Source organism: Hemiscyllium ocellatum, chromosome 17, assembly GCF_020745735.1.
Source record: "Hemiscyllium ocellatum isolate sHemOce1 chromosome 17, sHemOce1.pat.X.cur, whole genome shotgun sequence".
In the NCBI taxonomy this organism is placed as follows: domain Eukaryota; kingdom Metazoa; phylum Chordata; class Chondrichthyes; order Orectolobiformes; family Hemiscylliidae; genus Hemiscyllium; species Hemiscyllium ocellatum.
The window spans coordinates 50,403,705-50,542,500 of record NC_083417.1 but is presented as its reverse complement, the minus strand read 5'-3'; the positions used below and the strand labels follow the sequence as shown (position 1 = coordinate 50,542,500).

Below are 138,796 nucleotides of genomic sequence, written 5' to 3'. Positions count from 1 at the left end.
CACAGTACAGCACGCTACATTGTCGATTTGATCAGCTTCAGCCCATCAGGGTGTTCAATCTTGATACCACAGTCTGGAGGCTCACACGCTCCTAGATTGTTAGGCTGCTGAAGTAAATTTTAACCAAAAAGCCATCATGTGGGCCATCTCCAGGGAGACATCAGACAGTGCCACTCATCCTTTAGCTGTTGTCATTGCAATAATACAGTCTTGCCTGGCCACTCTTATTGTTATGGGGATAAAGTAAGGAAATAGAGTTGAGGATTATCAAGTCAGCTACAAACTCATTGAATGGTAGCACAGAGTCAACACGGTGACCTTTTCCTCCTACATCTTCTATCCTATGCTTGTTCTGCCTTACAACAGAGTGCAGATTAAATGTGGGAGATACCTCTCCAGTGTCGGATTTTGGTCCTAGCCATTCCATGTTCTTGGTCACTTTCTATGTTTTTCAATCGTTAATTGAGAAGCCTGGATCAAATCACTTTTCAACTCTGTCACATCACCTCCTTTAACTCAAATCTGACATCAGTAGTTCCTCACCAATTACAAAATTTTGCCAAAGTCTCAGGTTTATGACCTTTAGTCTGAACTAAAGGGATATAGTAGGATTTTTAACACATTCAGAGGCAGGAGAAAGGGAGGGAGGAACAAAAGGGCTGAAGAGATTAAATAATTAAAGGGACGATGTTTGAAGTAATAAAACAAAAGATCAGAACTGAATATATTGAAGCTCGGGCAGGTTGCTGAGTTGGAGGTTGAGAGCTGAAGCAATGCAATTCTGGAATGATGTCACATGAGTAGTGAATAAAATAACCCAATCCATTTAAAACATAAAACAGTTCATTGACATCAGCCTATGTACTTTTTGACCTGAAGTACACGTGACATGGCTGGTGTGTCTGCTGGGACTCAGTTAGTAGCAGTCTCACCTCTGCAAGATTCCATGTTTATGTTCTACTCATTGCAGAACAACACTGTGTTACACAGTACTACACTGCTCAAGGTGCTGTCTTTTGGATGACATGGTAAATAATCTATCTACTGTGGTGGATATGAGATCCTAGAGTACTATATTGAAGAAGAATAGGGGATCATACCTCATAATCTTATTTATTTCCCAAACAAAGTGACAAAAACACAGATTGTCCAGTCATTGTGATATTGCCATGTGCATGTTGGCTATCATGTTTTAAATATTCCAATTGTGACTTGACTTCAAAAATACATAGTTAAAAATCACACAACACCAGGTTATAGTTCAATAGGTTTATTTGGAGCACCATTCCTTCATCAGGTGGTTGTGGAGTGTAAGATTGTAAGACACAGAATTAATAGCAAAAGTTTACAGTGTGATGCAATTCAAATGATATATTGAAAAATACCTTGATTGTTAAGTCTCTCATCTTTTAGAATGACCATGTTGGTTTCAGCTCTTGACAACCTGGTGATGTGTGATTTTTAACTTTGTACCCCCCAGTCCAACACCGGCATCTCCACGTCAAAAATACATCACCATCTTTAAGGCACTTTGAGACATCTAGTGGTCATGACTATGATGTACATGTGTGAGGTTTTCATTTTATTCCTCATTGCGTCTAAACTATATGTAAGTGAAGAGTAAGAGTTTCTGAAGGTGCTCCTAAAATCTAAGCAGATTCTACAACAGATACCAATTGCAAACCTCTATCCTGTTATATGGTTTCACTAAGAACATGAAGAAGGTTAATGTAAAATGTTTTCAATGTGATTTCTCAGTACGGTTTGTTCCCCAATCTCTACCAAATCTTGATGAATGTTATGTTAAGATACCACACCAGATTTTGTTGGTATCCTCCCCAAGCACGTTTATTTCCTCATATCGGAAGCAAGACAGTGATCAACAAAGACCAATTCCACAAAGGAGTGTTCAAGAATACGAACAAAAATTGCTGGAGAAACTCAGCAGGTCTGGCACCATCTGCATTATTGAACTGAATATTGAGCCCTGAAGACTGCAAGGTTTCTCCAGTGTATGAGACAAAAAAAACCTGCAGATGCCGGAATCCAAAGTAGACAGGTAGGAGGCTGGAAGAACACAGCAAGCCAGGCATCAACAGGAGGTGGAGAAGTTAACGTTTCAGGTTTAACCCTTCTTCAGGATTGAAGGCAGAGAGCTTCTTCAAAGTGGACATCCTTTGAAAGGACTTTGCAGTGGTACAAACTTCAAGCATTGCTTGCCATCTACTTTAATTCCCAGTCTCACTCCCCTGGCAACATGTCCATCCTTGGCCTCCTCCACTATCAGAGTGAGGCCAAATGGAAACTGGAGGAACAACACCTAATATTTCACCTGAGAACACTAAGACTGTTCCATATACCTTTACAAGTTTTATCTGACTTGGACTTGCCTCTCGTTTCTAATCTGTGTATGTGTGCAATGTTATGTCTTCTCTTGTTTAATAGCTAATAAACTCACTCTTTGTCAACTCAATAAAGCCTGCTTAAAGTCACTCCTTTGAAAACATAAATTCATTTGGTCTGGGAGAAAGGCATCCGCAAACATAGAACATAGAACATTACAGCGCAGTACAGTTCCTTCGGCCCTCAATGTTGCATTGACCTGTCATACCAATCTGACGCCCATGTAACCTACACTATTCCATGTACGTCCATATGCTTGTCCAATGACAACTTAAATGTACTTAAAGTTGGCAAATCTACTACCGTTGCAGGCAAAGCATTCCATAACCTTACTACTGTCTGAGTAAAGAAACTACCTCTGACATCTGTCCTATATCTATCACCCCTCAATTTAAAGCTATGCCCCCTCATGCTCACCGTCACCATTCTTGGAAAAAGACTCTCCCTGTCCACCCTATCTAACCCTCTTATATGTCTCTAACCAAAGGATGGTTTATTTTTAAGGTACCTTTATTGCTACCAACTGAGGGACAGATGAATAAAGAAGGGGAACCAAATCGTCCCCATTATTTGGAAACTCAACAATTTTCGGCATCCTATCTGGAACTGTAATAAATTATGGAAACCTCACTTGGGGACTGGCTGTAATAAAGTTAATACTCAACCTGATGTTGACACTATAAATGAGCCTTCCTTGGCTATCAAGTGATGTAGTCAAAAGTGTGGTGCTGGAAAAGTACAGCAGGTCAGGCCACATCCGAGGTGCAAGAGAATCCCGTTTCGGGCATAAGCCCTTCATCAGGAATCTCCAGCACCTGTGGTCCTCACTTTCTCCTATCAAGTCATGTAGTGTGACTTTAATCCTGAGGTTTTTGTTCACAGGTGAGGATGTTATCTATTATGTCACAAAGCCTCATATTGGTCCTACCACTGATGCTGTTTTAAGTAGTTGTGACATAACCATGCTTCTATAGTTCCATATCTCATAGCAAGAGCTCAATAACAACGAATGGGAGACAGAAAAACCTTGCACTCCACAATTTCTACTGTCTTTCATATCCTTAAGCAGAATAACCCACATATTAGAAATTTACAAGGATAATTCATTCATTCAGTCGTATGTTAAGTGACCAAATGCATACGTGTACTCTGTATGCTACTTGAACTTTTAATTTTGCCTAACAATGGAGGATTTGTCAAAATAATGAGATTGATATTGGCTGATAGATAAATTAGATGCAAAAAAAAAGCATTGCTATTTCTTAAAAAATAGACAACCAGCGGGATTTCAATAGTTGTTCTAGACTACTTTTAAATGCATATTCACATTGAAGAATCTAAAAGGTAGTAGACCAATCAATTCTTTAACTCCATAATAATAGCAAATGGTCTGCTGCCAATACTGACTTGATTTATGCATCATTTTTAAACTCATAGCTGTCTGGGTTGGAGAATAAAACGGGTTGCCTATTATCAGCACTTTCATCTTTGATACAAGGCAAAAGTGAGGACTGCAGATGCTGGAAATCAGAGTCTAGATTAGAGTGGTGCTGGAAAAGCACAGCAGGTCAGACAGCATCTGAGGAGCAGGAAAATCGATGTTTTGGGCAAAAGCCTTCATATTCCTTCCATTCTGAATGCGTAACTCATTTAATCACCTCTCACTCTATGTAAATAAGTAAGTAATGTCACCATAGTCCACCTGGACCATAGGGTTACTCTTGCATTCAAGATGTTATTGGTGGTGGTCTAACCTGAGGGTCACTATATCTTAGGAAAGATGGAAAGGTTGGGAAGGAGAGTCCTTCATGGTGACCTCAGCCAAAGCAGGAATTGAACCCACACTGTTCACTGTTATTGTTAATCCACATTAGCAGACCAACAATCCAGCCACCTGAACCCCAAAGATAAAATCACCATTCACAGAGATTCACAGGGCTGCTACCAGCCCAGATTTTGTAGTGAAATTTTGAATGTAGGTTAGGAAATAAGTCAAGTTCTTGTAATAAGGTGTGTCAAGTCACAGCCTGAAACTTACTCAATTTTGATATGGTCAAAACGTAAATCTTGCTATTTATTAATATTCTATAGAAGGAAAGGAGTGGATAACACATTGAACTCAATTCAGGTTACATTTATATATGGTCCCTGACAACTAAGAGTTAACTGCATTTTGAAGTCTGTCCTTGTTTTCTGTGATTTGGAGATGTTGGTGTTGAACTGGGGTGTACAAAGTTAAAACAGGTTTAATTGGAAGCACTAGCTTTTGAAGTGCAGCCCCTTCATCAGGTGGTTGTGGAGTATAAGATTTTAAGACGCAAAAGTTTACAGCGTGATGTAACTGAAATTATATATTGAGAAAGACCTGGATTGTTTGTTAAGTCTCTCATCTTTTAGAATGAACATGTTGGTTTCAGTTCTTTCATATGTAAATCTCAAAACTTTTTAAAAGTTACATTCTCAAGTGAACTTTAACAATTGGTGTCATGACACACACTCCTACACAGACACCCCCTCCACACAGACACACACACACACACGCCTACACAGACACACAAACACACACTCTCACACACATATACACACACTCCAACAACACACACTTATGAAGACCCTCTCTCATACACTCACACATGCACTCACACATTCACACATAGAGCCTCTCACACACGTATACCCGTTTACACTCACTTACATACATATACATATTCTCTCACAGACACCCATAAACCCCAATGCCCCTCCTGCACGCACCCAGATGCTCACATACACATATTCATTTGTGGGGTGAATCTGTACTTGCAGAATTACATTTTACTTTACTCAAAAACTGCATGAATCCATGTAAGATTCTGTAAATCCATTTTTTTAGATTAGAAACAGTCTGACCATTGAGGCTCAGACAGTCTCACACAGGGACGCTCACAACTTCAATACATTATCTGGGCCAACACATTTTAGTTACTCACTTATCCTATTTACTTAGAATCATAGAGCATTGAATAAGACCATTTGGCAACCATATCTTTGGTTATAATTAATCATGCTTGGTTCTATGCCCACGATCCTTCCCCCTTCATGTATTTATATTATGAATATGCTTCCACCACCCTTTCAGACAGAGCTTTCCAGATGTGTCAAAGCATAATGTTTCCACATTGTGCCTTGCATTCTTTTGAATATCTCCTTAGATCTGTGTCCCATGTCTTTCAATCTTTCTGCAATTAAAAATAATTATCCTTTTTAATCTGATCAAAACCATTCAGAAACATCTTACTAAAAAAAGTCTCTGAAACATCTCTGCTCTGAGGAAAACAGCCCTGATTTCTCCAGTCTGTCTGTATAACCCATTGCTTACACCATCATAATGAATCATTTCAACACCAAGAGTTTTGGTGTATGTGGATCCAGACCAGATCTCATGATGAAAATAAGTCCCATCTGGTAGATTTGCTGTTACCACCCTCTTACTGAGTTCAGACATACAGTACCTAGAGGAAAATCACTTGGTAGTTTATTGAGAAAAGATCCATATTTTAAACAAGCTATAGTTTAGTGTATGATAGCAGAGGTACAAGTTATATTGGTATGACTGATATTGGGTGAAATTTTACCAAAAATTTGGCCAAGTGTCATTGGAATTGTTCCTCCTTAAGTGCTAGTGAGCTTTCTCATACAATTCTCGTGCCATGTAAGCACCATCCTTCTACCATGCCCTAATTGGACTATCTCACATGCACGGCTGACAGCACTTTCTGGGATGATTAGTTGCTGGCATCATATTTAAACACAGCCTTTGCACCAGGTCACTTGCTGCAAGCCAGCCTGGATCACCCATTCGCCATGTGTGGCTGCACAATTTTAAGGGACAAGGTTGACAAAGGGAAGCCATTGACAAGTCTGGAGATCTTGATGGTTGGGATGGTTGGGTGGGGGGTGGGGAAGGGGTGGGGGTGGGGGGAGGCGGGCATGGCATCTCTCCTCAGCCCAGCTTGCTGATGCCCAAGCACCAGTCCCTACCAGTTTGGTCTGAAGTTATTACCTAAGTCAGTTTGGAGGTATACCAGTAATGCAAGAAAATAGTTAATGACCTTTTCTGGTCAGCAAGGGTAAGCTCCACTATCTTCGCTCTGTTACCTCATGCTCACTCGAACTCTAGCAGTGGACCCGCTTCCCACCTAGGCTCATGGCCTACTATTCCCGCTACTGCATGCGGCATCTTCCCTCAATCACTCCCTCTCAACAAACCACTCACCCTGACTGCCCTCTGTGCTTTCTACTTGCTCAACCAGGCCATCTCACCAGCTTTTCTCTACTAGCTCCAGCTCTGACAGCTGTGCCAGCCACTTTCATCCCACTCAGTCTCTCCCTTTGTCTTGTTCTGGGAAAGTAAGAACCCAGAGTATAGCAAAGAAGGCAGGTGGCAGAGTGCTAGACATTCATCTCCTTCTCCCCTCTGAGAAGAGATTCCTTGCCTTAGTGGGAGAGGACAGAGGCTGCTCATGTAGAGATGCTGAGAACTCCATGTCCTGGCAATAAAGTAAGATTCATTAGCAAATGCTGTGTTGCACTCCAATCCCCAGCACTGTGAGTGTATTCTTAGCATGTCTTGACTTCTGCCCCTACTTCACAATTTATTCTCACTCTTGGGTGCAGTGGTACCTGCATGATTTGCAGCACAAGGAAAGCACTCTCTCAGGACATCATTATCCACCTTGGAGAGAAAAGCTGCCGAGCCTTCAGAGGAATTACTGGCAAGGTTGCCCTCCACACCCTCCACCAGCCCAGACACTGACAGCACGGTAAGTGCTTTAGCTGGATTAGAATCGGGGTCAGTACTTGGTGAGCACCTCACTGCGATAACTCAGCAGCTGGCTGGGAATGAAATGCCACAGGAGCGCTGCCAGAGACAAGTACTCACTGAGCCTCAGGCAAGAAAGGAGTCCATGGTCTCAACCATTATTATCTTCATGAAGGTGCACAACCAGACCCAGGAACGGCAAGCAGGGTTGGCAGAGACACTCAGGAAACTGGGTGAGATTTGCATCTTGTGGTTGGAACCTAGGCTGGCATATCTGATCTAGGTTTTCCAATGTTGAGAATCTAATTTTTCTGAAATTGCCATATTTACCCAAACGGTTCACTGTTGTCCATATTGCCGAAGGGCTTGGAGTGTGATTAAGTTTATGACGGCAGCCTCAATGTGGTTTTTAACTCCTTCAAGATACAAAGCTGTTCTCCAGTCTGAATCCATGTGATATCATCATAATGGGTGGAGTTTAATGCCTGCCACAGTTTTAATCCTTCAAGCTCTTACATCCTTATACAATAACCTTGACATTGTTCTCAAAGTGTGATGAAGATTTGAACAAGGTATTCCAGCTGAGATCATTAGCCTGTGTTTTGTAAAGCTTTAGCAATGCTTCCCTTATTATTAATAATAAGGATTCAATAGATGTTTTAAATGGGCTTGTCCACTTGCAATGCCAACTTCAAAGATTTCGGCTCGTAAATCCCCAACAACAGGTCTTTTTGTTGCTGTATCCCTTTTAAAATTATATTATTTGGTTTATTTTCCTCATTTTTCTTTCCAAACCAAATCAGTTCACACTCATCCATGTTAACTCACATCTTCCCCGTCTCTGCTCATTTTATTAGTTTGCACATGTCCTACTGAAGTTTGCTGCAATGATCTTCCTTACTTTAACATTATGACCATGTGTTCTTGTGGCACAGTGGTAATGTCCCTGCCTCTGATCTATGAGACCTGGGTTCAAGTCCCATTCTGCTGCAGAAATGTGTAATAACATCTCAGAGAAGGTTGATTAGGAAAATATCTCCTCGTGTTCAGCTCACTGAAAGAAGCCAAAATGAACAGTGGCATATAACTACTCCTTCCCCAGACATGTCATCATTAGGGTGATCAGATGTCCTGGTTTGCCTGGGCAATCTAGATTTATCCCGAGGTGCCCTGATGTCTGCCTCTCCTTTCACACACCCCTCATGTTTAATTCAGTTCTATACCCTGAGAATTAGCCCGTTCAACATCTGCTCCCTCTGGGCAACCCACCTATCCAACCTGCATTAGGCACTGGAGCAGCATTCACTCCATTTCAATGGCCCCAGGTGCAAAGCCCGATTTCTGACCCCAAAGAAGGAGGCAAAAGGAGGAGGCAAATCTGTGGGTGAGGAACCTTCCCAATTGAAACCACCTGGAATCCATGCAGCCAGCTGACGAGCAGGGTCACATGATAATGTTGCCTTTATCAATCATGGAGTAGTTTATAAGAGCAGGAAGGTTATGTTAGACCTGTTAAAATCTTTGGTTAGACTATGGCTGGATCATTGTGTGCAGTTCTGATCACCGTCTGGGAATCGATTTCACTCAGTTGCCTGGGTCACTGGTTTATAATGCAGTGTGATGCCAACAGCATGGGTTCAATTCCCATCACTGGTTTGAGGTTACTATGAAGGACTCTCCTTCACAAGCTCTTCCTTCACCTGAAGTCTGGTTGACTTCAGCTTAAATCACCATCAGTCACTTCTCTCTCTAAAGAGCGAGCAGCCCCTGTGCTCTGGTAAGACAATTCTGGCCACCACACCACAGGAAGGATGGGATTACACTGGAGGGGGTGCAGAGGAGATTCAGCAGGAAGTTGCCTGGGTGGAGCAGTTTAATGATGAAGAGAGGCTGGAAAAGCTTAGGTTGTATTCTTTCAAATGGAGAAGACTGAGGGGGACCTGATTGATGTGTATAAGATCATGAGGAGCATGGGCAAGGTGGATAGGAGGCAGCCATTCCCCTCAGTTGAAGGATCAATAACAAGAGGCATATTTTAAGGTGAAAGGCAGGAGGTTTCGAGCAGATTTGAGGAAAAATGTTTTCATGTAGAGTGGAAGAATCCAGAATGCACTACCTAGGAGGGTAGTGGAGGCAGGAAACCTCACAACTATTACAATGTACTTGGATTAGCACTCAAAGTGCAATCATATCAAAGGCTATGGACCAAGTGAGATTTTCATTGATTTAAAGTAATTTTTGTCGGTGTAGATTCAATGAGTCTGTGTACTTTATGATTCTATGATTCCACAAACTTCAATGCAAATGTCATCTTTCCCAGATTGCTAAACTTGGTTTAGTTGTAACAAAGATTTGATAATCTTTAGGCCTTGGAGTCTTTGATTGATTTGAAGATGGGATCTCTGTGGAGTACTGTGATGAAAACCACTTTTGTTCTATGCAATCTTTGTTGTAAAAAAATGATAACATTTAAGGAATAGAGAATTCTTAGTTCATATGGAATTTGACTATTCCAAAGAAATAGTACTTTCAATCATGCTAGGAAGTACGGACGGGATATATTACATGGATTTCCAGAGATCAGTTTTGAAAGTTAATGGGTCACTGTGTGTGTGTGTGTGTGTGTGTGTGTGTGTGTGTGTGTGTGTGTGTGTGTGTGTGTGTGTGTGTGTGTGTGTGTATGTGTGTGTGTATGTGTGTGTGTGTGTGTGTGTTAGTGTTAGAGAGAGAACCAGACTCCACGTTACATAGGGGTGCTGTTAGCTGTGTTGAGTCTGTGTGGTTGGAGCTTTAGGAGGTACTAGGCCAGTTAAATAGCTCTCTGTAATGAGAGCTCAGGGATGTCTGACACCTTCGAAGGGCTCATAGGAAGCCAATACTCAACTAATGGTTCAAACAGCAGAGACTAGATGTTTAAAGCTCACAAGAAGTACTTTCTTTGTGCAACTGAACCAGTTTGAAGCACAGGGAAATCCAGGGGCAGTCCCAGCTTTGATGAAGCTTGCAATTTGTGAAAAGTTGGAGTTTATGCTTTTTTAGTAAATGTTAGAATGTAATTTCCAAGAATCTAGGAGCGTGACATTCAGGAAAGGAGGATGGACAACCAAAACATGAGCATTAATTGATACAATCCATGTCAGAATGGCTTCTGTGGGTATGTCAAGGACAGGGCACTGATGATAAAGTATTGAAATCCCTGGTGGAGGGTTAAGGAGATTTAGTGGCCCACAGCATCACTAATATCTGTGGAAGGATTGCTATGAAATCCATGGGATCAGTTTCATCACATTTGCTATTTTTTAATCTGTTCATTCATGGGATATGGGCATCTTTGGCTAGATCAGCATTTCTTGCCTCTCCCTAAATATCCAGGGGGCAGTTAATAGTCAACCATGCTGCTGCGGGTCTAGAGTCAGGTTTAGGCCAGATGAGGTGAGAACAACAGATTTTCTTCCCTAAAAGGTTTCCTGAAACCTTACATGGGTTTTAGGACAGCAGGTACACAATTGTTCTGAATGTTATTGGATTCAAAGTTCACCATTTGCCATGGTAGGATCTGAATTCATATCACTCGAATATTAGCCTGGTGTTCTGGATTACTATTGCGTTAATATTACAATTAAAGCACTGCCTCCCCATATCTATGAGATGTTCAAACATCATCTATCTGTTCTGAGGAAAGATCACTAAACCTGAAACATTAACTCTGATTTCTCTCCACTGATGCTGCCAGACCTGCTGTGAGTTTCTAGCAATTTCTGGCTTTGTTTCCAGTTATTTGTTGCCCAAGTTTATTTCATTAGGTTTTGGGATTGCAATTAAAAAAAAATTAAAATAGCTTGTGTTTTTTTTTCTTTTGCGTGTAATAAACAGTAATATTCTCTTGTCAAAAATTGGCAGCCTTTTGTGAATGGGACTGACTACCACGGTAAATAACTGGGAAAAAATAAAACTAAAATTTGTTCATGAATCCAGGTTTCATTCTGGGACCTGACCTGTCCTGTATTATCGTCAACTGGACATCATATATATCTCTCTTTACACAGTCTAAACCTTTTCTTTTGTCAGTAACCTCCATGTTTATTTAAGTTTAATCTGTCATAAACTATTGTCAACAAAAGAAAGTTGCTTCTTATGCAAAGTGAGATGCAGTCTAAAACTATAGATATGATCATATCACCATTCAGATTAAATTTAAAATTTATTATGATTAGTAGAGGACTGGGATGAGAATACAGATGATCATTTCCCAAACTCAGTTATAACGGTACTTCTTGTCAGACAGGGGTTATAACTTAGCACAGAATTTGCTAATTTTGGATGCTGCAAGATTGGCAAGATTGTCCATTGGAAACACATTATTCAACATATGTGACCCATGTATCCGATCAGATTCCATTAGCATGATCTTCAATGAAGTACTGTGGAATGCTCACAAAGATGTTTGTGTTGTTCCAAAATGCTTGGATTTGAAACTGTTTTTGAAGAGTTGACATATCTTGTCTGAGGTGATCATCATAGTTGTTAAACTTACAGGTCACTTATATGATAGTACTTACTGTCCTGATTAACTTCTTTACAACTGGTTACATGTACTGGATGCTTTGTGATAGTGTAATCTGTACCCATGTCCCCCTCTATAACTGTCATCAGCCCTGAGTCTGCAACTGATCTAGGATGGAACACAAACAGAAATTGCTGGAGAAAGTCAGCAGGTCTGACAGCATCGGTGAAAAGAAAGCAGAGTTAACATTTTTGAGTCTGATGGTTGTTCATCAGAACTGCTCCTCTCTCTGACAGGATTTCTATTCTACCCTTTCTTCTTGTTTGCCATGTTTTATCTCCCAGTACTGCTGAGTTTCTCCAGCAATTTCTGTTTTTGTTTCAGGTCTCCTGTATCTGCAGTTTTTTGTTTTATTATTAAGGCCTAGGATGGAGTTGTCTCAGAACGTCTTGAAAACTAGCTTACGCTGCGTGGCCAATCTCACTACCTGCTTTCTGCCAAAAGAGGATTTTGGCATGCAATCTTATATTGAAACCTTCATCATACTTTCAAGAATATTTCCACAGTCTGCTTCTTACATTCTCCCTGAATTCATTACTATTGTCAAATATCAATCCAATGAAAGGGTCAAATGGAAAGATAATCTCTGTACAATATTCCAAACTGCATAATCTATTTTTCCTTTTCTTTTTGAATTTACCAGATATGCACAGGCTGGGCCAGCATTTATTGTCCATCTCTGGTTACCCTGGAGAAGGTGATAGAGAACTACCTTCTTGAAAGGCTGCAGTCTTTGGGACGTATGCAGTCATGGTAATGCTAGGGAAGGAGTGCCAGGATTTTAAACCAGTGACACTGAGGAACAGCAGTATACTTCCAAGTCAGGTTGATGACTAGCTTGGAGAGGAACTTACAGATGTTGATGTTCTCATGCATCTACTACTCTGGCCTTCTAGATGGGAGTGATCAAGAGCTTGGAAGATGCAGCTGGAGAAGCCTTGTTGAGCTCACTGCAGTGTATCTTGTAGTTGATATATACCTCTGCCACTATGATGAAGGAAATGAATGTTGAAGCTGGTAGATGGAATGCCAATCACACAGGCTGCCTGTTCCTGGATGGTGTATACCTATTTAGTGTTGTTAGAGCTGCGTTTATCCAGATAAGTGGGAGTCTTCCATTACATTGCTGACTTGTACCTTACAGATGACTCTGGGGAAAATGAGCTGAGTTACTCATTACAGAATTCCCAGCCTAGGACCTGGTCTTGTCATACTTAAAAGGCCTGTCTAGTTCAGTTTCTGTCAAAACCATTGCCCTGCGCCCTCCAGATGACACCTCTGGGTTGAGATAGATGTTATTAATTAGAAGAATTGGATTGCATCCACAGACTCATGACTTCAGCCACATGACTTAGAGGAAAGACGTGAATGTGCTGTAGCCAGATTTGCTGATGACACAAAAATAGGTGAAAAGCCAAGTTGCGTAAAAGGGTACAAACAGTTTGCAGAGAGATAGTGATAGGTTAAGTAAATGGGCAAAAGGTTGGAGTGGATTGTGGGAAAATGTAAAGTTTCCCAACAGAACAGAATATTATGTAAATGGTGAAAAGATGCAGAAAGCTACAACACAAAAAGACTTTGGAGTACTTATACATGGAAGCAAGCACACAGGAAGGCTAATGCAATGTTAAGGGGGGGTGGAGCAAAGAATAGGGAAGTCTTACTACAACTGCGCAAGGTGCTGGTGCGATGGCATTTGGAGTACTGTGGGCAGTTTTGGACTAATTATTTAAGGGAGGATATCATTTCTCCTAGTTCTATTTAGAAAAAAAAAAGTCCTGTTTCCTGGTATGGAGGGATTGTCTGATAAACAAAGGTGAAACAGAGTGGGAGTCTACTCACATGGTGTGTGAAAAAAGGTGAGCTCATTGAAACATATAGGATTCTTAAGGAACTTGACAGGGAATATACTGAAATGATGTTTTTTCTTTTGCCACAGAGAGCTGTGGGGGGCAGAGTCCTTGTGTATATTTAAGGCTGAGATGGATGGATTCTTGATTAGTCGGGAAATCAAGGGTTAGGGGACAAAAGCAAGAATGAAGACGTGAGGAATATTGGATCTGCTGTGATTCCACTGAACAGTGGAGGAGGTTTGAGGGGCTAGATTGTCTTGTCTTGTTCCTATTTCTTATGATCTTGTGGTCTAATGGACTCAAACCTGCTGTTCTTTTTCAGTGGCAATCTGCATGGCTGCCTTGTGATATTGAAGCTCTGTTCATTGTAGCTTCGATTAGGCACTTCAGTTCATACATTGTGTAGTCCAAGCACAGTCCTTATGTGCTCACTGACTGCAAATATCTGCACTCACCTTCGAGGAATTGTGCAGGGCGAGTCATTGACACACTGACATGAGATCATCAATGTACAGATTCCCAGGCCTCTCCAGCAACAGGGTTACTAAGACTCAGCATTGGTTCTGCCAAACACAAAGTCTTCCTGGAGAGTAACAGCAGTCACCTCAATTTCATGTTGGTGATCTGGTCAACCTTCCTGACAATCACAACAATATTACAGGCTGACCAACTCCACTTAAGTATCTCAGCCTGTGACGGTTAATGCAATATTCACAAATTTGTTGCTAAGCCTGTGAGGGAGACCTCGATATTAAGTCTCACTCCTTCAAGGTCCAAACTATCTTCCCTGCTTGAGTCCATATGATGTCAACATATTAAGTAGTGCATGTTCCTCAGTGTTAAGCCTTTCAGATAGACATTGTTGTATAACAATTAACTCTTTGTGAAATACATTTGTGTGTCCAACATTTATGCCAAGTCTGCATACCCTTTCTGGTGATTCCTGTGCATTTATTTAAATTGACAAATATATTTTTATTTCTTATATCTCTGACGATACATTCTTGGACACTTATCCTCACTTGAGGTTGAATTTTCATGGGAAGAAAATGTTGACATGTATTCAGTTTGTTTCGATTTAAGTTTTGTTCACGTTTCTAATTAATCCAAGAAGGAAATTTTGATGACAAAAAGAACAGATGAAAAATGAGTTGACATCCTGTTATGAATGATCCTATATGGGTGTGGCCATTTCATGTCACTTATTTTGCAGCTTATGGTTGTGGTTGCCATGCGACTCAATACTTCCATCGATGTAGATATTTCCATTCAGTTCCCAGTTATGCGGCCAGTGCCCAGTCAATCTGTATCCAATCTTTTACTCATCACCTCAGTCTAAACAACTGAAATGTCATTAGGTAACTCTGTCATTAGATTCTCCTTGTTTTTCTGCTGCTGTACAAAAATGTTTCTCTTCCTAAGCCTGGTGCATCACCTTGGACTGGCTTTGAAATCCACACTGGCAACATTTGTTTGGCTTATTTCAGGTTAAAGATCTAGTTAGATCCATTCCAGTCATAGTCACTGGCTTTTTTCCAACTTCACCTCCTAACTGTGGCGACATGCTGGTCTTTTCGTTGTTTACACATTTATTCTTGCATACAATTCTAAAATCCCATTTAACATTTATTGTAGTCTCAGGGTCTGACCAAATATGAAACTATTCTCTGGGGCAGTCTAATACAAATAAATCTGGATGGAGCAGTCAGCTGCAGCCTAGGCATAGGGATTGAGAAAGGCACACCCTCAATGTGCCATTAACCTGCTTCCCCAGTTTTACTCCCTCCCCCGCACAACCTATTTTTGTCTCTGTGTGTGCATAATGGGTTAGGAACAGGGACAGGTTTGTAGAAGGAAATACAAATTTTAATTAGTGGAATTGTATGATGCTGTTTCCCTGTGGTTAGAACCTATTCATTGGCAAAAAAAAACTAGTTAACTACAGAAACAGCGCCATCCAGGATGATCCCTGGAATGGCAGGTCTAACGTATGAGGAACGGCTGAGGATCCTGGAATTGTATTCATTGGAGTTTAGAAAATTAAGGGGAGACTTAATAGTGACGTACAAGATAATACATGGCTTGGAAAGGGTGGACGCTAGGAAATTGTTTGCGTTAGGCGAGGAGACTAGGACCCGTGGACACAGCCTTAGAATTAGAGGGGGTCAATTCAGAACAGAAATGTGGAGACATTTCTTCAGCCAGAGAGTGGTGGGCCTGTGGAATTCATTGCCACGGAGTGCAGTGGAGGCCGGGACGCTAAATGTCTTCAAGGCAGAGATTGATAGATTCTTGTTGTCTCGAGGAACTAAGGGCTATGGGGAGAACGCTGGTAAGTGGAGTTGAAATGTCCATCAGCCATGATTGAATGGCGGAGTGGACTCGATGGGCCAAATGGCCTTACTTCCACTCCTATGTCTTATGGTCTTATGGTCCTATCTTTTCTGCTACCCTGATCCTTTTAGAGACATAAGTTGGGGTTCCTTTGTGCACTTCTTAAAAAAAAATTAACTTCTGTGACAAATCTGAGAATAACAAGGCTTGATTTCCTGCTCACTACTCCAGTAAGTTGCAACAGTAACTACTCCAGTTAGTAAATTAAGAGTTACACTGCATACATGTGACTGGCTGGAGGATAGTTATTACCATTGACAAGTTACAAGCACAGCTTACAAAACTGTGATGATATTTGAGGCCCAGCTAAAGGAAGAATGAGACTGGGTGTTAAATATTCCTAGTTACAATGGGTTCAGAAAGGATAGCAAAGGAAACGAAGGAGGAGGGTTGGTGGAATTGGGTAAAGATAGCATTACAGTGAGGGAGAAATTGGATATCTCGGAGTATTCAAGGTCAGAATTGATTTGGCTTGAGCTAAGGAACAAGAAGAAGGCAATTACATTACGGACCAACAACTAAAAGGAAGAATGTAGAGAAATAAGTCTGTAAGGAAATTATAGACAGATGCAAACATAATAGAGTAGTTATAATAGGGGACTAATTACCTGAATACAGACTGTGATAAATGGTAGTGTTAACTACAGAGAGGATCAAAGTTCTTAAATTTTTACAGAAGAATTTTCTACAGCAGTATGTACCCAGTCTGACAAGAAATGAAGCCCTGATAGATCTGTTTTTTGGAAATTAGTTGGTCCAAGTAGATCAAGTGTCAGTGGAGGAACATTTAGGAGATTGTGATCATGATAAGTTTTAGGATGTTGGTGTAAAAGGATAATGGACAATGCAGAGTGAGACCATTAAACAGAGCAGAGCTAACTTCAATAGGACAGGAATGAATCTAGGCTATATAGACTGGGGCCAAAGCTTCATGGGAAAAATAGGCTACTGTTGTGGTTCTGTTCGCCGAGCTGGAAGTTTTTGCTGCAAACGTTTCGTTCCCTGGCTAGGGAACATCATCAGTGCTATTGGAGCCTCCTGTGAAGCGCTGCTTTAATGTTTCTTCCGGTATTTATAGTGGTTTGTTCTTGCTGCTTCCGGGTGTCAGTTTCAGCTGTAGTGGTTTGTATATGGGGTTCAGGTCCATGTGTCTGTTAATGGAGTTTGTGGATGAATGCCATGCCTCTAGGAATTCCCTGGCTGTTCTCTGTCTGGCTTGTCCTATGATGGTAGTGTTTTCCCAGTCAAATTCATGTTCCTGGTTGTCTGAGTGTATGGCTACTAGGGATAGCTGGTCGTGTCGTTTTGTGGCTAGCTGATGTTCATGGATGCGGATTGCTGGCTGTCTTCCTGTTTGTCCTATATAGTGTTTTGTGCAGTCCTTGCATGGTATTTTGTAAACTACGTTAGTTTGGCTCGTGCTGGCTATTGGGTCCTTTGTTCTAGTGAGTTGTTGTCTGAGTGTGGAAGTTGGCTTGTGTGCTGTTATGAGTCCTAAGGGTCGCAGTAGTCTGGCTGTCAGTTCTGAGACGCTCCTGACGTATGGTAGTGTGGCTAGTCCTTTTGGTTGTGGCATGTCCTCGTTCCGTGGTCTATCTCTTAGGCATCTGGTGATAAAGTTGCGTGGGTATCCGTTTTGGCGAATACCTTGTATAGGTGTTCCTCTTCCTCTTTTCGCAGTTCTGGTGTACTGCAGTGTGTTGTGGCTCTTTTGAATAGTGTCCTGATGCAGCTTTGTTTGTGTGTGTTGGGGTGGTTACTTTCATAGTTTAGGACTTGGTCTGTGTGTGTTGGTTTCCTGTGTACCCTTGTGGTGAATTCTCCATTGGGTGTTCTCTCTACTAACACGTCTGGATCAGATACGTCGATGACACCTTTGTAATCATCAAAAACACAGAAATAGAAAAAACACACCGAATCATCAACGCCACACTCACAGGAATACGATTCACAAGAGAAGAGGAAAAGGATAGCCAACTCCCATTCCTAGACGTGTTAGTAGAGAGAACACCCAACGGAGAATTCACCACAAGGGTACACAGGAAACCAACACACACAGACCAAGTCCTAAACTATGAAAGTAACCACCCCAACACACACAAACAAAGCTGCATCAGGACACTATTCAAAAGAGCCACAACACACTGCAGTACACCAGAACTGCGAAAAGAGGAAGAGGAACACCTATACAAGGTATTCGCCAAAAACGGATACCCACGCAACTTTATCACCAGATGCCTAAGAGATAGTCCACGGAACGAGGACATGCCACAACCAAAAGGACTAGCCACTCTACCATACGTCAGGAGCGTCTCAGAACTGACAGCCAGACTACTGCGACCCTTAGGACTCATAACAGCACACAAGCCAACTTCCACACTCAGACAACAACTCACTAGGACAAAGGACCCAATAGCCAGCACGAGCCAAACTAACGTGTTTACAAAATACCATGCAAGGACTGCACAAAACACTATATAGGACAAACAGGAAGACAGCTAACAATCCGCATCCATGAACATCAGCTAGCCACAAAACAACACGACCAGCTATCCCTAGTAGCCATACACTCAAACAACCAGGAACATGAATTTGACTGGGAAAACACTACCATCATAGGACAAGCCAGACAGAGAACAGCCAGGGAATTCCTAGAGGCATGGCATTCATCCACAAACTCCATTAACAGACACATGGACCTGAACCCCACATACAAACTACTACAGCTGAAACTGACACCCGGAAGCAGCAAGAACAAACCACTATAAATACCGGAAGAAACATCAAAGCAGCGCTTCACAGGAGGCTCCAATAGCACTGATGATGTTCCCTAGCCAGGGAACGAAACGTTTGCAGCAAAAACTTCCAGCTCGGCGAACAGAACCACAACAACGGACACCCGAGCTACAAATCTTCAACCAGACTTTAAAATAGGCTCCTGACAAAGAAGAGATGGTTTGAGTACAGTCAAGGTATATTCCCTCAAAAGTGAGTGATAAGGCAAATACATCCAGAGCTCCTTTTGATGAAAATGGAAGACAAAAATTAATCTAAAGAAGAGAAAGTGTGTTTATTCTAGGTATCAGGTAGAAAACATGACTGAGAACTTAAATTTAACACACAATGATCAGAGGGGAGGTGAAGAAAGAAATAAGCAGATTGTGAGTCTTAGTCTCAGAATAAAGTGGCATCCATTTAAGACAGGGATGAGGAGGATTTTCTTCCCAGAGAGTTGTAAGGCTTTCAAACTCCTTGCCACAGCCACCTAAGGGAGCAGAGTCCTTGTGTATATTTAAGGCTGAGATAGATAACTTATTGATCAGCAGTGGAATTGACAGTCCTGGGGAAAACATACAAAAGTGGATGTGAGAAACGTCAGATCATCCTTGATCATATTGAGTGGTAGCGCAGGTTCAAAGGATTGAATAACCTAATCCTGTTCTGATTTCTTAAGGTCTTATGATCTCATAAGAGGGTATATGACAAAGAGTGACAGCTAACGTAACAGGGAAGCCTAAAGACATATATAAGCAGTTAAACAGTAACAGGACGATAAAAGGAGGAGTGGAGCCAACTGAGGACTAAAAAGATTTTCATGTGAAGCCAAGGGTATGGCTGTAATATTAAATGAATTTGTTGCAATCTGTCTTTCCCAAGGAAGCAGATGTTACTCAGGCCATGGTGACAAACGGAGTCACTTGAAGAGTTTTAATGATAAGGAGCACATATTGCATATGCTGCTGGTACTTGGAGTTGATAAGGCACCCACAGGAGATGAGGATTGAAGGAAGTGAGAATGTGTCATTGACAGAGTGCTGGGAATTTTAGCCCCACTATTCCTCAAATCAGGAAAATGTGAAGACTTGATGAAATTTCCACGGATCTCAATTTGCTTCGGGTTGGATGCTAGCTAGGATAAAAGCAAACCAGGTTTTATTTTGTAAAACAAATAAAAAGACTCTAACTTTAAGAAGAACCGGAAAAAAAAATCTAACTGATACAGCTTAAACTTTATCTCATTTTTAAAACTCATACACAGAAACACACAAAGAAAATCCCTCAAAGCAAAATCAGCAAAAGTAAAACCAATTCTCTACCCATACTTCCTTCTGCATTTTCCATTTATTTTTCCATTCCCAGTAACTGTAAGTTGATTTCATTTGCATTTCTGATTTTGCACCTTGGTTTTGCATTAGTTGGTTTTCAGGTAATGTTTATTTCCATCAAACTGGTCAAGTTGACAAGTGTACTCTTAGCAATTAGCCAACTATCCTGTCAACGCTAAACAATCCCCTTTTAGAATTGTTTTCCCATTCTCATACGTTAATAATCTCCCATTGCAATCGCTGTTAAACTACATTAAATTGCTTTTCTATATTAAAAAAAGTTAGGCTTTGGAGGAAATGTTTAAATTGAAGAAACCCACTGAAAATGAGAAATTGTGGACTTTCTCTGCAAAAAAGATGATACTTTTGCTAAGAGAATTGTTAACAACTATCCAAAGCCACTTAACATGATAATTGACTGCAGTTCATCCTTCAACATTATTATCCCCTCGAGACCGATCACGAAACTTAGTAATCTCGGACTAAGCCCCAGTCTCTACAACTGGATCCTCAGATTCCTGACCCACAGGCCACAATCAGTGAAGACTGGGGACAATATTTCATCGTCACTAACACTCAACACTGGAGCCCCCCAGGGGTGCATATTCAGTCCCCTATTTTACTCACTGTATACCCATGACTGCATCGCCAAATACCAGACTAATGCCATTTACAAGTTCACTGATGACATCACCATAGTCGGTCCAATCTCAGATGGTGACGAAACAGACTACAGATGAGAGTTGGAAGACCTGGAAAAAGGTACACTGAGAACAACCTAGCTCTCAATACCAGCAAAACAAGGAACTCATTATTGATTTTTGGCAGGATGTTACTTATGCACCCCTCCACATTAACAGTACAGAGGTGGAACGAGTGGAGAGTGTCAAACTCCTAGGAGTGGTCATCAACAACAAGCTTTCTTGGACTCTTCATGTGGAGGCCCAATAATGCCTGTTCTTCCTCAGACAGCTGAAGAAATTTGGCATGACAGCGAATACCCTTGCCAACTTTTATAGATGTGCCATCGAGAGCAACCATACCATTTCAAGATTGGAGACGGTTGCACAGAGTGGTGAACTTGGCCCGGTCAATCACAAAGGTCAACCTCCCATCTAGAGAATCCATCTACCAGGCCCACTGTCAAGGAAAGGCCACCAGCATTCTCAAAGATCCATCCCACCCTGGCAATGTTTTTCTACAACTTCTACCACTGGGGAGAAAGTACAGAAGCCTGAACACATACACTAGCCGGTTTCAAAATAGTTTCTGCCGTAGTGTTGTTAAAATACTGAATGGACTCACAAACTCTTAACATTCGCCTGTGTTTGTGTTTTTGTTTTTGCTGCTGTTTACCTATTATTTACTTATCTATGCTACTTAACTCTGTTATCTGCCTGTATTGCTTACAAGACAAACATTTTCACTGTGCCTTGGTACTCGTGACAATAAACTCAATTCAATTCAATAATTTCTCCCTTGTGCTGTTCCTTCAAGAAATTCTGCAAGTTTATATTCTAGGAGCGATAGCAAATATTCAGTAGTGCTGACACCTCTGAATGCAATGTTCTTGCAGCTATAAAGATTGTATCTTCTCTTTGTTGCTAATACACAATTGTTGCTTGAGTTTTGATGGTATGCGCGATAGATATTCAGGATTGTGAATGGTATCCAGTTTCCTTCACGGGGGCTTGTGCTGTAGCAAAGTCACTGTGTACGGCTACAGTTTGTAATGATTATGGGAGTTATGGAATGGGAGGAATGATCCAGTACAGATGCTCGAGTTATCTTTTACCAGTTTCCTTTATTCAAGCATATGCAGAGGAACAAAAGGACAAAGCAATGTCTCTCCTCTGAGCCCCAGAACAATAATTACAATGTATTTGACACTACCGTGAGGTTACCGTGAAGAATTCTCTTTCTCAACCTCTCCCTCGCCTGAGGTATGATGACACTCTGGTTAAACTACCACCAGTCGTCTCTCTCGAATGATAGAACAGCCATGGGGTCAGTAGGTTATGGTGACATTTTCTTTACATTATAATTCGGATGTTCAGGTGACCCACCAATTACAAAGCAAGTTACATTCAAATTTGTATAATGTGAATGATACAATTATCCTTTGTTGTCGTGCAGAGTCTTCCCTCTTCATCTCCTTGGCTGTGACTATCCTGTTGATCAGCGTTTGCTCCTAGTCCTTGCCCAATGTGATTGTGTTATATTAACACTTCCACAGGCATTGTCAACAACTCTGCCATTTCTTTACACTTTTTAAGCCAAAGTTATTTTCTAGCTTAATGGAATGTTGTCAGACCATTTATTACCTATTCTTCTCTTGGTATAGGGCTGGACGATAGCAGTTAACTTCAGAGGTGATAACGAAGCTTAAATATGATAGACAGACTGAACACGGAAAGAATATTATGAACAGACCTTAAAGACCCTCTTCTGAGGGAATATTGTGCCTGGTTCTGATTGTTGTTATGAAAATCAAAAGTTTTCAATTGAAGAATGTTGAATTTGAATTTGATTTTGCAATATATGACACTGCTTTGTGGTCTCAAAATGTCACGATAGAAACCTTACTAATCCTTTCGTAAGACCCATTTTCCTGCTGTTGTTATTTCATTGTGATTGTTAAAACAATTATTTCCTTTTGCAACAACAGCAAGCTTGACCTTGCTTCTTGAAATAGTTTGCTCTATAAATCAGGCCTACACAGCAGCACGAATTAGATCTGGATTGTTTGTAGCCTGTGGGGATATGAGTCAAAACAGCCTTCAACATGTAATTGAATAAAAAGTAGAGTTTACACTGAAATGGACTTCAAAAAGTAGATTTGCTGCCAGAAAAGATTTATTGCTGAGGTCCATTTTTTGCAAAACATAAAATGGTTTAGGTTACAATAGCGTGTTAAGAAGAGGGAGACAAAGTGAAATATTTAATAATTAATGCTCTCATTAGTGAAAGAGCATTATCCAGTACCTTGCTGCACCCCCCCCCCCAGGAATGTTAACATGGATGGGACGTTATTGTGGCCCTTAAACAGAGTTCTTGCATTTATTATTTGTTTCCGTTTTAAGCATCTTTACCTGGAAATTTCCTGGGTATTATCTTCAACACCTATGCTATTTGTGTTGCAATGAGAAGTAATCTTAGGTGTGAACAGCAACAAAAATAACAACCACTCGTATTTAAACAGCACCTCTAACTGACTAAAATGTCAGATTTAATATAACACTGACTTACACAGGAAACATCAGGACACACGATAAAAGGTGTACCTTACAGCATAAAAGAGGACACAAAGGAGAGCCGAAGGCCTAGTAGTATTGGACTGTTAATCAAGGGACCCAGGTAATGTCCTGTGGGACCCAGTTTCAAATCCTGCCATGGCAGATGGTGGAATTTGAATTCAACAATAAAAAAGATATCTAGAATTAAAAGTCCAATGATGACCATGTATCCATCGTTGATTGTTGGAAAGACCCATCTGGTTAACTAATGGCCTTTAAGGAAGGAAACTGCAACCCTTGCTTGGTGTGGCCTACATATGATGCCAGCCACCAGCAATGTGGTTGACTCTTAACTGCTCCCTGGGCAATTAGGGATGGGCAATACATGCTCAGCCTAGTCAGTCATGCCCACAATCTGTGGATGAATCATTTTTTAAAAAGTGAAAAGGTTTGAGAGTTCAGCCACCAATGGTAGACAAATTAAAATAAACACTGCAAGATCCCAGAATTGGAGGTGCACTGATATCTTAGAAGGTTGTAGGATTGAAGGAGGTTACAGAGAGAGAGAGAGAGAGAGAGAGAGAGAATCAAGGATTGAAGGGATTGTAAAACAAGAGTGACAATTTTAATACTGAGGTATTTGTTAGGCATTATAAGTGAATGGAATATGGAGAGAGCTACGACAGGAGTGGCAGAGTTTCAATGACATCAGGTTTACTGAATGTAGAAAGTAAAAAGGGGAAGGCCAGGCAATGTAGTAAGATCAGGTAAGTTGAGTGAACATGAACAAGTTTTATAAAACATAATAATTTACAAGGGGTGATAACAGAGGACATCCTCTGGAACCAACACTCTCAGGCTCCAGCTCCATGTGATCGGACACTGGTGTGATATCACTCCTTAAGCAAATGCTCAGTAGCTGTTCTTAGAATAATAAAGGCAAAGGATTTCAGTAGCTGATAAGCGGAAGCTTAAGTCAGCCTGACAAAGCTGCCAAAGCAGAAATAGATGAGGTTAATGTTGGTGCAGATATATAATTTTAAGTCATCTCTTGATCAAATATCTCACCACAGTTGAAAACACTCTGACAGATAGTTCGCATGAGAATGATGCTATGGAATGGAATCTGTGGTGGGGACAAAAGCCAAGTCATGTTTTCCAACCATTTACCACATGCAGGTGGAAATCAGCTTTCTTGCATTATACTGATGAAAATGTTATACAGCATTCCATAAACATATGCACATTCAATTAGTTCTAATGGATTACAGGCAATGTAGAAGCAAGTCCATCATATTAAAATGCACATCTTTCACATATAATATGCCATAATGTGTTGTCATGCAAGATTTTCCTTAACTATGGATATATCACTGGAGCTTCAACATATTGAAATGTCCATAAAATGTATGAGGAAATGCATAGGCATCCTACAGTACATCTGCATAATTGTGTTCAATGGCACAATTAGCTGAAAAGCTATAGAATTCTTATCATAAAAGAGTGACCAGAAAGTCAAGTGACAAATATGAGTGGTTATTCCATTCATTGTCTCCTCTGTTTCACACGTGGCTATATTGTATCAAAGATCAGTGTCTCCAGAGGTTGAGCCTCAAAACAAAGGCAAAGGCAGAACTGAGCTCTACTCGAAAGAAGAATCTATAATAAAGAGCTATCATTAGGTTACCAATTCATTATTAAACAAGGAAACACCTGACAGCTGAAATCTTGATGTGTTGTCTGTGGCTCTGTATACACTTGTGTGTTTATGTTTTATCCCAGAGTTCTGAACTCAATATCTGGCTGGCATTCCAATGTAGTATTGTTGGGGTGTTGTCCTGTTAGAAGTATTCTCTCTATAAATAGTTGCTGGTAGTACAGAATTTGGTGAAAAAAGAAGCATGCTGTTAAAAGCTTTTCATCTTGCACACATTAGGGCAGGATCACAAGAATAGTAAATCTCTAAAGGAAACAATACTTTACTAAATGAATGATTTGGAGATGCCGGTATTGGACTGGGGTGTACAAAGTTAAAAATCACACAACACCAGGTTATAGTCCTACAGGTTTAATTGGAAGCACTAGCTTTCCGAGCGACACTCCTTCATCAGGCTATTCCTCAAAACATTTTGAGTGTATCTCCTGAATTAAAACTTTTCACTAATCTAGTAATGATGACCATTACTAGATTAACCCCAGTCTTCCTTTTTGAAGATAAAATATATTTGTACACTCATGTGTTTCTGGAAACAGAGTTATAGAGTCAAACAGCATGGAAACAGACACGTTGCTCCAACCAGTCCATGCAAAACATAATCCCAAACTGAAGTGACCCACATGCCTGGTCCTGGCCCATATCCCTCCAAACCATGTTGCAGCTCTATAAAACTTTGGTTAGATCGCACTTGGAATACTGCATCCAGTTCTGGTCGCCCTATTATAGGAAAGATGTGAGTGCTTTGGAGATGGTTCAGAGGAGGTTTACCAGCATGCTGCCTGGACTGGAGGACTTATCTAATGAAAGGAGGTTGACTGAGCTCGGACTTTTTTTATTGGAGAAAAGGAGGAGGAGAAGGAACCTAATTGAGGTACACAAGATAATGAGAGGCATAGATAGAGTCGACAGCCAGAGACTATTTCCCAGGGCAGAAATGGCTAATACAAGAGGTCATAGTTTTAAGCTGGTTGGAGGAAAGTATAAAGGGGATGTCAGAGGTGGGTTGTGAGAGCATGGGATGCGTTGCCAGCAGCAGTTGTGGAAGCAAGGTCATTGGGGACATTTAAGAGACTGCTGGACATGCATATGGTCACAAAAATTTGAGGGTGCATAGATGAGGATCAATGGTCGGCACAACATGGTGGGCTGAAGGGCCTGTTCTGTGCCCTACTGTTCTATGTTCTATGTATCCATCTGTCATGGAAATTAAATCGACTTGACTCAAATGCTTGCAAGGGCAAAGAAAAAGTTTATTTCAGACCTCTGCAAAGGGACCCAATACATTGGCAAGACACCTCATGAAAGGGGCGTTTGATAGTTTTCACGTATTCCCTTTATAGCCTAATTCGCTTCTTCTTATCAACACCTGCAAGGTTAGGGGCCTGGAACATTTGAGTTCCTTTCCATATATGGAGTTGTTTTTCTCATTCCTTGACTGTTGATAAGGTAGTTTAACTAGCCTTGTCAGTCTGCTGTTAGGTTGGTTTACCTTTATATTTTTCTATTTGTTTGCAATACTTATCCCTAGTTTCAGTCAGGTCCTTACTTCTTTGTTTCCCTGTGCCTTTATAGATTTCACAATAAATGATAATTTTCCATTACACTATCCAAATGTATTTAAGCATTGTTTATTTTGAAATTTTCTTTGCCCACTCTCCAATGCCTCCATATTTTTAGAATATGGTGACCAGAATTGCATTGAGTATTCTGGTCTAATCAAAGTTCAGTACAGGTTCTCCACTTTTCAGTTCTATCCCATTAGAAATAAAGCCATGTGTTTGTGTTCTTTTGAAGACTTGCTAAACTGTGGCGCAATATTTACCAATTGGCGTTTTCATACTCAAGCAATATCTTTGTTCATTTGCCCCACCTCAAATTACATCCCAAGTGATGAATCATCTCCCTATTTTTCCCACCAAAAAGGATTACCTTTTGAATGAGATAGTAATGTGTACTCTGCAGTAGGCATCAAAGATTCTACGGCACAATTTGTTGAAAAGCAATAGAATTTGCCGCAGTATCCTGGTATTTATCCCTCAACTAGTATTGCAAAAATAGATCAGCTGAACATTATCCAATTGCTGTCTGGAGCCTTTTGTGTGCATATTTCCTACTTGATGGAGATCCCTACAATTCAAAGGTACTTAATTCACTGTAAAACACTCTGGGATATCCTAATGTATTATAATTGAGTTCAAAAATCTGTAAAGTGTTTTTTATGATTTTTTTGTGTTTTCTTAAAACACATAACTTAATAGTTAGTGATGGAGGAAAGGTAAGGATTATGGGAAGTTTGTATATAGGCAACTATGGCTATCATTCACAGATTGTTTGACCAAGCAGTACTTGGGCAGGAAGAGGATACAATGTTGTCACTCTATTCCTTTTACTCCTCCTCTAATTCCTACTACATTATTTCTGCCTCATCCACATCTTGCATTTTCTGAGTTCAATAGAGGCAGAATGGAATCACTGCACATTCTGTGAGAAAGTGAGTCCGTTTAAATTTAAAGGATAATTTATTTGTTTTATAAAATTTGGCACTGCTTGTTTGCAGTTGACATTTTACTTACATTTTCTGCTTTTAGGTTTCTTCCAGGCTTAGGTGGGGCTAATCAAGCTCTCTGCTGGAGTATAAATGATATTAGCTAATTAAGTATTAGCCCTAAGCTAGCTCTGTAACTGCCAGATAATAGATTCATCTGAAGTGTTGCTGTGTAAATCAAAAAGGCGTAGTGTGGTGCACAGAGGTGCTGAGAGGCAGAGTGGAATTACAGTGAAAATGTGTTGCTGGTTAAAGCACAGCAGGTTAGGCAGCATCCAAGGAATAGGAAATTCGACGTCGAATTTCCTATTCCTTGGACGCTGCCTAACCTGCTGTGCTTTAACCAGCAACATATTTTCAACTGTGATCTCCAGCATCTGCAGACCTCACTTTTTACCCTGGAATTACAGTGAGTTTGTCAGTGAGGAAGGGACAGGGCTGTTTTTCTCTTCTCTATGCTTGGCAGATGACAGGAAGTTGTACAATTTGAAAACAAAGAGTGACATCGCAGGAGAACAGTGGATACTCTAGTCTTCATTTAATACTAAACAGCACAAAAGTAAGCTTAAGTAAAGGCAGCCATGTACAGTGCCCATCCCAGGACACATTGACAACACCTCACATGTCTGAATGAATGAATGCATTAGCTTTAGCTTTATTGAAACAGTGCTGAAGATGAGGAGTGCAGCAAGCACTTGACCCATGGCAACACCAGTGGGGCAACTGAGTATGAGGGAAGAACAGTGGGAGAGTACTAGTGATAGATGATCCATTATATAGGGGACAGACAGATGTTTCTGTGGGTCATAAGTATGTCTCCAGAATGATAAATGTAGATGTAGAGAGGTTCTTTCCTCATGTAGGGGCAATCTAGAATGATATTGAACGAGATGAATGTAGTTCTAGAATAAGGCAGAGCAAATTTAAACAGAGAAGAGAAATCATCTCTCTCAAAGGGTTGTGCATCTGTACCCACTACCCCAGAGTCGGTTGAGTGCTGGGACATTGAGTAAGTTTAGTGTGGAGATAGACACATTTTTAATTAGTAATGAGTCGAAGAGTTATGGAGAGTAAGCAGGAAACTGGAGCAAATGTTGAGATGAGGTTAGCCATGATCATATTAAATGGTGGAAGAGGCTCGAGAGACTGAATTGCCTATACCTTTGCATGGTTCTTATGTTTGTAAGTATGCTCCCTCCCTAGGGCTTGGATCAAGGATATCACAGTGTGATTGCAAGGGAAGGGTGACAGGCCAGAGGTCTTGGTCTCCATTGGTAGCAATTATATAGGTAGAAAGGGAGATGTGGTTCTGTAATCAGAATTCAGAGAACTGGGGGAAGCAGATGCCTAATGGTATTATTGCCTGACTGTTAACCCAGAGATCCTTTGGTGACCCGGGTTGCAATCCCATCATGGCGGATGATGGAATTTGAATTCACTAAAAGTCCAGAATTAGGATTCTAATGATGACCACAAATCCATTGTCGATTGTTGGGAAAAACCCATCTGGTTCACGAGGGTTCTCTAGGGAAGGAAACTGCCACCCTTACCTGGTTGGGCCTACATGTGACTCCAGACCCACAGCAATGTGGTTGACTCTTAACTGCCACATTGGCACATCCCTATAGGCAATTAGGGATGGGCCATAAATGCTACCTAGCCAGCCCTCATCATTTGAATGAATAAAAAAAAGTATGAAATTAGCAAGCATGATGTCAAAGTAATATTCGTCCAGTGAGCATAGGAATAAGACAGATAAATGTGTGGCTGGAAAGATGGTGCAGGAAGGAAGGGTTCAAATTCGTGGCAATCTAGGATTGGCTCCTGAGGAGATAGCACCTTTACAAGTCGGGTTGTGTCTGAACAAAGTCGGGACTGAGAAAGCATTTTCCTAGCGGTGTTGAAAGGGCTTTAAATAATTCTGATATAATGTGGGAACCAGGAGAAACATTTAAAGAGTAATACAAGGTCCTGTGAGACACAGTATTTAATCTAATCTAATCATAACACCAGAGTAGAGAAAGGCAAATAAACTGTTGGAGTCACAGTAAGGGAAAAATTAAACTTTCTAAATCATGTTAAAGTATAGTGAATATGATTGGTGATTTATAGGCACATGTTGTCATTTGGAATGATGATGATGGGATGATATTTGTGATCTGCCTGATGGAAGGAAAGGACTAGATGTTAAATATTCTTGGCTCCTGGGTGTTTTGGAAAGATAAGAAAGAAATCAAAAGAGAAGTAATGGTTCAAGGTAAGACATAATTTGGTAAGAACTAGGGACCAAGCAGGGGATATTGCATTGCACAGTGTTATCTGCAGACCACTAACTCGCGGAAAAGATGTAGAGGAATAAATTTGCAAAGACATCATAGACCAATGCAAAAATCATACAGTAGTACAGTTGTAATAGGGAACTTTAATTATGCAATTTGAAATTGTTTTAGTGATAATGTTAAGAGCAAGAATGACCAGAGTTCTCAGATTGTTTTCAGCAGAATTTTCTACAACAATATGTGTCCAGCCCAACATGAAAGGAGATCTGGTTTTTGGAAATGCATTGAGCCAATTAGATCAAGTGTCAATGTAGAAACACAGAAGGGACAATGATCATGTATAAGAAGCTTTAGGATGATGGGAGAAAATCTTTAGTCAATCCAGAGTAAGAATTATCAACCAGGGAAAGCCAACTTCATTGGGGCAGGAATGAAGCTGCACTGCATTGACTGGAGCCAAAGGTTGGCAGAAAAATCAGGAGCAAGGTCAACCTTGAGAGAAGAGATGGCTTGGATACTGTCAATGCATATTCCTTCAAAAGTGAAAGATAGGGTCAAAACTTCAGCGCTCCCTGGAAGAACAGGGTGACAGAAATTAGGGCTAGGAGGATAAAGTGTGCTTCTGATCAGGTTTGTTCTGGTAAGCGCAATTGAGTACCAACCTGAATACAAAATGTTCAGAAAGGCAACTGTGAAAATAAATAAGAGAATTGAAGAGGGAGTATGGAAAAGCTGGTAGCTAATGTAACAGGGAAATAACAAGGTTTTTATTCTGACAATGAGAGCTAAAACTCGGTAAAAGGAGGATTAGGGCTGATTAGGGACCAAAAAGGTAATTTGCATGTGGTGACAGAAGGCATGTGAAGATATTGTATCCAGGAAGCACATGTTACTCAGATTGTGGTGACAAAATTCAGTCACTACAACATTCAAAATTGATACGTAAGAAGTGTTAGATGAGTGGGTTGAGGTATATGGACCATGTTGAGACATCCAACCATAATGAAAGAAATTGCAAAGGTGTAAATCATAATCTTTCAGTCTATCTGAGACACAGAGGGTGATGCCAGAGAACTGGAGAATTGCAAACATTACACCTTTCTTCAAGCAAGAATTGCAAGAAAATGCAGAGCAATTACAGAGGTGTCAGTTAACTTCAGCAGTGAGGAAAGCAATAATTCAAGATAGAAATAATAGTCACAAGAATGAATATCATTTAGTTTGGAAAAGCCAGCATAGATATCTCAAAGGATAATAGTATTTAATTAACTTACTGGAATTCTTTGAAGAGCTAGGGTTGATGAGGCTAATGCTGTTGGTGTGGGTATACAGACTTTCAAAAGATATCCAATACAATGCCGCACATAAGGAAATTTATAGCGTGGAACAAACAGGATGGTAGAAACGTGGATAGAAAATTGGCAGAATGGTAGTAAACAAAGTGTAATGGTTATTGGGTACTTTTTAGTGTGAAGAAAAAATTGTTGTGGATTTCTCCAGGTGGTTAGTATTGGGACCCTTGCTTTTCCTGATACATATAATTGGTCTTGAAGTGCAGAGGAGAATTTCAAAGATTGTAGATGATGTTAAACTTGAAACATTGTAATCTGTGAGGAGGACAACATAGAATTTCAAAAGGACATTGACAATTTGGTGGAATGGGCAAAGAGTGGTAGATGAAGTTCAAAGTAAAGTGTACGATGATACATCTTGGTAGAAACAACATGGAGAGAGAGAGTTTAAATTGTGCAGGAACAATGAGACCTGAGTGTATATGAGCATTAATCATTAAAGGTGGCAGAACAAGTGGACAACACAGTTAATAAGGCAAACAAAATAGGTGACTCAGTGATTAGCACTGCTGTCTCTCAGCGTCAGGGACCTGGGTTTCAATTCCAGCCTTGGGTGACTGTCTGTGTGGAGTTTGTACATTCTCCCTGTGACTGCATGGGTTTCCCCCGGGTGCTCAGGTTTCCTCCCACAGTTCAAAGATATGCAGGTTAGATGAATTGGCCCCTAGTGTTCAGGGGTGTGTAGTTTAGGTGCATTAGTCAGGGGAATAGGTCTGCGTGGGATACTCTTCGGAGTGTTGGTATGGACTTGTTGGGCCAAATGGCCTGTTTTCACACTGTAGGAATTCTGTGGTAAAGATCCTCTGAATCATTCAGATGAGCATAAAGTACAAAAACAGGGAGGTTATGCTTAACCTGAATGAGACACTAGTTAGACCTCAGCTGGAATATTATGCACAATTCTGGACATCACACTTTCTAAAGGATGAGAATGCATTGTAGAGAGTGATAAAAAGGATTACAGGAATGGCTCTGGAGATGAGAAATTTCAGTTCAACAGATAGTTTGGAGCTGTTACTCTTGGAGAAGGCTAAAAGGAAATTTGTTGGAGGTTTTCCAATCATGTTAGAGGAAGGACATTATTAAGCTGGAGAGTCTCCAGAAGAGATTTCCCAGGATGTTGCTGGGTGTGGAAAGCTTGAGTTAGATAGAAAGGCTGGAGAGGCTGGGACATTCTTTTACTGGAGATGTTGAGAGGCAGCCTTTTAGAAATTTATGAAATAATGAGAGGAATAGCTAGAGTTAATAGTAGTTGTCTTTTCCTGAGAATGGGGGATTTCAATACTCAGAGGGACATTTTTAAGGTGAGAGAAGGCAGATTTAAAAAAGACATGAGGGACAAATCTTTTACACAGAGGGTGGCCCTTGGGTGGAATGAACTGTCTGAGGAAGTGATGAATGTGGGTACTTTTGCAACATTTGGATAAGTACATGAATAGGAAAGATTTGGAGGGATACGAGCAAGGAACGGTCAGGTGGGACTAGTTTAGTTTGGGGTTATGCTTGGCATGGACTGGTTGGACTGAATGATCTGTTACCAGACTGTAGAAGTCTATGACTGTATGAGAGGTCTGGACAGGATTGTCAGGGAGAACTAGCTCTGACTCAAACAAAGGACAGGAACAAGCTTGAAACTGATTTACACAATAAGTAAATGTGACACATAAAAAAAACATTTTTATGGTGCAAGAGTTTCTAGTTTGGAATGCACTGCCTGGAAGGGTGGTAGATTAAATACCCCCACAGAAGCCGGCATCCTGTCATGAAGTTGCCCTTTATTTACACATGGAGAGTCTTTGACACTGATCTGGCTCTCAGAGTGAACAGGATGTTTGACACCCCTGTTTTCTTTTATAATTTCTTTTTTATTTAACCCTCACACTACTGACTAACTGCACCACCCATGTTGTCTGTGTACAGGTGTGAGACACAAGGTGCACGAATCTTTATTCAATTTCCACCACCAGGAAGAAAGGAAACACCCGAGTGGCCTGTGTCAAGCAGTGCCCTTCACATCAAAGGACAATGCTGTGTGATCAAATAGTGAAGGGGAGGGCAAGGATTAAATCAAAATAGAGCTGGAGGGGGAAATAATAAACTCCACTCCCTGTGGCGCCCACCTCTCCCTGAACAACTCCAGGGGGTTGGTGGACACCTTCTCCAAGGACACAGCGGAAGAGGGCAGGCAGTCAGCCCTAACAACCCCCCACCCCCGACCAGTTTGGCCAGGCCCAGGAGCAGGCCCACAAGGAGGTCTTCAGACCTGCCCTCCCTCCTCCGCACCGGGTGCCCGAAGATCAACCAAAAGCAGAGGAGGAGGTTTTTAAGAAAATCAAAAAGGGAGTGCAAATGCCCACACCCAATATACACATGGTCCACGGACTCCTCAGCACCACAGAACAAGCAGTTGGGCTGGGAGTCCGTGAACCACCGCAATCTGCAGTTGCAGGGGACTGCTGCGTGCAGCACCCTCCACCCCAGATCTGAGAGGAAGGGGGATAACTCCCGCGTAGAGAGCCCTCCACTGGGGATCCCCACCGCCCGGTGGCAAATGGGCACGCCAAGGCGCGTCTGGATGGTGGATGAGGGAGAAGAGGTGGACGGTGTGCAGCAGCAGTCGATATAGGACCCACCTTTTTACGCCCTTAAAAAGGGACAAAATTAAAATTCCGGGGGTGGCTCAGGTTGTGGGGCACAGGCTTCCGCGGGAAGTACGGGACCCTGGGACCAATGTGAAATTCCATCCAGGCTGGTGTGACCGTGGACAGGATCCCACCACACATTTGAGTATCCTCCAATTGGTGCACTACATCGGGTCCGAGCACTGCCATTTTAAGGTGTCAGATGGCGGTGGCCAAGTACCGGACGTCTACCGCTGCCCTGCTCGCTATGCCTTGCGGCAATGTCCAGCCCAGGCCCCCGGCACCCAGCACGTCCCCGACCCTGGTCACCCTCGCCGCCACGGCCCTCCCCTCCGACAGCCACTCTTTCCTGCAAGCACGGAGGTGCAGATTCCTAAGCATTGGTTCCCTGACGACAGCTGCTACTCCTGCCGGAGGGTAGGCATGGCGCGATTCGACCATGTTCCAGACAGTGATCAGGTCCTGGTAAAAGACAGGCAGCACCTTGAGGGCGACCTCCAAACCATCACGGTCGACGAACAGGAGCTGCATGTCGTAGTTGAGGTTACGCACCTGGCGGAAAAAAACATCGCCAGGGCGCAGCACCTAGGAGGAGGCTCAACATAAAGGTATCGCTGCAAGGTCTGAAGGCGGAAGGTCGCGACCTGGGTGCGGACGCACACCAGTGACTGACCGCCCTCCTCAATAGGGAGACTCAGAACCTGTGCAGTGACCCAGTGTATCTTTTTGTCCCAGAAGAAGTCGACCAACGTTCTCTGGATGTCAGTGACAAAGCCAGGAGGAGGGACCAAAGTGATCAGCCGGTACTACAGCATGGCGGCCACCAGCTAGTTTATGACCAGCACTCGGCTCCTGTAAGATAGCACTCGGAGCAGTCCTGTCCAGCGGCCTAGGCGAGCCGAGACTTTGGCCTCCAGCTCCTGCCAGTTGGCCAGCCAGGATTCCCTCGGTCGGGCTGAGGTAGACCCCCAGGTAGAGGAGAATGGGTGGTACTCCAGCTGAACCCCCGAAACTCCTCTGGCAGGAAGTCCACTCACCACGGACCCACCAGTAGTCCAGAACATTTGGCCCAGTTGATCCTGGCAGAAGACGCTGCTGAGTACACTGCCTGTCACTCGTGCATCCTCCCCAGGTCAGTGAAAGTTAGGAGCACGTCGTGGGCGTAGGCCGAGAGGACCACCCCTGTGCCTGCGCCGCGCAGAACCAGCCCCGACAACCTCCTCCACAAGAGGCGCAGGAAAGGCTCCACGCGCAGGGAATACAGCTGGCCAGACAGGGGACAGCCTTGACGCACTCCTCTCCCGAAGCGAAGGGGCCCCATCAGGGACCCGTTAACTTTAACCAGACACTCTGGGCAGCGTACAAAAGTCAGATCCGGGCGACGAACTGCGTCCCGAACCCGAATGCCCGCAGAGTCCCGAGCAGGTACTCGTGATTGACCCTGTCGAACGCCTTCTCCTGGTCGAGAGACAGGAAGGCGCTCAGCAGACCAGCCCGTCTACCGAAATGGATCAGGTCCCGGACCAGATGGACGTTGTCGTGTATCCTCCGGCCAGGGACCATGTAGGACTGGTCCGGGTGAATCATGTGGGCCAGCACGGAAGCCAGGCGAGAAGACAACACCCTGGCGAAGATTTTGTAGTCCGCGCTGAGGAGGGAGACTGGACGCCAGTTCTTCAAAGATCGAAGGTCCCCCTTCTTTAGCAGCAGGATGATGACCGCCCTGCGCCAAGAAAGGGGCAGCTCTCCGGTATTTAGACACTCCCCAGGACGTCCCAGAACACCCTGAAGAACTCCACAGTCAGCCCGTCCAGCCCCGGGGATTTGCCCCTCGAGAGTCGGTCGAGGGCGCCGGTCAGCTCCTCTAAGGTGACAGGAGCGTTGGGCCTTCCAGCGCCCTCTGGGCCAAGCTGCGGCAGGTCCTCCACAGAACTCTGCGAGCATCCTCGCTGGATGGATCCGGAGAGAACAGGGCCGTGTAATAGGATCGGACGTGGGCACTGATACCCTCGGATCCGAGACGAGGGACCCATCGTCGGCCAGCAGCACAAGGAGCTGCTGACGGGTGCCGCGCCTTTTTTCCAGTGAGTAGAAGAAGAGCTGGATCCGCGACCTCACGTACGCGCCCCGAGCCCCGACGAGCTGCAGCTCCCGGAGCACGGCCTTCTTCTCTTCGTACACCCCGCGCAGGGCCGGGTCCGCGTCGGGCTGACCGAGGCGTGACTCCAGGTCGAGCATCTCCCTCTCCAACTCCCGGATCCTGGATTTCCGCCTCTTTGTCGATCCCTTCGCATACTCCTGACAGAAGACGTGGACGTGAGCCTTGCCCACGTCCCACCATAGCCTCAGGGAGGGGAAGCTTCCCCGCTTCCTTCTCCAGCCGGCCCAGAAATGAAAAACGTGTCCCGGAACCGCTCGTCCTCCAGCAGCAGGTTGTTAAAGTGCCAGTACGCGGAGCCCAACCTGACGCCGAACGGAAGGAGTTCCACCCACACCAGGTGATGGTCCGTGCACGACACCTGCCACGTGGAGGCCTTCGGGAAACAGGAGGCGTACGCCCGTGAAACGTACAGGCGGTCGATTCTGGACGCTCCGACCCCAGGCCTCACGAAGGTGAAGGCAATGGAGTTGGGATGGAAATTCCACCAGACGTCCACCAGGTCGAAGGACTTGACCAAGTCCCCCAACCTCCTCCCCGACGCCGAACTCGTGCGGGCACCGCCGTGGTCCCTGTCCTCGAGGACGCAGTTAAAATCTCCCCCGAGGACGACGCACTGGTTCTCGTCGATGGAAGCAAGATGAGCGGACACTTCTCCGAAGAAGCTCGCTTGCCTCGGCCCGGCCAGGAGAGCGTAGACGTTCACCAAGTAAAGCACCGCGCCCCCCAGCCGAACCATCAAGTGAAGCAAACGGCCTGGCACTGGCTCCCTGACCCCCAAGATCTCCGGCTGAAACTGCGGGGCCAACAAGATAGCCACTCCGCCAGATCAGCGGGTGAGGTGACTCATGTAGACCCCCCCACCCCCTCGCCACTCCAGGAGCCAGGTGGCTTCGTCTCCCGGGATAGTGTGGGTTTCTTGCAGGAAGCATACCGCATATCTCCCGTCCCGAAGGACCGAGAGGGTCTGGAATCTGCGCTGTGACTCCCTGCTGCCGTTGATGTTGAGGCTGGCTATTGTTGTCTCCATGTCGGAAACATAGTGCAACCACCACCAGTACATTTAAAAAACTATGTATATATTTACTGGGAGGACGAGAGAGGGGCACAGAAGTCCGTCGCCCTCACCAGGAGTGGCCCCAGGAAGTTCCTGACTCGCTTTCGCTCATTCACATCGAGCGCAGGCACCTGGCGAGCAGCGTGGGCCGACCAGTAGACTCTCTCGAAGGAGTTCCAGCGGTCGAGCGCCAGTTGGGCACTATTCCGGAGACTCCGAGTTTCCTTGACAAACTCCCAGAGTTCCTCGAGGGGGATGAGGGGAAATTCTGTGGGTGGCACCTGGGACTCGAAAGTGTCGCTGGAGATGGACTCCACATCGTCCCCAGTGTTCGCCACCGGTCACTGCAGGAGGTGAGGCAGCGGTGGTTCCATCCAGGTTAGTGCCAGGGTGTGCTCAGGGGCCCCCAGGGGAAGGTGTTGAAGCCCCAGAGGTTTCTGTAACAGGGTGGGGGTTGGGTGTGGGTCAGTAGGTTCAGCGGGGCTAGGGTCATGTACGGATTTGGGGATAGGGGTTCCCGCGCCGGGGTGACACTGGCACGGCCACAGGGGCATTGCCGTGCCGGTGCGGGGCAGGTAGTGAGCTAGGTATAGGGGATGGGGATAGGGTGGTCTCCCCGTGGGCAGGCCTGACGCATTGCGTCTTCCTGAGCGCCTTCTGGCCGGTCGGACGTTCACCCCGCTTCCTGCCAGAGGCGGAGGCATTGGAAGCCTCTGGCTTAGCCCCCGGTGCCAGGGCTTGTGGTGTTGTCTTCGGGGGAGGGGGAGTGGGTGCGGCGGCGCCACCCTCAGCCGTTGGTGTGGGCTGGGCAGCCTTCTGGTTGGGGCAGTTTTTTCTAATGTGCCCCACCTCACGGCACAGGTGGCACCGCATGCCGTCCGCCGTCCAGAAGACGCGGTAGGCCGCGCCCTCGTGGAGGAGGGTGAAAGAGCCCTTGGTGATCTCCCCCCGGGCCAGGCAAATGAATACCTGGCATCGGAAGGAGTATACGTGCCAGAGAGCAGGGTCCTTAAGACCGAGCAGGAGCGGTTGGACATCCAACCAGATCTCCCCCAAGGTGGTGGGGTTGGGGAGAAGGAGCTCACTGGCAATGAAGGGCAGGATGTTGGAGACGACGACCCTCTGGGCTGTAACCTCCACAGGGTCGACGGGCAGATGTGTCCCGCCCACAGTGAGCCCCCTCTCCAAGGCCAGGTGGACCGTCTGCTTGGTCTTTAGGAAAAGACGACCTTCCCATACATCCTGGCTGCAGCGACGATGGCCAGTGGGCCGACCACACTAGCCATGGCCTTACTGCAGGCCTCGATGGTCATGTTGGGATGGGATAGGCCTTTACCCCCAGGCGTTTAGTCAGGTGCCTGAAGGGGGTCGTGGTTACAGCCGAGGTTGGAGCAGCCGAGCCTAAGGCTGCGGCTACCCCGGCGTAGGTACGGCTGGGCCCTGCAACCTATGGGCTCACCATGCTTTGCTGTCTTCCCTGGGCTTGACAAGAGTCCAGTCGGGTCCCCAGGCAGCAGCAGCAGCAGTGGAGGCAGGCCTCAGGCCAGTCGCAGGCAGGCCCTTGGTCGCAGCAGTGGGGATAGCCCTGTTGGGGATGGTCCCCCAGGCCAGTCCCAGGCAGCAGCGGTGGAGGTGGGCCTCAGGTCGCAGCAGTGGTGGAGGTTGTGGGCAGAGGCCCAAGGTGAGTCCCAGGCAGCGGTGGTGGAGGCAGGCCTCAGGCAACAGCAGCAATGGAGGTAGGCCTCTGGCGAGTCCCAAGCAGGCCCTTGGTCACAGTGGTGGGGGCAGACCTATTGGGGAAGGTCCCCCAGACAAGTCCCAGGCAAGTCCCAGGCAGCAGCGGTGGAGGTGGGCCTCAGGTCACAGCAGCGGTAGAGGTTGTGGGGAGGGGCCCAAGACGAGTCCCAGGCAGCGGTGGTGGAGGCAGGCCTCAGCGTTGGAGGCAGGCCTCAGGCAGGTCCTAGGCAGGCCCTTGGTCGCAGCGGTGGAGGCAGACCTGTTGGGAAGGGTCCCCGAGGCAAGTCCCAAGCAGCCCCAAAATTTAGTCCCAGGCAGCAGTGGTGGAGGTGGGCCTCAGGTCGCAGCAGTGGTGGAGGTTGTGGGGAGGGGCCCAAGGTGAGTCCCAGGCAGCAGTGGTGGAGGCAGGCCTCAGGCAACAGTAACAGTGGAGGCAGGCCTCTGGCGAGTCCCAGGCAGGCCCTTGGTCACAGCGGTGGGGTCAGACCTGTTGGGAAGGGTCCCCGAGGCAAGTCCCAGGCAGCCCCAAAATTGAGTCCCAGGCAGCAGCAGTGGAGGTGGGCCTTTAACAGCAGCGGCAGTGGTGGAGGTCCTGGGAAGGGCCCCAAGGCGAGTCCCAGGCAGCAGCAGTGAGGCAGACCCCAAGCAGGAACAGCTGAGGCAGATCCGGGCAGGGTCCCAGAGACCAGCAGTGGGAGTGGGCCCCAGGTCAGCAGCAACACTCCCTTGACCTGGGTGAGGCCCAGGCTGCAGCTCCAAAAGTAAGACCAGGACTCAGATCCTCCTCCACCTCCTTCTCCTCCGTCTCCCTCCGTCTCCGTTCCCGTCTCCCTCCTCCTCGTTCCCCCCCCCCCCCCCCCCAGATTTGGGGCAGCTGGTCCAGGGACAGTCCCCTTCCTCTCAGACACCTTTAAGGAGGAGAGCCCTTGCGCGCGCACACATACACTGATCACGCTCCCTCAAGAGCCAGCTCTCAGAGTGAACAGTATGTTTGACATCCCTGCCTTTTTTAAATATGAGTCAATGAATGAATGTATTGCAGATTTTTTTTTGATTACTTAGTGTGGAAACAGGCCCTTCGGCCCAACAAGTCCCCACCGACACGCCAAAGCGCAACCCACCCAGACCCATTCCCCTTCATTTACTCCTTCACCTAACACTACAGGCAATTTAGCATGGCCAGTTCACCTAACCTGCACATTTTTGGATTGTGGGAGGAAACCGTAGCACCCGGAGGAAACCCACGCTGACACAGGGAGAATGTGCAAACTCCACACACAGAGTTGCCTGAGATGGGAAGTGAACCCAGGTCTCTAGCGCTGTGAGGCAGCAGTACTAACCACCGTGCTGTCCCGACACTCCAGTTTTTTTTTGTTTTTTTGTTTTTTTGCTTTTTTTGTTGTTTTTTTTGTTTTTTTTAACCCCTTTTTTATCTGTCAGCCAGGGCTCCCTGATTGGACCAGATTAACAGCCCAGCCAGGGAACTGGCTGACTTCACACATTCACTACAGAAGAGATAGGTTCAATCAAGGCATTCATGAGGTCATTATAGAGTCATAGAGATGTACAACATGGAAAGAGACCCTTCGGTCTAACTCGTCCATGCTGACCAGATATCCCAACACAAGCTAGTCCCACCTGCCAGCACCCGGCCCATATCCCTCCAAACCCTTCCTATTCATATACCCATCCAAATGCCTTTCAAATGTTGCAATTGTACCAGCCTCCACCATTTCCTCTGGCAGCTCATTCCATACATATACCACCCTCTGTGTGAAACAGTTGTTGCTTACGTCTCTTTTATATCTTTCCACTCTCATCCCAAACCTATGCCCTCTAGTTTTCGACTCCCCTACCCCATGGAATAGAATTTGCCTATTTACCCTATCCATGCCCCTTTATAATTTTATAAACCTCTATTAAGTCATCCCTCAGCCTCTGATGCTCCAGGTAAAAAACCCCAGCCTGTTCAGCCTCTCTCTGTAGCTCAAATTCTCCAACCCTGGCAACATCCTTGTAAATCTTTTCTGAACCCTTTCAAGTTTCACAACATCTTTCCGATAGGAAGGAGACCAGAATTGCATGCAATATTCCAACAGTGGCCTAACCAATGTCCTGTACAGCCGCAACATGGCCTCTCAACTCTTGTACTCAATACTCTGACCAATAAAGGAAAGCATACCAAATGCCGTCTTCACTATCCTACCTACCTGCGACTCCACATTCAAGGAGCTATGAACCTGCACTCCAAGGCCACTTTGTTCAGCAACACACCCTAGGACCTTACCATTAAGTATATAAATCCTGCAAAGATTTGCTTTCCCAAACTGCAGTACCTCGCATTTACCTGAATTAAACTCCATCTGCCACACGCACACCAATCAACCATACCGCTCTGTGGCCCAAATTTAAACTCCCCCTCCCACTCAGTCGACAACATGGAGGTCCTGGACCTCCTTCACCGCTGCTCCCTCACCACCCGACACCTGGAGGAAGAGCGCCTCATCTTCCGCCTCGGAACACTTCAACCCCAGGGCATCAATGTGAACTTCACCAGTTTCTTCATTTCCCCTTCACCACCTCACCCCAGTTCCAAACTTCCAGCTCAGCACCGTCCCCATGACTTGTCCTACCTGCCTATCTTCCTTTCCACCTATCCATTCCACCCTCCTCTCTGACCTATCAACTTCATCCCATCCCCATCCACCCATCATACTCTTTGCTACCTTCCCCCACCCTCCTCCCCGACCTATCACCTTCATCCCCACCCCCATTCACCTATTGTACTCTATGCTACTTTCTCCCCATGCCCACCATCCTCCCATTTATCTCTCCACCCTTCAGGCACTCTGTCTGTATTCCTGATGAAAGGCTTATGTCTGAAACGTCGATTTCCCTGCTCTTCGATGCTGCCTGAACTGCTGTGATTTTCCAGCACCACTCTACTACAGAATCTGGATTCCAGCATCTGCGGTCATTGTTTTTATCTTCCAGTTGCCACTTCTCAGTCCTTCGGCCCATCTTCACTGTCCATTACACCTCCAATTTTGGTGTCATCTGCAAACTTACTAACTGTACCTTTTATGTTCGCATCCAAATCATTTACGTAAATGGCAAAAAGTAGTGGACCCAGCACCAATCCTTGTGGCACTCCTTTTGGTCACAGGCCTCCAGTTTGAAAAGCAACCCTCCACCATCACCCTCTGTCTTCTACCTTTAAGCCAGTTCTGTATCCAAATCCCTGTATTCCATGAGATCTAACCTTGCTAATCAGTCTCCCATGGGGAACCTTGTCAAACGCTTTACTGAAATCCATATAGATCACATCTACTGCTCTGCCCTCAATCCTCTTTGTTACTTCTTCAAAAAACACAATCAAGTTTGTGAGACATGATTTCCTACGCACAAAGCCATGTTGACTATACTGAATGTCTTTGCCTTTCCAAATACATGTACATCTTATCCCTCAAGATTCCCTCCAACAATTTGCACCGACATTAGGTGATTATTTAAACTTATTTAAATTGAAACAATGTACATTTGTATCTTCTATAACACAATGATTGCATTATTGTGCAACTCTGTGTTATTAGAAACATCGTGCTATAGAAACAGTGCTGAAAGTGTTGGTGATGTGATTGCATTACAGTCAACACACATTTTAAAAGTTTGTGCATTAGAAATGGTGTCCCACAATTGTCAGTCATGTTACAGTAAATTCATGTTAATGAAATGCGCGTTACAGCAGAGCGACTTGTACAAAATAATGGGGAAAGGGAAGGAGGATGCCACTAAGGTGTGATGTTCATTAGAACTTCAAGGGCCAAATGGTCATCTTCAGCACATTAGAATTCTGTTATTCTGTGACTTATGTTCTGGGACCCTCAACTTCTTAAGCTGATAGGTGGCACACTACTTCTACTCTGGATATCTAATCAACAGAGCTCCTCCAGAGCAATGGAGTTGTTCCTTCTGGATTGTGTGTGTGTGTGTTGCTGGAAAAACACAGCAGGTCAGGCAGCATCCAAGGAGTAGGAAAATCAATGTTTCCAACCAGAGCCATTCATCAGGAATGAGGCTGGGAGCTTCGGGGGTGGAGATGTAAATGGGAGGGGGCTGGGGCTAGGGAAAAGGCAGCTGAGAGTGCAATAGGTGGATGGAGGTGGGGGTGATGGTGATAGGTAAGAGAGGAGGATGGATTGAATAGGTGGGAAGGAAGGTTGACTGATAGGACAGGTCATGAAGATGGTGCTGAGCTGGAACATTAGAACTGGGGTAAGGTGGAGTGAAGGGAAACGAGATGGTGAAGTCCACATTGATGACTTGGGGTTCAAGGGTTCCAAGGTGGAAGGTAAGGCATTCTTCCTCCAGGCATCGGGTGGTGAGGGAGTGGCAATGGAGGAGGCCCAGGTCCTGCATGTCCTTGGCAGAGTGGGAGGGGGAGTTGAAATGTTTGGCCACGGGTTGGTGGGGTTGATTGGTGCAGATGTCTCAGAGATGATCTCTAAAGCGCTCTGCGAGAAGGTGTCCAGTCTACCCAATGTATAGGGGACCGCATTGGGAGCAACGGATACAACAAATGACTTGTGTGGAAGTGCAGGTGAAACTTTGGATGTAGAAGGCTCCTTTGGGGCCTTGGATGGAGGTGAGGGGGAAAGTGTGGGCACAGGTTTTGCAATTCCTGCAGTGGCAGGGGAAGGTGCCAGGAGGGATGGGTGGGTTGTTAGGGAGCAGGTAGTCACAGAGGGAATGGTCTTTGTGGAAAGCGGATGGGGTAGGAAGGGAAATATATCCCTGGTGGTGGATCTGTTTGTAGGTGACGGAAATGTCGGCAGATGATGTAATTTATGTGGAGGTTGATGAGGTGGAAGGTGAGGACCACAGGGGTGCTGTCCTTGTTGTGGTTGGAGGGTGGGGTTCAAGAGCAGAGGTGCAGGGCAGGCGTTGGAGGGCATCTTTGACCACGTGGGTGGAGAAATATCGGTTTTTAAAGAAGGCCATCTGGTGTGTTCTATGTGAACTAGTTCTCCTGGGAGCAAATGCAGTGGAGACAGATGAATTGGGAACACGGGATGGCATTTTTGCAAGAGGTAGGGTGGGAAGAGGTGTAATCCAGGTAGCCGTGGGAGTCAGTGTGTTTGTAAAAAAATGTCAGTGTTGAGTCAATCCTGATGGATAGAGATTGAGAGGTCTAGGAAGGGGAGGGAGGTGTCAGAGATGGTCCAGATGAATTAAAGGTTGGGATGGAATGTGTTGGTGAAGTTGATGAACTGTTCGACCTCCTCGTGGGAGCACGAGGTGGAGCCGATGCAGTCATCAATGTAACGGAGACAAGGTGGGGGTGGTGCCGGTGTAGCTTCAGAAAATGGACTGTTCCACATAACCAACAAAGAGACAGGCATTGCTGGGGCCCATGGCTACCCCTTTCGTCTGGAGGAAGTGAGAAGATTCGAAGGAGATATTGTTGAGGGTGAGGACCAGTTTAGCCAAATGAATCAGTGTGTCAGTGGAAGGGTACTGGTGGGGATGTCAGGAGAGGAAGAAATGGAGGGCTTGGAGGCCCTGGTCGTGGAGGATGGAGGTGTAAAGGGATTGGATGTCCATGTTGAAAAAGAGGCATTGGGGGCTGGGGAAATGGAAGTCTTAGAGGAGGTGGAGGGCGTGGGTGGTGTCCTGAATGTATGTGGGGAATTCCTGGACCAGGGTACATAGGACAGTATTGAGGTAGATGGAGATGAGTTCAGTGAGGCAGGAGCAAGCTGAGATGATGGGTCGGCCGGGATAATCAGGCTTGTGGATCTTGGGTCGGTGGTTGAATCGGGTGGTGCGGGTTCCCGAAATATGAGATTGGAAGCTGTGGATGGAAGATTCCCTGAGATAATGAGGTTGTGTATGGCCTGGGAGATGACCCATCGTCTCAGCCTGCTCCTGCCCGACCGAACGCATCTACATCTACCAGGGCCTCCAAGCCCTCTGTTTCTTCAGATCCTTCTACCCCAGGGCATCGATGTGAACTTCACAGTTTCCTCATTTCCCCTCCCCCACCTTACCCCAGTTCCAACCTTCCAGCTCAGCACCGCCCTCATGACCTGTCCCACCTGTCACTCTTCCTATCACGTCCACCTTCCTCTCCAACCTATCACCTTCACCCCCACCTCCATCCACCTATTACACTCTCAGCTACCTTCTCCCCAGCCCCACTCCCCTCCCATTTGTCTCTCCATCCGCGAGGCTCCCGCCCTCATTCCTGATGAAGGGCTTTGGCCCGAAACATCAATTTTCTTGCTCCTCGGATGTTGCCTGAGCTGCTGTGCTTTTCCAGCAACACACTTTCAACTCTGATCCCCAGCATCTGCAGACCTCACTGTCTCCTTGTTCCTTCTGGATGGTAATGGCGTATAATTTTCATTATTCATTCCAAGGATATGCACTTCTCTGGCTCAACCAGAATTTCCTGTGCAATCCAAATCACCTGAGAAAGTGATGAGCTGCTTTTTTTGAACCATTGCAGTCCAGGTGGTGTATGCACAACCACGACACTGATCGGCAGCAGGTTCCAGGAATTTCACCCAGTGGTAGTGAGGGAACGGTGATATTTTTCCAAATGAGGCTAATGAAGGGGACATGTAGATGGTGGTTCTCTTGTGAGCCTGCTGCTCTTGTCCCTTCAGGTGATAACAGTAGGCTGATGCAGAAAGAAGCTCGGTGAGTTGCTACAGTTAGGGTACAGTTAATCTATTGAGCTGCTGCGTCCTGAACATAAGCTTTCTTAGTTAACTTGCTGCATGTGTGGGCATGAGTTCCACATTGAAATCAAGAGATATATCATGAGTAAACAACTCTTTCTGCCTATCTTTTATTTTTTGCAGTGGTTCAGAATCAAATGGCGCTGAGGACTGTCGCAGAATGAAGGAATTGAAACTGCTTCCAGGATAATCACCAAGATGGTACACTGCTTGTGGTTATGCAGCAGCTGCAGAGTGAGGAAGTGGAATCTAGTTCATGATTATGGTCATTAGAAGCCAAATGCCTCACTACCCAGAGCCTTGTCAAAGAATTTTACAAAGTGCTGCTCCAGGGCCAACCAACTTCCGCTGCTTTATCAATGACTTTCTCTCCACCTTAAGCTCAGATCTGGAGCTGTTCACTGATGATTACACAGTGGTCAGCACACATCACAGCCTCTCCGATGCTGAAGTCATCCGTATCTGTACGCAGCACAATCTAGGCTACATTCAGGCTTGGATTGATAAGTGATAAGTTATATCAGCAGCACACAAGTCCTTGACGATGATTACCTCCAGCAGGAGAGAAAGCAGGATGAACTCAGGTTGTTTTTCATGAATTCAGTGAAGATATTGCCACTTGACAGGAGTGCCTGAAGCAACTTGCATATAAAACTGTTCAGTCTGGTTGAAGAAGCCACTCGAACATTGGGTGAAGTCCAAATCAAGGGTGAAAGAAGTGCCAAGTTTGCAATGAGAGGTAGAAAATGATAGCGCAGACAGCAAAGAATTGCACGCCACTCAGGAGATGATTATCAGAAATAATTACCGGTAATGACGTTCTGTTGAAAGAGCTTAAGCAGGACGTAGAGGAAACCAAACAAGCACTGAAACAACTAACAGAGGGGGGGGTCAGGCTTTCAAGAGAACAAAAGAACACTCGACAAACAGGAATGTGGACAATATCATGATGACCCTGAAAATCAACAGCACCTCCAGATATGTTCAGATCTGCTGTTAGTGGTGTATCAGCAGATTGCCTACATATTATAACAGGCTCACATTCTTATTTGTAATTGCAAATTGTTAAAATTTCTTCTGGAAAAGTGGAAAGGTTTTATGTGTAACTTTATCAATAAGAGGCTGCACCTCTAACAACTCCAAGTGTTGTGTAAATATAAGGCAATGACTCTACCTGCCAGTCAGTTTAAGTTTTAAAATTCACTCATGGGATGTGGGCAGCATTGCTGACCTGCATTTTCATTGTCACATCCTATTTGTCTTTGAGTAGGTGGTGGTTGCTGCCTTTTTGAACCGCTGCAGTCCATATGCTGTAGGTTGACCCACAATGCCATAAGGAATGGAATTCCAGAATTTTGACTCAGCAACAGAGAAGGAATGGTGATAAATTTTCAAGTCAGGAATGATGTGTGGCTTAAAGAGGAACTTGCTGGTGATTTTCGGATGTATCTGCTACCCTTGTTCTTCTAGATGGAAGTGGTTGTGGTTTGGTGAATTTCTGCAGTGTATCTATCCTGTAGATAATAACCACTGCTGCTACTGAACATCGGTGGTGGAGAGAGTGGGTGCTTGTGATGTGGAGCCAATCAAGTGGACTGCTTTGTCCTGGATGATATCAAGCTTCTTGAGCATTGTTGGGACTGCACTCATCCAGACAAGTGAGGAGTATTGCATCACATTCTTGAGTTGTGCTTTGTACATAGTGGACAGCCTTTGGGGAGTCAGGAGTGGAGTTACTTGCCACAATATTCCAAGCATCTGACCTGCTCCTGTAGCCACTGTGTTTATATGATGAGTCCAGTTTAATTTCTGATCGATAGTAACCCCAAGGTTGTCCGTAATGAAGGATTCGGTGATGGTAACACCATTGAATGTCAAGGGCTGGTGATTAGTCTGTCTCTTATTGGAAATGGTCATTGCCTGGCATTTGTGTGCGTGAATGTTAGTTGCCACTTGTCAGTCCAAGCTTGAATATGGCTCAGATCTTGTTACAGTTGAACACGGACACTTAATGGTAAGGTCCTGGGGAGTGTTGCTGAACAGAGAGACCTTGGAGTGCAGGTTCATAGTTCATCGAAAGTGGAGTCTCAGGTAGGTAGGATTGTGAAATATGCTTTCCTTTATTGGTCACAGTATTGAGTATAGGAGTTGGGAGGTCATGTTATGGTTATTTAGGACTTTGGTTGAACCACTTTTGGAATATTATGTGCAATTCTGATCTCCCTCCTATAGGAAGGATGTTGTGAAACTTGAAAGGGTTCAGAAAAGATTTACAAGGTTGTTGCCAGGTGGAGAGTTTGAGCTACAGGGAGAGGCTGAATAGGCTGGGGCTGTTATCCCTGGAGCATCGGAGGCTGAGGGGTGACCTTATAGATGTTCATAAAATCATGCGGGGCATTGATAGGATAAATAGGCAAAATCTTTTCCCTGAGTTGGCGGAGTCCAAAACTAGAATGTATAAGGTTAGGGTGAGGGAGGGAAAGATTTAGAAGGGACCTAAGGAGCAATTTTTTTCACACAGAGGGTGGTGCATGTATGGAATGAGCTGCCAAAGGAAGTCGTGGAGACTGGTACAATTGCAACATTTAAAAGACATCTGGATGGTTACATGAGTAGGACGGGTTTACAGGGATATGGGCAAATGCTGGCAAATGGAACTAGATTAAGATTTGGAGATGCCGGTGTTGGACTGAGGTGTACAAAGTTAAAAATCACACAACACCAGGTTATAGTCCAACAGGTTTAATTGGAAGCACAATAGCTTTCGGAGCGACGTTCCTTCAGGTGATAGTGGAGGGCTCGATCATAACACAGAATTTATAGCAAAAATTTGCAGTGTGATGTAACTGAGATTATACATTAAAAAATTGATTGTCTGTTAAGCCTTTCATCTGTTAGAATACAGAGATCGTTTCACTTCTTTCATGTGTAAATCACAAAACCTTTTTTTTAAAGTTGCATTCTCGGGTTAGCTGTTAACAATGGTGATAGCTAGACAATATGTTGAAGGTGTTAGCCCCCTGTGTTCTAGATTAAATTAGGATATTTGGGTTGGCATGGACGAATTGGACCAAAGGGTCTGTTTCTATGCTGCACATCTCTATGACTCTATGGACCGATTCAATGTCTGAGGAGTTGAAAATGGTGCTGAACATTTTGCAATCATCAGTGAACATCCCCATTTTTAATCTTATGATGGAGGGAAGATCATTGATTAAGCACTAGAAGTAGGTTGGGTCTAGGACACTACCCTGAGGAATTCTTGCAGAGAGCGTCCTGGGGCTGAGATGACTGACCTCCAACAACTACTACCATCTTTCTGTGTGGTAGATATCACCCCAGCCAGCGGAGATAGCCATAGACACCAGTTTTGCTAGGCCTCTTTGATGCCACACTTAGTCAAGTGGGGTCCTTGATGTCAAGGGCTGTCGCTTTCACTTCACCTGGACAGCACATTGGATGTGCAATCAATCTGCACTCAAACTAGCTGCTCTGCTGTAATATTTGTTTCATAGGTTATCATGTATTTTTCTGTTATAAATGAACTAAAACAAGGAGTTAATCAACCCTGAGATAACAATGGCAAAAGGCAGCATAAGAACACCATCACCTACAATTTGCCTCCAAGTCACACACTATTGGTGATTTAGAATTATATCTTCATCCCTTCACTCTCAGTGGGTCAAGATCCTGGAACTCTCACCTTCGCACTGTTGGTGATGTACCTACACCGTGTAGCCTGCAATAGTTCAAGAATACAATTCCCCACTACCTTCTCAAGGACAGTTTGGTGCTGGGTAAATAAGGCCTTGTCAATGATGCCCTCATTCTCTGAAAGAAGATGACCAAGATGACACAAACTGCATGCAAAGCATTGCATATGTACTCAATGGCCATCAGAGTAAACTCTTGTACACGCTGTTGGTTTTGATTTTGGTAAAAGAGAATTAGATCGAATTGTTTCTCTTTGGAAATTGACTCAGTGCCTCCCTAGTGCAACAGAATATTCTGCTGAATACTACCTTTCTATCTAAAAGCAGCCTGGGAGGAATCAGATGTCTGAAAATAAAGAGTCAATTTGCCTTAATAGCCACAAGTAATGTTACTCTTGTCCTGCTTTGAACTTGTAATTATGGCTATGGCAGTTCCTGGACTTCAGTCAGAATCTCTTTCATCCTGTGTCTGGTTCTTACTGGAGTTAATTTCAGAGAATTGCTCTCTGAAGACACTCAGCAGATTTTATCTCCTGTCATGTTGAGATTGATTGTCTTTTTCCTACCTATTCTGTGAAACCTCTCTTTCTCCCAGGTGTGACCAATTCTCAAAGGAAGGTCTGCGAGGTTATGCAAATTTGAGAAGCTACATGTTTCGGCAATCTTTCAGTGCACAGACATGAATGCTTGACACATTTCCCATTAGAAGGGTACATGAAGGTGCCCTATTTTGAGCATTTTGTGACCATGTAATACCAAAGAATGGCAGAGGGTCAAGTGGGGGAGAACAGAGTCCAGCTAGTCACAACTATCTTTATGTAATAGATGGACAAGATTTCTAGATCCGTTATTTAAGATTGGTGAGAGATGCTCCAATGTCAGTATTTTTTGTTCAATTACTGATGTTCAATGGTGGGCTCATTGCTGAGAACCATTCACTTAAAATTGCACAGATCCAAACTATTTGCCAAATTTTAATGTATTTTGCTCAAACGCATGATTCGCAGGTGATCCTACTTCGGAAGCAGATTGTTTGTGGTCTGAAAGCTGCGAGCTGCAATAGTGGTTAATGGTATGCTGGGCCTATACTGGTATATATAACTGGTTAACACAACCAGTTCCTTGTTCTGACTTGTGTTCTTCCTTAAACTCACCATCTACAACCTGCAGTGTCAGCATCTTTGTGATGCTTGGCAGAAACACTGAGAGTAATGCAGGCTGTGGTATCGAGCCATTTCATCAAGGACTCTCTGCTTTTCTAACCTCCAAGAAATTGGAGAAGGACTAAACATTGGACAAGGGCTTCTCAACTACAACCTTCACTGAACGAGGCTGTCAGTGTAGTTATTGAAACTGTCTGTCTGTGCGGAAATCCAAGACAAATTGACGTGAATACCTAGCTATCAGTGAACAACATACTTCTGCTCCCACTCACTGAACTTCCCCTGATCTGTGTTGATTAAGAAATTTAATGAGGAATTAATCAATGTGCCACAACAAGACTCATTAGAGACCAAAGGTCTGCAGATTCTCGAATCCAAAATACACAGACAGGAGGCTGGAAGAACACAATGAGCCAGGCAGCATCAGGAGGTGGAGAAGTCATTGTTTCAGGTGTAACCCTTCCTCAGGACTAGGGGTAGGTGTTGAGGGAACTGCAGATAAAGGGGGTGGCAGGGCAGACTGGTGAGGTGGGGATAGGTGAAGGCAGGTAGAGGTACAAGCTGGTTGGTTGATAGAAGGAATGAATCCGGTAGGTGGCTGGGAGCAGTGGAGGGGAAGGGGAAGGACTGGGAAGGGAGTTGGGGGAAGGAAGGGAAGTTATTTAAAATTGGAGAACTCAATGCTGAGTCCTCCGAGCTGTAAGCTGCCCAGGTTGAAGATTAGGTGTTCCTCCAATTTGCACTGTGTTTCAGTTTAACAATGTAGGAGGCCAAGGATGGTCATGTCAAAAGGGTGTGGGAAGGGGAAATTAAATGGGCGGTGACTGGGAGGTCTTCTGTGGGCCTGGCTGAGTTGCTTGGTAAGCCTTCCTTAAGTTTACGTTTGGTCTCCCCGATGTAGAGAAGACCACATTGGGAGCACCTGATGCAGTAAACAAGGTTGGAAGAGAGGCAAGTGAACCTCTGTCTCACCTGGAAGGACTGTTTGGGGCCCTAGATGGAGGTGAAAGGGCATGGTGTACCAGTGGGTTTTGCACCTATTCCGATTGCAGGGGAACATACCTGGAGGTTCAGGGTGGGGCTGGTGCAGAGGGTAGTGCAAACCAAGGACTGTCAAAGGGAATAATCCTTGAGGAAGGCAGAGAGGGGTGGGGAGGAGAAGATGTTATAAAGTCATAGAGATGTTCAGCACAGACACAGACACTTTGGCCCACCTCGTCCACGCCGACCAGATATCCCAACCCAATCTAGTCCCACCTGCCAGCACCTGGCCCATATCCCTACAAGCCTTTCCTATTCATATACCCATCCAGATGCCTCTTAAATGTTGCAATTGTACCAGCCTCCACCACTTCCTCTGGCAGCTCATCCCATACACGTACCACCTTCTACATGAAGAAGTTGCTCCTTCGGTCTCTTTTGTAAGTTTCCCCTCTCACCCCAAACTTATGCCCTCTAGTTTTGGACTCCCCCACCCCAGGGAAATGACCTTGTCTATTTATTCTATCCATGCCCCTCATGATTCCATAAACTTCTATAAGTTCACAACTCAGCCTCTGACGCTCCAGGGAAAAAAACCCTAGCCTATCCAACCTCTCCCTATTGCTCAAATCCTCCAACCCTGGCAACATCCTTGTAAATATTTTTTGAACCCTTTCAAGTTTCACAACATCCTTCCAATAGGAAGGAGATCAGAATTGCACACAATATTCCAAAAGTGGCCTAACCAATGCCCTGTACAGCTGGAACATGACCTCTCAACTCCTGCCCTCAATGCTCTGACCAACAAAGGAAAGCATACCAAATGTCGTCTTCACTATTTTATGTGACTCTACTTTCAAGGAGCTATGAAACTGCAGTCCAAGGTCTCTTTGTTCAGCAACACTCCTTAGGACTTTACATTAAGTGTATAAATCCTGCTAATATTTACTTTCCCAAAATGCACCTCACATTTATCTAAATTAAACTCCATCTGCCACTTCAGCCCATTGGCCCATCTGATCAAGATCCTGATGTAATCTAAGGTAACCTTATTTGTTGTCCACTACACCTACAATTTTGGTGTCACCTGCAAAATTACTAACTATACGCTTATGCTCACATCCAAATCATTTATGTAAATGACAATAAGTAGTGGACCCATCGCCGATCCTTGTGGCACTCCACTGGTCACAGGCCTCCAGTCTGAAAAACAACCCTCCACCACCACCTTCTGTCTTCTACCTTTGAGCCAGTTCCATATCCAAATGGTGAATTCTCCCTGTATTCCATGACATCTAACCTTGCTAATCAGTCTCCCATGGGGAACCTTGTCGAGTGCCTTACTGAAGTCCATATAGATTACGTCTATCACTCTGCCCTCATCAATCCTCTTTGTTACTTCTTTAAAAAACTCAATCAAGTTTGTGAGACGTGATTTCTCACGCACAAAGTCATGTTGACTATCCCTAATCAGTCCTTGCCTTTCTAAATTAATGTACATCCCGTCCCTCAGGACTCCCTCCAACAACTTGCCCACCAACAACTTCAGGCTCACTGGTCTATAGTTCCTGGCTTGTCCTTCCCATCTTCCTTAAATAGTGGCACCACATTTGCCAACCTCCAATCTTCTGGCACCTCAGTTTTGACAATCGATGATACAAGTGCCTCAGTAAGAGGCCCAGCAATCATTTTTCTAGCTTCCCACAGAATTCTTGGGTACACTGATCAGGTCCTGGGAATTTATCCACTTTCATGCATTTCAAGACATCCAGCACTTCCTCCTCTGTAATATGGACATTTTTCAAGGTGTCACCATCTATTTCCCTACATTCTATATCTTCCATGTCCTTTTCCACAGTAAACACTGATGCAAAATATTTGTTTAGTATCTCCCCTGCAGCTCCAGACAAAGGCTGCCTTGCTGACCTTTGAGGGGCTCTATTCTCTCCCTAGTTACCCTTTTGTCCTTAATGTATTTGTAAAAACTCTTTGGATTTTCCTTAATTCTATTTGCCAAAACTATCTCAGGTCCCCTTTTTTCCCCTCTTGATTTCCCTCTTAAGTAAACTCCTATTGCCTTTATACTCTTCTAAGGATTCACTCGATCTATTCTGTCGAAACCTTACACATGCTTCCTTCTTTTTCTTAACCAAACCATCAATTTCTTTAGTCATTCAGCATTCCCTATACCTACCAGCCTTCCCTTTCACCCTGACAGGAATATACTTTCTCTGGATTCTTGCTATCTCAGTTCTGTAGGCTTCCCATTTTCCAGCCGTCCCTTGACCTGCGAACATCTGCCTCCAATCAGCTTTTGAAAGTTCTTGCCTAGTACCATCAGAATTGGTCTTTCTCCAATTTAGAACTTCAACTTTTAGATCTGGTCTATCCTTTTCCATCACTATTTTAAAACGAATAGAATTATGGTTGCTAACTCCAAAGTGCTCCCCCACTGACACCTCAGTCACCTGCCCTGCCTTATTTCCCAAGAGTAGGTCAAGTTTTGTACCTTCTCTCGTAGGTACATTCACATACTAAATCAGAAAATTGTCTTGTACACACTTATGAAATTCCTCTCCATCCAAACCTTTAACACTACGGCAGTCCCAGTCTACGTTTAGAAAGTTAAAATCCCGACCATAACCATCCTATTATTCTTACAGATAACTGAGTCTCCTTACAACTTTGTTTCTCAATTTCCCACTGACTGTTAGGGGGTCTATAATACAATCCCAATAAGGTGATCATCCTTTTCTTGTTTCTCAGTTCCACACAAAGAGCTTCCCTGGATGTATTTCTGTGAATATCCTCCCTCAGTACAGCTGCAATGCTATCCCTTATCAAAAACACCACTCTCCCGTCTTTCTTGCCTCCCTTTCTGTCCTTCCTGTAGCATTTGTATCCTGAAACATTAAGCTGCCAGTCCTGTCCATCCCTGAGCCATGTTTTTGTATTTGCTATGATATCCCAGTCCTATATTCCTAACGATGCCCTGAGTTCATCTGCCTTCCCTGTTAGGCCCCTTGCATTGAAATAATGCAGTTATATTTATCAGTCCTGCCTTGTTCGCTGCTTTGTCCCTACCTTCCCTAATTGTTTGACTCACTTCTTTCCTCAATTGTACCAGTTTCAGATTGATCTCTTTCCTCACTATCTCCCTGGGATACCCCTCCTCCCCCCTTACTAGTTTAAATCCACCCGAGCAGCTCTAGTTCTTGGTGGTGGGGTCTATTAAAGTTGTTGGAAGTGTTTAAGGATGATGTGTAAGATTCCGAGGCTGGGGTGTGGTAGGTGAGAATAAGGAGACTCTGTCTTTATTGCATTGGGAGGGGGGTTTAAGAGCAGTGGAATGGGGAATGGAGGTGGTGCAGCGGAGGGCTATCTGGATGATAGCGGGAGGAAAAGCACATTCTTCAAAATAGGTGGAAATCTGATATGCTTGCGAGTGGAATGTCTCCTCATCCGAGCAGATGTGGTGGAGGTGAGGCGGAGGAATTGGGAGAATGGGATGGAGTTTTTACAGGATGCTGGGTGGCAGGAGGTCTGGTCCAGGTATTTTGGGAGTCTGAAAGCTTGTAGTAAATGTCATCTGGAGACTGCCACCAGAGATGGAAATGGAGAGGTCAAGAAAGGGGAAGGAGGTGTCCGAGATGGACCAACTGAATTTGAGGGCAGGGTGGTTCATTATATGATGTAAAGGACAAATGCATTGACATCATGGCCAGTGATTCAGATGAAGTCACTGACCAGCGAATTTGTTTCAATCAAATTAAGGAAATTCTTATTGCAATAAGGTTACCACCATTTGTCTATCACAGAAATAAAATAACAAAGAACAAAGAAAATTTACAACCCAGGAACAGGCCCTTCAGCCTCCAAGCCTGAGCCGATCCAAATGTACTGTCTAAATCTGTTGATCAATTCCTAAACATCTATATCCCTCTACTCCCCATCTACTCATGCATTTTTCCAGACTCATCTTAAATGAATCTACTCTACCACCTCTGCTGGAAACGCGTTCCAAACGCCCACCACCCTCTGTGTGAAGTACTGGCCACGTGTATCTCCCTTAAACTTTTCACTTCTCACCTGGAAAACCTGACCTCTCATTATTGAATCCTTCACCCTGGGAAAAAGCTTGTCTCTATCCAACCTGTCCATACCCTTCATGATTTTGTAAACCTCAATCACCTTTTTTCTAATGAAAATAAACCTAACCTACTCAACCTTTCTTCATAACTAGCACCTTCCATAGCTGGCAACATCCTCTTAAACCTTCTCTGTACCCTCTCCAAAGCGTCCACATCCTTTTGATAATGTGGCAACCAGAACTGTATACAGTATTCTAATTGCGGCTGAACCAATGTCTTGTACAGTGTTAACATGACTTGACAGCTCTTATACTCAAGACCCCATCCAATGAAGGCAAGCACACCATATGCTTTCTTGACCACTCTATCCACCTGTGCAGCAACCTTCAGGGTACAATGGACCTGCAATCCCAGATCTCTCTGCCCATCAACTTTTCCCAAGGCTCTTCTGTTCATTGTATAATTGGCTCTAGAATTAGACTTGCCTAAATGCATCACCTCACAGTTGTCTGGATTGAAAACCATCTGCCACTTTTCCGCCCAATTCTCCAGTCTATCTATATCCTCCTGTATTCTCTGACAGTCCGTTATGCTTTCTGCTACTCTGCCAATCTTCGTGTCATCTGCAAACTTGCTGATCATACCAACAGTGCCCTCTTCCAGATCATTTATGTATATCACAAACAACAGTGGCCCCAACACTGATCCCTGTGGAACACCACAGGTCACCTTTCTCCATTTCGAGAAACTCCCTTCAACTACTACTGTCTGTCTCCGGTTGTTCAACCAGTTCTATATCCACCTAGCTAGAACACCCTGCACGCCATGTGACTTCACTTTCTCCATTAGTCTACCATGGGGAACCTTATCAAATGCCTTACTAAAGTGCATGTATATGACATCAACAGCTCTTCCTTCATCTAACAAGTTGGTCACTTCCTTGAAGAACGCTATTAAGTTGGTAAGGCACGATCTCCCCTACACAAAACCATGTTGCCTAACACTGATAAGCCCATTCTTTTCTAAATATAAATAGATCCTATCCCTCAGTATCTTCTCCAGCAACTTTCCCACCACCAACGTCAGGCTCACTGGTCTGTAGTTACCCAGACTATCCCTACTACCCTTCTTGTACAGGGGGACAGCATGAGCAACCCTCCCGTCCTCTGACACCTCACCTGTATTTAAGGATGCCACAAAGATATCTGTCAGGGACCCAGTTATTTCCTCTCTCGCCTCCCTCAGCAACCTGGGATAGATCTCATCTGGTCCTGGGGATTGTCCATCTTAATGACCTCTCGCCTACCCAACACATCTTCCCTACTTAGGTCAACGTGATCCAGACTAATCAAACTTCTATTTATAATCTCAACATTCATCATGTTCCTCTCCTCAGTGAACACTGATGCAAAGTAATCATTCAGAATCTCACCCATTCTCTTAGGTTCGACACACAGCCTTCCTTCGTTATCCTTTTGTCGACCAATCCTTTCTCTGGTTACCCGCTTGCTTTTTTTTAAGATTAGATTAGCTTACTTACAGTGTGGAAACAGGCCCTTCGGCCCAACAAGTCCACACCGACCCACCGAAGCGCAACCCACCCATACCCCTACATATACCCCTTACCTAACACTAGGTGCAATTTAGCATGGCCAATTCACCTGGCCTGCACATCTTTGGACTGTGGGAGGAAACCGGAGCACCCAGAGGAAACCCACGCAGACACGGGGAGAACGTGCAAACTCCACACAGTCAGTCGCCTGAGGCGGGAATTGAACCCAGGTCCCTGGCGCTGTGAGACAGCAGTGCTAACCACTGTGCCACCATGCTTCTTATATAAGAATAAAATGCTTTGGGATTCTCCTTAATTCTGCTTGCTAAAGCTATTTCATGACCCCTTTTCACCCGCTTGATTCCTCGTTTAAGACTTGTCCTACTCTTCCGATATTCCTCCAGTGCCCATTCTGTCCTTAGCTGCCTAGACCTTATGTATGCTACCCTTTTCCTCTAGTTGTACAATTTCTCCTGTCATCCACGGTTCACGAATCTTGCCCTTACTATCCTTTGCCTTCAACGGGAAATCCCTATCCTGCACTGTCTTTAGCCTATCTTTGAAAGCCTCCCACACATCAAAAGTAGACTTCCCTTCAAATAGGTGTGTCCAAGTCACATTTCCGAGCTCCTGCCTAATTTTGATATCATTGCCCTTGACCCAGTTTAGTACTCTTCCTTTAGGACCACTCTCATCTTTGTCTACGAGTATTCTAAAACTTACAGAATTGTGGTCACTGTTCCCAAAGAAATCCCCCAGTACCAGGTCCAATATGGCCCCTTCCCTCCTCAGACTATTGACATACTGCTCTAGAAAACTCTCCTGGATGCTTCTTACCAATTCTACCCAATCTAGACTTCTGACATTAAGTATATCCCAGTCAATGTTGGGAAAATCAAAATCTCCCATCACCATTACCCTATTGCCTCTACATCTTTTCCATAATCTGTTTACCTATTTGTTCTTCTGCCTCACGCTCACTGCTGGGAGGCCTGTAATACAGTCTCAACAGTGTAACTGCACCCATTTTATTTCTCAGCTCTACCCATAATGCCTCACTACCCAAGACCTCCATAGTGTGCTCCTTTAGCACAACTGTGATATCATCCTTGACAAGCAATGCAACTCCAACACCACCAGCATCTCCCCCCCCCCCCACCCCTTTTACTTCCCTCCCTGTACTGTCTGAAGCATCTATATCCTGGAATATTTAATTGCCAATCATCATGCCCTTCCTTCAACCAAGTCTCTGTGATTGCAATAACATCACATTCCTAGTCACCAATCCAAGCCCTAAGGTCATCTGTCTTACACACTATACTTCTTGCATTAAAGTAGATGCATTTCATGCCACCAGTTTTTTTGCACTCATCTGCTCTCTGTCTACTCTTCCGTTTATTAATGCTATCTTCATAATTCTTACAGTCTCCAGTCTCCACCTCACTGCCTACTTGTTTTCACTTCTGGTTCCCAGTCCCCTGCCACATTCGTTTAAAACCTCCCCAACAGCAGTAGCGAAAACTCCCCCAAGGACATTGGTTCCGGTCTGGTTCAGATGTAGATTTTGCAATAGTCCCACCTTCCCCAGAACCGGTCCCAATGCCCAACAAATCTGCCCAAATATAGATTAAGCCCTTACACTTCTCAGCAGCCCTCGCTTCACTCCACCTTCTCTACTTGCTGCTCTGTCAAAATGTACACACATACAAATGTGAAGATGTAAATGAACACAAAAAAAGGAACTTCTATGTTTCTCACAATGTTGTATTTGTGCAGAAAATTTTTACAACGATGCAGTTTATGTGGTAAATGTTGCCTGAATATTAGTCTACAACATATCTCAATGCATGCCTCTCCACCAGGAATTTATACAAAAGATAATTAAAACTGATGGATAAACAGGTCGAACCAGAACATGTTTTGTAATAATGTGGCAATTTTATTGCTTTTAATAACTTCAAAATTAAATTGTTCTTTATAGTTCATAGTTTGTTACCATAGATTATAGCTCAGGACCTGAAGAAGGGCTCATGCCTGAAACATCGATTCTCCGTCTCCTTGGATGCTGCCTGACCTGCTGCGCTTTTCCAGCAACACATTTTCAACTCTGACCTCCAGCATCTGCAGTCCTCACTTTCTCCTATAGCTCAGGTCCTGTCAAACTTAACATCTTTGAAGGCTACCATTTTCTCTCCTAGTAGTTTGAAGTTTCTGTGGCTGTGGGGATTTAATTTGATTTGATTTTATTACTGTGATGTGTACGGAGATACAGTGAAAAATATTGTTTTTGTGTGCTATCCAGGCAAAACGTACTGTACATAAGTACATCAGGGTAATAGAACAGAATGAGGAACACAATGTTACAGTGACAGAGAGGGTGCAGGGAAAGATCAACTTAAGTATGTGAGAGCTCTGTTTGAAAGTCTGATAACAGGAGGGAAGATGCTGTTCTTGAAGCTGTTGGATGTGTTTTCAAACTATCGTATCTTTTACCTGATGGAATAGAATGGAAAAGTGAATAGTTGAGGTGGGAATGGGTCTTTTATTATGGCAGTGAAAAAGATGGATGGAGTCAATGGAAGGCTGGTTCGTGCTATGGACTGGGCTGTGTTCACATCTCTGTAATTTCTTGCGGATCTTGGGAAGAGCGGTCACCATATCAAGCAGTGCTGCATCCCGATTGGATACTTTCTATGGTACATCTATAAAGTGTTTATTCAGCCACTGATACCTGACGGTCCTCTGTGTTTTACAAACATTGACCATTCTTACAGTGTGGCCTTAGATGTTGAGTGTAGTTGGTAGGAAACTTCTGATGAAGGGCTTTTGCCCGTCGATTTTCCTGCTCCTCGGATGTTGCCTGACCTGCTGTGCTTTTCCAGCACCACTCTAATGAACTACTCTGTGGTTCAGCTCTTCTCTCGTTAACATTCCCAATCCAGCAGGGGACTCGGGTAAGGAGCACTGGGATGAATTCTCTTCTTTGTCAAGGGGCTTGGGGCTAATTCTTGGCTGTTAAATTAACCTCCAATGAAATGTCCAGGGTGCTTTACTTGAGGTCCCCAGGCTCTGTGTTAACATATTAGAGGCATTGCTGCAATAAGTCTTGCTTCGGGGCTGGGCTGAGTGATGTCAGTGGAAATGTAGGCGTTTTGCAGTGCGGAAACTTGCCTTGCAGAGCTCGGGGGTTCACTGACACAGAGAACTGTCAGTGCACAGGAGCAGCGCCTGGGGAAAGGTGAGAGAGAAGGGGTCAACCCAGTGCCAGTGTGTGAACGGGACAGGTATAGAGGGGGCAGTAACTGACCATATCTTGGTCAAAGCGCGGCGCTGTGTTTAAAATGACTATTCCAGGCTCTGTCGTCGCTCTCTGTCACTATTTACGGCGCTGTGGTGGCCGGAGAATAGCTCGCAGAGGGAGTCCAGATAGTTCCGCTACCGCTAACCTAAAAAGAGCTTGAGGTTTATGCCTCCTTTTCTCTCCCCCCTCAGAGAACATCTTGTGATGCTGCTTCACCCTTATACTGCAATGCTATGTTAAATTAGAAACGGGGGCTGGCAACTTTGAATGGGACAAAATAGTGGAAAGGTTCAGGCGAGCCGGCTGCTCTGTCGCCTGCCCGGTTACATTTCTGAGTTCACTGCAAGATCTGAACACAAAGTCTGGGAAGGCAGTTACTGGCCCAGATTGATGCTGCAATGCTCTGGGAGAGACATTAAAGCAGCACCGTGCATCTTTCTAGGAAGTATAATCGTGCCCCTTTGAAATAAAACGCAGGAGTTCACTTCTTGAAAAAAAGTCCTGGATGAGTGTTCTTGGCTGTGCCAGCGTCTCTCTGCCCGTGGTGGGACAGGTACAGGTAGAGTGTGCAGGGTTTTGACCCAGCCCACAAGGAGCGAACTATGTGATGGCTTGAAGAGCAGTTTGCAGTTGGCATGTACCCGCTGCTCTTGTCCTACAGTTTGCAGATTAGGAAGGTGCTGCTGAAAGAGCTTTGCTGAGTTGTTGCAGTGCTCCAGTACAGAACACAGGCTGCTGTCCTGTCACTGTGCACCGGTGGTGGAGGGATGACATGTGGTAGTGTCCGGTGAGTGCACTGGCTAATAGGCAGGCTGCCCCGCACCAGATGGTGTCCGTCCTGGACGATTGGAGCTGCTCATCCAGGCAAATGGAAAGTATGGAGGCACGTGTGCCAAATGCTGACAAATGGGACCTGCCGGTAGGTCAGATTGGAGTGTCTGGTCGGAGTGGGTGAGTTGGACCAAAGGGTTAGTTTCTGTGCTGTATGGCTTGCTCCTTGTAGATGGTAGACAGGCTTCGGGGAAGGAAGAAGTGAGTTATCCACCGCAGAATTCCCAGCCTCCAATCTGCTCTTGTAGCCACAAACATTTACATGGATTATCTGGTTAAGTTTCTATTCAGGATGTAGTTGTGCTCGCTGAGCTGGAAGCTACATCCAGAACCTCAACCTGAGCTACAAACCTGCTCAAAACTCGCTAAGTTTCTATTCAATGACAACTCCCACAGAATAATCGGATATTTAGTCATGTTGAAATCAAGAGGAGAAGGTTAAATTCTCTCCTGCTGGAAACAGTACATGTCCGGTATTTTGGTGCTGTGAATGTTCCTTGTTACATGTCAGGCCAAGCCTGAATGCTGTGTGCTTTTGCTGCTTCACTTTCTAAGAATGACAAACGGTGCTGGGCATTGTGCAATCACCAGCAAATGTTCTGGTTGGGGGAACATCATTGATGACGCTGCTTTTGATGGTTGGACTTAGAACATGACTCTAAGGAACTCCTGCAGAAATATCAATGACTGGTCACTTGATAGCCACCACTGTTTTCATTTATACTAGGTATTATTCCAAGCAGTGGAAAGTTTTATTCCCAAGTTCCTGTTGATTCTAAATTTTCCAGGGCTCCTTGATGTCACACTCCACCACTGCTGATTTGAAGTCAAAGGCAGTCTGTCTCACTGTTTGAACCAAGATGGTGATGAGATCAGGAGCTGAAGGGCCCTGGTGGAACACAGGCTGAGCAGGTCATTGCTATTTCATTTTCCATCTGGGTGTTGATGTTTGTGGACAACTGATTGAGTGGTAATTGGATTTGACCTGCCTTTTTGTTGACAGGACATGCCTGGGGAATCTTCTACATTTGTCAGGTAGATGCTAGAGTTCTGGCTATACTAGAATAGATCAGCTAAGGGCACTGCTAGTTCAGAGTCTTCAGCGCAACTCATTGAATGTTGTTAGAACCCTAGCCTTTGTGATCGTGAGTTTCTTCTGTGGCTTTTTGATCTCATATGGAGTGAACTAAATTGGTTAAAGACTGGCATTTATATAAATGATCTGGATGGGAATATAGAAAGTATGGTTAATAAGTTTGCGGATGACACCAAATTGATGGTGTAGTAGACAGTGAAGGTTACTTCACATTAAAATGGAACCTTGATCAGATAGGTAGATAGGCCAAGGAATGACAGAATGATAGATAAATGTGAGGTTCTGCATTTTGGAAAAGCAAATCAGAACAGGAGTTATACACTTAATGGTAAGGTCCTGGGGAGTGTTGCCAAACAAAGAGACCAAGGAATGAGGGTTCATAGATCCTTGAAAGTGGAATCGCTGGTGGACAGGATAGTGAAGAAGCCATTTGGTATGCTTACCTTAATTGGTCGGTGCATTGAGTATAGGAGTTGGGAGGTCATGTTGTGGCTGTACAGGACATTGGTTGGGCTACTTTTGAAAAACTGCATTTAATTATGATCTCCCTGCTATAGGAAAGATGTGAAACTTGAAAAGATTTACAAGAATTTTGCAGGGTTGGAAGGTTTGAGCTACAGAGAAAGGCTGAAATTGCTGGGGCTTTTTTCCCTGGAGCTTCGGAGGCTGAGGGGTAACTTCTTCTCGCAGAGGGTGGTGTGTGTATAGCATGAGCTGCCAGAGGAGGTGGTGGAGGCTGGTACAATTATAACATTTAAAAGGCATCTGGATGGGCATATGAATAGAAAAGGTTTAGAGGAATATGGGCCAAACATTGGTAAATGGGACTAGATTAATTTAGGACATCTGGTTGGCATGGATGAGTGGACTGAAGGATCTGTTTTCATGCTGTATAACAAAAAGGCATGACCCTCTCTCACTAGTATCCTCACATGCGGATGAGGAAGGATACCACTTCGACTGGGACAATACATCCATCCTAGGACAAGCCAAACAAAGACATGGACGAGAATTCCTAGAAGCATGGCATTCCACAAGAACACTATCAACAAACACATTGAGTTAGACCCCATCTACCACCCCCTGAGAAAAAGAACAGGACATGACTTCACCACAGGAAATAACATCACTAACCCAAAGAAACCCAAACATATAAATAGAAAGCAGAAAATTTCAGCATTGCTTTGCATAAAGTCCACTGAAGATGTTACCTAGTGAGGTAATGATACGTCTGGAAATGAACCTTTCAGCTCAGCGAGCAAACCTACATCCAAAACCTCAACCTGAGCTACAAATCTTCTCAAAACTTGCTGTATAATTCTATGACTCAATGATTCTTTAGCCTCTGGTATGCTACAAATCTCAGCATGTGGCTGAAATGGAAGGTTGGTGCAAATGATTCGGCCTTGTTTTTTGCACTGATGTGCTGGACTCTTCCGTCATTGATGATGATGTGGTTATGGCAGTTCTGCAAAGCTTGCTTCAGTTATGTAGCACGTTTGCAGTCTCGTGTTGACACCATCCGAGATGGACAACACAACTTTAACTCTGCCTGCTGCTGCTCCTGGCTTGCACTCCTGCACTTCTCATTGAACTAGAGCTGATCTGTTGTTGATAGAAAGGGTAGATTGAGAGTATGTCAAGTCACAGGCTACTTATTGTGGTGAGCATAATTCTGCTGTTGTTTGTCGCTCACTGTGCCTCATTGGTGCTCTGTTCTGATCGGTTGAGTCTGTTCAAAATCTATCCCATTTAGCTTATTGGTAATTGCCACACAATATAATGAAGGGCACCCTCAGTGTGTAATTTCTATGGATCTATTTAGAAAACATATCTGGGTGGCTTTGGGATGGAATGGACAGCTGGGCTGAATGCTCCCCTTCTGTGTTGTATCATTTTTCTATGGTTTCTGAAGTTCTATGTAGATGGGACTTTGTCTCTATAAGGACTGTGTGCTGACCATATCTATCAATACTGTCATGAACAGACCTCTCTATGACAAGTAGCTAGGTGAGGATGAAGTCTAGCTATTTTCTCCTTTCACTAGTTTGCCCTCACCACCTATTGCAGGCCTTGTCAGAAAAATAATGTTCTTCATGACTTGGCTAGTTGATCAGTAATGTGCTAAGCTACTCTCGGTGGTGGCTATTGAAGTGCCTTACACTGAGTACATTATATGTCTTTACTGCTCTCAGTTCCAGTTCTAACACTGAGGCAAAAAAAAGTCACACTTTGAAAGTACTGGTCATACCAGAGCCCTATTTTGATGTATGTCAAATGAGTTGGATCAGTCTGGGTAATTCACAAGGTTTTTCTTTCTGGGAAAAGGGGCTTGGCATGGAGCAACATGGAAGCCATTAACTGCAAGTTTCTTTTGCCATTCTTTGACCTGATACCATGATGCTTCATAGATCTAGAGTCAATATTGAGAGCAATTGCTTGCTGACTGTATGCCACAGTGGGCCACCTTCAGTGGGTCTGTCCTATCGATGGAAGAGGATGTATCCAGTAATGGTGGTGATTGTGTCTGGCACGTTTATAAGGTATGATTCGGAGTATGACTATATCGGGCTGTTACTTGATTAATTAGTGCTTCAGCTCTCCCAATATTGACAGAAGCCCCACAAACGTTTATAATGAGAGCTCTGCCGTGTTGACTGGGCCAATGTTCCATTGCCATTCCTGCTACAGAGACCAATCAAATCAAACCAGATAGCCCTCCCCAGGACATTTCAGAGGGCAAGTTAAGAACCAACAATTGTGCTGTTCTGAAGCGACTTGTTGAATAATTCAGGTAAGGACGGTGAATTTTCATCTCCAAAGGACATTTTTTTTTGAGTCTAATGACCAGCTTTTTAAAAAAAAATCCAGACTTACTAATTCATTGAACTTAAAATGTCATCAATTGCTGCAGTGATTCTGAATTCATGTCCTTGGTGTACATGCCTGAGTTTTCTGGGTTGCTACTCCAGTAACATTAGTATTAGTCCACTGTTCCCTATGATGTCCCTACTGTACTGCCTAACATTCATCCATTAAAGAACATTGCTAAAAGTACAATGACATGGTAATTCTTTAAATTTTTGTGGGATGTTGCAGTGTGTGATTTGGCTGCATTGAATCCAATATAACGACAGTGGCTGTACTTCACGAAACTTTATTCACTGTGGAGTGTGTTGAGTCTTGAAGAGAACTTTATCAATATGTTTTTCTCCATTCTTCTCTCTGAACTGCAGTGAGTAAGCCACACATTAGATAAAAGTGAGCATAAATATACATTAGTCAGTTGGAATCTTCTGGAAACTTTTTTTTTCCTATTTCTTCTCCTCCCTCCACCACCCAGTCACAAATACATACGTTCACCCTTCAACAAGAAAAAGAAGCAATTATTTCCAGCAGCCTCAGTGCAGCACCTGTCTCTGAATGAAAGAGTTGTGGCACAGATTTAATTCTGCACTTGTTTTGTTTTCTCCTCGCAGCTCATTGTGTCCATTGTCATATAGAATGTCATTTATCGTATCTCCTCAATTCTGAGAGCAATATTGTTTCTGGCAAGATGGGTTTCTGGGCACCATTCTACCCAGTTTTATTTCTACTCTTACTACTTTCCACCAGACTGGTGGCCCAAAGAAGCAAGAAAGTCATTGAACTCATGGAATCTGCACGTTTAATCGATGGGTATGTTCATTATATTTATCTTACTTCCTCACTCAGTATTCATTGTTTAGAAAACTTAGTTCATCGCAGTGTAAAATATTTAGAAATGAGAAACAAATTGAAATCCAGCAACAGAACATGGTAAACTAAATAAAATAAGTAGTAGCATTAACAGAAAGGAACAAAGGCTGATACGGGTAAAGAGAGGTGGAAGAAGATAGGACTCTTGGTACATAATGGAGCGTATTTGAGGCTGGAAGTTCAACTGAGTCAATTAGGGCATCAAGTTTGAATAATCTGCTTCGGTCCAGTGGCGACCAATGAAGGTCAGTGGTAAGGAATAGAGTTCATAACTGAATTTGGTTGGGCAAAATTTATGATTGCAAGCAGTAGCAGACAAGACTATGAGGAATCAATAGCAGTGGAACAGGGTTGAAAGATAGCGGACTTGAGTGTTGTCAGAATAAATGACTGACATTTTGCTTTTGGGTGAGAATGTAGCTGAGAAATAAAGGGAGCCAAGGATAAATCCTTTGGGTACAAGGGGGAATTGGTGCAGGGATGGAAAAAGACCCCTTTGCAGGTTGTTCTGTGGCTACAACTGCTTAGGTAGGAATGGAATGAGATAAGATTGACAATTAATAACCAACACATGAAAAATACTTCTGAAATTAAGTCAAAATCATAATTTAAGAACTGATTGCTTTTAGTGATGGGAGACTGTAAGTTGGATGTACAAATATTGGCCAAATACTGTTAACCAGAATCAAAACAATTTAACTTCTACAGGTAGCATTTTGAATAAGCTGATAATTATTTGTTATTGGTCTTAGCCACAATGATTTAGCACTACAACTGAGAAGATACTTTAACAACAACCTGACTGCAGTTGACTTGAAAACTTTGAACAAGACAAATACAAATATTAACAAACTAAAAGAAGGAAATGTAGGAGCCCAGGTATATTTTCTCAATTTTCTTCATCTGCTTTCCTTGCATTGCTTGTTCCTTCCCCTTTCTCCCTACCTCATTCAACCCTCTGAGCCACGTACCATCCTGCATTGGATTATATATGGCTGTACCATCAGTGTCGTTGGATCAGAATCCTGGAACACCCTCCCTAACACCATTGTCGGTGTATGTACATGAAGTGGCTCAAGAATGCAGCTCACCAGCACCTTCTCAAGGGCAACTTGCGATGAGAAACAAATGCTGAACTGGCCAAAGCCTTGTTTTGAACTGAAGTGCCTGGTACATTCTGCAAGGTGTGAATTATGGAGAGCATGAAATGGCTGGTAGAGTGCATTGAACTTTCGTAATGAGCAACAATTTTATCATTTCAAATTAACAAGTGCTTTAGTTGAATATTGAAGCTTTAGGTCATGACCTGGCCAAAGCCATTTTACACTTGGCATACGGCAGTTTCATCCCATGCTGGGAGTGCATTTTCACAATTATTTCATAGCATATGGGCATTACTGCCAGGGCCAGCATTTATTGGCATTCCCTAATTTCCTCAAGACGGTGGCAATGAGTTGCCTTTTCAAATACAACAGAATGGTCTTTCACAGGGCAGTTGTAGTGGTGATTATTTTAAATTCTCAGCTGCTTGGTTAACGGCAATCTTTAAAAAAACCCACTGTGACAGACCTGAATACCTGGACAACTATAGCCAATGCCATAATATTAAAAGTAATATTCATGTCAGGCATCAAGAGATTAAAAGTCTGGAAATGTTTTCTGCAGGTGTTTATCCTGTTCCTTCAAAAATGGATATTTTCACCATTCTAGCTAAATTTGTGATCTTTTTGAGTGAGACTGGTGCATTTAATTCTAAATTATTCACAGTTTTGGGTTGCAGGGTTTGCACAGTGTTGGTCTCTGCCTTACATTTTAGATACGTTTTGGAGGTGAGATAAGAAGGTGACAGAAAGCAGACAAAGGGAATTTATTTGACATTAATCTATAACAAACCATCACAAGTCAGGCAACAGTTTATAGATCTCTACAGGCTTTTTTTTTCTGCTTTGATTGTAGGCAGTGGAGCATACTGAGATCATCATGAGATCTCTTGTGTACAGCTCTGCTAGGCTGTAGGCTGTACTTCGTAATGGGTTCCTTCTCTACCACAACCAGGGATTTTGTTACACTTGTCATACTGTTTCCAGTGCCTGTGTTTCCCTGGTGTTATGTGATTGTACATGATGTGATGAAGTTAATCCTTGCCTGTTCCAGGGCTGAAATAATTCATGCATACTCTCAGTTAAGGGTCAGCTTAAATCAGTTTGGTTTGGTTTTGCAGTTACATGGTTCATTCTTTTAAGCCAGCATAAGGAATTTCAGGTAAATATAAATTTTTTCAGTCAAAATGTTTACTCAAAGCTTAATGTTCAACATCTAAAATCAAATGTTTAGATAGTGTTCCCACTGAATTAAGGCACATTCAAATAATTTATAAACTGTTCAATAATTCAAGCTGTTCTCCTGGTCAGCAGTCCTGGGTATCCAAAAGCTACATCTCAAGCCAAGTCTCATTGCTTCTTGATACCACTATTTAAAATCTAGGGTTAACAAGATGTAATTATATACTGTAATTTAATAGCTAAATTCATGGAATCCCAACAGTGTGGAAAGAAGCTATTCAGCTCCTTGAATCTGTACTGAACCTCTGACCCTACACTTAGCCCATTACGCTATCCCTATAACCCCGCATTTACCATGGCCAATTCACTTAATCTGCAAATACTTGGACTGTGGGAGAAATCCATACAGATATAGGGAGAATGTGCAAGTTCCACACAGTCACCTAAGCTTGGAATCAAACCAGGGTCCCTGGCACCGTGAGGCAGCAGTGCTAATCACTGAGCCATCATGCACCCAAGCTCTTGAGAAAGGCATGAGCAGCTTAGAACACATGAGATTAATGTCTTGAGGACCCTTAGGGTCTCATGTTTGCACAATGGAATTTTAACATGATTCTCAATGGTTACAAAATGAAATGTTATATTAATCCTGTTAGTATAGTTTCCTTAGACTATTTAAAATCACTTCAATTAGGGCCTTTATACTTAACAGAAAGTGAAAGGAGAGTACGCACTCCAGTCTAGCTAGTTAGTTGCCTAATTGACATCTATTTTAACATCAGCTCAAATTATTGAGGCCTGTGCAATTTTAATCTTTTGTATTCTGAAATGAACATCTATAATAACTTTACATGAACAAAAATAGGTAAAAGAATTAGAAGAAACTCGAGTGAAGATTAAAATGGATGGTATCACATTGGAACAAGCAGATAACTTTCTCTATTTAGGATTAAATGATTATAGAATATAGCAGATGTGATGGAGAAGTTCAAAGGATAGAGATAGCCAGAAGTAATTTTGATAAGGTATAGGACAAATTAACAACAAGGAAACTCGAGCTTGTAACAAGAAATAACACTCAAAATGTTACATTCTATCAATGAGCCTGTATGCCTTAGAATCAAGAATTAATCATCTGTGGAAGAAAATGAAAGGCATTGAAATGTGGATGTTAAAACATGTGCTAAAAGTTCCATGTACAAATTATATGATCAACGAAAAGATATTGAAATAGAACTCAAAAAATGACATCCAGAAAACAAAATGTCAGTATTTTGGCCATTTGGTTGGAGTAGAAAAGCTACAGAGATGTCTTCTAGATTGCAAAGTAGGGGTCAGCTGGAAGAGGGTTCAACCCAGATAACATCAGACGCTGGATGTCACAGAGTGGTTGTAGATAAGTAACTTCATATGTGAAAATGGCATAAGACAGACCACAACATACCGTGACAGCAGAACCACAGGGAGGAATAACTGTAAGTAGCAGCAGCATTTCACTGTGTATCACTTTAAGTATACACATTACTGAGTGAATTACTAACTGCAAAAGAAACATTGAGTTTTAATTAACCTTTATTTATGATGGAAGGGTGTGGATGAGAACTCAACAAAAATATGATGCTGATGTTTTACAGATGGAATTAGAATTTTGAGTAAAGGAATGAACAGAAATTATAACAGAAAAAAACTTTACTCCAGTTTAAGTGACCCTTCTTATCAATCCTTATTCTCAACAGAAAAACTGAAAGCAGCAATAGCCTATTCAGCCCTTTGAATTGTTCTCCAATTTAATGAGATCATGGTTGATCTATATCAGCTTCATGTTGCTACAATATCTTAATTTTTCTTAATGGCCAAAAACAAACTGTTAATTTGTTTCACAAACATATGAAAAGCAATTTTCCAGATTTGGTAAATCTTAAGTTAACTGACCAGATCTTCCTTTCTGTCTTGTGTCGCCTCAGGCTTCCCCATAAAATCAGCTGCTTGGCTCAGTAAGTTTATCCAGGCAGCAGCTAAGCTAAGCTGAATGAATCAAAAAATGCCCAGTTTGAGCTGAATTAAGCTGACTGTCCCTAACTACAGCAGGGGAAGTACTCCAATCTGCTTGGTGTCCCTGGATCTGATGGGAGAAATTTAACTCGGTCTTTCCTACTTGTTAGGTTGGACCTGTGCTGAAGTTCATTTGTGTAGTCATTGGGAAGGCAAAGGTTTAGGTTTAGTTTACATGCTTACCTGAGAACACAACCTGCAATTATCTAGATCATGAACGAAAATTGGGCACTCAGTGAATTAGAGCAAGTTGGCCAAAGCCTATAGAATAACAGCACAATATTACTTAACTCTTCAGGATGAGGGACTGGCAGCTGAGTATTGGAAGTGGAAAATGGCAAAATGGAAACAAAATTATTTGCTATAACTTATCTATAAGGAAGTATGGAATGAGAAATGGCAGTCTAATCCTTCAAGCTACCCAGATAAATATAATCTCACACAAACAGAGGGAATGATGGAGAAACTAAGGAGGTCTGGCAGGATCTGTGGAGAAGGAAATTGAGTTAGAGCTCAGAATAAGAAGTTTGGACAAAGAGTTATACCAGACTCAAACTGTTAGCTCTGTTTCTTTCACTTCAGATGCTGCCACACCTGCTGAGATTTTTCAGTAATCACTGTGTTTGTTTCAGATTTCTAGCATCAGTAGTAATTTGCTTAAATCACCATTGATCTGATTTTCTGGCAGAAGGTTCAGTGTATAAACTTTCCAATTCTGAAAGATAATCTTTAACGTGCGTATCAAATCTCCTGTCTCCACAATTTAATCTTGAAATTCTTCTTCTGTCTCACAGCACAAGTGTATAACCATCAATCTTGTCACCAATGAGATATTTATCAAAATTAAACAACTGAAATGGAAGCAGATAGCCATCCAATCAATGCCAATCCAAGAAAATAAAGTTTTTTTGTGTGTGGAGAAAACAGGAGAAAAAAAAGCTAAGCAGGCAGAAAATGCAATGGTAAACAGGGCTGTGAGGAACACAAACTGTTATGATGGTAATACTGGACAAGACAGATCCCAGATCTAAACCTGGCTCAATAGGTAACTTTCTTTGGGTTAGTATAGTGGTCAGCAAATGAAACTTTTCACTTGAGGCTGCAGTTTTTCTTAAACATCCAGGAGTTTATTACACAGAAAACAGAAACAAAATAAACAAACCGAGTTATCCAGGTATAGAGCACAAAGAAAGGTAAAATGTCAAGTAAGAGAAAGTTTCAAACTATTCCCTAATCCCATCACTTTACAACAATTCAATGGCAGAAAAATGACCTTGCATGGCAAAAACTTGAAGTTAAAAATCACACAATGCCAGGTTATAGTCCAAAGGTTTATTTGGAAGCAATAGCTTTTGGAGCACGGCTCCTTCCTAATGAGCTTTCCAAATAAACCTGTTGGACTATAACTTGCTGTTGTGTGACTTTTAACTTTGTCCACCCCCAGTCCAACACCAGCATCTCCAAATCAAAAACTTAAAGTTTGACATTATTGGATATCCCAGTTCTTTCCTGTGAACTGTGAAGTCTTCTTACACGAACATTCTCAAAAGTGAGAACTTAGATGTTTAATAACCATCAGACTATTGACCACACATTATTGGTCTGCAAGTCGTACAAGCTAATATTTTCTTCTGAGGTAATGGTGCTTTCCTTGAAGTGTTCTGTACTCTTTTTAAGGTAGAAGCTATATTTGCTTCTGACCCTAGTCATTCTCTGCTGAACGGCCTAAAACTAGTAATCTGTGGGTTTTCTAAGCTAAAATCAATCCTTGATTGTTGTGAGTTGAAAATAAGTGAATAGCTATCAATGTTTATTCATCTGTCATAAAACACCACAACAGTAGCAATATTCCATTACATTGGTTTTAACAAAGAGGAGATATGAGGGTGCTGAGATTTACAATATAAACAATAGTATTTAAAGAAGAATAATTATATCCATGGGGTGGTCTTTAATAGCCTAAAGGGTAGCAGAGGCAGAAACCCTCATGGCATTTAAAATGTACTTGGATGTGCACTTGTGGTTCTGTAACCTACAAAAAACCTCCAACTGTTCAAGAGCTGAGCAGTGACTTAGCTTGTTTTTGGCTGGCATGTCTACAATGGGCAAAATGGCAGATATCTGTATGCATTTCTAACATTTCTGGAAATAAGGCGCATAGAGGTGCATAGAGATAATGGCTTTGATCCTCCCAATATTTGAATCAGCTAATTTCTCAGGTTGTCTATTTTATATATACATCACTCAAAAAGCATGATGTTTCATCTTACCTTTCATCTTACTCAAACAACAGCATTCTCAAAAATCACAATACATGCAATAAATACAACCTGATTTCATTATTCATTGTAGGTGTGGTCTTCATTTGTACTGTGCTCAGCCCAACACAAAGATGCTGTTCGTCTGACCCTAGAACAGATAGATGTCATCAAACGGATGTGCATGAAGTATCCAGACTTTGAGTTGGTCACAACTTCAGAAGGTACCTATTGTGAATGTCTCATCTGGAAATTGGGCATTTTTGAATTTATGTCTATGATAATAAATAATGATTCATCAATGTGTGAATTTCTTTGATTCTAGGCATTAACAAGACTAAAAAAATAGCGTGTCTCATCAGCATTGAAGGAGGACACTCCATTGACAGCAGTCTGGCAGCCTTAAGGATGTTTTATGAACTTGGAGTGCGCTCTATGTCATTGACGCACAACTGCCACACACCATGGTATGACATTTAGTTCAACATCTTTCATAGTGTGATGATAAACAGAAATTACTGTTTTGTGCTTGAATTTTAAAAATTCCGATCTTGGAACCGACTGCCAGCATTGAGCATGTTCAGTCATATTTGGAGCAAGGCAGAGCTGGAGTAATATCCCTTCTGGAGAGATAACAAGATACCTTTAATGGCAATCTCATGAAGTTGCACACACTGAATTTAGTTCCATTTTCCTGAGTTGGAAGCCACAGTTTCCCAGGTCATGAACAAGTGTGTGTTTGATTTTGGTCTGGGAACTAGATTCAGATTATTTTCCACAATCCTTACAGCCCTGGGAGAGGTGATATTTTTATCTGACTGTTGTAAGCTGAGCTTACAATGAACCGTTTCCTCTGGCCTTCCTGCCTGACCAATCTCATGCAAAGTCTCTATTCTATAGGTTTTGTTACACATAATTGTTGTACATCATGACATAAAGACCACTGGTTACTTTATTATACAGGCACTGAGTTTTGTTAGAGCCTGACTGGCTTTTAGGATCTTCACAAATTTCCTGATGGTCCCATTTTTTAAGCTCATCTTAAAGGTGCTTTATAAGAGCATTTTACTAAAAACATTTTGCTCAGTTATTGAACAGACTATTTTTCTGACATACATTTTATTTTGCAAAGTCTACAGTGAAGAAACAGGCCATTCAGCCAATGGTGATGTTCATGTTCTAGATGAGCATCCCTCAGAATTTCTTATCAAACTCTTCTTTATGTACTCTATTTCCTTCTCCCTGTTATGTTAATTTTGATTCCCCTTAAGTGCACACTCACACACTCCAGGTAATAGCAAAAGTAAATTCTAATAACTCTGTATTCCTAGGGCAAGATGGTAGCTCAGTGTTTAGCATCCTCACAGCACCAGGGACCCAGGTCAATTCCACCCCCAGAAGATTGTCTGTGTGGAGTTTGCACATTCTCCTCATATCTGCGTGGATTTCGTCCGAGTGCTCTGATTTCCTCCCACAGTCCAAAGATGTGCAGGTTAGGTAGACTGGCCATACTAAATTACCCGTAGTGTCCAGGAGTGTGCAGGCTAGGTGGGTTAGTGATGGAAAAGTCAAGCTTACAGGAATGAGGTAGTGGGGTGGGTCTGGGTGGGATGTTGTTCAGAGGGTCAGCGTAGACTCATGGGCCAAATGCCTGCTTCCACACTGGAGGGATTCTATGATTCTATGATACTTCCCTTTGAGTCCTTCTTTTGCACAAGAATACATATTTGCTGCTAGTAAATGTTGCCGCTACTTTCCAATGTCCCACTTTATAACTTATTTTTCGAATACACTTTAGTGAAATCTGTCTTCATACCCTTGTGATTGTCAATCTGATCTCACCTATATAAGTGATTGAAATCACTCCATTGTTATTGCAGTACCTTTCTTCCTGTATATTCTGTCCTACAATATAGCTATTACTACTGTGTCTTTCAACTATTCCCAAAAAGTAATTTTTAACCTTTTCTATTTCTTATCTCCATCCATTCTGATCTTGATTTTCTGAACTAAGGGCATTTTTTGCTACTGTAACTGATGCCATGTCTACTTAAGAGAGATACTGTATCACCTTCTCCTAGTTTCCTGTTCTTCTTAAATGTAAGTCATACTTATTTATTTCTACTTGCATTGTTGACTCATCTGTTTTGTTATGAAGGTCACTTTCAGATCCAGATTCTTTACTTCTGGTTTTTCACCATTCTTGCAAACTGTGGCTTTTTATGCTGGTGGACTGTAAAGTTTATGTGCTCTATCTGTTTCTGCCACAATTCAATTATCATTGCCCACAAAAGTGGGTGGCATGGTGGCACAGTGGTTAGCACTGCTGCCTCACAGTTCAATTCCCACCTCAGGTGGCTGACTATGTGGAGTTTGTGCATTCTCCCCGTGTCTGCATGGGTTTCCTCCGGGTGCTCCGGTTTCCTCCCACAGTCCAAAACTGTGCAGGTTAGGTGAATTGGCCATCCTAAATTGCCCGTAGTGTTAGATGAAGGGGTAAATGTAAGGGAATGGGTCTGGGTGGGTTGCGCTTCAGCAGGTCGGTGTGGACTATTGGGCCGAAGGGTCTGTTTCCACACTGTAAGTAATCTAAGTAAAAAAAAGCACAAGAAATTAGAGCACAAGTAAACAGTACGACCCATCAAGTCTGCTCAGTGATTCAATATGGCCATGATTGATCATTTTCCTGTCTGCTTCCCATTACCCTTGATTCTCTGAGAGATCAACATACTTATTTTCCCCAGCTTTAATTGTATTCAACAATGGATCCATAGACCATTGGGGCAGAAAATTTTAAAATTTCACATTCATTTGAATGAAGTAATTTCGTCTAATTTTAGACCTAAATAACCCTACCCCCTTTGTCCTGAAACTGCCTGAATGTTTCAGATCCCCTGATAAGTGGAAACAATCTCTGTGATTACCTTATCAAGCCCCTTCAGAATATTGTACTTTTTAAATCAGATCACCTCTATCTCTGCAAATTGTAGAGAATATATACAGACTTACTCAGATTCTCATCATACAGCAATCCCTTCATCCCAAGCACCAATCTCGTAAACCTTTGGAGTATCATCTCTATTGCAAGTAAAGACAATAAGTCCAAACCAAAAACCCACTGATATTGCATTCTGGTGAAACCTGATTGCAACATACTTCTGTTCCAAAATGTTGCCTTGCTACATCAACCATTAATATTTTTCTAAAAGAACGATCTGTTGACACATGTTGCTGGGTCTTTCTTTTCATTGGTTAGTCACAATGTATTAATTTAAAAGTCAATGTTTTATCCTAACAGGTAATTAGTCTTGTAAAATTAAGTGAAGCAGTGTTGAAATTCTACATAGTGAAATCATGAACACCACCACAAGATATGCTACTTTCTAAAGCAATACAAACTCCTTTTATTTGAGTTGGTGCATGTATAGTGATTTCAACATACCGTTTGTTTACAGTCACTGTGTAGGTACCTCAACATTGAAATTGTAGAATTGGAGAATGATTAGATAAAAAGGAGGCCATTCAGTTCATTGAGCCTCTGCCTGCTTTCTGCCTGCAACTTATCTAACACACCCCTCAACCTGGCTCCAAAGAAATCACTGAGGTGCTGGTTATGAAATCTGTTGTCTTTTGATATGCTTTTATGGACTCCAGGAGCTGATCAGCACAATGTAAGAAAAACCAATGGACAGAAGCCATGCAGTAATTGGTCACTGAAAATGTAAACAAGTGGCCTGTATCCACTTCACTAATGTTGGAATTGATTTGGTATTCGATTGTTTATTAAATGTGGAGAAATAAAGAATGTATATGTTTCACATCAAAGAAAAGTGTCAGTTAGCTCAATGCAGTCAACAAGAACGAGATTCAGAATGTTTGACATAAAATTGTACAAACAAACTAAAAATTTTGTTGTTTAATTACAAATATAACAATTCTCCAAAAATATGACAAGGCCAAAAGGAAGCATGGTCTGATTTCAGCCTAAGTATATGTTTAAATGTACTAGGTATTAATTTTGGAATCAAGAATCTCCTTTTCAGGATATGCTATTTTCTCCAGCGTGATTTCACAGACCTTCCTGGTTCCTTCTAGTTGATGCTAAACCATCCAGCGCTCCCCCCACCACCTGCAGAAATTGAAGAACTGCAGCATGGTGGTTGCCTTTGCATTTTCCAGCCAAAAGGTCCATTTGTGTCCTAACTTTACAGGTTATGTGTTTGTAATGTAAAGAAAGAGATGTGCTGTAAATAGTTTACAAATTCCAAAGCACCAATTGGATCCAGTAAGAGTGTACAGGTGGGGAATTGGTTAGGATTTCTGGATGGGAAATCAAATAGAACACATACATTAGAAATCTTGCTGGAATTAAAATAGTAGCAATATTTATAGAACAGAAAAGTAATAAAGAGTATGGACATAGTAGATAAGTGGCAATCGGTTTTTAAACAAAATTATTGAAGAACTTTTTGGTAAATCAGACAGACAGCGTGGTCCCGGACTAAATGTGGCATTTTACAATGTCATAAAGCATCTCGCAGAATTATAAGAAAAAAAGTGTAAGCAAATGAAGGTGGGGCAGAGGAATAGGGCAGGAGAGTTTTGCTTAACAAATTGAGGAACAAGGAGTGAATGTAAAACCTGAAGTCAAGGTGAATGGGTAAGTAGGCTGTGTACACACCAATTTCCCTATCATTTACATTAAGTCATCCATATTATCATTACATTTACACAATAAAATACAGAAGAGAAAGTGAGGTCTGCAGATGCTGGAGATCAGAGCTGAAAATGTGTTGCTGGAAAAGCGCAGCAGGTCAGGCAGCATCCAAGGAACAGGAAATTCGATGTTTCGGGCATAAGCCCTTCATCCTGAAATGTCGAATTTCCTGTTCCTTGGATGCTGCCTGACCTGCTGTGCTTTTCCAGCAACACATTTTCAACAATAAAATACAGCACAGGAACAGGCCCTTCAGCCCACTAAGATTCTCAACCTACTGCCCATATGTGTTTTCTGTCCCTTTGTTCGCCTCGTGTTTACATGTCTATCAAGATAAGTTGTAAATGTTGCTAATGTCCCTGCCTCTACCACTTCAACTGTTCCAGGCTCCCATCACCTTCTGTGTGAACAATTTCCCCTGCAATTCTCCCCTGAATTTTCTCCTTCTCACCTTGCCCTCTTATTGTTGACCTTTCCACCATGAGAAAAAGCCTCTGACTATCCACCCTATCTATGCCTCCCACAATGTTGTCATCTGCAAAACTTACTAAACAAGCTACCTGCATTTTTTTTCCAGATCATTGATATATATATATTACAAACAACAAAGGTCCCAGCACTGATCCCTGTGGGACACCACTAGTTGCTGATCTTCAGTTAAAAAGGACTCTTCCACCCCTGCCACTTTGTCTTCAAAGACTAAGCCAGTTTTATATCCATCTAGCCAGTTCACCCTATACCAGTCTGCCATGAGGGACCTTATCTAATGACTTACTAGAGTCCATGTAGACAGTATCCACTGCCCTTCTCTCATCAATCATCCTTGTCACCTCCTCAAAAAACTCAATCAAGTTGGTGAGACATGACTTCCCTGCACAGATCCATGCTGCCATGACTAATAAGCTCATTCGCTTCCAAATGTGAATAAATCCTGTCTCTCAGCATCTTCTCCAACAGCTTCCCCATCATTGATGTCAGGCTCATCGGCCTGTAATTACCTGGATTATAAAAGCAAATTACTGCAGATGCTGGAATCTGAAACAAAAGATAAAGTGCTGGAAAATCTCAGCAGGTCTGGCAGCATCTGTAAGTAGAGAAGAGAGCTGACATTTTGAGTCTAACTGACTCTTTGTCAAAGCTTTGACAAAGGGTCAGTTAGACTCGAAACATCAGCTCTTTTCTCTCCTTACAGATGCTGCCAGACCTGCTGAGATTTTCCAGCACTTTATCTTTTGATTACCTGGATTATGTCTGCTTCCCTTTTTAAGGAACAACACTGGCCATTCTCCAGTGCTCAGGGACCTCACTTGAGGCCAATGAGGATGCAAAGGTATCTGTTAAAGCCCTAGCTAGTTCCTCCCTTGCCTCTCACAGTATCCTGGGATAGATCAAATGTGGTCTTGGGGACTTCTCTTCCTTGATCCATTTCAAGTTAAGTGCATTAGTCAGGGGTAAATGTAGGGGAATGGGTCTGGGTGGGTTGTTCTTTGGAGGGTCGGTGTGGACTTGTTGGGCTGTAGGGCCTGTTTCCACACTGTAGGGATTCTAATCTAATTAAAAAAAGACACCCAACACTTCCTCCTTCATTATGCTAACCTGCCTGAAAGTATTCCCACACCTTTCCCCAACCTCAACATCCCTCACATTGGTGAATACTGATGTAAAATATTCATTAAGGATCTCACCCAATGCCTCGGCTCCATACATGACCTCCCTTCTTTATCATTGAGTGGGCCTATTATTTCCCTCACTATTCTCTTGCTCTAATATATGTTTTAAATGCTTTGGGATTCTCCTTAATCCTGCTGGCCAAGGAATTTCATCACCCCTTTCAATCCTCCTAACTTCCCATTTGAGCTCCTTCCTTCTTTCTCTAAATTCTTCAAGTACTTGGGGCGGTACGGTGGCACAGTGGTTAGCACTGCTGCCTCACAGCGCCAGAGACCCGGGTTCAATTTGCACATTCTCCCCGTGTTTGCGTGGGTTTCCTCTGGGTGCTACAGTTTCCTCCCACAGTCCAAAGATGTGCAGGTCAGGTGAATTAGCCATGCTAAATTGCCCGTAGTGGTTAGGTGAAGGGGTAAATGTAGGGGAATGGGTGAGTTGTGCTTCGGTGGATCAATATGGGCTTGTTGGGCCGAAGGGCCTGTTTCCACATTGTAAGTAAGCTAATCTAACTTCTGTGGGACTAGTTTAGTTTGGTACTATGTTTGGCATGGACTGATTGCTCTGAAGGGTCTGTTTCCTTGCTGTATGACTCTGTGACTTTGTTTGTTTTTAATCACCTACACCTTAGGCATGCTTCTTTTGTTTTATGGTGAATACTAAAAATATTTTCTATCAGGGAACCTTAACTAAACCCAACAGTGCAGTGACGCAAGGAAAGGGAATATAATAGAATACTGTGGACTCAAATTTGCCACACGGTGCACATCTGTTTGTGACCGTGTGGGTACTATATGTTGTCACATTTGATTGAGCAGTTCTAATGGTGAAGTGCATTTAGAAATGTGTAAAGTTCTGTCGGTTTGTTAGTAATTGTATAGATTTGACCTTTAAAATTGGAAAACACAATCATTCTTATTTATATTTTCAGGGCAGAGAGTGCAACAGAGAAACACAACAGGCAGTCTCACAGAAATGCCAGTTTATCTAAATTTGGCCAGGTAAGATTTCATATTTGATACATGTTTTTGAGTTTTGCCCTTGTTCGCAATGATGTTACAGCTAATATTAATTTCTGTCCATGATTAGCCAATGTCAATCCATCCCATTCAGTTTGTACTTATGCTCTAGCATTTCTTGTAAGTAAATTTCAGCTTTGTGTGCGGCACGGTGGCACAGTGGTTAGCACTGCTGCCTCACAGCGCCTGTAGACCTGGGTTCAATTCCCGACTCAGGCGACTGACTGTGTGGAGTTTGCATGTTCTCCCCGTGTCTGCGTGGGTTTCCTCCGGGTGCTCTGGTTTCCTCCCACAGTCACAAAGATGTGCGGGTCATGTGAATTGGCCATGCTAAATTGCCCATAGTGTTAGGTAAGGGGTAAATGTAGGGGTATGGGTGGGTTGCGCTTCGGCGGGTCGGTGTGGACTTGTTGGGCCGAAGGGCCTGTTTCCACACTGTAAGTCTAATCAGTATGTGAAACTCACCCCAAGGAATACAATATGCATCTTGGGTACAGATAGATGGGATTGGATTTTCCCCAGAGTCAAGCTGACTTTGAAAGGCTTTAAAAGTGATCTTCCAAAAAATGACGTTTATGTCAAGGAAGGGGAACAGGTCTTGAATCAGATGGCTGGGAAACCGAAATCAGTCAGTCCGCTTGAAGGCAGTACTGAATTTGAAAGGATTCCATTGTCATTGTTTCACGAACATTAACCAGCAGAGTGGATGTCATGATATTCTCCACTATCAGGATGCTGCCTTAAAGCCAAAAAGATTCTCTATCAACTATAAAAATGAGTAATAGGGAATGTAAATTTCATTGCCTGTAATTCCAGGTACTGGTGGGTTGTATCCAAGAGCACATCCCATTGGATTTTCTTAACAGTTGACTGTGTACTCATTAACAAATGTTCACAAAGCTCAGAACATAATGCTCAACATTTCATGCAATTCCATGAATGAATAGCATTTATTAAACAATGTTGAATGTGCGAAGAGTTGTACTAATAACCAATTAAGATAATCACTTGTACAGGACCCAGTCAAAAACAGGAAGAACCTGTCCAGGCGTTGCACCTTTTTCAACTAAACAAAAGTGTGGGAGACAATGTTTCCCTGGAACATTACACATGGCAATGGCTCAGCTAATTAGAGGAATTAAATGTAGCCTGTTGGACCCTCCATGGTAACCCCTTAATCAATCAGAGTTCCCTTCCTAACTAATCAGCACACTTTCTGATGCAGTAGAAATAGTTGGTCCCTGTGAAATTTGGTATTCCTGCATTCTGTCCTCATGAGTGGAAAATAAAGCTTTACCAGCGTATCTTTTAGTACAGGAATACTCAACTTTATTTTGTTTTTATCTCTGTGTGGCACTTGAAGTCTTCCCACTATTGGTGGGTGAGGTAGCATGGGAGTATAAGGAGGGACGCCTGTGATATCGCTAAGAGATGACAAATGGGCTTTAAGTCACACACAACTGAGATCGCCTTCTAACCATCCTCTGTTAGCATCTTCCCATCTCCATGGGCCCAATTTGATCATGTCCCCGCCTCTCCTGAACGAAAATCACGTGCAGGCATTGTTTTGAATGGGTTTGGATCTGCCAAGTCAGGAGATCTCCTGCCTCTGGAACACTGTTTGGAACTACAGCAGTTGGATTGGCCAGGAACTGTACAGTTCAGAAAAGAGCAACTGCACTGATGTAGAGCTGAATGTATCTGAGGTCTGATGCAGGATTGAAGAGTCCAAGGTTAGTTGTTCTGGAGAAGGCACCAATTACTCAATATTGTTAACAGAATAGAGGACTCAGACTTGACTGCTATGTTTGGGCTTGTCAACAATTCCAGGATCTGTGAACTCTGGATCAAGCTGGGAAGAGAGAATTTTATAAAATGTTTATATTTAACTGTTTCAGATGCTTATTAACCTAGGCTAGTTTGCAATGCAGGTTGAATCCAGCAGAATGGGTTCAATTCCTGCAATGGTTGGGGTCAGCATGAAGGTCATGCCTTCTCAACCTTGCCCCAGGTTGAGTGACCGTCAGTTTAAACTCATCACCAGTCATCTTTCTCTAACAACAGTGCAGCCCCCCTAAGGTCTTCTGGTACTAAGGTCACTACCAATGAATGTATTCAATGGACTGTCCAGGAGGTATTGCCCTTATATACAGAGGAACATTGCATACATAGTTGAACATGATTGAGAAATATTCCTGTCAGCCTAGCCTGATTGGCTTGATGTATTTAAAACCCATTTATTTCTAAACTATTATATTATCCATCTCTGTTATTAATTCACTGTAAGCAACTCTGAATTTTGATATAATTTTAAATATCTACACATTAAGGAACATGATCAATGTGAAGAAGCTTTTGTTTGAGTGAGAGAAAGGCTGAGAGAGCACTTGTAGGAATTTGGTTCAAGTGGTAATTTGTTGTACCCTGGCTGAGGAACAGGGCAGGGGTGTGTTGGTGGATATCTGTGAGGGTGTGCTTTAAGTAGGGTAGCTACTGTAAGGAGTAAAGCCACTTGAGTAAGGGGTAATCTGGAGAGAGTGAAAGGCCTGGTTGAGGCTTTGCCTGTATTGACATATCAGCAGAGTGGTATCATGAACCACAACATGAAATGATTGCAGAGAAGGAAGATGATTCATGAATAAGATTAGGGATGGCACAGTGGCTCACAGCGCCAGGGTCCTGGGTTCAATTCCTGCCTCAGGCGACTGTCTGTGTGGAGTTTGCACGTTCTCCCCGGGTCAGCATGGGTTTCCTCCGAGTACTCCAGTTTCTTCCCACAATCCAAAGATATGCAAGTTGGGTGAATTGGCCATGCTAAATTGCCCATGGTATTCAGGGATGTGTTAGTTAGGGGTAAATGTAGAGTAATGGGTTTGGGTAGGATACTCTCGGCTGAACGGCCTGTTTCCACACTGTAGGGATTCTAAGATTAGTGAGAATTTCCAATCTTTGAAACAAAACTAAGGTATTTAGTTTGTGATAAGGTCTCTAGTCATCTTTTTTCTCCTTTCCTTAAAATAGCTTGTTACATAAGATTTAGACTGATTAAAAAAAATATATACTTAATTGTGAAATGTACTTGTTAAATAACAAAGCAAAGGCAGAATGGGTGATGTATTGTTGCTGTAGCATGTGGGTGCTATTTGACACCAAGGTGAGCTAGGACAAACACATCTGTAGTAAATGCAGCGTGAGGAACCTCCGATCTTACTTGAGGAGTTGGAGTCTGAGCTGCAGACATTGCACAGTATCAGACAGGCAGAGGATTAGCTAGACACATGGCTGTAGGAGGTGGTCACATCCCCTAGACTACATAATTCAAACTTAGTTTGGTGATAAGGGACAGAAGGCTGTGCCTGTACTTCATGCAGGTATGGTGTCCCAAGGAGTAACTTTTAAGGTGTCTTAGCCTCAAAAATTGTCCAACAGTCACAAGGTTTTTGTAAGCTGTCTATGGTTCTTTGCAACCATGATCATGAGTCCCAAAGGCTGTATTGCCCTTCCAGTGCCAGGCTGAAGACAACACCACAGGGCTGGTGAAGAACCTGGAGTGGCAGAGAGTTGTCATGTCCATGATGTTACTAACATTATTGACAGAAGTGGAAAGGAGATTCTGCTGAAAGAATTCATTTCGGAGCTGCACAACACAGGAGAACTTCCAAATTAATAATCTTGGGATTACTACCTGAGCCATGGGAAACCTGGCATTGGAAAATAAATCAATAAGTTCAATGCGTGGCTCAAAGGTTGATGCAGGAAGGAATGGATTTCAGTTTAAAGTTACTGGCACATGTACAGAGGTAAAAGGAAGCTGTTCCAATGGAGCAGGCTTCACTTAAAATATGCTGGGACTAGTGTCCTGACTAATTGAATAGCTAGGGCTACAGAGAGGACTTTAAACTAAATGGGGAGTGTGGGATTGGTCTTGACGAAGACATACTTAGGCTTACAAAGCAAAATGACTTGGTTGCATTGTAGGGCAGCTATTTAGACAATGACACCCAGTGTGGGAAAGGAAGTAACAGGGGTGTACAAATATAGCAAAACCAATAAAAAGAATCAAAGAGGAAAGAAATGGTACAAAGATAACTGTAATGGTTCTTTCCTTAAATGCACACAGCATTTTGAATGAAATAAATGAATTAACAACACAAAAGTAGAGTTTAATGTGTTTGATCTTACAACCCTTACGGAAACAAGCATACAAAGAGATCAAACCAGGGAATTAAATATTCAGGGTAATGCATCTTTTCAAAAGGATAGATGGAATGGAAAGGGAGAGAAGCTGAAGGTGTTAATTGGGCATAGAATAAGTATGATAGCGAGAAATGATCTTGGATTAGAAAATGTGGAATGCTTATGGTTGAATGTAAGAAATAACAAGGAGCAGAAGGTGTGCACCTTCTACAGGGTTCATGACGGTCAAAATACTGTAGGTCAGAGAATAACACAAAAGAGAATGAGGACATACGAAAATGGCTGTACATCAATTATATGTAACTTTAATTTTCGATTGGGAAAATCAAATTAGCAGAGGCAGCTGTGGACAGAATTCATGGAGTGTTTTTGAGATAGTTTCTGACAATGATACATTGCGGATCCATACAGGGATCAGGCTGTATTGGATCTGGGAATGTGTAAGGCAGTTAATAAATAATCAGTGTAAATGATCTCCTAGGAAAAAGTGACCATGACATAATAGAATTTAGAATTCAGATCGAGAATAAGAAACTTGGGTTGAAAACAACTGTACTAAATTTATTTTTTAAAATTCATTCATGAGCTATGAGTGGCTCTGGCTGGGCCAGCATTTATTGCCCAGCCCTAGTGTTGATGTATATTTTGTTCCACAAATCTGGCCGACATGTTTCTGTACAACGGTAGATGCTTTATTATCGGACAGCCGGTGAGAGATTCTCAATGTCCCCAAAAGTAGTTGTGCATCTACTTGTGGTGACACTGCTCCATGAATCTCTGCTTTACCTACAAAGGCAGTACCTTTTATAGGAATAATACAAAAGGTCTATAAGTCACATGGTTGATTGTGTTTACATTGTTTAAGATCGGTAATGGTAATTTTACAAGCCCCGGTGATAGTCGATGTCCTGTGATAACTAGTGGATGGATTACAGGGACTGGGTATTGTATTCTTCATAATCATGTGTTGATGGGAAGAGATTTCAATAGAAGACTTTGCTTGTTCCCAATGTGGGATTCACATACCTATGTTAGTAGGAAGGGGAAGCATGTTAATGGGAGCAGAGACTGTTAATAGGGTTATAGACAAGGCTATCAGTTTTGTCCAGGGAGGACAGATACCTTTGTCTGAGGTTGCAAGTGGACTCTCAATGTATGTCTCCAGAGAAATCAGTTCCCTGAGAGTCAGCCAGTTTCCCCTCTCCCCTGCTGAGGTGTCCTGTCTCATTCTGTAAGAGGACAGGTATGCAATTGATACTGCGGAGTGTTCTTTTCGCAGTGGAATGTTTAACCCTTGAGTCCCCAGTATGCCATAAAAAAAACAAGTGAAAAATGGAACTGATCCCTATGTGGTTTTCTAACTTCCTCATTCCCTCCTGTTGATCATTCGAAGATGAACCAGTTTTCCTCAGAGCCTATAACAAAAACACTCCGACAACAGTGACCATAAGCACCGGAGCACTAGAATGCAGGCGATTACAATTAGTATTATAATTACGATATGTGCCAGCAGGCCTCTCAGTCTTCCAAGAATGCCCCCTAGTGGACACCCCTCCATGCCATTGAAAAACCCATTGTCAATAGTTTGGAGAGTCTGGATTTCCTGTGTGATGTGTTTAGAGAGATCAGTGATGTTAGTTGACTCGTCAGGGATGTAGTTGCAGCACTCTGCCCAACAATAGCACCAGGCACCACCCTCCTTGGCTAGCAGGAAGTCTAGGGCCAAATGATTCTGGAGGGCCACAGTCCTAACTGCAAGTAGCTCTGCGTTAATTTCAGTTAAGGCACTAGCCGTATCATTGGCGACCCTTTCCCAAATGGTCCTGAGCTTACTAAGTTCATGGGCATGTAAATAGATTGCTATTGGAGGAAAGAACATTCCCACCCAGGTGAGGAATTCAGTGAGGGACCTTCTGGCTCTCGGGGGTGAGGGTAAGTTGTCCAAAACGCGAATGCGGGGTACAACGTACCCCATGTAACATGACCGACTCCAATCAGAGGGAAGCCAGGGGTAAGCCTTCAACCTCTAAATAAAATATGTGCCACTGTAAGCTGTGAAGGTGGAAACTGCAGCCCCCTACAACCTGGGAGCAGGGTTATTTCAGAGGCAGCCTGATGTTCTGTTTGGGACAGAAGACCAATTAAATACAAAGTAGCCATATTCTGTTAAAATTCTGAATAGGTTCAACCCAGGGGATAGCAAAACAGCACTTGTCCCCATAGAAGTACCTTTAGAAAGTTTCCCTTCCTGCCTGAACCAAATGGTGTTGTTGAGAATGACAAGGGAGGGAGGTCTATGTGATTGGTCGTAATTAGTTTGATACCAGTCCCTGAATAAGGTCGGGTTATACCCTGCCGACTGTCATTCCCGTGCATCAACGCAGTAGCCATTCAGCCACTTTGTACCAGTGAAAAGATATGGGCCACAAAGGGATCTCGCATCCCCCCCCCCCAAGTGGGGTGGCATGTGGGCACATATCCAGCAGCGGGTATCTCTTCCCATGACACGGGCTGTCTGGTAGGCCAGGTGCAAAAAGGCATTATGCATAATGGTGTCAGTTTGAAATCCACCTGTTCCCAAGGCCATATTCCCCAAAGTCACCAAAGTCACAAGTATGGAAAACATCTTCGTCCTTACTGGTGTCAGTTTCCACATGGACTCTTCTGTAGTCGGTTCTGTGTATCCACAGGGGGTAGTCTTGTACCTTCATAGCTTTGGGGGTGGTCAGCAGCACCTGAAACAGCCCTTTTCATCTTGGTCCCAGCTTCTTTCATTTGCAGTCTTTTATCAGGACAAATTCCCCAGGCTCAGCAGCGGGGTCATCCCCTTTAGGCAGATTGTCACTTGCTTTGTAAGCCTGGCATACCTGTGAATACAAACTCTGGAGAGATTTGGTTATCCACTGCAGGTATGGCCTCATCTCCTCTCACAGGGTGTTCATATCTAGTCTCTCAGGGAGGGAGGAGTTGGACTATCCCAGGTCTTCATGGGGTCCTCATGGGCTTCCCGTAAACCACTTCAGCAGGGGACAGACCGGTTTTGCTTGAAGGGATAATCCTCATGTGGAACTGGGCCAAGGATAGGACCTTCAACCACCTTAGGCCCGTTACCTGTTTTAGCTTTATCAGCTTTTTTTGAAGGTACCATTTGCTTGTTCCATCACTCCAGCTGCTTTTGGGTGGTGAATGCTAGTTCCCCACAGATCCACTGGTTACTTTTAGCCACAAACTGTGGCGCATTGTCTGAGCTTATTGTTTCTGGGAGTCCGTGGCGGGGAATTATTTCCCTCAACAATATTTTTCCCACTGTTGCAGCTGTGTTGTCCCCTGTCGGGATTGCCTCAATCCATTCGCTGAAAACATCTACTATTACCAAACAATATTTATAACATTGTACTCTGGGTAATTCTGTGAAATCCAGTTATAGACAATTGAAAGGCCCACCAGGCAAGGGATTAGTCTCAGAACCGCAAGACATCCCTTTCCCAGCATTTGTCTTTTTGCGGATCAAGCATGCTTTGGCTTGTATCTCGGCCATTGTGTTGGGAATCAGGATGCCACCAAGTTTGCAGCAAAGTGCTGACCATTCCCTCCTTTCCTAGGTGTGTACAGTCATGATTGGTAAAAGCAAAGAAGGAACACAGACCTGTCCCCACAGTTTGGTATGAACATCAAGGGTGCACCCCAACTGTGTCCCACAGCCTGTGTTCCTCTGCAGGGGCGTCCCCCTGTAAGTGAAGTATCTCACCCAGGTCTGGCATACCCATCCTCATACGTGTTGTAACAAGGTGTTGCTGTGAGCCCAACTGAACCAGGAAAGTGGGTGTAAGGCTGCCCGCTTGGCAGCGGCATCAACTTGCGCATTGCCCTTGGAGATTCTGTCAGTGGCACCAGTGTGAGCTGAACATTTGATCACCGCTGGGCTGGATGGTAACTGGGAGGCCTGTAAAAGATCATGCACAAAAACAGCGTTACTAATGGGTTGCCCCATGGAGGTTAAAAATCCCCTATGCTCCCATCGGATGCCATAGTGATGGGCAACGTCAAAAGTGTAGCAAGAGTCAGAACTCCCTTCTGCCAGGATGCAAGCCCAAGTGAGGGCAAACAATTCAGCCTTCTGTGCTGACAGTGGAGTCTCAAAGCCTGCATGTTCAACCACTTCAGGATCCATAGCAATCGCACATCTGGAGCATTGCTGACTGTGGGCGAAATAAGGGAGCTGCCATCCACATAGAAAGTGAAGTCCGCATGTTCAAGTGGCAGGTCTGTGGTATTCTGGTCCCGATGAAATTCATCAGTATTGGCTGAAGGTGCATTGTGATCGTGGGGCGGCTGAACAAACTCCGTTTTTGTATGACTTTTAGAGTGTGATTTGGGGTCATTCTAGCCATCCCCATCCCAGTAATAAATAAGGGCTCTCCGCATCTGTGTCCTGGTGTTCTCAGACCAATCCATGTTATATGTGTGTACCATGTCCGTGACACGTGAGGTGTCCTCTTTGAATCTGTCATTTAAATCACTAATGTGGACTGGTTCCTTTCTGTCACCCTAGCCCATTTGTTCCTGCCATTTAGTAACTTCTGCTGGTGACAAGATCATAAAACAGAGAGCAAACTTATCCCGGTTGTTGCATTGTCCATTTGAATTGTGTGCCGGATGTATTGGGTGAATTGGGCAGGTTTATCTTTAGCGATCTGGAGCCTGATTCATTATCATGATAATCTCTTGGGGTTTCCAGGAGAGATAGACTCTGATAATTGGTGCCTCATCTTTCTCATCTGCCTTGGAGTTCAGTAGCTGTCTGATGGGGGGCATAGTTTTGGGGGGGAGGGGTGACATGGGGATGGTGAAATCGAGTGCAAAGGTAATAGGGTGCTGCAGTTTCCTACAGCACATTTTAACCCGATCAGCTATACAGGGACTCTGGTAAAGCAGCAGGGACAGAGTCATAGGTGGCTCAACAGGAGGCATCGGTGCACTAGGGTAACATCCCCATTGCCCCTCTACCTCAGTATTGTTTCCTCCCTCCTCAAACAGGGATGGTATGCCAAACCTGAGCTCGAGATCCTGGGAAGTGCTTAGGTTCTCTCCACAGATTTTTGCTTTAGCCCCTCTTGTTTATCTTATTCAGCTTTAGCTTCTTTATGCTGTTTCTCCTGTTCCTTTTTTTAGCATGCCGTTAATACAGTTTCAACATCTAAGAGAAGTATTGCCTCCATACTATCCAGAAATAGTAGTGTAAAGAATCTCAACAATTAGATTTATCCTACTCTTAAGCAAACTTATTGAGTAAAAAAATAAAAGTGGCTGCTGCACAGAAGGTTACTCAACCCCTTGTTTCAGTGCCAGTGCGTTGCATGAGGAACACACAGTCTCACTTTCCCTTAATGGTTCCTCACTTGCTATGCTATCTACATGTTTCCTCATATTGCCGTAATTACTGTCGCTGACTGAACATTAATCAATGCAGCCACGCTTTAGAGTAACCATAATGCAATGACACAGATTACTGACAATATGGAAAGGTATAAAGCTTTGCCAATTAATCAGTTAATTAGCTGTAATAATGCAGTTCAGGATAGTACAAATTGTTTTAAAATATTGAGTAAAAGCATATTTAATGAGAGATGGAAACTGAACAAGTGATTAGACATCATACTGTGAAGTAATAAGAATGAACAAACAGATTGCAAAGTCACAAATGATTCAAATTTGCTTAGTGTTGTATATATGAAATTGTATCAGGATTGTTCAATTACATGCATATCCCACTTAGCTGAACAAATCACAAGATTTTTCCATCAAGGAAGAGTTTTGTTCAGAGTCTTCAATATAAACTGGAAATTCATTTCATCAAAATCCAGAGCTATAATGTAGAATGTGCACAGTTTCCAACTCTGAACTCCATTATAATTACTTGGTTCTTATCTATCAATTTAAATCCACAATTTGTTTTTTTTTTCAAGCAATTCTGATTAGTCATTGCTCATTTATAATTCCTAGGCTGTGAAATGACTGTGGCAGCATTAATAAAAGTCTTGTCAAGATGCTTCGTATGTACAAATAATGACTAACCCAAAGACACAGATAATTACAACGGTATCTTGAGAAGGTGATGGTAAACCACCAACTTGAACTGCCACAGTCCATGTGCTGTAGGAAGACCCACAGAGTCTTTAGAGAGGGAGTTCCAAGACTTTGGTTTGGTGACACTGAAGGAATGGCAATGCATTTCAAAGTCAGGATGATGGGAGAGAACTTGCAAGTGGAGGTGTCCATATGTCTGCTGCTCTTGTCCCTTTGAATGGAAGGGGCTGTGGGTTTGGAAGTTGCTGTCTAAGCAGCCTTAGTGAATTTCTGTAGTGCTTCTTGTGCATGGTACACACTGCTATCACAGATTGTCAAAGTAGAGGGAGATGCTTGTGGAAGTGGTGCCAAATAAGTGGGCTGCTTTGTCCTGGATGGTGCCAAGTTTCTTGAGTAGTAAAGTAAATCATAAAGGAATGAAGGCAGTGTGTGCTAGACTGGACTGGAAAATGAGGTTAGCAGAAAAGACTGTTGATGAACAATTGCAGAGGTTTCAGAAAATAGTTTATGATTTTGCAACAAGGATGTATTTTTGGAAGGAAGAAAGATTCTCGGAAGTAAAAATGCCGATGATAGTTCACCAGGAAGTCAAGGACACCATCAAATTGAGAGAAGAATATCATACAACGTGGTACTTGTGATAAGCCAGAGGATTGGGAATCTTGCAATTAAGGAAAGATGACCCAAAATAATCAAGTAACTATTGCTAGAGAAAAAGTACAAGGGAAACTAATAGTGCTAAAGAGCAATAGGTCCCTTGGACCTGATAGGTTGCATCCAAGAGTATTGTTGACAGTAATGATGGAGATAATAGATGCACTGGTAGTAATCTTGCAAAAATCCTTCAGAATTGGAAATGTTCTAGAGAACCGGAAAATTTGCCAACCTTATTCAATAAGGAAGGGAAACCAACACAATTAACTATGACAGTTAGCTCAGTTGGCTGCATGGCTGGTTTGTGATACAATATGATACAAACAGTATGGTTCAATTCTCGCAAAGGCTGAGGTTAGCATGAAGGACTCTCCTTGTCAATATCTTTCCTTCCTGAGTTGTGGTGACCCTCCGGTTAAGCCACCACCGGTTGTCTGTCTGTCTCTCTCTCTCTCCCTACTGAGACAGCAGCCCCATGATCTAGTAAGACTATGGAGACTTTACCTTAGTCAGCTTAACACCTGTCATAGGGAACGTATTTGAATCTATTATAAAGACTTTAATAGCAGAGCCTTTAGAAATATGTAATATAATTAAGCATGGCTTCATGAGATTGAAGTCATGCCTGACAGAATAATTAGAATTATTTGACAAAAATATTATTTTGTCGGAGGCAGCTCAGAAAATGTTTACTAGGATGATCCCTGGTGTGGAGGGATTATCTTATGAGCAAAGTTAAACAGGTTGGGACTCTACTCACGGGAGATTGGAAGAATGAGACGTAATTTCATTGAGGCATGTAGGATTCTTAAAGGGGCCTGCCAGGGTAAACGCTGAGATGATGCTTCCCATCATGGGAAAATCTAGGAGCAGGGGACATAGGGTCAGAATAAAGCGGTGCCAATTTAAAACTAGGATGTGCAGGAATTCCTTTTCTGAGAGACCTGTGAGTCTTTGGAACTCCTTGCCACAGAGAACTGTGGGGGTAGAGTTCTTGTGTACATTTATGGCTGAGGTCAGTAGATTATTGGTCAGTAGAGGAATCAAGGGCTACAGGGAAATGGCAAGAAAGTGGATTTGAGGAATATCAGATCAGCCATGATCCTATTGAATGGCAGAGCAGGTTTGAGGGGCCAAACGGCCTACTCCTGTCCCTATTTCTTATGGTCTTATTTTGATAGCAACAGGATAGATAAAGGAGAACCAATGGATATAATGTAATGGCATTCAATAAGGTACCACCCATAAGGCTACTTTGCAAGATAAGGGACCTAGTGTTCCATATAGCACATTAGCATGCATAAAGAATTGGCTAACTAATAGAAGACAGAGTTAGAATAAGGGAGGGATATTCAAGATGTGTCTCCAGAACAAGTGAAGTGTGACCGGGATCAGTGCATGGATCACAACTGTGTTTATTATTGTTTTGAGACAAGTAGTGGAGAAATATCAGGAAGGTCAATACATTATGAAGATTTTAATCATTGAGCTAGAGAAGGCTTATGACCAAGTGCTTCACAAGGAGGTCTGGAGATCTCCTAGAATTTGTGGTGTCCCTGAGAAGTAACTACAATAATTATCGACATATGTAAGGAGTTCCAGAGTTACAGTGAGAAACAGTGTGAAGGTTTGTGACAGTTTTGAAGCCAAAGGTGGATCATATCAAGGATAAGCACTGAGTCCCTTTCTCACAACATGTTGAATGTTGTAACTAAAGCAAGTGAGATGGGAAATGATGTTTGCAATTGACATTGGGCGATGTGGTGGGACTGATGGGAAGACAATCGAACATCTGGAGAACTAGAGATAGACCTTGGAAGGTGGCTTCTGACGATCAATGAACATTCATAGACAGTCAGATTGGGACAAGGAGCGAGCATCAGAGTGAAGGGGGAAAGGTTTGAGGTGAAAACACAGAGAAAATGAATATTTTCAAGTTCCTGGGGTCAGTGGTGGCAGAAGATGAAAGTTTGAAAAGAGAGAAATTAAGTAATAGATTAGCTCTGTTTGCAGTATTTGGAAAAAGTACAGTTGAATGTTACATGATAGAAAACTGTTGCTGAAACTGAAAGGGAGAATCACAAGGCATTTCAGAGACTGACCTTGTTATCTAATCAAGAAGGAAATATCAAGCAGACAAGACCAGTGACTGAATACCATTGAGAGGTAAGTGCTGAGATGGATATCGTGTGGAGAAAAGAGAGAACAAAATCAATATCCAGCATATCAGGATATTGTGAAAACATTGAAGGAAGTAACTGAAAAAGATGGAAGTGGGTAGGGTTGTCTGTTGGGAGGGTGGGGGAGAGAGAGAGACAGAGAGAGACAGAGAGAGACAGAGAGAGACAGAGAGAGAGAGAGACAGAGAGAGAGAGAGAGAGAATGAGAATCGGGTGGTGGTGGCAGCAGTGATCAACTAGCATTGTGATGAACCCACGTAAAATGGGAGAAGCCAAAAGAAGAAATAGGTTTGTTATATCAAATCATAAGCAGTTAGAAACTTCATTTTGCAATATTATAAGTAGCTGCTGTTCACCACGAAAGGCGATCATTAAGGTGGCATACTAACAATTCTTGCCCTAATTCTTGCTCAGTGTGATTTCCTTCTGCATCTATGTTGTGAACAGTAGTGCACTCTGCAACTCTCTCATCTGGGCAGGATTTGTAGACCCCGATGAGAGAGTTGCAGAGTGCACTACTGTTCACAACTCTTCAGCATTCTGTGGTCACAGGCAGCAAGGCCTGGATAATATCTTCTTAGCAGATTTCATAAAAACAGATTCAGCTGTCAGGCCACCATTGTGGAAAATACAAATCGTTAACTGACTTGCTGGCATCATATGGTGCCCAGGCCAATGTTCTGAGGTTTAATGATGCATACTAAAGCACTACTGTAATAGATTAGGATGTTGCACACATTTCCCCTATTTACACATGTAGACGAAACAAGTTGTTCAATGCTACTTTTTCACTAGCAATGCTAGTTGCAAACAACAGAGCTCAGTACAAGCAGGATATGGAAGCCTCTTCAAAATGAGGTGTGAGAACATAGCACTGAGGAAGATAATCAGCCAAGATTGACAATAATGGAGCAGGTTTGAGAGAATGAATGGTCTCTTCCTGCTCCAATATTCCTATGTTCCCAGAAATTGCTATCAATGAAGAATTGAAAGGAAGCGAGGGAGGAACTTGGAAAAGTTACAACCATTGTGGAAATGGTAGTGAGAAAGTTGTTGAAGCTGTAAGCTGACAAGTCTCTGGCTTCTGACGGACTTTTATCCTAAAGTCTTCAAAAATGCAGTGAATGAGGTAAGTAATGTGCTGGTTATAATTGCCCAAAATTTCCTGATTCTCGGAAGGTGTCATTAAATTGGAAAATAGTGAATGAAACTCCTTCATTCAAAAGAAGAGGGAGACAGAAACTAAAGCTCTACCGGCCACTTAACACTTACCTAGAGAAGACGTTCGAGGTTATCACTAAAGATGATGTAGCAGGACAGTTAGTAAAATGCAAGGTAATCAGTCAAAGTCAGCATGGTTTTCTGAAAGGGAAGACCTGTTCACTCAATTTATTGGAGTTCTGTGAAAATGAAACATACTGCGTATAAAGTTGAACTGGTTGATTTGAGATGGTAAGACACAGGAGCAGAAATTGCCTATTCAATCCATCAAGTCTGCTCCTACAGACAATGAGATCACGGCTGATCTGATATTCCTCACTTTCCTGCCTTTTCTCCCATTATCTCTGATTCCCTTTCAGATTAAAAATCTGTTTATTTCAACCTTAAATATACATAAGGAGCAAAACTTGAAGTCATTTGTGCTGAACAATTTGCAGATTCACTATCTCTGAGAGAAGAAATTCCTCCCCATCTCTGTCTTAAATGGGCAATCCCTTTTCTGAGATTATGCCCTCTGAACCTAGATTCTCCTGAAAGAGAAACATTAACTCTGCATCTACACTGGCAAATCCCCTAAGCATCTTGTATGTTTCAATAAGGTTACCTCTCATTCTACAAAATACCAACGAATTCAGGCCAATCCTACTCTATCTAACCCCACAGAAAGTCTCTCTATTCCTGATATAGTCTAGTGAACCTTCTCTCGACTAATTAATGCCTTGTAAAGTTTTAGCTAGACCTCCCTATTTCAATGAGAAAGTGAGGACTGCAGATGCTGGAGATCAGAGCTGAAAATGTGTTGCTGGAAAAGCGCAGCAGGTCAGGCAGCATCCAAGGAGCAGGAGAATCTATGTTTCAGGCATGAGCCCTTCTTCAAGATTCCCGAAACGCGAGTCTCCTGCTCCTTGTATGCTGCCTGACCTGCTGCACTTTTCCAGCAACACATTTTCGGCTCCCTATTTCAATACTCTGCATTGAAATGAAGGCAAAATTCCACCTCCTGTACCTAAATCTTCAGAAGACATTTGATAAAGTACTAGATCAAGAATTATTGTGGAAAATACAATGAGGTATAGAGAGTAACAAATTTCCATGAATAGAAGTTGGCATCTATTGTGTCTAGCTAATAGGAAACAAATAAATGGTCCAATTTCTGGTTGGCAAGATTGTAATGGTTTAGGTGCCACAGGGATCAGTGCCAGAGTGTCAGTTTTAAACAATGTATATAAATGCCTTTGATGAAGGTACTGAAGGTATGATTGCAAAATGCAATGATGTCACAAAGACTGGTAGGGAGGTAAATTGTGAAGAAGTATAAGGAGGTTAAGAAAAGGCACATAAAATCTGAGAGAGCAAAAGTCTGCCAAATGGGCGATAATTTTGGAAAGTTGTAATTATCCATTTTGGTAGAAAGAATTAATAAAGCATTTTAAATGGTGAGAGACTGCGGAGTTCTGAGATGCAGAGGGAGTCAGAGTACGTGAACCACACGAAGTCAGCATACAAATAAGTAATTAGGAAAATGATCAGAATGTTTGTTCCAAGAGGAATTGCGTACCAACATATGCAGGGATTGCTTACATTATACAGAGCGATATTGAGGGCACATCAGACTGTTGTGGATGGTATTGGTCTGCTTATTTAGCAAGGACATAACTGCAGTAGTTCAGTGAAGTGTCAGTAGAGTAATACCTGGATTAGATGGATTGCCTTATGAAGGACAACTAGTCAGGCTAGGCTTGTAACTGCTGGAACTGAGATCTTGAAACTTGATTGAAACATTTCAGACCTGAGCATCATGACAGGGTGGATATGGAAAGGATGTTTCCTGTTGTAGGAGAATCTACAATTATATCATCACATTTAAAAATCAGTCGCCCATTTAAGATTTTTTTCTCACTGAAGGTTTTGGATCTTTGGAACTCTCTTCCTGAAAAGGCAGACGAAGATGAAGCTTTAAGTGTTTTTTTAAGGTAGAGGTGCATAGATTCTTGATAAAGAAAGGGATGGGGGAGAAGTGAACGTTTATTGGGGTAGGCAGGTCAAATAATCAGATCCGCCATGATATCATTGGGTGGCAGAGCAGACATAAGGGCTGACTGGTATAATCCTGTTCCTGATTTGTATGTTTCTTGATATTCTTTCTGGACTCCTGAGTATGTATCTCCTGAGTTGTCAAAGGTCAGGAAACAGCTTTGAAAAATAAAACAAACTGCTGATGCCAGAAATCTGAAACAGTGTGTTCATAAGAAATAGGTAGATTTATATTGGGCATTCTGGGGACTCGAAATGGTGTGAGCAGTTCTTCACCAAGTATTCAAAAGCTAAGTGTTGCTGTGCACTCAGCATCTTATGTTACATTGGCACTATGCATTTCTGAAAATGTGTTGCTGGAAAAGCGCAGCAGGTCAGGCAGCATCCAAGGAGCAGGAGAATCCACGTTTCGGGCACTGTGCATTTCTGTCATCCTTACAAAAGTAGTAGAATTATCAACCTTTATGGAGTCTGAGATACCACAGGTCGAGAAAATAAATTATAAATGGAGAAGGGAAGACATGAAACTGTGACGCAGGTTATTGAAAATCTATACTAACAGCAATATTATTATAATGGCAGCAACTGATAGTACCTGCTATGGACTGAGGCTTCTAACCAGAGGGCTAACTCTGTATTTCAGTAATGAACTGCAGCTTCACTGCCTTATCAGAATGAAAGTAATCAGCTTCCTCACACTTTGCATTTACAAAAATTCAAAATGGCTAGATAACATTACTACATCTATATTTCCATGCTTCTCTGTTAGTTTTTACTCATTATCTATCCACAGATTGCAAAGCTCCTGTCTGTTTTGTAGTTTGGAAAGTTTCATTTTTTAATTGCTGTTCCAATAGAGTAGTTCTTGCTTCCTTACTGCTGAATTCAAGCTTTCAAAGTGTAGTATACTGCGTTGGAAGCTTTGGAAATGCTTTGAGCAGTACACACCTTGAGCATAGAAGAGTAAATTTGAGTGGCATCCCCTGGGGAAAATAAATCTGCAATCCACTTACACACTTTTATATGTAATGTGGTTGTCAGGGGTTCAGGAAGACTTAGAGTTACAAAAATGCACCCACTTGAACTACATCCTCAGAATGCCATGTTGCTGAACCACTCAATTGTACAATCGCTTGATAACCCAGCCCACTGGCAATGTTTATAAGTAAAGCCCTATGATGTCTCAGCACAATTACATTCCCTTACTGCTTCTTAAAGGTCGTGGTCACAATTCTCAGAACGAAGTGGCACGTGCTTTGCCTATCTTGCACTCCAGCTCTGTGTATCCACCCTCCCAACTGCCACCAAACAGAACTCTCCTCCTCTGGTGAGCCTAGTGAGAAAGGAAGGACTGGGGAACTTGGCATGTTCTAGCCAGCCATTGATCACTATTATTTTGGCAGTGTCTGAAGCATCCAATCTGCTGCATAGACCAACCCGTTTGATAGGCTACTTGTCCAATAGTTGCTGCTTATCTGGTAGTATGCTTGGGCCAGCTTGGAACTTGGAGGGGTGCAAGCTTGCCCCTTGTTTATCCCCTTTCTCAGGTCTTAGTAAGTCACTGTTGTCATGCACAGTGGATCATTTTTTACACAGCACGCTACTACAAATAATGGCCAGTTCATCTGTTATTTTGAGGGAAAGTATTGCCCAAACCAGTAAGAAAAGCCCTCGGTTCTTTTTCAAACTAGTGCCCTGGAATCTTCTATGTACCTGTGACGATAAGACATTTTCAGAGGTTCACACCCAGCCCAAGCTGCTGGAGGTGAGGCATCCCATGTTTGGTGACTGGAAGTGTTCTAAGTGCAACTGGTTTTGGAAATATCAGTCCAACAGTCCATCAGTCCAAACTTTACTCAGGCCTAAGGATTCTGAATGGGGCAATGAAAAAGCTGTCACATTGGAAGAATGGCTATTTGAGGCTGGGCATGAGGTGTGTTATATCTGCTTCTGGAAGAGTTTATTCCTTACCTCCAACAGACACTTTGATGAACATGAAAGTTGCAAGTCAGCAGATTTTCATGTGAGTGCTCAAGGAGACTGACATCAATAAACTGTGAAAATTTAATGTTGAATTTTAGGAGGTTGTGAAGGAGATGAATCGATTGGGAATGATAATAGATCTGTCACATACTTCCAGTAACACAGCAAAAATGGTCCTTAACATCTCCAGGGCACCGGTTATCTTCAGCCACTCATCGGCTTACGCTATCTGCCAACATCACAGGAATGTTCCAGATGAACTTCTCAAGATGATCGTAAGCAATTCAAACTCAATTCTATGATGATGTTTCTCTTTAGCAATTGTTCAGAGAACACAATTTACAATTTACTGATGTTATCGTGGTATGCCAGGAGCAGCGATATATGTTTACACAAGAGAAATGATCATGGTGTGGCCCAGCTAGTACTACTGAGGGCAAATGTTCCCTGAGCATCATCTGCTTGGCCACCATATCTTCACTGTATATGCAACAAACCCTGTTTACGCCACTAAACTTTGCATTTTATGACAGGTCATTTGTTTTGGCTTTCCTATGAGAACAAAGCTATTTATGCTGCTGATTTTGTAAAATGTGATATGTTAGTGTTGGGTGGTTTTACTTTTATTTATTCATGTTACATGGGAGTTGTGGCTAGGTTAGGCTAGGATCGGATGTCCATCCCTAGTTACATTGTGGTGAGCTGCCAGCTTGGACTACTGCAGTCCCTGGAGAACACCCACTGGACTGTTAGGGAGGGATTCTGAGGTTTTCACCCAGTGACACTGAAGGAAAGCTGCTATAGTTCCAACATAGGATACCGTGTGCTTAGAGGGAAAGCGGCAGAAGGTGGTGTTTCCATACATCTGCTGCCTCTGTCCTTCCAGGTGAGAGGTTGCAGGTTTGGAAAGTTCTAAGACGGAGCCTCTCTGAGTTGGTACAGTGTATTTTGTAAATGGTACTTACCATTGTCACTGTGCATTGGTGGTGAAGGGTATGAAAGTGGTAGATGGCAGGCTGCTTTGTCCTTTAGGGTACTGACCTCCTTGTGCAGTCATCCAGGCAAGTCGAAAGTAGACTCCTAAAGTTGGTGGGCAGGCAAGGGGAGACAGGAGATGAGTTACTCACATTGCAAGTTAAGTGCTTCTGTAGCTGGTCCAGTTCAGTTTCTGATCACTGGCAATCCCTGGGATATTGACAGTGGGGGATTCAGTGATGGTAAACACCATTGAGCATCAAGGGGAGATGGTTAGCTGCTTCTTGTTTGAGTTGGTCACTACCTGGTACTTGTGAGATGTAAATGTTACTTCCCACTTATTAGTCCCAGTCTAAGGATGTTGTCCAGGTCTTGCTGCATTTGGACACTGGCTGCTTTAGCATCTGGGGAGTTGTGAATTGTGACCTTACAATGAAGGAAAGGTAATTGATGAAATAGCTGAAGATGGTTGGGCCTAGGCCACTATCTTGAGGAATTCCTGCAGAGATGTCCTGGAGCTCAGATAATTGACTTTGAACCACCAAAACCATCTTCCTATGTGCCAGAGAGAGTTAAACCAGCAGAGAGTTTGCCCCTGATTCCCATTGATTCCAGTTTTGCTAGGGGTCCTTGATGTCACACTTGGCCGAATGCAGCCTTGATGTCAGTGGCTACTATTTCCACTTCCTTTCTGGAATTCAACTGTTCTGTCAATGTGCGAAACAAGACTGTTATAAGAGCTGAGAAGCCTTGGTGGAATACAAACTGGTTGTCAGTGAACAGATTATTGCTGAGTAGGTGCCATTTATCAGCACTTTTGATGACCCCGTGTATTACTTTGCTGATGATAAGTGTAGACTGACTGCATGGTGATCAGCTGGTTTGGATTTGCCCAATAAGCACTTTTGAGCAATTTTCCACATTGCCAGTTAAATGCCAATAGTTATGCTGGAATAACATGGCTCAGGACATGGCTATTGCTAGTGCTATTAGAACACTATTGTTGAGATGTCCTCAGGGCAATAGCCTTTGCAGTATCCAGTGCCTCCAGCCACTTCTTGACATCATGTGGAGTGAGTCAAATTGGCTGAAGACTGTGATACTAGGGACCCCAGAGGAAGCTGAGATGGATCATCCACTTGGCACCTTTCACAGAAAGTTGTTGTAGACACTCCAGCCTTATCTTTTGCACTGATGAGCTGGGTTCTCCCCCACTCATTAAGGAAGGGGATATTTGGAGAGCCTCCTGTTCTGATTAGTTGCCTAATTGTTCACCACCTTCAAGACAAGGGAACTTAGATTTGATCGCTTAGTTGTGGGACTGCTTACCTCCATCTGTCACATGGTGCTGCCATTGTTCTGGCATGCAAGCAGTCCTGCACTGTAGCTTTACCAAGTTGGCACCATTTATTCATTGAGATATGCCGGGTGCTACTCCAGACATGTCTTCCTGCACTTTTATTGAACCAGGAATGGCCTCTTGGCTCAATGGTAATGGTGGAATGGGTGATATGATGGACCATGAGGTTACACAATAGGAGTAATAGGAGGTTATCCAACCTTGAGTCCATAACACTGTTGAGTAATTGAATCAATTCCATTCCCCCTCTCTATGCGCTTAGCCCTGCAAGGTTAGTTTGCTCAAATGTCTATGTAATTTTCTTTTGAAATTATTAATCGCTCTGCTTCCAACTCTTCGTAGGCAGAGTTCCAAATCATTATCACTGACTGTGTGTAAAAGAAACTCTTTTCTCTATCTCTTGCTCAATATCTTACACTGTGCCTGCAGGATACTGTGTAATTTATCTAATTGTCTAATTTTGTCTAATTTATCTCAAACTATCATAAATCAAGGCTCCCATTCCTCTGATGTCCTTTGCTCCATTGAAAAAAAACCTCAGCTTCCCTAATAAAACTTTGTAGTTAAAACTCTTAACCCCTGTAATCATTCTGGTGAATTTCATCTGCATTGCAGTGATGGTTCAATGAATCATTGCTATGCCAGTATGCTGCTGCATTGGTCATATCCCCGCACAGAGTTCCTGATCTCAATCTTATATCTGAAAGTAGATGTCAAATGGGAGGCAACAGATGTTTACAATGAACAAAGAAACATCAGAAACATTGTCCCAGCCATCCTAATCTCTCAGCTAGAGAATTCAAGAAGGTCTGAAGATTTTGTGGAAAATAACCACAACTTTAAAATAAGAATTAAATAAGGAAATATGTGTTCACATCAGCTGTGATTTTCTCTGCGACATCTTTTTCAGAAAAAGAACAATGGCTTAGTAATGGTGAACTTCTACTCTGGTTTTGTCTCCTGTCAGAAGCTTTCCAATATTTCCAGAGTTGCAGGTAATTGATTTGAGCAGTTGCGCTGGGATAAAGCAATTGTTATGCTATTCTGCCCCAAAGCCCTTTTAAGGTTTAAGCCCTTTTAAACCATCAAAGGTTTACAGCCTTTGATGTTCCAATATTTGCAGTCAAGTTATGAAATTGTTCCTTTGGATGAAATAAATCACTTATGTACTTGCTCACAAATGTTTCAGGGTGAAAGAATTCATGGGATACTCTGGTGATGGGACGAAAAGCTATGCCTTAATTTTAGTTAAATACCTTGTGATCAAAATGAAAGGTTTATGTCGTATGAAATGTGGAACACAGCCTCCATCATTTACTTATTAATTTGTTTTTCTTTACTGTAGTGAATAAGAATAGGGAGTCAGCAATCTGGCACAGTACAGATAGAGAAAGGGTTCCCATTTGGGAAAGGATTGAGACCACAAGACAACATTGACCTAAAGTAATTGGCCAAAGAAACAAAAGGGACATGATGAAAAGGTTTCTTAGTTAGTGAATGGTTAAAGTCGGCATTACATTGGCTAACACTGTGGTGGAGTTAGTTTCATGTGAAACATTTCACAGGGGAATTCAGAATTAGACTGTTATCTGAAAAGGAAACGTGTTAGGTTTCAGGCAGATTAACTCAGTGATTTGCACATTTGGAGCACTGTTGCAGTTACAACAGACTGAATAGCTTCTGTTTGCATTGCACTAATTCTGTGATTCTATGAATGTAAGTGCCTGATCAGGTAGAAATCATATTTGGGGGATTGGTACAGGATGAAGTGAAAAGCTAAGCAGTATGTTAATCAGAGCAGATTACATAAAAGCTTTAAAATTCCAGGTTAGAGAAGGAGCACATTTGATTCATCATGTCCACACTAGCCACAAAACAGCTATCAATCTAAGCCCACATTCCAAGAGAAATGTAGATGTGCCTCAGGCCAAGGCCTGGGATCAGAAACTATAGGGCCCAATAACCAGGGGTTTGGGAATCTAGGGGATCCCTGCACTTTGACCGTGGCCAGTGCTAGGAGCAGCACCTAGGGCCTGTGATATCTATAACCTGTTCCTGTTTAGGACTACAGGTAAGATACTGAGACAGATAAGTAATAGATTAAAATGAATGTCTGTGATCACCTCCTCACAGCTGTGATGCTGTATTAGTGGAGCAAGTGGTAACTTGCAGAGTTTCTATCCTCAGAGTTACAAATCAATCACAATTCCACATCACAGTATCTGATACCACATCTGAGTCTCTGTCTCAATAAAGAGAACAAGATGTGAATTTAGAAAGACAGAAGATGCAAATGTAGTGGTGGGGGAGGGGTTTGATTGATTTGAAAAATTAGAAATGACTCTGATGCGATGGTCTGAATGGTTTCTGACTGTCCCGGAAACTCTGTAAGAGTAAATTAACACAAGCAAATTTTAAAAATCTGAATTTTATTCCCCATAACAGGTTTCAATCAATGTGCAGCTTGTTAAGAATAAATGGACTTGCTTTTAATTTCTAATTGAATTTTGAGCCTCACTGAAACATTGGAACTTCTGCTCACAGTTGATGTTACAATTTGTGCCTTCTGTTCCAGATCATTTCGACCACATCAAAAAGATTGCAGGATACGAGTCAGTTGGAATAGGTGGAGACTATGATGGGGCCACTGGGTTTGTATTCAATTGTAATCCAATGGTTACTTCTTCTTTTGATATGTTGCCTAATATCGCCTGACAGTTGTGGTGGGTTGCAGGTTCCCACAGGGTCTGGAAGATGTGTCCAAATATCCTGCACTCATTGAGGAATTGTTGAGACGCAAGTGGCCAGAAAAAGAACTAAAAGCTGTACTTCGATACAACTTTCTGCGGGTTTTCCGCAGTGTGGAAAAGGTAAGAGACCCAGTGTGAGAAGTTGGAGGGCTGGATCACCTCATCACTGTTTGTGTTAGCTAAATAATATCCCCCCTGTCTAGAGTCAAAATTGTCCGAAGAAACCAGCATTAGGAGCAAACTTCAACAATGAAATCATGCCCTTCCTTCTTCCAACCCTCATTTATCATTGCAGTGAAGGAGGAAATGTGCAGCTGTGTGTAAAATAACTGCCTTGAATGATAGGCTGCAAAACCCTCAGTCTCAGCAATATCAAAGAGTGAAGGAAAGTTTAAAGGGAGAGGCAATGTCAACAAGTGCTCAGCACAGGATAATATTTTCAGTGGCCTAGTGGCAGTCTCTTATCTGGCAGTAAGACATAACCTCCCTTCCTATCCCCTGACCCCCTTCCCAGCCCCTCCCCCTCACTGCCGCTGCTCTCTGTCATTAACTGGATTCATTCCTCCCATTGACCGTAACCTCTACCTGTCTTCACCTATCCCCACTTCACCACCCTGTTTTCCGCCTCCACTACCCCTTTATCTGCAGCTGCCACCACACCCACCCTCAGTACTAAAGAAGGGTTACACCCGAAACTTAGGCTTCTCCACCTCCTGTTGCCGACTGCTTCGCTGTGTTCTTCCTGCCTCCTGTCTGTCTACAATGAGACATAACAAGCAGTTACTACCAAAAGAAAATTACAAAAATTACAGGGTAGAATTATATTGCCATTTTCAGTCTGCACGAAGTTTTTCTTTTCTCTCATCTGTATCAGCATGTTAGCCTGTAAATACCAGCAACATTTTTCAGTAAAACCGAATTAAAATGAACAACACTAAATCTGAAATCATTGGATCTCAGACAAAGAAATACATCAGAAGGGACATATATCCAGATCAACTGCGGATATCTTCATTGGAAGAATAGGTGGGCAGCATTTTCAATTGAGTGTATGGTGCTGGAAAAGCACAGCAGGTCAGGCAGCATCCGAGGAGCAGAAGAATCAACGTTTCAGGCAAAAGCCCTTCATCTAGAAGGGCCTCCTGATAAAAGACTTTTGCCCGAAATGTCGACTCTCCTGCTCCTTAGATGCTGCCTGACCTGCTGTGCTTTTCCAGCACCACACTCTGAACTCCAGCATCTGCAGTCCTCACTTTCGCCGGGCAACATTTTGAAGGCTGTTTTAGATTTATAAACACAGCCCTGGCTGAAAATATTTTGTGTTCAATAATAATGAGCATAATGTGCCCTGTGCTATTGAACAATTTTCAAAAATTATAAAGAAACTCGTTTTGAGACTTTTTCTCCATAAAATAGATTTTGCTTGGTGCTATTGGGAGAAAGAATTTGAAGATAAATAATGAGTTCTAAGTGACAATTTGAGAGTGGTTTTCAATAAAATTAATGAAAACTACCTTGCTTTTAATCAAAGCCAATGTTCATTCTAAATTCCAAATTTTTGGAAGAAGCACCAAATAAAATCAAAAATGAAACCTTTTCTTGTCAAAGTAGGTAACAATCCAAGATATTTCCTCTTTGAAAACAAATATTGTATCTTCAACACTTGAGCATTTTATATTTTTCTCTCTAAATGAAGGAAAGTAACAAAAAGCAACTTAGGCTGTTTCTGTACAGTAAGTTCTATTTGATCCAACCGCTCTATATCTTTAGCAATCTGCTGGCTGCAGATGCATCTGTCCATGACAGTGTCAGTAAGAGTGACCACTGCACTGTCATTTTGCACATTGAGACTACCATCATGTTGTGTTGCTCTATCACTGTGCTAAATGGGACAGACTTTAAACAGATTAAGCAACTCAAGCCTAGGTATCCATAGAGTGCTGTAGGCCATCAATTCCAGCACACTCTGTAACCTCATGGCCTGGCATACCATCTCACACCCCACCCCACTCAACCATTACCATCAAGCCAGGGGATCAACCCTGGTTCAATGCAAGGTGTAGAAGGGCAAGCTTAAAGCAACACCAGGCATACCCTGGTGCAGCTATTAAACAAGTCTAGATGCATGCCAAACAGCCTAAGCAACAAGTGATAGAGCTAAGTAATCCCACAGCCAATAGATCAGGTCTAAGCTCTGCTGTTCTTCCACATCCAGTCATGAATAGTGATGAACAAACAATTCACTGGAGGAGGAGGAAGTTCCACAAATATTCACGAATATGGAAGAGCCCAACACATTCACACCAATCTTCAGGCAAAATTGCCGAGTGGGTGATCCATCTCAGCCTTCTCCAGTGATCCCCAGCATTACAAATTCCAGTTTTTTGACAATTTGATTCACTTCATGTGATATCAAGAAACAGATAAGCTCACTGAATATTGTAAAAACTACAGGCCCTAACAACATTTCAGCAATAGTACTGAAGATTTGTGCTCCCGAACTTGCCGCTCCTCTAGCCAAGCTCTTCCAGTACAGCTACAACCCTGGCATCTACCCGATAGTATAGCAAACTGCCCAAAAAGCAGGATAAATCCAACCCAGCTAATTACTACTCCATCAATCTACTTTCAATCGTCAGTAAGTGATGGAAGGTGTCATCAACAGTGCTATCAAGCAGCACCTGCTCAGCAATAACCTGCTCAGTGATGCCCAGTTTGGTTTCTGTCGGGGTCACTCAGCTCCTGACCTCATTATAGCCATGGTTCAAATCTGGACAAACGAGCTAAATTCCAGAGGGGAGGTGAGAGTGATAGCCACTGACATTAAGGCCACATTCGACCAAGTGTGACATCAAGGAACTTAAGCAAAACCGTTGTCAATGGGTATGAGGAGGCAAACTCTCTGCTGGTTGGAGTCATACTTGGCACATAGGAAAATGGTTGTGGTTGTCAGAGGTCAGTCATCTCAGCTCCAGAGCATCTCTGAGGGAGTTCCTCAGGTTAGTATCTTAGGCCCAAGTACCTTCTGCACCATTTATGACTTCTCAGATACTGAAGCATTCTATGTTCAAATGCGAGTAAAAAGTGAGGTCTGCAGATGCTGGAGATCAGAGCTGAAAATGTGTTGCTGGTTAAAGCACAACAGGTTAGGCAGCATCCAAGGAACAGGAAATTCGACGTTTCGGGCCAGAGCCCTTCATCAGGAAGTTCAAATGCAACAAGATTGGTGGAAAAGCGCAGCAGGTCAGGCAGCATCCAAGGAACAAGAGAATCGACGTTTCGGGCATAAGCCCTTCTTCGGGCTTATACCCAAAACGTTGATTCTCCTGTTCCTTGGATGCTGCCTGACCTGCTGCGCTTTTCCAGCAACACATTTTCAGCTCTGATCTCCAGTATCTGCAGTCCTCATTTTCTCCTGCAACAATTTGGGACAACATTCAGGCAGGGCTGACAAGTGGCAAATAACATTCACACTACACAAATGCTAGACATTGTCTTACTCTGGAGATAGTCAATCTAGCCCTTGACATTCAATGCTTTTACTATCACTGAATCCCCGACTATCAACATCTTTGGGGTTACTATCTATTAGAAATTCTACTGGACTCACTACATAAACACCAGTGGTTACTAGAACATGTCAAAGGCTAGGAATACTGTGGTGAGTAATTTGTCTCCTGACTCCCCAAAGCTTGTCCAGCATCTACAGGAGTATGATGGATTACTCCCCACTTTCCTGGATGGATGCAGCTCCAACAACACTCAAGAAGTTTGGCACCATCCAGGACAAAGCAACCCCTTGATTGTCACCACATCTACCAACATCCATTGACTACACACTGACTCTCAGCGGCAGCAGTGTCTTCTAACTATAAGATGTGCTGCAGAAATTCACCAAAGATCCTTTGACAGAACTTTCCAAGTCCATAACCATTTCTATCCAGAAGCTGAAGTGCGGCAGATGCATGGGAACAAAACCAAATTCCCTTCCAAGCTAGTCACCATTCTGACTTGGAAATGTATCACCATTCCTTTTGCTGTTGCTAGATCAAAATCATGGAATTGGCTCCCTAAGGGCATTGTGGGTCTACGTACAGCACATGGTCTGCAGCAGCTCAAGAGGACAGCTAACCATCACCTTCTCAAGGACAATTAGGGATGGGCAATAAATGCTGGTCACCCAGTGACTGTCACATCCCAAGAGTGAATAATTTTAAAAAGTTTCACATGAGCTCTCTCCCATCTCTCTCCACCTAACTCTGTCAACATAGTCTTCATTTGCTTCCAGCGTGTTTTTGTTTAACTTCCTCTTAAATATGTCTATGCTATTCAGGTTAGCTAAACATTTGTGGTATTGTGTTCCACATTCTGACCAATCTCTGGGTAAAGAAGTTTTAAATTGCGCTTATGGATTTATCAGTTGAGGATACACATATTTAAGTTATATGTCTGTTTCCCAACTTCAGCGCACACGCTCACACTCAGGGCTATGTCCAAAGTTTAAAAGAAATAATGTTTTCTTGAGCTGTGCATTATGCTGACAGAATCCAGTTTGACCGTTTATATCTTTAGATAGTACTGTTTCCCTTCCACTGTTAATGATGTTATCATTATAAAATAACTCTTCTCCATTCTCAGATTTCATAGCCTTTAATGGAAATCTGCACTTGAAAAGCTGTGTGAGTTAAAAGGTTTGAACTCTTTTCCTGCACTATTCATAGTATTCAAACAAGTTATATCAGCTGCCCAGCATAGATACCAGTGACTGTTTCCAAATACACAAGATATGATTAATGAGAGTAGCTCAAACAATGACGTTTGTTCATTACCAGTGGAGTAAGAAGTTAAAGCTTATCAGTCCAAGTAGGTCTCTATTATAATACCACTTCCCAGTCACAAGGGCGAGGTTGTCAATTTAATTAAAAATAAAAAGGCTACAGGGAGTAGAAGGTATCACAGAAGCTGGGGTAAGGCAGTGTATTACTTCTGTTGTAGTTTGCGAAACACACTCTTAAGTTGTATTAATCACACACTTCCCCCAAGTTCCTGTAATAGCTTAGTTGGTTAGGATAGTGGGAAGTTGAAGATAAGGATTAAGAAAATATCATGTTTGATTTCAGATCTGTGCTATGTTTGTTCATGGTTATTGTGGTCTGTGTCTGTATACTTTGGCACTAAGTTATAAGTTAAATGGCATTCCTGCTGCTGAGTATTATCCAGCAATCTCTAATGGAAAGACCATATCTTTGACCAGAATGAGTGGGCCAAGTTGGCTGACATTAAAATCGCTTTAGCTGAATACTTGGCAAATATTCAAGGGTGGTGCTGAAAATGTGTTGCTGGAAAAGTGCATCCGGTCAGGCAGCATCCAAGGAGCAGGAGAATCGACGTTTTGGACATGAGCCCTTCTTTAGGAAAGCCCTTCCTGAAGAAGGGTTCATGCCCGAAACGTCGATTCTCCTGCTCCTTGGATGCTGCCTGACCTGCGCTTTTCCAGCAACGCATTTTCAACTCTGATCTCCAGCATCTGCAATCCTCACTTTCTCCTAACGTATTCAAGGGTACAATATGAAAAATATGTGCTCAAATGAGTTACTTAGGTACAGATCTCTGGAAGATTTCCAGGCAACAAGTCAAGATTTTCAGTAGTGCTGTAGTGGGGCAGTAAGACGAAGAGGAAAAAAAAACTGGTAAGATCCATCCTCACACCATACCAGTTAGGAAGCAGCACATATAACAACATTGCTGAATGCTGTGAATGTAATTACTTTTAATGACACTTTGTTTATTATTTCAAATAGCTGCAATCATGTGGATGTATTACAGTGTCATTCATTGTTGGATACCTCTTCCTGCTCACATTCCCAAACACTAATTTTCTGCCTGTCTCTGCTGCCTTACTAGATTCAGTTATCAGACTGTGTTACAGTCGGCAGGCTTTCTGCCCCAAGACATTTTAAATATGATCTGTTCAAGATTGGAATCTAGAGCACAGTGGAAGTATAAGTGGATTGAACAATAAGTAAAACCAATGCTTTAACTGGTAATTAGTAACATTCTATGCATTTGATGGGGTGGAAAATAGCAGGGCATCAGGATTCAATCCTAATCATTAGTTCTTGCAAGGATGTTACCTAATAAATGTATGGGTTTAAGCCAAGTTTTCCCACCTAACCAAATTAAAAATAAAGATTAATTGGTTCGATATTCTGGATGTTGTGAAACTTGAAATGATTCAGAAAAGATCTACAAGGATGTTGCCAGGGTCTGAGAGTTTGAGCTATGGGGAGAGTCTGGGGCTATTTTCCCTGATATGTCGGAGGCTAAGGGATGATCTTATAGAAGTTTATAAAATATTGAGGGGCATGGATAGAAGGAACAGTTTTTTTCCTAGGATAGAGGAGTCCAAAACTACAGGGCATAAGTTTAAGATGAGAGGGGAAAGATTTAAAAGGGACCAGAGAGGCAACTTTTTCACACAGTGAGTGGTACATGTATAGATTGAGCTGCCAGAGGAAGTGGTAGAGACTGGTACAATTATAACATTTAAAAACTATTTGCATAGGTATTTGAATAGGGAATGTTTAGAGGGATGTGGTCAATGCTGACAAATGAGACTAGATTTATTTAGGATACCTGGTCAGCATTGAGAAGTTAGACTAAAGGGTCGGTTTCCATGCCATATAACTCTATGACTCTATAATGTTCTCCTGACTCAAGCCAGTTGAGAACTATTCAAATATACATATCTAGCATCTGGTATTGAAGGAATTAAAATAAGAGTGTGGATAATCATTATATAGTTATGAATAAACCTAGTAGCAAATTGAAGTTTATTATATGCTTTCAAATGAAAACTAGAGCATTTCTTGAGAGATGTGAATAGAAAGGTATAATGAAAGAGTGAGATGGTGCAGATAGAAATAGAAGGTGAATTGTGTGAAGTATAAAGACCATCTTAGATTTATTGGGCCAAATGGCTTGCTTCCATGTTGAATATTCTGTGCAAATTCAAAGTGCCGTATTCAAAGTGTTTACCACCAAGATGCATTTGACTAAAGGAGAAAATGTACATGTAACAGATTAGTACTTAATGCAACATTAAAGGAATGTTGTACTGTCAGAGATGACATGTTTCAAATGGGACATTAAACAAAGCCCAGATATGGGGTTGGCTATAAAATTGAAAGATGTATGGGGAATGGAGTTCCTACCCTGTGAACATGTCTCCTTTTTTGCCCAAGATGTAAAAACCCATTTAAAGAAGATTCTCATTGCAGCTCGTACTAGGAAAATACCTAGTATTAGGTACCAGGAAAAATCTAGAGCAGACAAGAGAAATAAAAGTAGGAAACATTTGTAAGACTAGTAGGAAATAGCACTTTAGGACAAAAAGAGGAAAGAATGTAAGTCTAATGACAACCTAAGGAATGGATCTAAGAAAAAACCAATTTTGTCAGGTGAATGTAACAATTGGGAAAATAAAATGAGCAACTATATTGGCAAACAGTCACGTAGAACAACAATGGAAAACATTATATTGCAGGAAACATATTAACACTATTCAGAGAAAAGGCTAAAGAGTAATGACATTTCAGGGATGATAAACACAATTGAGTAGAGTATAAGAAAAAAAGGCAAGTATTAAATACATAGGCAGGAAAAGAATGTACAAGAGAAGAGAATGTGAAAAGGTTAGGAACAAAACAATTATGAGGGAAAATATGAGCTCTGAAATTAAATGATTAAGGAACAGAAAATAGCAAAATATTTTGCAGGCACATTAATAAAAGGAAGAAGCGTGGGATGATAATAGGATTGTTAAGTGAGGGACAGGATAATGCCACAGGAAATAGAATCCTGGCTGGAGGGTGATTGATGTGATGAAACATGGTCTGAAATAATGGGGAACACATTTGGAGGCTAATTAGTCTAATCCTGTTCCTGTGTTATTTTTCCATTATAACATGCAGGGAATCCTTTGGCTTCCTGTGCTATGTTTGTGGACTTTTTGAGCCCTGATCAGTAACTACTGCATGGTTACACTTTAGCAAATCAATTTAGTTAACAAGTAATGGATGTTTGAGTCTAAGTCTGAGAGATAATTTCATTCCAATTCTAAGTACCTTATCGGGTGACCTTATAGAGGCTTATAAAATCATGGGGGGCATAGAGTGGATAAATAGACAAAGTATTTTCCCTAGGGTGGGGGAGTCCAGAACTAAAGATCATAGGTTTAGGATGAGAGGAGAAAGGTATTAAAGAGAACTAAGGGGCAACCTTTTCACACAGAGAGTGGTACATGTATGGAATGAGCTGCCAGAGGAAATGGTGGAGGCTGGTATATTTGCAACATTTGAGAGGCATTTGGATGGGTATATGAATATGAAGGGTTTGGAGGGATATGGGCCAGGTGCTGGCAGGTGGGACTAGGTTGGGTTGGGATATCAGGTAGGCATGGACAAGTTGGACCAATGTGTCTGTTTCCCTGCTGTGCATATCTATGACTCTATGACCCTACAGAAGAATGACAAAAATAAACAAACCCCCACTAGAGCAGACCTACAAAATACAGTTTAAAAACCACACAGCACCAAGTTATAGTCTAACAGGTTTATTTGTAAGTGCTAGCTTTCAGAGCTTTGCCTCTTCATCAACCATCCGATGAAGGAGCAGAGCTCCGAAAGCTAGGGGTTCCAAATAAACCTGTTGGACTATCACCTGGCGTTGTGTGGCTTTTAGCTTTGTCCACCCCAGTCCAACACCAGCTCCCTTAAATCATAAAATACAGAACATTCTTTGACCAAGGACAACATCTGATTGACACTGAAGACTGAGAGTGGTCAGGGTGACTTCATTGCTATTCATTCCCTTTTTTTTAAAATGTGACCACCATCCCAAAGATGGGGTGGCTTGAATCCAGAAGTACATTAGCAGAAACTGGTTAGTGTGAACCCATATTTCAGCACAGCTCCAGTCACACAAATGGGGTGTTTATTCAGCAATATGATCCGATTCACAGGGATTGAAGTCCTGAGATAACTAGTTAATTGCTTATGTTGGTCTTGAGAGGTTGTTGTGAAACTAATGCAAAATTAGTATTGCAATTCAATAGTTAAAAATAAAATGCAAGTCACACAGAGAAAGATGGGCTATGGTCAGCATCAGCATACCATTAATTCCTTCATTTAAAGTGTTGCATATGAATAGTTACAAATGTGTTGCTGGTCAAAGCACAGCAGGTTAGGCAGCATCTCAGGAATAGAGAATTCGACGTTTCGAGCATAAGCCCTTCATCAGGAATGAGAGAGAGAGAGCCAAGCAGGCTGAGATAAAAGGTAGGGAGGAGGGACTAGGGGGAGGGGCGATGGAGGTGGGATAGGTGAAAGGAGGTCAAGGTGAGGGTGATAGGCCGGAGTGGGGTGGGGGCGGAGAGGTCAGGAAGAGGATTGCAGGTTAGGAGGGCGGTGCTGAGTTGAGGGAACCGACTGAGACAAGGTGGGGGGAGGGGAAATGAGGAAGCTGGAGAAATCTGAATTCATACCTTGTGGTTGGAGGGTTCCCAGGCGGAAGATGAGGCGCTCCTCCTCCAGCCGTCGTGTAGTTGTGTTCTGCCGGTGGAGGAGTCCAAGGACCTGCAGGTCCTTGGACTCCTCCACCGGCAGAACACAACTACACGACGGCTGGAGGAGGAGCGCCTCATCTTCCGCCTGGGAACCCTCCAACCACAAGGTATGAATTCAGATTTCTCCAGCTTCCTCATTTCCCCTCCCCCCACCTTGTCTCAGTCGGTTCCCTCAACTCAGCACCGCCCTCCTAACCTGCAATCCTCTTCCTGACCTCTCCGCCCCCACCCCACTCCGGCCTATCACCCTCACCTTGACCTCCTTCCACCTATCCCACCTCCATCGCCCCTCCCCCTAGTCCCTCCTCCCTACCTTTTATCTCAGCCTGCTTGGCTCTCTCTCTCTTATTCCTGATGAAGGGCTTATGCTCGAAACGTCGAATTCTCTATTCCTGAGATGCTGCCTAACCTGCTGTGCTTTGACCAGCAACACATTTGCAGCTGTGATCTCCAGCATCTGCAGACCTCATTTTTTACTACCATATGAACAGTTATACATAGTTTGTTTTAGCTGAAACATACATGCAACATAATTGAAATTTACGAAGTAATATGTTTGATAATTAATGCTGGGTTATTTTGAAAGAAAGTGGAAGTATTGCTTTGAAATTTGTACCAGAAAATGGTAGCAGTTAGCACTTCCTGCAGTTAATATATGCATCCACTGATTGGTATCTTCTGGAAGATTAGATTAGACTTACAGTGTGGAAACAGGCCCTTCGGCCCAACAAGTCCACACCGACCCGCCGAAGCGCAACCCACCCATACATTTACCCCTTACCTAACACTACGGGCAATTTAGAATGGCCAATTCACCTGACCCGCACATCTTTGGACTGTGGGAGGAAACCGGAGCACCCGGAGGAAACCCACGCAGACACGGGGAGAACGTGCAAACTCCACACAGTCAGTCGCCTGAGTCGGGAATTGAACCCGGGTCTACAGGCGCTGTGAGGCAGCAGTGCTAACCACTGTGCCACCGTGCCGCCCCAAATGGTGCAGATCTCTGGGATGATGTAATCAGGGAAAGAGGTAGCAGGAAAGCAAAACTGCAACAACATCCTTCTCCTGACCAAATGCTGCAACGTTATTTCCTCATCACCACCACACTGATCTGCCAAAGGGAGAAAAACAAGGCAACGTGACAGCAACCGTGCTCCAAACACTGGCACCTCCTTGACTACATCATTGTCAGAGCCAGGATCAATATAAATGCAGCACCGCTGCAGTGGAGACAACAGAAGCACTGCTGCAAGAAGTTCAACACTGTGGCTCTGAGAGACCTGGACAAGATAGCCTCATACAACAGGCTCCTCTCCACAAACCTAGCAACCCTCGGTAACACTGAGTTGCGGGATCCCAACAGTCTCTGGTCCATCCTCAAGGCTGCACCATCAATGCCTGCAAAAACTCCGTCGGTCACTTAAATTAAATTAACCAAAATTAGTTTGATGAGAATGATCAGGAGATCCAAGTATTGATAAGCCAGAAGCATTTGGAGTGTATAACAGCAACTGCACTCAGAAGAGAAAAGGCAGGCTCACTGGTGAGGTCCAACAACTGACCTGCACAGAAAGAACAGATGATGGGTGGAGAAAGCACTGCAGGCCCAAAGAATGGCCAACAGCCATGATGTGCAGGGTTTTTTCTGGGTTGTCAACACCACCTATGAACCAAACATTCAAAACCCCAACCTACTGCTGGCCAAGAACGGAGTGACACTTATCAAAGGTAAAGAAGTCTTCAAACAATGTTAGGGGAGCATCTCAGACACTTCCTCAACCAGACGCTCTGCCACTGATCCGAGCACCCTTGAATGCATTCTGCAGCAACACCCAAGCCTTGCCTGAAATAGAGAAGGCCGTTCACCAGCTCAAAAACAACAAGGCTGCTGGGCAGTATCCCTGCTGAGCTATTGAAACACAGAAGTAAAGAGCTCCTGCTGCAGCTATCCCCTTGTCTGCCTTATGTGGAAGGAGGAGAACATCCCAGTAGAGATCCACGATGCCACAGTCGTCAGCATTTTCAAAACAGGGAACAAATCTGACGGTGGTGACTACAGGGGAAATCTCTTATTGTCATCCATTGGAAAAGTCATCACCAAGTTCCTCCTCAACCCGTCTCCTCCCTGTGGCTGAGAAATCTCATCCTGGAATTGCAGTGTGGCTTTTGGCCACAGAGGGGCAGAACAGAGATGGTTTTCACTGTGCAACAGCTGTAGGAGAAATGCAGAGAAAATAACCTACCCTTGTATGTGTTTGCTTGTCAAACGCTTTTGACTCCATCAGCCAGGAAGTGTTATAGAGCATCCTTCTCTGCTTTGGCTGGACCATGAAGTTTGTCACCAGCCTTCGTCTGCTCCATGATGACATAGAAGTCATGGTAACAACAAATGGCTCTCCCACCGACCCATTCCGGCCAGTGTCAAGCAGGACTGTCATTACCCCAACACTGTTCATGATCTACCTCACTGCAATGCTTCATTGCTAACAAGCGCCCCACTGGAGTGGAGCTAACTTACAGAACTGATGGGAAATTATTCAACCTGTCTTCAAGCCAAAATGGAAGTTGTCCCAATCAGTGTCACTGAGCTGCAGTACACAGATGGTGCTTGTGTATGCGCAGTCTCTGAGGATGTATTCCAGGCTATCAGCAGCACCTTTACAGAGGCATATGAGAGCATGCCTGATCATCAAGGTCCATGGGGAGGCCTTCGAGAACATTGACCACTTCCAGTACCATGGGAGTTTCCTGTCGGTCAAAGCAGCTATTGATGAATAGGTCCAGCACCACGTCCAGTTGCTAGCACAGCCTTCGGTCACCTGAGGAAATGGATGGTCAAGAACGATAACATCAAGGTCCTGGTTAACAGTGCTGCGAAGGTTCCTGCCCTCCTATACAGCTGAGACGTGGACTACCTATAGCAGACACCTCAGGGCACTGGAGGAGGACGCAAAATGTTGCTCATATAAGATCCTGCAAATCCACTGGGAAGAAAGACACCCCAACGCCAGCATCCTTCACCTGGCCAGCATTGAGGTACTGATGCCCCTTGATTGGCTACGATGGGCTGGGCATGTTGTCCATATGACTGATACGAGACTCCCCAAGCAGGTGCTCTACTCCCAGCTCCGAAATGGCAGGTGAGCCCCAGGTGGACAGAAAAAATGCTTCAGTAACACCCTCAAGGCCTCACTGGTGAAGTGCGACATTCCCACCAATACCTGGGAATCAATGGCCCAAGACCCTCCCAAATTCAGGAAGGCAGCGAGAACCTCGAGGCTTGCTATTGGGAAAAAGCAGAAACCAAGTGAAAGGATCACACTGCCACACCAATGCCCCATTCACCCTCTTCCCATGATCACCTTCTGCCCCAAGTCAAATAGCATCTGCAGAAACCTCATCACACTGTACAGCCATCTGAGAGTGGAAGAGGGTGATTCTCGTCTGCAAGGGACCGCCACTGATGACAATGATCTTCTGGAACCATAACTGTTGTAGTAAATGAGTAGCTGGAAGCTTTTCTACAAACTGTTCTTCCATTAAACACTGACATTCTTAAACAGGAATTAGTATGTATGGGGACACAGAACATTCTTTGTATAAATCTGTGCAACTGTGCTCAAAACTCCTGGGAAATGTAACAACACACTAGACAGCCATTTTGCGGTCAAAACACTGTATATCCATGTTGATGCTCCATCCAAGTCTTTCCCTGCCCCTATTCATCTAAACCCATCAGGATATGTTTTTTTTTCCTTATGCATTCATTGACTTTCATTCAAACACATCTGAGCTATTCCTGACATTGGTTCCTGGCATCTTGTTCTTTCGGGCTTTGGATTGAGGCTTGATTTTCCAAATTACAGCCTGATGGTGTTCTAAACAATAAGACTGCAATTTTAATTAAACAAGGCAGTCTAAACAAGGCAGTAAAAAAAACGAGAGTGATATTGTGCTTGTGGAAGTCCTATTTATATATAATTTCAGGTCATAGAGTTATAAAGTCACTACAGCATGGAAAACAGATCCTTCGGTCCAACTCGTCCATGCTGACCAGGTTTCTCAAACTAAACTAATCCCACTTGCCTGCATTTGGTCCTTATCCCTGTAAACCTTTCCTGTTCATGTAACTGTCCAAATGTTTTTTAAATGTTGTAACTGTACCTACATGTGCCACTTCCTTTGACAGTTCACTCCATGTACCAACCACCCTCTGTGTGAAACAGTTGCCTCTCAGGTCTCTTAAGACTTTCTCCTCTCATTGTAAACCTATGCCCTCTAGTTGTGAACTTCCCACCTTAGGAAAAAGACGTTTGCTATTTACCTTATCAATGCACTCATGATTTTATAAACATCTATAAGGTCAACCCTCAACCCCCCCATGCTCTAGGGAGAAAAGTTCCAGCCTCTCCAGCCTTTCCTTATAACTCAAACTTTCCACTCCCAGCAGCATCTTGATAAATCTATTCCGAACCCTTTCCAATTATATTCTTCCTGTAGCGGGGCGACTAGAATAGTACACAATACTCTCCTAACATGACATCCAATCTTCTATACTCATAGGTCTGAGCAATGAAGGCAAGCATGCTCAAATGCCTTCTTTACCACCCTGAACTCCTGTGACTCAACTTTCAAAGAACTTTGAACCTGAACTCCTAGGTCTCTCTGTTCATCAATACTATCTATGACTCTATCGTTAACTATATAAGTCCTGCCCTTATTTGTTTTACCAAAATGCAATGCTTCGCATTTATCCAAATTAAATTCCATCTGCTACTCCTGAGCCCATTGGTCCAATGCATCAAGATCCTTTTGTAATTTTACATCACCTTCACTGTCGACTGTACCATCAAGTTTGGTGCCATCTGTGCCTCTTAAATTCTCATCGAAATAGTTTAATTAAATGACAAACAACAGTGAATCCAGCCGGATCCCTGTGGAGCACCGCTGGTCACAGGCCTCCAGGCTGAGAAACAACCCTCCACCCTCTGTTTCCAAGTCAATTTTGTATCCAGTTGGTAAGGCTGTCCCCGAATCCATTGTGATTTAACATTACTAACTATGTGAAGCCTTGTCAGAGCCGTTCATAAAGTCCATGTAGACAATGTCTCCTGCTCTGCCCTCAGTCATTTTGGTTACATCCTCAAAAAAAGACTCAGTCATGGTTGTCTTTTCTCTTTTTGTTGTATCTGACAGGCTCAATTAATCTTTGGAATTAAAATCAAAAATGTCTTCTCTGAAATGTCTGTAGGCACAAAGAAAACTTGTGCTGTGCATCAGATATCAATAATTCATCAGCAACTTTACCTTGTAATTAGGTGACACAGACCTGATTATTAAATGGTTTATGATTGTAATCCATGTAGATTATACTCTATTCCCCTACTTTAAAAATCAATTTTGAACTTGTAGTCATGGCAACAATGTTTGGAGAGCGATGTTCACATCAGTTCTGAACCTCCGAAACATGTTTTAAAGGATGCAGTGAATTGCAGGGACATCGATCCAGTTTCTGTCACATTGTTTGACTTTTGAAAAAAACTTGCCCAAATGTCTGCTGAATATCTGGTTTGTGTGGAAGTAGAAATATCATAATTTGCATTGCATAACAGGGCTTTTCTGAAGCCCAGGGTAGGGTGCATTCTAAGAAAACCTCACAGACCTGGAAAACCAACAGCCTTCCTCTCCAAAGATTCTGCCTGACTTGCTGAGTATTTCCAGCATCCACAGTGTTTTGTCTGATCTGTTGTTGGCTTTGAAAGGTATGAGCTTCACTCCTTTGCATCAATGTTCCTCATCTTTATAATGGGAAAAATGACAATACAATCAAATTTACTGATATTAATTCCTGTCATATACATTTAATGGGCAAGACAGCAGCTTGAAACATTTAAAGAAAAATGAACACAGACAGTCCTAGAGATTTCCAGAACAGAAACAGACCCTTTGGTCCAACTTGTCCATGCCAACCAGATTCCTAAATTAATCTAGTCCCATTTGCCAGCACTTGGCCCATATCCCTCTAAACCTTTCCTATTCATAAACCCATCCAGATGCCTTTTAAATGTTGTAATTCTGCCAGCTTCCATCACTTCCTCTGGCAGCTCATTCTTTCACGCACCACTCTGTGTGTGAAAAAGTTGCCTCTTAGGTCCCTTTTATATCTTTCCCTTCTCCCCTACACCTATGCCCTCTAGTTCTAGACTCCCCCAAATTTAGGATTATCGCTAAATGAAACAATGCCTCCTGCTCTAATGCATGCCCCTCATGACTTTATAAACCGCTATAAGATCACCCCTCAGCTTCTGATGCTTCAGGAAAACAGCCCCAGCCTATTCGGCCTCTCCTTTTAGCTCAAACCTTCCAACTCTGGCAACATCCTTGTGAATCTTTTCTGAAACTTTCAAGTTTCACAATGTAATTCCGATAGGAGGGAGACCAGAATTGCATCTTTCACATCATGAAGTGCTCCACAATTAATGCAGTACTTTGAAATATACTTACTGTTGCAATGTGGACAAATACATCAGTTAGCAATGAAATAAATGATGAGATTATCTGTTCCATTTAAGTTGCATCAAATGAATATAAAAGTTGCTCAAGAAAGCTCTTGTAGCATCGTGGTAATGGCCATACATCTGGTTCAAGTCCCATGTGTTCCAGAGGTATGTTATAACATGTCTGAACGTAATGTTAAAAAATATCTAAAAGTTGTCTAAGGAACTTTCCACAGTCCCTTTTAGAATAGTGTCATAGGATATTGTATTCAATCAATAAAGCAGCAGTTTAACATCTTGTCTGAAAGAAGAACATGCTTAGCATGACAGTTTCCGAGTGATGTACTTTCCCTTTAAGTTTTGAATTGGAACTTAACTCCTGCTTCTCAGACTCAGGAGTGAAAGTGCAAACACTGGAGCTCTGCTGCAGTTTTGCCAGAAGTGGCCATTTACAGAGAAAATGGTCATCATGTGGGTTCAGTTCAAATGGACAAGCAACATTTAAACATTTTAAATAGCTTCAAGGATAGCGCTCAAAAATATAACTTTAAATAGCTAACAAAATTCTGTGTTTCAAACAGGTGAAGGAGCAACTGAAGGATATTTCATCCAGTGAAATGGAGATCCCCTTTGAAGACGTTAACAATCCCTGTCGCTTGAATCTCAAGAAACCATTTCCAAATTTAGGACTATCGCTAAGCAAAACAATTTCTCCTGCTCTTAACATTATTCATACAGTTACACTCTACATTGTTTCCATCATTTTAATTGGTTATTGAATACAGTCCAAGGTCATTGAACAGTGTGGAGCTAGAAAAGCACAGCTGCTCAGGGACATTCCTGATGAAGAGCTTATGCTCGAAACATCGACTCTCCTGCTCCTCAGATGCTGCCTGACTGGCTGTGCTTTTCCAGCACCACACTTTTTGACTCTGATCTTCAGCATCTGCAATCTTCACTTTCTCCCAAGGTTATTGGACAGCCAAGCCATGTTCAAGGAATTATCTCGCTGGGCTACAGGATAAAGGCTTGTAATAACCTTGCTATTTGGCAGAGTGATGAAAGGTGGAGGTAAATCAACCTATACATCTTAAAATAATGGAGGACTTGAATAATTCATCTCTGATTTACAGAATGAGATGCAAAGTTTGAAAATAACCAAGCACAATTATTTCTGTTCACGTACATGAGCTTGTTTATACATTACCTTGCTGACCAAACAAGATATCATCATCGATATCCTGCTAAATTGTGAGCAGTGCAATAATTTAAATACCTCTTCTAATCACTTCGCATTAGAAGAAAACTCTCTTGAGAAGAACTGTTTCAGATGTTAATGGGTTGTGCTTTGTTCTTAGTATTTCTCTACATTTCTCCTTTAAGACACTCCTTAAATCTGACTTTTTTATCCAAATTTTGAGTCATCTGAAAATAACATACCCTCATATGTCTTGGTGCCATTTTTGTTTTGTGCCTAATGACTAATGAAGTGCCTTTGCACATTTTATTCACTGAAATACCAAGAACACAGGATGGATGTGCAACTCTTGCTTATGGTATTTTTGTCACAATTCCATCTGATTATTGTCATGTATTAGACTGATATTACAAAAAAAGGAAAAGGGTTTTGAACAACATAGCTATTGTGCCAAATACACACAAATTCTCATTTAAGAAAACCAATCCTCCCCTTTTTCCTATGTTCACTGTATTCCTGCCCACGTATCCAATTCAAAAAGGGAAACACGTACATGATTGAGTTCAAGCCCTCTGACAAGTCTGCTGGAAGTGATTCTGGATGACTCACCTTTTGATTTTCTATGGGCCATTACCCAATATAAATTCAGCGATATCCTTGTGGATACATGACAACAGGCCAGAGGGATCACAGGAGTCAAACATGGATTTTGTGCACCACCTTTGTGCAATGCAGTACGATTTAATCTGCTCCATGCCTCTAGCCTAATAGTCAAGAGTAATTGTGGCTTTTGTGGTTTTAAAAATTAAAAACCCATAACACAATCATCTAAACTACAGCTGAGATGGTAGCTCCCCTCTCAATCAGAAGGCTCCAGGCTCAAGTCCTACTGAAGTATAAATCTAGGTTGACATTCCAGTGTAGTACTTAGGGAGAAGTACACTGTTAGAGGTTTCATTTTTCAAATGAAATGTCAAACCCAAGGGCCTGTTTGCCCAATCAGGGAAATGCAGAAAATCTCGTGGATTATTTTGAAGAAAAATAGGCGACTGATTCCATTTGCCTTGGCCAATAGCTTTCTTAATCAATGTCACAAAAAGGACAGAAAACATGGTCTCTCTTGTACTGCATGTGATTAATATTGCCCTGCATAAGAACACGATTTGGCCAGCTTCAATCTTTAACCTTGTCATTAGTAGCAGATACATCTTCCTGCATTTATAAATCTCAAAGTTTTGTCAGCATACAATATTGTGTAGAGTATCTACAAGATGCAATATCATCTTTTGGTGTAGAAATAACAAGAGCATCTTGTATTAACTAGTTGCATTTGATTGTTTTAGATGCACTTTCCATGTACAAAAGTCATGTTGTTTATGAGCAGAAACATGACCAGATGCACAATTTTGTGTAGAGATTTCAGCAAGCCAAGCACCTTTTGTGAATCCACTTTAGATACAGACCACAAATAGTATACTATCCAACCACTTATTTTCACTTAATGGACAAATTGTTCTCTAAAACATCAGAGAAAAACCAGACCTTTTTGCATTTTTTAAATGTATGTAAAATGGGTGCGTTGCAGTGCAATTCTAAGATGGAAGATTCTGTGCCTTAAGGATGTCTAACATATTTCAGACTTGAACTTGCATAGCTACCACTTGAAATAAGTCTTCAAACCTTTCCAGATCCACATAAGTGGCCTTTACCACTTTTAGGAGGTATCTGTGAAATTGGTTTGTCTTGAGCATAGCAGGCATTAACTTTGCTCCACTCAGGTCCTCTGGATCTAATCATACTCTACCTACACAATAAGCATCTTTCAGGGCCAAGAGGGGTTAGATCACAACATTTCTGAAAGTCACTCGCGTCCTTTGTGAGAAGATTGTTTAAAACTCTGATTCGTTTTCTTGACAAAGTAGAGGTAAGATAATCAGAGCTGAAAATGTGTTGCTGGAAAAGCGCAGCAGGTCAGACAGCATCCAAGGATCAGATCATTGTTGTGTAGATAGTACAACTGGTGCCAATTTAAAAGGTTTTCTGTTTTCCCAAAATACATTCATTTATAAAATTCATAAAAGTACATTACAAACCATTTCCGGTTGAAGATTTGTAGCTCGGGTGTCCGTTGTTGTGGTTCTGTTCGCCGAGCTGGAAGTTTTTGCTGCAAACATTTCGTTCCCTGGCTAGGGAACATCATCAGTGCTACTGGAGCCTCCTGTGAAGCGCTGCTTTGATGTTCAGTGCTTCACAGGAGGCTCCAATAGCACTGATGATGTTCCCTAGCCAGGGAACGAAACGTTTGCAGCAAAAACTTCCAGCTCGGCGAACAGAACCACAACAAACCATTTCCACTTAAAAATTATATTGAATTACAAAATTCAATGTGTCTCCATACATCATGTTCCACGTTTAGGTAACTCAAAACAATTGTATCAGCCTTAATATTTGGAGGAAAAGCGCTTTTCCAGCAACACATTTTCAGCTCTGATCTCCAGAATCTGCAGTCCTCACTTTCTCCTTAATATTTGGAGGATACATTCTATGTTAGACATAAAGGCTGAAGGCAAAACATTTCAAATTTAAATTTTAGAAAGATGAATGTCAATAAATTCTTTATGCACCACGGGAGCCTCGATGTAATATCAGAATACTTAAATGCACAACATACATTCCTCATCAGGTACACAACCTGAAGGGTCCAGACTTTCACATCACACTCTGTACTATGGCTGAAAACCCTTAGACACTAACCTTGTCCAATTGCATCTAAGCAGGGTTTGCTGCAAACTTTAGTATGTCCCTCATCATGTAGCCCTTAGAATGTACTTTGGTGAAAGCTAACACTTTGTGCTGAAAGACCAGCCAGTCTTGAGCAGACCAAACAGTGATTTACTATGTTGATGCAGCACCAGGCACAATTGATATATGTCACAGTGTGTGTCCCTGGTAACAGCTCAACCACCACAGAGTCACTGATCTGCCTGGGCTGAACTCATTCACATCCTCTTTGCAAAGCCACATTTCCAATGAGATTGACATAGCTCTCTTTTCCATCACAGTTAACTTGAGGATAGCGTGCAAAGTATTTGAGACATGTACAACTGTTCTGACAGGATGGCCTTTCTCACCATGACACAAACTTGCAAGAGGCAGCTTGGAAGTTGTAAGTTCAGGGATTGAGGCATTCTGCCAAATAACTGACATTCTCCTCAGACAGCCAAACAACAGGATTAACCCTCTCCTTACTCCTGCGGCCTCTAGGATTTTTGCTGCTGATCATTGCTTATTGGAATTGTTTGATGGTGAAAGGAGTTTTTCTTCACAGGCCGCTCCATCAGGTGAAGTCCAGTTATTTTGAGCAGAGTCATAGAGATGTACAGCACGGAAACAGAACCTTCAGTCCAACCCGTCCATGCCGACCAGATATCCCAACCCAATCTAGTCCCACCTGTCAGCACCCGGCCCATATCCCTCCAAACCCTTCCTATGCATTTACCCATTCAAATGCCTCTTAAATGCTGTAATTGTACCAGCCTCCACCACTTCCTCTGGCAGCTTATTCCATACACGCACCACTCTCTGTGTGAAAGAATTGCCCCAAAGTTATTTTTTATATCTTTCCCCTCTCACCCTAAACCTATGCCCTCTAGTTCTGGACTCCCCGACCCCATGGAAAAGACTTTGCCTATTTACCGTATCCATGCCCCTCATAAATTTTGTAAACCTCAAAGGTCACCCCTCAGCCTCCGACGCTCCAGGGAAAACAGCCCCAGCCTGTTCAGCCTATCCCTATAGTTCAAATTCTCCAACTCTAGCAACATCCTTGTAAATCTTTTCTGAGCCCTTTCAAGTTTCACAACATCTCTCTGATAGGAAGGAGACCAGAATTGCATGCAACATTCCAACAGTGGCGTAACCAATGTCTTGTACAGCCACAACACGACCTCCCAACTCCTGTACTCAATACTCTGACCAATAAATGAAAGCACAGCAAACACCTTCTTCACTATCCTATCTACCTGCGACTCCATTTTCAAGGAGCTATGAATCTGCATTCCAAAGTCTCTTTGTTCAGTATCACTCCCTAGGACCTTACCATTAAGTGTATAAGTCCTGCTAAGATTTGCTTTCCCAAAATGCAGCACCTCGCATTTATCTGAATTAAACTCCATCTGCCACTTCTCAGCCCATTGGCCCAAATCTGTTGTAATCTGAGGTAACCCTTTTCTCTGTCCACTACACCTCCAATTTTGGTGTCATTTGCAAACTTACTAACTGTACCTCTTATGCTCACATCTAAATCATTTATGTAAATAACAAAACGTAGAGGACCCAGCACCGATTCTTGTGGCACTCCACTGGTCACAGGCCTCCAGTCTGAAAAACAACCCTCCACCATCACCCTCTGTCTTCTACTTTTGAGCCAGTTCTGTATCTAAATGGCTAGTTCTCCCTGTATTCCATGAGATCTAACCTTGCTAATCAGTGTCCCATTGTCGAACGGCTTACTGAAGTCCATATAGATTACATCTACCGCAAAATACACATTTAGTATCTCCCCCATTTTCTGCGGCTCCACACAAAGGCCACCTTGCTGATTTTTGAGGGATCCTATTCTCTCCCTAGTTACCCTTTTGTCCTTAATATATTTGTAAAAACTCTTTGGATTCTCCTTAATTCTATTTGTCAAAGCTATCTCAGGTCCCCTTTTTGACCTCCTGATTCCCCTCTTCAGTATTCTCCTACTGTCTTTATACTCATCTAAGGATTTACTCGATCTATCCTGTCTATACCTGACATATGCTTCCTTCTTATTCTTAACCAAACCCTCGATTTCTTTAGTCATCCAGCATTCCCTACACCTACCAGCCTTTCCTTTTACCCTAACAGGAATATACTTTCTCTGGACTCTCGTTATCTAATTTCCAGCTGTCCCTTTGGGGGCAAACATCTGCCTCCAATCAGCTTTCTAAGTTCTTGCCTAATGCCATCAATATTGGCCTTTATCCAATTTAAAACTCCTTTCACCATCAAACAATTCCAATAAGCAATGGTCAGCAGCAAAAATCCTAGAGGCCCCAGGAGTAAGGAGAGGGTTAATCCTGATGTTTGGCTGTCTGAGGAGAATGTCAGTTATTTGGCAGAATGCCTCAATCCCTGAACTTTTAGATCTGGTCTATCCTTTTCCATCATTATTTTAAATCAAATAGAATTATGGTTGTTGGCTCCAAAGTGTTCCCCAGCTGAAACCTCAGTTACCTGCCCTACCTTATTTCCCAAGAGTAGGTCAAGCTTTGCACCTTCTCTAGTAGGTACATCCACATACTGAATCAGAAAATTGTCTTGTATGCACTTAACAAATTCCTCTCCATCTAAACCTTTAACACTATGGCAGTCCCAGTCTATGTTTGGAAAGTTAAAATCCCCTACTATAACCACCTTATTATTATTACAAATAGCTGAGATCACCTTACAAGTTTGTTTCTCAATTTCCCGCTGGCTATTAGGGGTTCTGTAATACTATCCCAATAAGGTTATCATCCCTTTCTTATTTCTCAGTTCCACCCAAATAACTTCCTTGGATGTATTTCTGGGAATATCCTCCCTCAGCACAGCTGTAATGCTATCCCTTATCAAAAATGCCATTAAATGCAACTTCCCTGACTGGGAAACAAACCCTAGCCATGGCAGTGAGAGCGCCAAATTCTAACCACTCGACCACCAGGGAACTGAGCATTCCCAAGCTTTGCAAGACTGGGGACAGGTATTACCTCAGCACTTGGGTGTTTGGTTACTGAGGACCTGTGCACAGCTTCATATAGCCACACACACACACACACACACAAAAAAGCAGCCTTCAGGATGGGGGCTGTGTACTGTACATTTTTTCCTTTTATCTGGAGATTTGTACATCATGTTTCTGTGATCATCCTCCATTTTGACATCTAGATAAAGCAGAAGGTGGCTCAACCCATTACCATGGCACAAGAGTGAGGAACCGTTCATCTTGCGCTATGTACAACAATGCTAAGAGTGCTTTACATCTGGTACTAATGTTCTGACCTGCAGTGGAGAGGGATCATCACTCCCATGGGGCAGGTTGTTTTATTGACCTTGGCTACTTGCTCAATCCGGTTTTAAACACCTCCTCCAGCTCCTACCATATCCTAACATATAGTACCTTCAGGTAATCTGACCTGAAGGGGAAGGCAACAAACAATCAGCAAGCCCAATTCCCAAAGAACATTGCCTTACTCTTGACATGAATTACTTTGGCTCTGAGGCTCGTTTGAACCATCCACAAATGCTGATCAGTCAGGGCACCAACAGTAGATCTGCATGGAAAACAGTGATGTTACCTATGCACTGGGGAGGTTTGGAGCTCAGTACTGCTACAACCTGGGATGGTCACTGGTCTGTGGCTGACAGTCTTCCTGATGGACTTGGCAAAAGGCTTTATGTAATACATGAACAGGAGAGGCAGAGAGAGAGAGAGCAACTCTGTACCACTCCAAATTTGATTGGAAAACTTTCTATCCACGCATTCATCAAAACATGTGCTGCTGCTATCTATGTGGGCAGTTGAAGCCAATTGTTGATCCACTACCCAAACTCATTTGGGAGAACACATCCATCATGGCGGTGTGCAATATCGTCGAAAGCCTTCTCTTGGTCCAGGCTGATGAGGCAGATGCATATCCCTTTGTTTAACTATTAAACCTGGAATATCACATCTCCATGGTTGGTCTTTACCTGGGTTGACACTAAATCGTTTTTTAAATTGCTGAAGACGACATTTTGTTGAAGCTTTTCAACTTGCACTCATCAAGACAATTTTTATTAAAATCAACGTACAGGAACAACAACATTCATACTGTAAAGAAAGTGTTGATGAGTTGGCAACTGGACTGTATTTGGTAGAAGCATTACCATGGTGAATGCAGTAGTTAGATTGTGACTGACAGTTAACTGCCAAGCTTTGATTAGAACATAGAACAATACAGCGCAGAACAGGCCCTTCGGCCCTTGATGTTGCGCCGACCTGTGAAGTATTCTCAGCTCATCCCCTCCACTATCCCAAAATCATCCACGTGCTTATCTAAGGATTGTTTAAATCTCCCTAATGTGGCTGAGTTGACTATATTAGCAGGTAGGGCATTCCACGGCCTTACCACTCTCTGTGTAAAGAACATGCCTCTGATGTCTGTCTTAAATCTATCACCCCTCAATTTGTAGTTATGCCCCCTCGTACAAGCTGATGTCATCATCCGCGGAAAAAGACTTTCACTGTTACCCTATCTAATCCTCTGATCATCTTGTATGTCTATCAAATCCTCTCTTAGCCTTCTTCTTTCCAATGAGAACAGACCCAAATCTCTCAACCTTTCCTCATAAGACATTCCCTCCAGACCAGGCAACGTCCTGGTAAATCTCCTCTGCACCTTTTCCAATGCTTCCACATCCTTCCCGAAATATAGCGACCAGAACTGTACTCAATATTCCAAGTGTGGCCGCACCAGCATTTTGTATAGTTGCAGCATGATACTTTAGCTCCGGAACTCAATCCCTCTACAAATGAAACCTAACACACCGTATGCCTTCTTAACAGCACTATCCACCTGGGTGGCAACCTTCATGTTTCTATGCACATGGACTCCAAGATCGCTCTGCAAATCACACTACCAAGAATCTTTCCATTGACCCAGTACTCTGCCTTCCTGTTATTCTTCCCAAAGCTCACGTTTAGCTGCATTGAACTCCATCTGCCACATCTCAGCCCAATTCCAAATCCCTCTGCAATCTGTAACATTTTTCCAAACTGTCTACTACTCAACCAACTCTAGTGTCGTCTGCAAATTTATTAATCCATCCACCTATGCTGCATCTAAGTCACTTATGAAAATGACAAACAGCAGTGGTCCCAAAATAGATCCTTGTCGCACGCCACTAGTAACTGGACTCCAGACTGAATATTTTCCATCAACCACCACTCACTGCCTTCTTTCAGAAAGCCAGTTTCTAATCCAAACTATTAAATCACCCTCAATTCCATGCCTCTGCATTTTCTCCAACAGCCTACCATACGGAACCTTATCAAAGACTACTGAAGTCCATGTATACCACGTCAAATACCACCTCATCTACAGGTTTGGTCACCTTCTCAAAAAACTCCATGAGGTTTGTGAGACATGACCTGCCCTTGACGAAACCGTGTTGACAATCTGAAATCAAATTGTTGCTTGCTAGATTATTATAAATCTTATCTCTTATAATCTTTCCAAAACCTTTCCTACAACAGACGTAAGGCTCACTGATCTATAATTATCTGGGTCATCTCTGCTGCCCTTCTTGAATAAGGGCACAACATTTGCAATCCTCCAGTCCTCAGGTACTAAACCTGTAGACAATGACGACTCAAATATCAAAGCCAAAGGCTCTGCTATCTCCTCCCTAGCTTCCCAGAGAATCCTCAGTTAAATCCAATCCAGCCCAGGGGACTTGTCTACTTTCACTCCTTCTAGAATTGATAACACCTGTGCATAACTAACCTCGATCCTTTCTAGTCTAATAGCTCGTACGTCATTCTTCTCATCTCCAAATATTCTCCTTTTCCTGAGTGAACACCGATGAGAAATGTTCATTTAGCACCTCTCCGATCTCTATGGGGTCCACACTCAACTTCCCACTTCTGTCTTTGATTGGCCCTATTCCTACCCTAATCTTCCTCATATTCCTCACATTTTTATTCTGATATCCATACATGTTTTCTTAAATGTAACATAAACCTTTTGGAAGCAAAGGGACTCAAAAGCTAATAATTATACAGATTTAAGGCATTGGTAATTTTGTTCTAATTAATATGCATTTCTGCGAGGATAGTTGATGCACAGTGTTGGCAATACTACCACTCTTACACACTCCTCCCATCTCAGGGGAAAAAAAAGTTACTTGATAAGTTTGGCCTTCAAATTTTGCATATTTGATCTGGCACAACAAATGACTAAATTTGTAATCTGATCTAAAAGCAAAATATTTTTGCTCCCACATCAAAAACTGGATTGCAAGTTATTTGCACTGTTACATTCAAAGCAGTAAGAAATGGGATTATATGCTGTCTGATGAAAATGGTCAAATATATAGAATTCACCACTTATGGATGGGGTACTTTAAATACTGTCATCTTTATTTCACATCAAAAGATGCATTTGGTTCAAATAATGCAGAATTAAATATTATATGCCCTTTTTATCAATTGTATTGGATACAGAACTCTTTTGTTATGTAAACTGATTTCCACTTCTGTTTATCTGTATACATACATAATTGGACAGCTAATGAAAGCCTCCATGAACATTTTATGTTCCTTTTAAGGTATGGATCCATTACACTTGTAGTCAGGAATCTTCGGTCTCTCAGTCCTCATGAAAATATTTAACTTTCATTTACAATTCCTCAGCAGCTCTGTCAAGAGAAACAAAATAAGATTTTTGAATCTAAATTGATGAATTCATGTGATGTCTTATTTCTATGAAATTTGCAATGACGCCTGCAAAAGGTCAAAACTGTCAGATGGCTACCCAAGACTCTTGCCTACAATTCTAATCATAGAAGGTTACCGAAAAGTAAACCTTTAAAAGGTCAGAAATGCAATAATGGTGGAAGGCAGTTTTATGTAAAAAACATAGTTGGTACAAGACACAAATTAGAAGTTACAACACTTGCAACAAAAGAAATTGAGCAAAAGTCACCCATTTTCTGAAATTCTTTTTTCTTCAATTTCGGTAAGAACAGATGTACCAAAATCTAAATGCCTTTTCTTTTAATTCTTATTAAGTTCAATTCTGCCAATTCATTTTGCAAAATGTATTTTGGCAATAATGGGTACTTTGCTAAGTAGCTCTCGAAACAGTGTCACACATTTTCATATGATTAGAAAGTTTAGACCTCAAGGTAAATTTGTGTCTAAAACAGGGAAGCAAAGGATAAAGACATTTCTGTGTGATTCAGGTCAATCACAGAGCAATCTGGGCAGGGTAAGATAGGAAATTAGAAACTGAGATTTTCTGCATAAGTACCATGGATATGTTTATATCAGGGCTTCCTTAACTCAGAATCCTTCTTTCCAGGTGGTTTTGAGTGTGTTCAGTTCTCGTGGCGCCTTACAGGAATTCACCTGAATTCTCCTTAGATTCGCAGACTGACATTGATAATTCTGAAAGTTCATCTCTGTAATGATTATGACAGACATAAACTACTCTTAGGCTGACTGTCCGCCGACTGAATATGGCCAAGATACATTAACACAAAAATTCTCCAAACCCATCTCAATGGTACTGTGACACATTGTCTGTTTCCAGATAGAAATCTAAACCAATCTTAAACTTTAAATTCCGCTTTTGATCTGAAAAATACGGAAATTCTTCAAAACCTCTTGGTTGCAAGTGGTTTTCAAACATTTTTTGACCTGCATAAACACATGAATAATTTAGCACATCTAGTTCATACATTGACCTTGTACCTTCCTATGACATCTACAGGTACATAACAAAAAAAAAGTAGCAAAAGTGACTTGGGTCTCTTGGAAGACATGTAGTGAACTGAATATAGGAAACAGAAATAACAGGTAATTTACACCAATATTTTGCATCGACCTTCATGGTGATGGATACTATACACGTCACAAAGATATCAGATGGGCAAGGTGCCAATAGGAGGAAAGATCTTCTAATGTTCTCTATCACCGTATACAAAGTTGACAAACTAATGAAACTAAAGGCAAATTGTCAGAATGTGATGATTTGCATCCTAAGGTGTTAAAAGAAGTGGCTGCAGAGATATTGGAGACAAAAAAATGTAACCCTTCTTCAGATCCTTCAGTCCTGAAGAAAGGTTAAACCGAAAATGTTGACTTCTCCACCTACTGATGCTGCTTGGATAGCAGAGGTATTGGAAGCATTGGCCAAAATGCTCCAGAACTCACTGGTTTCCAGTAGGATTCCAGTAGTTCAAGAAGGGAGGCAGATAGGAAACTATAGATAAGTTAGCTCAATATCTGTCATTGGGAAAATGCTAGAGTGCATTACGCAGGAAGAAATAGAAAGATATTAAAAAAACTTAACATGATCAGAGTCAACATGATATCATGATATCCCCAACATGTTTGACAAATTTGCTAGAGTTCTTTGAGGATGTAACAAGAAGAGTTAATGAAGGAGAACTGGTAGCTGCTGTGTATTTGGATTTCTTGGAGGCATTCAATAAGGTTCCACTAAAGGGTGACTGCGCAAGACAAGAGCTCCAAAGTCTTCGGAGTAACATATTAACACTTCATTGAGGATTGATTAACACAGAAAACAGTCAGAATTAACAAGTCTTTTTCAGGTTGAAAAGATGTAACTACTGCTGTGTGACAAAGATCAGTCCTGATGCCTCAATTATTTCCTATGTTAATGACTTGGAGAAAGGAGCCAGAGTATAATCGATCCAAATTTACTGACGATACAAAAATAGGTGGGAAGGGCATGTTGTGATGCGGATGGAAGGAATTGGCAATAGGATATAAATAGGTTGAGTGAGTGGGCAAAAATCTTGACAAATATAATTTGAGGTGATTCACTTTGGTAAGATGGATCAAAAGACACAATCTTAACTAAATAGAGTCTCCAAAAGAAAGTATGCCAAAGAGGGACCTGGGTGCTCTCGTGCATGAAACACTAAATGTTAGCATGCGGGTGCAGTATGTATTAAGAAGGGAAATGAGTTGTGGCCTTTATTGCTAGAGATTTGGGATTAAAAATAGGGAAGTCTGGTTACAACTGTACAAGGTGCTGGTGAGGCCACATCTGCAGTACAGTACAATTTTGGTCTCTATTTAATAAGATATACTGACATCATAGGCTGTTCAAAAGAGATTCTCTCAGCTAATTCCTTGACGAAAGATTTGGTTCAGCAAGAACAGCCAAACAGACTATGCCTATATTCAATCATGTTTAGAAGACTGAAGGATGATCTTACTGAAACATGAGAGATTCTCATGGATCTTGACAGGATAGGTATAGAGACAATGGTTTCATGGGTAGGGAAATCTCGAACTATGGGACACTGGCAGCATTCTCACTAATTTTCTTTTTGGTTCTGGGTGTTTGGAATCGGAAGCCAATGCCACAATTGCCATGATGGTGCTGATTGTCATGTGCAAAACCTTGGAGTGGAACAATGGGCAGATAACTGAATCTTACCCTTTTTTGGCTAGGTCTGAGTGCATTGGAGTTTTTTGGAGGGACTTTCACTCTGAAGCCCACAGGCTTTAATTGCTGCATCTTAAAAATTGCATTGACTATCTACCCGGCCCCTATGGCATCTCTCATGGCAATTTCCTATCATATTGTCCCCATGCACCATTCCCAGAACAACTCAGAACTCAATGGACATCTGCTGAAAGACTGGAATCCCTTGTGCTGGTGCCTTTAGAGGCTCATTGTGCATCTCAACAAACATATCGGTTCTGTAACCACGCACCGCTTCCGCCCCCCAACAAGACTGGCCCAAACAGCAGAACTGTACCTTCACAGCCCCATGGTCTGCTCCACCACAGCCCTCATTGAAATATGGGCTTGCTGTCAGTCCACTTTCATCTTCTTAGATTCTCAGCAACCAACATCCCAACAGCGGCAGACCCCCATGACTCTCAGTGGAAATTATCTAAAATGGCAACAGAAGGAGTGAAAGAGTTTCTGAGATCTCTGAAGAGTCATTAATAGCATATCCTGTAGTTGAGGACTGAGCACACGACACCCACAGAGTGAGAGATGCTGCATCCTGATAATGAAGGACATGTCCCCATTATCCATCCAAAGGCTCAGCCTGTGCAGCAGCTTGGTGAAGGTGCTGCTGCGTCAGAGTCATGTTATAAAGTCAAAAGCATGCATGTTCACTTTAAAATAGAAAGTGCTTTCTGAATACTGAAGTAAACAAAGTGCAGGCCCAGCTTCCCAAAGGGAACTGCTGGGAGATGGGCTGTTTCAAAATAGGTACACGTAACAATTGGCTGCTAAATGGATACATGAGTTCTGGTTGCTGTTTTGACAACAATTCAAATTTAGCCAACCAGTTTAAATTGTGCCCAGGATACTAAAACCCAATCGAGTTTAAACTTGACAACATCAGATCAATGACAGGGTACCATGTTGGGAGCTATAAAACCAGGGCATTTTGAAAATATGGCCAGAGAGCTATCAGTCTAACATCTTGCTCTGAAAGAAATTAGAAAACACTCAATATCAAAAAGGTATATTTTCCTATAAAGGATCCTCGCCATAAAAAAGACAGACAACAACCTAGGGAGATCGGTAGACAAAAGATTGAAGACAGCAGAGAAGACAGAGACTCTGTGGACTTGAGATTAAGTTAATGTAATGTTTAATAATTATGTTATTGGAACAGCATGTTAATAGAATTGTATTCAGTTAGGGGAAAGTGTGTTCAGTTTGTTAATACATTTGTTTAGTGTTCACTATTAGAGTTAGGAAAATAAACTGTAATTTTTCTTTAAATAGTGGAAATTAGGAGTTCTCTGTTGCTCACTGACATTTTAACCGATTACAAGATGAGGTGAGCTTTTCTGGGTGTTTGGTTTTAATTAACAGAGAGGTTCAACCCCCACATCCTAACAGTTACCACCCAATATAATCAAGAACAGAAAGTCTGTAGTGTTCTGACACCCTTTCCATTCCAGACCACATGGAATACTTAACACTCTCATTCAGTATTCATTCAGTTCTGACCATTGTTATATTTATATAACAGATTGTGATGTTGTGTGGCTCACACAGGACCCTAGGAAGTAATGTGAGTAATGGTTCCACTTTGGTCTTTTGTAACATCATTGCTGCTCACTTCAACATTATTGAGATTCCAAGTTCAATTTTTGAGCTGCAATGGCAATGTAGTAAATGGTGCCAAAGCACCCTCACTCTACATGTGTAGCAAATAGGCAATTAAATAAATGCAACTTAATAGTAGCCAAGGTTTGTAAATGGCTGCTTCATTCATTTTGTAGAATCCCCAGAATCATAGAATCCCTACAGTGTGGAAGCAGATCATTCAGCCTATCAAGTTCACATTAACCCTCTGAACAGCATCCCACCCAGACTACCCTATCCCTGTAACCCTGCATTTCCCACGGGATTCCCCCAACCTACACATCCCTAGACAATTTAGCATGGCCAATTCACTTAACCTACATATCTTTGGGCTGACAGGGGAAACCGGAGCAGTCAAAAGAAAGTCACGCAGACACTGGGAGAATGTGCAAACTCCACACAGGCAGTCACCTGAGGCTGGAATTGACCCTGGGTCCCTACATTATGAGGTAGCGTGTTAACCACTGAGCACCATGCTGCCAACACCTGTCACTCCAGGTGTTGTGGTGTCCAGCACAACCATTCCAGTAAGCACCACAACCATTGCACGGTTTCGCCCTAAGAAATGACACTAAACCTACCCATCCTCACCATTGTCCTAGCCACTTTCTAGCAACACCCCTAATCTAGAGAACAGAAAGTGCTTGCACAGATCACAGCTCCCATTGGACACTTTAAACACTGGGCCCCGCGTGGTTGCCAGGTTCCTCTCCCTAAACTGTGTGCGAGCTGTCCCCACGCTGGACAGGACTATGATCTTTGACCAACAAAAGACCCCTCTTAACTGAGGACTAGCTCCACCAGTTTCTGACATGGCCATTTGGTTCAATGAATGAGCAGTATGCTTGCTGAACTGGCAGCCGGTAAAGGTGTAAGAATGATGTTTCAGTGTGCTATCAAGATGCGTTTTTCCCACAGACTGATCCCTGCTGCCAAGCAGCATATCTACACAGTCACCTCAATATGGCAGTTCTGAAAGTCTTTTTCTCTGCTGAAGTGCCTACACGCTAACAGGCCTGGTAAAGCATGGTTGCTATGAACACGCAGGAAGACAGTAACGGAGCAAGCGCTAAGAGAGCAAGTAGACAGCTTGGTCCACTCAGAGTTGGAAGGTTGATCCGTATGTGCAAAGACTTTTTGCTGCAGCCTTTCAATGCTGGTTGCTGGTGCTTACTGCAACGCAAGTCTTTGCTTCCTAAGCAATGGGCTGGTATACTAAAGAGGTACCAGGAGGATCATCAGAGGATTGCAGATAGAGTCACCGTCATGCAGCAGGGAAAAAGATCCTTTGTCCAACTCATCCATGCTGCCCCGCCATCTCAATCTGACCATGCACATTTGCCAGCGTATGGCCCATATCCCTTTAAACTCTTCCACTTCATATACCCATCCAGATGCGTTTTAAATGTTGTAATTGTACCAGCATCCGCCATTTCCTCTGGAAGCTCATTCCATACATGCACCACTCTGTGTGAAAAAGTTGCCACTTGGGTCCCTTTTAAATCTTTTCACTCTCACCTTAAATCTGTGCCCTCTAGATTTGGATTCCCCCACCCTAGGAGAAAAGATCTTGTCTATTCTCCTTATCCATTTCTGAATGTTATGTTAACTAGTTAACAGATTCAACTTTAAGTGTTTGTACTACATCTCTATTCTTTAGTCTCCATGTGTTTATTTGTGTAAAAGAAGATTGACAACTGTATTTGCATGTTAGACAACAATCAAGTCAATGTAAATTGGGGCAGCACATTAAATATTGCATAAAATGCCTTCCTATGGAACCTTCTCAAAAATTCTATGCAGTTTATTAATCTCCATTCTTTCTTTGTTGTTATTGGCAATGTATGTTGAATTTTGAATGCTAACTTAAGCAAAATCCAGATTTCATGTGATTTCAGAAACATCTAGAAACAGTTTAGGAACTGAAATGATTTTTAATGTAGAGGCTGATGGCAAATTTACAAATTTGCACATACTCACCTCCAGATCATCTGGTGAAATTTTGAGGTGTTCACTCACACTGTTGCTGTTCACCGTAGCATTAACTTGACTGAGCTTTATGCTTTCATAAGTGAACTGCCTTTTTGGTTTCAAAACTGAATTTTAGAGAAAGGCATAACACAACATTAAAAGGAAATAACACCTGCAGCATTATGATTTCTTCAGATGAATAGCAACATAGTATTTAACTTCCGTGGCGTGACAGGACAGCACAAAGCTGAGCAGCTGAACAGCACCCATGGTGGCATGATAAGCGGGGTTCAGAGTGAGGGAGAAAGTTACAAAATCAGCGTTTCACCCACATATGAGAAACATAATGCAGTGTGATAAACAAGATGGGCAGTCTGCACACTGCCACTTGCTAAATGTTTTGCCTGTACTAGACACCTGGCAAAAATCAGAGTGTTGAAATATATTCATTTTTCTTTCTGAACACCTTGCAGAGCATGTCCAGAAGGATCAAGGACATAATCAATTTGGCTACATCCAAGGAACAGAAAATGTGCAATTACTGAGGAACTGAAGCCTCTGAAAATATGGCTGCCAAATATGCTGGTGTCACAAAACTAGGCAGGAAATTAAGTTGTCAAGAGGATATTAAAAAAAGGGTACAAATAGATATAGATAGGTTAAGTGAATGGACAAAGATCTGGCAATAGATTATAATATGGGAAAATGTAAAGTTTTCCTTTTTAGAAGAATAAGAAAAAGCATATCATCTAAAAAGTGATAGATTGCAGATCACAGAATGTCCAGGGATCTGGGTATCCACATGCACGAATTACCAAAGGTTAATCTGCAGGAATAGCAAGCAATTAAGAAAGAAAAGAGATAATTTAGTACAAGGGGAACTGAAGACAAGAGTAGGTTATCCTTCAATTTTATAGGTCAGTAGTGAGACAGCATCTTAAGTGCTGTGTGCAACACATTGTTAGAACCCTTGTTGACATTTCATTATCTTAACTTCATTCTTTTATCAATTTGAGTTTGGAGCTGTAAACTGGTAACAAAGCTAAAAATCAACTTTTGGACAGTGGGTAACAGCTTCTGTTAAAAGGAACACAAACCAAACAAACTTTAGTTTGTTCACGAGGCATGCCTGCACATTAATTGTGGCTTGGTTCCTAACCAAGATTCTGCCGTTACCAGACAATAGCACTATGCTAAACAGAAGGTGACAATTAGTGAGGCTAGTACCTGGGACTCGATTCTAACAAGTCTGGAAAAGATCTCATGTTCAAACAGATGACAGAAGTTCAATGTAACTTGGACCTCGTGGAGGAGAGGTCCCTTTGTCAGGGAGTAGTCACAGTTGAATTGAGTTTTGGACTGTGTTTTCAGTGGAAAATGAATCTGGCTTTTGGTACTCTAGCATAGGGATTTGAAAGCTCCATGCCTGACCTCGCATGAGCCTCTGGGGAACTCAAAGAATAGATGAGTATTAGTACCTTTATCTGAGGGAGCTGTAAAAGTGATCTTGAACACCATCTTCAGAAAAATCGACGAAGAAACCACCAACTATGCCTGTAGAACAACGGCTCAAGAAAACCACAAGTTAGACGGCCAGTTGCATTTTTGTTTTATTTATCTCTTTGCTTGTCTTGTCTGTCTTTTCGGAATTGGGCTGAAAATGAAAGTTGCATGTTTATGGCATAGACCAATCATATTACTTTGTTTTTGAATTTCGTTCTGCTAATGTTACAATACAGTTGATAAGTTGCCAAAACTTTGGTTTAAGATACAAACCAATGTCTGGAATTGATTATTTAGAGGATTTGGGATCGATTATTCAAATGTTTGTTTAGGAATGAAGGGGGTTAATTGTACGTCTTTGAAGGTTTTCATTTTACTGTGTTGTGAATACAGAGGTGGAAAGATTTGATTTGGTTATCCGTTTCTGTGTCTTAACAATTAGAGTCAGTTCAGAGAGGGTTAATTAGACTAATAACTGGCATAGGCAAGTTGTTTTTACAAAGAAAGATTGAATAGACTTGGTTTGTATCTGTTGGAGTTTAAAAGGTTAGGAGGAATCTTTATGGAAATATAAAAAGATCCAG

At 42.7% G+C, this 138,796-nt stretch overlaps 1 protein-coding gene and 1 long non-coding RNA gene across 4 annotated transcripts; one reads left to right on the top strand and one right to left on the bottom strand.

Moving 5' to 3' along the window:
* Positions 1–60,258: 60,258 nt before the first annotated feature.
* On the top strand, positions 60,259–121,631 carry dpep2 (dipeptidase 2). 3 transcript variants are annotated; one of them, XM_060838142.1, is made up of 11 exons: positions 60,259–60,328; positions 65,798–65,996; positions 66,809–66,935; positions 72,743–72,872; positions 72,974–73,115; positions 79,962–80,031; positions 98,504–98,680; positions 101,651–101,735; positions 103,316–103,391; positions 103,475–103,610; positions 120,197–121,631. In XM_060838142.1, exons 2-11 carry the CDS (start codon positions 65,875–65,877, stop codon positions 120,392–120,394), a joined length of 1,263 nt encoding a protein of 420 aa, XP_060694125.1. In that variant the 5' UTR covers positions 60,259–60,328; positions 65,798–65,874; the 3' UTR covers positions 120,395–121,631. The 3 variants fall into 3 exon arrangements, with proteins under 3 accessions (XP_060694125.1, XP_060694127.1, XP_060694126.1); XM_060838143.1 differs by lacking the exon at positions 60,259–60,328 and adding an exon at positions 64,795–64,861; XM_060838144.1 differs by lacking the exon at positions 98,504–98,680.
* An 8,372-nt stretch (positions 121,632–130,003) lies between these two features.
* On the bottom strand, positions 130,004–136,772 carry LOC132823736 (uncharacterized). The gene is made up of 3 exons (XR_009645581.1): positions 136,719–136,772; positions 133,381–133,518; positions 130,004–130,278 (listed from the first exon to the last, which is right to left on the bottom strand). It is a non-coding gene; the product is annotated as an uncharacterized LOC132823736 (long non-coding RNA).
* Between the last annotated feature and the right edge of the window lie 2,024 nt (positions 136,773–138,796).

Excerpts from the sequence above, each read along its gene's own strand:
- dpep2 (XM_060838142.1), top strand. The coding sequence starts at position 65,875 with ATGGGTTTCTGGGCACCATTCTACCCAGTTTTATTTCTACTCTTACTA. Across the intron at positions 72,873-72,973 it reads GTTGGTCACAACTTCAGAAG|GCATTAACAAGACTAAAAAA; the intron begins GTACCTATTGTG and ends CTTTGATTCTAG. Across the intron at positions 103,611-120,196 it reads TTTTCCGCAGTGTGGAAAAG|GTGAAGGAGCAACTGAAGGA; the intron begins GTAAGAGACCCA and ends TGTTTCAAACAG.